This window comes from Heterodontus francisci, unplaced genomic scaffold (genome assembly GCF_036365525.1).
Source record: "Heterodontus francisci isolate sHetFra1 unplaced genomic scaffold, sHetFra1.hap1 HAP1_SCAFFOLD_64, whole genome shotgun sequence".
NCBI lineage: Eukaryota > Metazoa > Chordata > Chondrichthyes > Heterodontiformes > Heterodontidae > Heterodontus > Heterodontus francisci.
This window is the reverse complement of record NW_027140221.1, coordinates 1290834-1435012: the sequence shown is the minus strand read 5'-3', so window position 1 is coordinate 1435012 and position 144179 is coordinate 1290834. Positions and strand designations below refer to the sequence as shown.

At 44.7% G+C, this 144179-nt stretch overlaps 1 pseudogene; it reads left to right on the top strand.

Annotated features, from left to right (window-relative positions):
• The first annotated feature begins 28653 nt into the window (after window positions 1-28653).
• On the top strand, window positions 28654-132975 carry LOC137359118 (probable G-protein coupled receptor 139; annotated as a pseudogene).
• Window positions 132976-144179: the final 11204 nt, after the last annotated feature.

The following is a 144179-nucleotide window of genomic DNA, read 5'->3' as shown; positions in this document are numbered from 1 at the left end:
ACAAACCTCTGTTACTAATCTACATGACTTCAATTGCTGCGTCCATCCGCTCCTGCCGCTGCTCAACAGTGTTGGCAGCCGTCAGTCCCAGGGCATAGCGAGAATCACTGTTGCTGTCAGACTCGTCAATGTCTCGATTTCAGCACTCACAGGCACAGTGACTCAAACTGGAGGATCGCGGGATAGTTACTTTCAGTCTCAGCAATATGCCTCTGGCAGCAGTCGCAGGCAGTGTGGGCCTGCATGGAGGATAGCGGGAATCACAGTTCCGGTCAGTATCGCCAATGTACATATTGCAGCAGTCACAGGCACAGTGGCCCAGCCTGGAGGATAGGGGAAATCACAGTTACTATCAGTCTCACCAATACCCTATTGCAGCAGTCATTGGCACAGTGATCTAGCCTGGAGGATGGCGAGAATCAAACTTTCTGTCAGTCTGACTAATCTCCCTATTGCGGCAATCTCAGGCACAATGGCCCAGTCTGGAGGATAGCAGGAATAACAGTTACTGTCAGTCTCACGAATGCCGCTATTGCAGCAGTCACATGCACAATGCCCCAGCCTGGGGGACAGCAGGAATCACTGTTACTATCACAATCAACAACGCAACTATAGCAGCAGCACAGTGGCCGAGGCAGTAAGAATTAGAACAGCACACTGTGGCACGCTTATTGACTTAAGTCAACTGATCTCTGATTGGGTAGTGGAACCTGGACAGCCACTGCCTTAAGTTTGATGCGTGCTCAGGGAATATTGGCATTGATATGCTCCCAAGCTGTTGCGCAATGGATACACAGATGGTGACAAGATGTGTTTCAGGTGATTTCAATACCAGAGCTAAATTGACTCATGGTTGGAGGGCACTCAGAAAGAGGGGGTTCAAACCTGGAGAATTAAAATGGTTTACCCCATCCTCGCTATTGTGCCTCAAGATGACATGGAGCCTATCTGTGAAGACACTCGGGCGCTCGGTAAGGTCCTGCTTGGTATTGGCCAGGACCTGATGAACGTCAATGTTCCCTGCCCCCAGTGCCCTCCACAGGTCAGTCTCTGTATCCTCTATCGTGCCCTCGACCAGAATAATCTGATCCATCTCTTGTTTTAACTCAAGGGAACCTGTTTAACCTTCTAATTCTTGGTAACTGACTTTAAAAATATCCCACCTCGGTAGGAGATCGAGGGAGCTGCTGCTCATATACACCACTCCCAGTTTCTGCTTTAGAGCCCTGGCCGCAACAGGGGTAAGGGATCTAAGTGTGGTTTTGGTGGTGACATGTCCGTTACCGTCAGTGACTGTGGATGGCCGATCACTGACTCCATCTATGTCAGGCTTGTTCTTAGGCTGGCACGCAGTTTAGGCTCGGGTTACGCACACACTGGTATTTTCCAGTTATCTTGCCGCCCTTGTAAGGAGGCAGAGCTGAAGCTGTGATTTACCTGAAATATGTTGTCCCAACAAGAACTGGGAAATCTGGCTTTGTGTTTGCAGAGAGCGGCCACTTGTACCCACTGTTGACTCATTGCATCTGAAGGTGTTTGATGTTATCAAAACACGGGGCACAGTTCAGCTTCAGTGGAGACGGGACTTTGACATTGGTCATATTCTCTCGAAACCCCTCCTCACATCTTCCAACACTTCACCTAGTCTGGTATTTTCTGTTCATTTCTCAATGTTTTAGTCCAGTATTTGTTCCAATTTTCTCAGGTAATGTATTCTGTCACATGTCTCCTGCTTTCAGAGTAACCGATAGTTCATGATGCAAATGCTGTCTTGCTAACCTTCCCTTTTCAATTTGCCTTGTCTACCTGTTCCTTCCATTTTTTGTGTTTTTTTATTGTTTGCCTGTTAGTCACATAAGTGTTTCCTATAGCCCAACTTATCTCCGTCTATATTTTTACTTAAAATTGCATTTCTGGACGTCCTCAGAGATTCTACAAAGAATGTAATTGTAAGTCGCATCACACTCTAAAATCCTTCGGATGTCCATCACCCCATGGACACATGTTTGCCTCAGCCAGGTTCTGTATCAACTATTTCCTGTGATATACTTACAACATTGTACTTCTGGCTTTAGACGTACCCGTACTAAGTGATTATCACAAGCGTTTGACAAGAATTAAACCCTATCTCTTTGTCTGGACATTTCCGTGGCATTGCCACTGATGGTCAGGCATGTTTGAACAAGTGTAAACTCTGTCTCAATATTTCCTATCCGTTCAAGCAATGATGAAACGTGTTTTACCGTGTGTAAACTCTCGCTATCTCGACATTTCCTATCTTTCTCAGCAATAATCACACATGCTTGAACAGTGTAAATTCTTTCTGTCTGTCTCCAAGTTTCCAGCACTGTCCCAACTATGATCACACATGTCCAACTGAGTTTGTCATTTCTTACAAACCAAGAAAAGCAAGCCGATGGTTCCAACCACTGTGATCTCTCTCCGCCATCATTTTAAGATCTGAACAAGTGTCAGAGATGACCAAAAGATGGTTAACGAGTCACAAATAGTTTATTGAGGAGTGACAGTACAAATACAACACAAACTCAGAATAGACAATGTAGACATCCCAGCTGTGACAGGTGAGAATGGTTTTCCATCCAGGATCAAATGGATGGAATGGCCTGGTCTCTGCTGTCTATGTTGTCCATGCTATCTGATCTGTGACAGGTGAGAATGATACTCTATCCGGATTGGGTGTGTTGAATGGATTAGTTCCTGCTCTCTGACCTGTGACAGGTGAGGAGGTTTTTCTGTTCTGGATCAGATGGATGGAATGGCCTGGTATCTGCTGCCTGATCTGTGACAGGTGAGAATGGTTTTCTATCCAGGATCGGATGGAGGGAATGGCCTGGTCTCTGCTGCCTGATCTGTGACAGGTGAGAATGGTTTTCTATCACGGATCAGATGGATGGAATGGCCTGGTCTCTGCTGCCTGACCTGTGACAGGTGGGAATGGTTTTCTATCCCGGATCGGATGGATGGAATGGCCTGGTCTCTGCTGCCTGACCTGTGACAGGTGAGAATGGTTTTCGATCCTGAATCGGTTGGATTGAATGGCCTGGTCTCTGCTGTCTGACCTGTGACAGGTGAGAATGGTTTTCGAGCCTGAATCGGTTGGATTGAATGGCCTCGTCTCTGCTGCCTGACCTGTGACAGGTGAGAATGGTTTTCGATCCTGAATCGGTTGGATTGAATGGTCACGTCTCTGCTGCCTGACCTGTGACAGGTGAGAATGGTTTTCTATCCTGGATCGGATGGATGGAATGGCCTGATCTCTGCTGCCTGACCTGTGACAGGTGAGAATGGTTTTCGATCCTGAATCGGTTGGATTGAATGGCCTGGTCTCTGCTGTCTGACCTGTGACAGGTGAGAATGGTTTTCGAGCCTGAATCGGTTGGATTGAATGGCCTCATCTCAACTGCCTGACCTGTGACAGGTGAGAATGGTTTTCGATCCTGAATCGGTTGGATTGAATGGCCTGGTCTCTGCTGTCTGACCTGTGACAGGTGAGAATAGTTTTCATTCCTGGATCGGCTGAATTAGAATTAACACGTGGAGCGTCAGCAATAAAGTGGATGAATTAATCGTGGAAATAGATGTAAACGGGTATGATATAGTTGGGATTACGGAGACATGGCTGCAAGGTGACCAGGAAGGAGAAATGAACATCCAAGGGTATTCAGTATTTAGGATGCACAGACAAAACCAAAAGATGGTGGAGATGTATTGCTGGTAAAAGAGGAAATTAACGCAATAGTAATGAAAGATATAAGCTCTGACGATGTGGAATCTGTATGGGTAGAGCTTAGAAACATTAAGGGGCAAAAACGCTAGTGGAGATTCTATCTCGACTCCTGATGTTGGGACTGACATTAAACAGGAAATTAGGGATGCATACGATAAAATAACATCTGTAATTATGGGTGACTTTAATTTGCATATAGATTGTGCAAATCAAATTAATCACAGTACCGCAGAGGAGGAATTCTTGGAGTATATACAGGACGGTTTTCTGGACCAATACCTTGAGGAACCAACCAGAGAACAGGCCATCCTTGACTGGGTATTGTGTAATGAAAGAGGAATAATTGACAATCTAGTGGTGCGAGACACGTTCAGGATGAGTGACTATAATATGATAGAATTCTTCATCAAGATGGAGAGTGACAGATTTGATTATGAGACAAGGGTCCCGAATCATAGTAAAGGAAACTACGACGGCATGAGGCACGAGTTGGCCATGACGGATTGTCACTTAAAGGGATGACGGTGGTTAGGCAATGGCAAACATTTAAGGAGAGCATGGATGAACTGCAACAATTGTTTATACTTGTCTGGCGCAAAAGTAAAACAGGGAAGGTAGCCAAATCATGGCTTACAAGGAAAATTACAGATAGCATTAGATTCAAGGAAGAGGCATATAAATTTGCCAGGATAAACAACAGACCTGAGGATTGGGAGCAGTTTAGAATTCAGCAAAGGAGGAACAATGGATTGATTAAGAAGGGGAAAATAGAGTACTAGAGCAAGCTTGCGCAGAACCTAAAAACTGACTGCAACAGTTTCTATAGAACATAGAGAACATAGAACATAGAAAAATACAGCACAGAACAGGCCCTTCGGCCCACGATGTTGTGCCGATCCTTTGTCCTCTGTCAAGGACAATTTAATCTATACCCCATCATTCTCCTATAGAACATAGAAAATATAGGTATGTGAAGAGAAAAAAGATTGGTGAAAACAAATGTAGGTCCCTTACCATCAGCAACATGGGACTTTATTATGGGGAATAAAGAAATGGCTGACCAACTAAATGCATACTTTGGTTCTGTCTTCACAAAGGATGACAAAAATATCATACCAGAAATGTTGGGGAACACAGGGCTTAGTGAGAGAGAGGAACTGAAATAAATCAGTATTAGTAGAGAAATGGTGCTGCGGAGATTGACAGGATTGAAGGCCGATAATGCATTGGTGGTCATATCCAAGATTCTATAGACTCTTGGACAGTTCCTATAGATTGGAGGGTAGCTAATGCAACCCCAGTATTTTAAAAAGGAGGTAGACAGAAATCAGGGAATTCTAGACCAGTCAGCCTGACGTCGGTAGTGGGGAAAATTTTAGAGTCCATTATCAAAGATTTTATAGCAGAGCACTTAGAGAACAGTCGTAGAATCGGGTTTACCAGACTGACTCCTGGGATGGCAGGACTGACGTATGAGGAGAGATTGAGTCGGTTCGGATTATATTCGCTTGCGTTCAAAAGAGTGAGGGGGGATTTCATCGAAAGCTATAAAATTCCAACAGGACTTGACAGGGTAGTCAAGGCAGGAAGGATGTTCCCGATAGTGGGGGAGTCAGATGCAGGGGTCATATTCTAAGGATACGGGGTAAACTTTTCAAGACTGAGATGAGGAGATATTTCTTCAGCCAGAGAGTGGTGAGCCTGTAGAATTCGCTACTATGAAAGCAGTTGAGGCGAAAACATTGTATGTTTTCAAAAAAGGGTTAGATATAGCTCTTGGATTTAAGTGATCAAACGGTATGGGACCAAAGCTGGAACAGGCTACTGAGTTGGACGATCAGCCATGATCATAATGAATGGCGGAGCAGGATCGAAGGGCCCAATGGCCGACTCCTGCACCTATTTTCTCTGTTTCTATGGAATGGCTTGGTCTCTGCTGTCAGACCTGTTGCAGGTGGGAATGTTTTTCTACCCTGGATTGGATGGATAAAATGGCCTGGTCTCTACAGTCTGACCTGTGAAAGGTGCGCATGGCTATCAGAATCCTGATCGGATGGACGGATTGGTCTGGCCTCCGCTATCTGACCTGTGATAGGTGAGAATGGTTTATATCCTGGATCGGATGGATGGAATGGCCTGGTCACTGTTTTCTGCTCTGTGATAGGTGGGAAGTGTTTTCTTTTCCGAATCGGCTGGGTGGAATGGTCTGGTCTCTACTGTCTGACCTTAGACATATGAGAATAGTTTTCTACCCGGATTGGATGCTTGGAATGTCTGGTCTCTGCTGTCTGACCTGTGACAGGTAAGAATGTTTTTTTTCCTGGATTGGATGGATGAAATGGCCTGTCCTCTGCTCTCTGAACTGTGACAGGAGGGAATGATGGTCTAGCCCGAATCGAATGGATGGAATGGCCTGATCGCTGCTGTCTGACCTGTGACAGGTGAGAATGGTTATGCATCCCAGATCGGATGGATGGAATGGCCTGATCTCTGCTGTCTGACCTGTGACAGGTGGGAATGGTTTACTATCCCGGATCGATGGATGAAATGGCCTGGTCTCTGCTGTCTGACCTTAGACAGGTGAGAATAGTTTTCCATCCAAGATCGGCTGGCTGGAATGGCCTGGTCTCTGCCGTCTGACCAGTGACAGGTGAGGATATTCCTTTTCCCGGATCGGATGGCTGGAATGGCCTGGTCTCTGCTCTCTGACCTGTGAGTGGTGAGAATAAATGTCAACCTGGATTGGATGGATGGAATTGCCTGGTCTCACCAGTCTGACCTGTGACAGGTGAGAATGACTTTCTAACCCGGATTGCATCAGTGGAATGGCCTGGTCTCTTATATCTGACCTGTGACACGTGAGAATGTATTTACATCCCGAATCGGATGGATGGAATTGCCTTCTCTCTGCTGTCTGACAAGTGACAGGTGTGAATGATTTACTGTCCTGGATCGGATGCATGGAATGGCCTGGTCTTTGCTGTCTGACCTGCGATAGCTGAGTATGGTTTTCTATCCTCGGTGAGATGGAAGCAATGGCATGGTCTTTGCTGTCTGACCTGTGACAGGTGAGAATACCTTTCAGTCCCGGATCGCATGTATGGAATGGCCGGGTCTCTGCTATCTGACCTGTGGCAGATCAGAATGGTTCTCTTTCCCTGATCAGATAGATTGAATAGCCTAATCTCTGCTATGTGACCTGTGACAGATCAGAATGGTTCTCTATCCCTGATCAGATGGATCGAACAGCCTAGTCTCTGCTATCTGACCCGTGATAAATCAGAATGGTTCTCTATCCCTGATCGGATGGATCGAATAGCCTGGTCTCTGCTACCTGACCTGTGACAAATCAGTATGGTTCTCTATCCCTGATCAGATGGATCGAATAGCCTGGTCACTGTGGTATGACCATTGACAGGTGAGAATGGGTTTCAGTCCCGGATTGGATGTATGGAATGGCCGGGTCTCTGCTGTCTGACCTGTGGCAGGTGAGAATGGTTTTCAGTCCCGGATTGGATGCATGGAATGGTCGGGTCTCTGCTGTCTGACCTGTGGCAGGTGAGAATGGTTTTCGCACCACGTAACAGATGGATGGAATGGACTGATCACTGCTGTCTGACAGGTGACGGATCAGAATAGTATCTATCCCTGTTCGATTGGATGGAATAGCTTGAACTCTGCTGTCTGAACTGTGACAATTGAGAATGATCATATATCCTGGATCGGATGGCTGGAATGTCCTGGACTCTGCTGTCTGACCAGTGTCAGGTGATAATGGTTTTCACTTCTGGATCAGATGTGTGAAATGGGCTGGCCCTTATTTTCTGACCAGTGACATGTGAGAATGATTTTATATCCTGGATCGGATGGATGGAATGGCCTGGTTTCTGCTATCTGCGTAATGACTGGTGAGAATTATTTAAATCCTGGACTGGATTTATGGAATGGCCTGGTGTCTTCTGTCCGACCTGTGACAGTTGAGAATGATTTTATATCATGGATCAAATGGATGGAATGGCCTGGTCTCTGCTGTCAGCCCAGTGACAGATGAGAATAGTTCTCTTTCCCGGTTCGAATGGATGGAATGGCCTTGTCTCTGCTGTCTTTCTTGTCACATTTGGAACTAATTTTTTTATCTTGGATTTGAGGGATGCGCATGGTTTGGTCTCTACTCTCTGACCCGTGACAAGTGAGAATATTTTTCTATCCTGGATCAGATGGATGGAATGGCCGGGTCTCTGCTGACTGACCTATGACAGGTGAGAATGGTATTCTATCCCGGATCAGATGGATTGAATGGCCTGGTCTCTGCTGTCTGGCCTATGACAGGTGAGAATGATTTTCTATCCTGGATCAGGTGGATGGAATGGCCTGGTCTCTGTTGTCTGATCTGTGACTTGTCAGCATGTTTTACTATCCCAGATCAGATGGATAGAATGGCCCGGTCTCTGTGGTCTGATCTGCGACAGGTGGGAATGGTTTTCCATCCCGTGTCAGATGGAATCTCTCGACGTATTATGACTGGATATCATTAGAAATGTGGATCCTATATGGATGTGAGATTATTCAATGCATTTACTAGCCCATCCATGCCATTGTTGGTGCCCTTGTAAGACTCCTGAAACAGCTATTAATTATATAAACCATATTTACTTTATTGCTACTCCTGTAATTAACTCTGCCCCCCTTGCTGCTGCTGTTATTCCAGGTGAATCTCATCCTCCAGCTATTAGCTCTCGAAACCATTACTAATCTGCAATATTGTTCTTGTAATTTACTCCCTCATGTTTATTGCTGTTTACGTCCATGGTAAGTCTCCATTTACAGCTAGGAGATCTGTAAACCCTGTTTAACTGGAATACTGTTCAGTAATGTAAATTTTAGGAAGACTGAACTCAGTGTCATTTGTCTCCATTGCAAACTCCATCCCCTATCGTGAAACACATACCCCACCGTGGCCAATTTCTGTGGCTGAACCAGACTGCATGCAACCTCGGTGTTCTATTTAAACCTGAGCTGAGTTCAACTCTATATTCTCTCCATCACCAACCCTGCCCACTACCACCTCTGAAATATCACCCGTCTCCACCTCTGCCTCAGCCCATCTGCTGCATCAACCCTCATCCATGCTTTCGTTAAATCCGCATTTGCTTATGCCAATTATAATCCGCAACCCCTCCAAGTCAAAAACCTCCATAAACTGCAAACCGTCCAGAACTCTGCTGCCTGTATTCCAATGCACACGAAATCCCAATCTTCCATCACCCCTGTGCTCACTGATCTACATTGGCTCCCTGTCTGGCAGTACCTTAATTTTAATATTCTCATTCTTGTGTTTGAATTTCTCAATGGCCTCACACCTCCATTGCATTTGTCCATTTCCCATATTGCAGCAAATCTTTTGCCTTCAAGTTTATTTCCATTTCCTCATTTAAACTGAATTTCCTTCTTCCCTCTGTATCTCTCCCTGGCCGTGATTTTCCGTTCCACGGCACCACTATTGCTCATGCTATGCAAGCCTGGATCCGTAAAAGGGTGCGAGCTGAGCTACCAGCCACCTGTATCGTGGCCTGCACACTGTCTCATGCTGTTCAGTGCTCTAGGGCGGCTGAACATTGTGTGTTCGAGCAGCATGTAGGGTTCTGGAATATCAAGTCTAACTGCTATTCCAACTGCTTTGATGTGCGTCTTTGAAGCTTGGTCTGTGCATGTCCACTGACCGCCTGTATTAGTCACTCCCGGCTGAACATACATTCAGCAGCACGAGGAAACCCCTCTAGTGTTATTTAAAAGGACCAGGCATCCAATTTACAGGTCTGGGACCTTTGACTTACTTCTGATATTGTAACGTTAGTGGAGATGCTGTGGATGATTTTCTGGTGGTTGTGATCTGAGCTGCTTCAGACATTCAGGGCAGACAGATGATTTGGTGACCCAACTCTGGACGAGGTATGGGGACTGCAGTTACAGTGATTCTGATTCTGTAACATAGCCAGCAAATGGAGCAGAGGCTTCAGGAGGTGAAGGTCTGTAAAAAGGGATTAGGAGGAGACTCTGCCCTACACACCCCGGGTTTTTCAAGAGCACTTTTGCTATCTCCATCTAACCCAGGAGTAGTGTGTGAGGGGACTCTGTTTCAATATGGAGGTGGTCATACCGGCACACAATACAGGGGGACAATTATCCAATGATGGGTCTGGTCCCAGGCCTGCTGTCGTTCTGGCCTTGGCCCCCACATCCTTACTGACCCAGGCGACTCTGCCACACTTACATTGCTTATGGGTCTCTAGCAATGGTCCTAGTCAGCTGGAATAGCGGCAGTGGCCGCGGTCCCTGAATGATCCCCGCTACACTGACAATCCTATCTGGGGTCGAACCTCCTGTTAAGGTACTGCTCCCAGGCCTGCTGCAGTTCCAGCAGGGCACCCGATCTCTGACTGATCCCGGCCACATCCCGCTTAACTTGTGTCCAATCTGCAGTGATGGTCCTGGTGCCAGGCCTGGTGTGGTACATGCAGAGGCACAATTGCTTGACAGACACTGGCGGCCCCACCACACTGACCTGAGGTCTGGGTCTCAATGATGATCCTTGACTCAGGAAGTATGTAGTTCCAACAATGTCACCTGCTCCGTGACTGGCCCCGATGTCCTCGACACACTTACGTGAGTTGCAGGGTTCCTGCAATGGGCCTGCTTCCAAGCCTGATGCCTCAAAAGCATTTGGACCTGGTCACTCACTGGCCACAAGCACCCACCACACTCACCTGAGGTGTGGGGCTCCAGCAAAGCATCCAGCATGAATTGCAGCAATGGCACAGTTCCCAGAATGGGAGCAGTTCTGGCACAGGCCCAGCTCCTTGATGGGCCCCGATGTCATCAAAACTCTTAGCTGGGGTCCACAGTCTCCAGTAATGGTCCTGGTCCCAGGACTGGATTATTACTGGTAGTGACCCCCGCTAGCTGACTGGTCCTCCTATCCTTGCCATCCTTACCTGCGTTCAGGGCAGCAGCGTATGTGCAGGTCCCAGGTCTGGTGTATGACAGGCAATAGCCATCACTAGCTAACTGGACCTTGTGTCTTTGCCACACTTACTTGGTGTTAGGGCTCAAGCGATGGTCCCGCACCCAGGCCCGGTCGAGGACTCATATTTCCACTGATCCCGGTCGTGTTGCCGATACTGAGCTGCTGCCCCCTTGATTGTTTCTGCAGTTTTTGTAGGCTGGATCCTTATCTTTAAGGGACACGGGCCACGATACCGGGCAGTGAATTTCCCGAGCGCCACTGAGTTGCGCCAGGTGTGGGCTGCAAATTGCCAAGACAGGGTTCCCTTCATATTTTCGGCCCGCCATCGAGCCCCCCGCAGTCTCTACTAAGTTCAGCTCACTGGCTGCGGCATAAATTCCTGCCACTGGTACCATAATTAGTTACAGACTGCATGTGATAACAAATGCACAAATGACACCCCAAACTGCTTTAAACTGTCTTTTTTTACTCCGAACCTGATGCATCATTTCCTGTTCGTTTTTTCAGGTCCAATCGTTTCCTCACAACACGGGATACAGGAACACATTTGTAAATCTCAATAAGTCATCAATCAAACTGTTAAATTTGCTGTTAGCCTGATGTATATTTTTTTCTGTTTATTTCCCTTCCTCACAGTAAACTTGCTGACGATTGGGATCCTTTCTCGGGGAAAGTGCGGTCTCTCCAAATGTGTTACTCGCTACCTGGTGGCCATGTCAGTGGCGGATCTACTGGTCATTATCCTCGACCTGATATTGAGGCACATTCCCATTGTTTATCAGGAACAGTTCCAGTTCCTGCAGTCCATATCCGTTTGTAATATCCACGCCGTCCTGCTTTATGCAGCTACAGACTGTTCCATCTGGTTCACCGTCACATTTACCTTTGATCGATTTGTGGCCATTTGTTGCCAGAAACTGAAATGTAAATATTGCAGTGAGAAAACGGCGGCTGCGGTTTTGGTAACAGTGACTGTGCTGAGCTGTTTAAATAACATCACCTGGTATTTTATGTTAACTGGTCAGTATTGGCTGTGGAATGAACCCTGGTTCTGTTCTGTAACATCCATTGTTTGGTACTCTGTTGTTTGGGCATCAGTCCAGTTTCTCCATCACATTCTAACTCCGATTGTTCCATTTGTGGTGATTCTGCTGCTCAATGCTGCCACAGGCAGACACATTTTAGTGAGCAAGAGAGGACGCAGGAGACTCCGGGCTCACAGGAGTGGGGAGATTCGCAGAGACCCAGAAATGGAGAGTCGAAGGAAATCCATCATTTTACTGTTAGTGATCTCGGCAAATTTCATCCTGTTATGGGCAGTGTTAATGGTATATTCAATTTGGGGCCGAATATATGATTTAGGATATCGGTCTGTTTATTTACATGCTTATTTGAAGGAAGTGGGCTTCATGCTGCAGCTCATGAGTTGCTGCACCAACAGTGCGATTTACGCCGTGACGCAGACTCAGTTTAGAGAGCAGTTGAGCAATGTGCTGAAATATCCCTTTACTCCAATTCTTAAATTAACTTCACGATGAGAGCAGCTGAATCACTGACTATTTCCAGCAGTTTGGGGGTGGGCCTGTGATGACTAAGCGGGGCTGGCCTTTATGGTGGCATTATGGGGCGGGGCCTGTTCCCCATGGTGATAGAATGCTGGGGGCGGTATTTGTTCCCAATGGTGGCGGGGGTCGCGGGGGTGCAGGCGCGGGGGCAGGGGTTGCGGCGCCTGTTCTCTATGGTGACAGCAGTCTGGGTGCTAGACCTGCTCCCTGTGATGTGAGGAGTAGTGGTGGGGCCTTCTCCCATCGTGACGGGACCTGTTCCCGTTGCAGATGGGGAGTGTGTGTGCGGCCTCTTCCCCATGGTGATGTGTGTCTGAGGCTGAGGGAGAATTCTTCATAATCACTTGGAGTCTTTATAATCTTTTTATAATTATTTATAAGCCTTATAATCATTTAAAATTGTTTATAATCTTTTATAATGCTTCACAATTCTTTCTCATGAATTACGACCCGGTACAACATTTATACCATCTTTATCATACCTTATCATCATTTTAACCCTCTGTAATACTTTTACACTAATCAAAATACTTTACATCGCGATTTACTCTTCATAATCATGTTTTATAAAACATCATAATGCTTTAAAACTCTTTACAACAGACTTTACTTCTTTATAGCCCTTTATAATGCTTCATAAATTTATCAGATAAATGAACACACTGCATGCAACTTAAAATGGTTCCATTTCATATCATCCAGAAAGATCACACTGCATATCACCTAAAGTGGTTGCACTGCATAATTTACTTAAAATGGATCAGAGCATATCATTAAAAATAGTCGTACTGTCCGTCACTTTAAATGGCTGCAGTGCATATCAAAAAAAAATCTGCGGAGCATTGCACATGAAATGGCTGCATTGTGCATCACTGGCGTCACAGTTCAAAAAGCGACGTGTTGCAAGGGAGGCAGCTGATTGGTAAGTAGGAGTAGGTGTGTATTTCTACATTTTGTTACTACTTTCAATAGCCGAAGTAAAAGTAAAGGTAGGGAATTTAGATAGTTGTAGGTAGTGTTTGAGTAGAATAAGGTCCCTTTCCAAATTTGTACTCAAAATTAAAGGGAGTAACAAAGGAGCTTATTCTAAGGATAAGTCATGGCAGGAGAGCTGAGCCCCGTGGCATGCTGCTCCTGTGCAATGTGGGAAATCAGGGACACTTGCAGTGTCCCTGGCGACCATGTGTGCAGTGTGTGTGCCCAGCTGCAGCTAATAGCTGCCGCATTGCGCAGCTGGAGCTGTGAATGGACTCAATGTGAAGCATCCCCAATGCTGAGGACGTCGTGGATAGCACATTTACTGAGGTGGTCACAGCGCAGGTAATGGCTGCAGAGGCAGAAAAGGGATGGGTGACCACCAGGAGGTGTAGTAGGCGCAGGCAGATCGTGCAGGGGACCCCTCTGGCCATCCCTCTGTCAAACAGATATAGCGCGTTGGATACTGTTTGGGGGGTTTGGGGGAGGGGGTGGGATGGGCGGGGGGATGGCCTCCCAGGGGAAAGCTGCAGCAACCTGGTTCATGGCAGCACGGATGGCTCTGCTGCACAGGAGAGGCTGATAACGAGTGGGAGAGCCATACTGAAAGGTGATTCAACCGTAAGGAGAGAGGCAGGCGTTTCTGTGGCCACAAATGAGACTCCAGGATGGTATGTTGCCTCCCTGGTGCTAGGTCAATGACGTCTGGGAGCAGCTGCAAGATACTCTGAACTGAGAGTCAGAGGTCGTGGTACACATTGCGACCAAGGACATATGTAGAAAGAGGAATGAAGTCCTGCAACAGGAATTAAGGAAACTAGGTAGCAGACTAAAAAGCAGGACCTCAAAGGTTGCAATCTCTGGATTACTCCCAGTGTCACATGCTGGAGAGTATAGGAATAGGAGGATGCAGCAGATGCATGCATGGCTCAGAAGGTGATGCAGGAGGGAAGGCTTTAGTTTCCTGGATCACCGGGTCTGCTCTGGCAAAGGTGGGACCTGTACAAGTTGGACTGATTGTACCTGAACCAGAACGGGACCAACATCCTTGCTGGAAGGTTTTCTAGTGCTGTTGGGGGGTGAGGTGGGGCTTTAAACTAACTTGGCAGGGGGATGGAATGCAGAGTGGAGTTACAGTAGGGGGGACGATGTGCAGTCGAATATAGAAGAGAAAATGAGTCACTTTGGAAGGCACAGAAAATATGGACCTGCTGAGGCACAAGTGAAAAATGCAAGGCTGGATTGCATCTGTTTTAATGACAGGAGTCTTACCAGTAAGGCAGATGAATTGAGGGCATTGATTAGCATATGGCATTACGATATTATTGCGATCACTGAGACATGGTTGAGGGAAGGGCAGAACTGGCAGCTCAATATTCCAGGGCATAGAATCTTCAGGCATCACAGAAGAGGGGGTAGAAGAGGAGGTGACATTGCACTATTGATCAAGTAGTCAATTACTGCAGTAACGAGGCATGACATCTAAGAAAGTTCCGCAAATGAGGCCATATGGGTAGAACCTGAAAAGCAAAAAGGGGGTAATCACGTGGCTGGGACTGTACTACAGGCCGCCAAACAGTCAGGGAGAGATAGAAGAGCAGATATGTAGGCAAATCTGAAATAGTTCTAAAAGTAGTAGTGTAATAACTGTAGGGGATTTCAACTTCCCCAATATCAACTGGGGTAGCCTTAGTGCAAAAGGCTTAAAGCGGGCGGAATTCTTAAAATGCATTCAGGAGAGCTTTTTGAGCCAGCACGTAGATAGTCCTGCAAGAGAAGGGGTGGTACTGGACCTAGGGAATGAAGCCGGACAAGTGGTAGAAGTGTCAGTGGGGTGCATTTCGGCGATAGTGATCATAACTCTGTACGATTTAAGGTAGTTATGGAAAAGGACAAAGATGGACCGAAAATAAAGGTACTGAAATGGGAGAAGGCGGATTTTAAGATGATAAAGCAGGATGGGGCCAAAGTGGACTGGGAGCAGCTAGTCGACATCAGATCAATGGGAGTCATTCACAGAGGAAACAGTGAGAGTGCAGAGCCGAGATGTACCTGTTAATGTGAAGGGCAGGACCATCAGGTCCAGGGAACCCTGGATGTCAAGGGGTAAAGAGGATTGGATCAGGGTACGAAGGAGGCTTGTGGCCGAGTCAGATTGCTGCAAACAGCGGAGGCACAAGAGGAGTATAGAAAGTCTAGGTGGCATTTAAAAAGTGTAATTAGCAGAGCGAAGAGGGGACGTGAAAAACACTGGTGGGCAACATAAAGGTAATTCTTAAGGCATTTTATAAGTCTATTAAGGGCTATTGAATAACTAGGGAAGAAGTAGGGCCCATTCGGGTCCAATGTGGCAATCTGTGTGTGGAGCCGGAGGACACAGGTGATGTTTTAAATGATTACTTTTCATCTGTGTTCACTATGGCGAAGGACAATGTAGGTGCAGAGATCAGGGAGAGGGAGTGCAATGTACTTGAACATATTAGCATTGAAAGTGAGGAAGTATTAGCAGTTTTAGCAAGATTAAAATTGGATAAAGCCCCAGATGAGATGTATCCCAGACTGTTATATGAGGCAAGGGGGGACAAGGCAGGGGCTCTAACACCAATTTTCAACTCCTCTGTGGCCACAGGAGAGGTACCAGCGGACTGGAGGACAGCGAATGTGGTAACATTGTTGAAGAAGGGTAGCAGGGATAAACGGCTGGTGAGCCTAACATCACTGGTTGGAAAACTGTTGGAAACAAATTCTGAGAGACAGGATTAATCTCCATTTGGAGAGGCAGGGATTAATCAGGGACAGTCAGCATGACAGTCAGGGAGAGATCGTGTCTAACTAACTTGATTGAATTTTTCGAGGCGGTGACGAGATGTGTAGATGAGGGTAAAGCAGTTGATGTAGTCCACATGGACTTCAGTTAGGATTTTCATGGGGACTCGCATGGAAGATTGGTCAAGAAGGTTAGCACCCATGGGATCCAGGGTAATTTGGCAAATTGGATCCCAAAATTGGCTTAGTAGCAGGAAACAGAGGGTAATATTGAAGGGTTGTTTTTGCGAGTGGAAGCCTGTGACCAGTGGTGTACCGCAGGGATCGGTGCTGGGACTTTTGCTGTTTCTGGTGTACATTAATGATTTAGACTGGAATGTAGGAGGCATCATCAGTAAGTTCACAGATGACACGACAATTGGTGGTGTCGTAAATAGTGAGGAGGAAAGCCTTAGATTGCAGGGCGATATAGGTGGGCTTGTAAGATGGGTGGAGCAGAGGCAAATGGAATTTTATCCTGAGAAGAGTGGATTTCTGCATTTTGAGAGGACTAACAAGGCAAGGGATTATACAATAGGTACCTAGGAAGTAGAGAAGGTCAGAGGTACCTTGGTGTACTTGTCTATAAATCACTGAAGGCAGCAGCACAGGTAGACAAGGTTAGGAAGGCATATGGGATACTTGCCTTTATTCATCGAGGCATAGAATAAAAGAGCAGGGAGGTTATGATGGAGCTGTATAAAACGCCAGTTAGGCCACAGCTGGAATACTGTGTACAGTTCCGGCACCGCACTAAAGGAAGGATGTGGTTGCACTGGAGAGAGTGCAGAGGGGATTCACCAGGATGTTGCCTTGGCTGAAGAATTTCTGCTGTGAAGAGAGACGGAAAAGGCAAGGGTTGTTTTCCTTGCTGCAGAGAAGGCTGAGAGGGGACATGATTGAGGTTTACAAAATTATGATGGGTAGTTATCGGTTAGATAGGAAGAAGCTTTTCCCCTTAGCATAGGGGTCAATAACCAGGGGTCATAGATTTTAGGTGAGGGGCAGGAGGTTTAGAGGGGAATTGAGTGAAGAAAATCACCCAGAGGCTGGTTGGAATCTGGAACGCACTGCCTGAAGGGGTGGCAGAGGCAGAAACCCTCATAACACTTAAGAAGTAGTAAGATGAGCTCTTGAAACGCCTTAGCATACAAGACTACCGGCCAAGTCCTGGAAAATGGGATTAGAATAGTTCTGTGCTTGATGGCCGGCACAGATGCGAGAGGTGGAAGGACCTGTTTCTCTGGTGCATAACTCAATGATTCTATGGCTCTATGCTTATTGAAACAGCAAAGGACGCGCAAAAATACGTGCTACACTCATTTAAAGTAAGCTAGCCTTTATAAAAAAAATCTGAGTTTATTAAAGGGGAAGACAGTTGAAAAACTATATAAAGTGAAATATCATAGATAAGAAATTGGGAATGCCGGACAGTTTTAAAAATCATGACGGACCCAATCAGACTCGAAGCTGAGTATTATGTAAAACAATGTTTCTTCGATATAGGATTACATCTGGTCTGACGTAGAGAAGTGAATACACGATTATATTTAATTGGTGTTCTCGCTGATGATATAAAAGTAAGATAAGTATTAAAGGGACATCAGCCAAATTTGCAGACATTATAAACGCTTGAGATCCCTGCTTCAATCAGCGCTGCAATTATAGACAAATCCTGCGCGATGAGCAACGATCTTGGTTCAGGACATCTCCTGCAAGTGTTCAGTACCTTCACCAGTGAGCTGAAAAGCAGGCACGAGAAGAAAAGGTTTACTGCGGCAGTCTGGGTCAGGGTGGGTTTGAGATTGGCGTAGTGTAACTGACGAGTGGCTTTAAAATCTGCCAGCAACGTTACACCAAAATTACTCATAGGTGCGAACAATTTCCTGCCAGTGGAGCTTAATGCTTTCATTGCATTAAACAATGGCACTTCAGTAAGATGTGCCAACATTAAATCTTGACTACCTCAAGCGCTGGAGAAAGCAAAAACATTTAAGATTAGAGGCGTTACTGAAGTAAAACAACCTCCTGCAGCAGTCGAAGCAAAACATATTCTTGGCAACATCAATGATGCGAATCAAGCAGTTTGGTGTGCAGACGTATATGACAATGGATAGATCATTAATTTCAAACTCGACACCGGATCAAGTGAAACATTTTGATCAGACAAAGAACAGTGGCTCTCCACACCTTTCTTGTAACCAAAGGAAACCCAGTTACATGGCCAAAGAGGGGTTGAAATGGAAATCAAGTGGAAGGTGCAGGCAACTCTCCAGTGGAAGGGAAAACAAATATTAGAAACGCTGTATTTCCTAAGAAATCAGCAGTTCTCACTTTTAAGCAGAAGAGCTTGCATTGACCTTCATCTTACAGAGAAAGGAGAAGATGTGAAGTAACAAAACTTCAGGAGACACTTTCAAAAGGAATTTCCAAAATTGTTTGCAGGTCTAGGGTGACTGAAGACCGAGTAGAGACTTAGTTTGTAGAAAGATCCGAGGAGCTTCCATGCACACATCAATTAGAAGACATGACCAGATGGGACTCATTTGTTTTATTACACTGAGCCTACAGATAGGTGCTCAGGAATGGTTCCTATTCCTAAATCAAACGGGGTGGTCTTCGTATTTGTATAGAAGTAACTCAACTTAATACGGCAGTGGCATCAGAAGTTCATCCAATGGCCTGAGTGGACAAAAGTTTGGCAAAGGTTCCAGAAGTACTGTCTTCACGAAGCCTGATGTGAATAGTGGCTGTTGCAGGCGACGTTAGATGAGAAACCAAATTATTGAAGACTTTCATTACTCTCTTTAGAATATTTTGTTTCAACCATCTTCCAGAGAACTATGTCAAATATTCTGCAAGGCGTCGATGGTGCAATCTGACACATGGGCGACATCCTTAATTTACAGGGAGTCCATAGAGAAACATAGCCAAAGTGTTCGAACAGTGTTGAATCATCTGCAGAATGAAGGCCCAACATTGAATGAGATATGTGGGTTTACAAAAACGTCCATTCATTTTTGGGACACATTGTCAGAAGTAGCGAATTGGCAGATAATGGCCAACCCAAAACAGATAAAAGCCATTAGTGAATTTCCACTTCCTACTTCGACTCATGATCTTCAACGGTTTCTTTGCATTGTCAATCAGTTGTCAACATTCTTAGTTAATCCAGCCCACGTTCCGAATTTGTGACAACTGCCCAGAAAATCTCAGGCATAATGCTGGGATTCACATTAGAAACAAGCATTCCAACGGATCGAGAAGATGCTGATTTCGCCGGATGTTTGAGCTCATTGCAACCCTTCATTATAAACTGCAATCGCAGCTAACGCCTCGTCCAGAGTATGTTTCCAAGAACAGCCCAATGGAAGTTTATTACGCATTACAAGCACTGCTTGACATGGAGTAGAGATAGACTGCGTTAGAGAAGGACTCTCTCACTGTCACCTCGGCTTGTGAGAACTTTTCAAACTACATTTCAGGCTTAAAGATTGTCACTGAGACAGAGCACAAACCTATGGTTTTCATGCTTGAGGAAAATGAACTCACTAGGATGCCAGCACAGATCCAGAGATTCCGGCTGAGGCTTAAGTGGTTCACGTGTAAAACAGCAGATGTACATGGCAACTGCCCCAGCAAACGACAGCAGATGCATTGTCCCGAATGATGGCTGATAATCCTACTCGACAGGATGATAACTTTATTAATGACATCGAGTCATATTCGCAGGTCACAACATCACAATGTCTGGCATGTTCAACCAGACTCCAACACATTTGTCAGGCACAGAGACAAGATGAAGAATGCATCTGTATTTTCAAAATTTAAAGAAAGATTGGCCACAATAGACTCCCAAGGATAAGAGGATGAAAATCTTCTTGGAATATAGAAGACACTTTACTATATTGGATGATTTGCTGGTATAGGAGGGAAGACTGGTAATTTCAGACTCAGTCAGACTGGACATCATGGACAAAATACACCAGGGTCAAAGGGCATAACTAAATGTAAAACAGGGGCTCGAGTCTGTGTGGTGGCCAAGAATCTCGAAGGATATAAAATAACTGATTTCGAATTGTGACATATGCACAGTGCATCTCCAAGATGCACTCATCAAGGCTCTTCAACAGCACTTTCCAATTCCCACCGAGAATATCAAGGGCAGCATATGCATGGGAACACCTGCATGTTCCCCTCTAAATTACACAACGTCCTGAATTGAAACAATATTGATATTCTGTCGCCGTTTCTGAGTTAAAATCATGGAACCCCCTTTCTAACAGCACTGTTGGTGTACCTACACCCCAAGGACTACAGCAGTTAAAGAAGGCAGGTCACCACCACCTTCGCAAGAGCAATTAGGGAGGGGCAATAAATGTTGGCCTAGCAAGCGACGCCCACATCCCATGAACTACTAAAACAGCTCACAGAATGAAAGAGAACCTTTAATTTAGACCGAATTCCCAACTACATCATGAGAATGGTTGGCGAGGAATTTATTCTTCTTTGAGGGGTGATCCTGTCTAATTATAATTGAATACTTCTCAAGATAGATCGAAATTAAATGGATACAGGCAACAACTGAAGCAGTCATCAGGGTTTTGCACGAAGTTTTCGCAACACATGATATACTTGATCAGATAAACTCGGATAATGGACCACAATTTGCAATTGATTACTTCCGGCATTTTGCAGAAAAAATGTGGATTGTTCATTTAACAATTTCTCCTAAGTATCCACAATAAAATTGAGAAGCTGAGGGAGCAGTCAGAAATATTTTTTATTCGTGTATGGGATGTGGGCGTTGTTAGGTAGGCCAGCATTTATTACGCACCCCGAATTGACTTTGCGCAGAGGTGGTGAACTACCTTCCTGAACTGCTGCAGTCAATGTGGGGTATGTACACCCACAGTGCGGTTATGAAGGGGGTTTCAGGATTTGATACACCCCGTTGCTACTGTGCCTCGGTGTTGAGGGGGATTCTATGCAGTGTCAATCAAGCGGGCTGCATTTTCCTGGATGGTGTCGAGCTTCTTGAGTGTTGTTGGAGCTGCACCCATCCAGGCAATGGAGAGTATTCCATCACACACCTCACTGGTGCCTTGTAGATGATGGACAGGTTTTGGGGAGTTAGAAGCTGAGTTACTCACCGCAGGATTCCTAGCCTCTGACGTGCTCTTGCAGCAATGGTATTTAAATGGCTACTGCAGTTTAGTTTCTGGTCAATGGTAACCCCCAGGATGTTGATAGTGGAGGATTCAACATTACTCATGACATTTCCTGGTTTGATTCTCTCTTGTTGGAGGTGGTGATTGCCTTGCAGTTGCGTGGCGTGGTTGTTACTTATCATTTTTGAGCCCGACCCTGGATGTTGTCCGGGTCTTGTCACATTTCTACACGGACTGCTTCAATATCTGAGGAATCACAAATGGTGCTGAACATTGTGTTATCATCAGCGATCAACCCCACTTCTCACCTTATGATTGACGGAGGGTCATTGACGAAGCAGCTGAAGACGGTTCGGGCTAGAACACTACACTGAGGAACTACAGCAGTGATTTGTTGGAGCTGAAGCCATTGACGTCCAACAACCACAACCATCTTCCTTTGTGTTATGTACAATTCCAACCAACGGGGAGTTTTCCCCCTGATTTACATTGACTTCAGTTTTGCGAGGACTCATTGATGCCATACTCGGTCAAATGCTGCCTTGATTTCAAGTGCAGTCCCTCTCATAACACGTCTTGACTTCAGCTCTTTTGTCCATGTTTGAACCGGTATGGGGGTGTGGGATAATGTGTTCAGGAGCTGAGTGGACCCTGCCGAACACAAACTGTGCATTAAAACTATGTTGAAGAATAATCAAGATTTCCATTTAGCATTGCTCCATTATTATGCCGATTAATGCCATCAGAAATGGCAAGACAATTCTACCCAAGAAATTACTTCCAAGGTTAAAAGTAAGAATTATTAGAAAGGACAAGACAAAGGAAAGTCGTAGTGTAACAAAGTGAGGCATAATTATCACAGGAGGTACTGGACCAGAAACCTACAAAAGTTGTCAGAAGGGCAAAAGGTAAGAGCAGAAAGACAAAAATGAACAGCGATTCTGTACACTACGAACGAAAGAATGTGCTGGATGGAGAAATAGAAGAATCTTCTCCCTTTACAGCAAAGACATCAGTTGATCATACATCTACACAACTCAGATATTGACCGACAATTCAAAAGGCATTTAAAACTACAAATCTCAATGAAGACGATCCGAATCAAGACACAACTGATCAGAGAAAGACTACCAATCTTCCACATCTGACAACAACAAGCCCACAGAGAGCTGTGAAGCCTCTTGGCAGATTGAACTGGTGAAGTCTGAGACCTCGGGGGGAGTGTGTAATATGTAAATAAAAAGAGTTAATGTATGTAAACATGTATTGGGATAATGACTTGGTGCGATATGTAGTACAAGGGTTAATCTTGAGAGAGTGCAAAGAATAAAGAATAAGAATAAACAGATCCTGTGGGAGAGACTGGAAACAGATACATCATGGCGTTTGAAGGAGTCACACAGACTGGTGTGGAGTTCATATAGTTAGGAAACAAATAATAATGTTTAATTACTGCACTCATTAATTGATGACGTAGACAGGCGCATGCACGAACCCATGGAACAAAACATGTAACACTTAATCCTTATTCTGAAGAAAATTGGAATGTTTCATTTCCAGCTACTTAGATTAACCTGGGAGAAAGGGAAAAAGTTACAATACTTACCAGCCAATCAGCTCACAGGCTTCCTGACTTGGTGGAAATGGGAGAAGAAATCGGGAAGTGGCTGCTCGGACGGCGGAGACGCTGCACCACCGCTGTAATTGTGCCCCATCTCTCTCGCTGTGAGCCTCGCTGCACATCCGCCGGGGCTGGCGGCTCAGATTCGGGGCCTGAGACATGGGCTGGAACTTTTCGTGAGGTGGGAGTCCCCATCCACGCCTAAAAGCTGCTGAGGGCAAAACACTTGCGGCGTCAGGTGGAGGGCCTTAGGTGCCAGTTAATTGTCTGCTTAAGGGTCTTCATTGGCCTGGGGCAGGTGAACCATTTCTTGCTGCCACAGCCCGTGTCAAATTACAACGGGTTGGAAGAGGTTTGGAGCAGCCACGCCAAACCCCTTTCCCCACCCCCACCCGCCGCCGTCGCCTCCAACTCAATTTCACAGACCCAGCCAGCAGTCCGCTCATTTGGTGACCATAAAATTCGAGCCTTGGTGTTGCTGAGGCTTCTCACGCCTCCTCTCAGCTTCCTGGAGCCACACCGCACATGCTCCGTGCATAGACGATTCCTGGGGTCTGCAGCAGACATTCTGATGGAGATCGGCCGTAGTCACCCGCGAGGAGCATCCTGGGTAAGATTATCTGCCATTTGTCTAATGGAATGAAGAGGCAGATCCTGTTTCATATGTATAGAAAAATACAGTGGTACAAAACAGTGAACACCATCTACAGCCACTCCCCACCAAGCTCAGGCAACAATTCATTTGATTTGATTTTAAGTAGATTTTAAAAATTGAATCATGTTTCTCTAATATTATTTCTTATTTTTCCTTCTGAGCCTTTGAAATTCATCTGACAATGCAATGTTAGTGTGTGGTGATTGATTGTCCTGGGAAACAACAAGAAGAAGCTCTGGGGCTGGAGGCCAAGGCACTAGCATGTTTTGTAACTCATCGTGGTGCCTGATGTATGCAATCTGCGTTAGCCGGCTCATTGAGTAAGTATGAACCTTTGTTAAACACTTTATCTTTTAATAGTTACATGGAGATTGTTTTTTCAACAAAGTAGCTTAACATTTCTCCCTTTTTTTTTCTTGGAGTTCCAATTCAGTCACTTCATTGACCAGGTATGTATAGGCCATTCCTTTCCCTTTTTCTATGTTACTCTTAGTTAAAGATACAGTGAATGATAGTCCCTCATTCTGTATCTGACACTTCTGCATATTGAGCAGTTAAAGACACATACTTTTATTTAGTAATGAGTTACATTCTGTACTGGGAACATCAGCCTTTAAAATACTCATCCTTTTTTTCAATTCCTTCCTTGGCATCACCCACTCCCTATTTCAGTGACCTCATTCAGCCATACAACCCTCTTAATGAGGGGAAACCCTTTCCAGTGTCAGAACAGTCGGTAGCAGACAGAAGAGATTTAAGGTAATTGGGAAAAGAAACAGAGGTGACATGATGGAAGACGTTATGCACTGAGTTGTTTTGATCTGGAATCCACTGCCCAAAATGATGGTGGAAGCAGATTCAATAGTAACTTTCAAAAGGGATGAAAACTTGAATTGGAAACATTTTCAGAACGACAGGTGAAGGGCAGGAGAGTGGGTATAAATTGCACATCTCCTTCAAAGGGCTTGCCTGGGCATGACGGGCTGAATGGCCTTCTTCTGTGCTGTGTCATTCCATGATTTTAGGAAAACTGTGCTCCTCCAATTCTGGCCTCTTACTCACCAATAACCTGTTGACCAATGCTCAGCTTGGTCCCGCCAGGGTAATCGGCTGCAGACTTCATTACAGCCTTGGCACAAATGTGCAGAAAAGACCTGACAGTAGAAACATAGGAACACCACCAATTGCACGTTTACCTCCCAGTCACACACCTTCCTGTGTTGGAAATGTATTGATACTGTTTCATCATCACTGGGTCGAATTCCTGGATCGCCCTCTCCAACATCATTGTGGGTGTACGTACAGCACATGGGCAGCAGTGGTTCAGGAAGGCTGTTCACCAAAACCTTCTGAAGGACAATCAGGGGTGGACAATATATTGCCTTTTCCAGTGATGCCCACACCCCATGAATGAATCGTACAGAGAAAAAATAAATTGTTTGCTCTGAATTTCTGTAATTTACTAACTTCTGAAAACTCCTTTTACACAGTTTTAGAATAGGAGAATTTGTAGATAGGAAACGCAAACATCACATCAAAATCTGAACATTTCTTTCAATACTTTAGGAGCTGAAAATCATTGCCCGTTTTAATATAGAAGGAGAAATATGTTAACCAGTTACGCAACCTGTAGAAACATTCACACCATTCACAGCGGGGAGAAATTGTATACGTGTTTTGTTTCAGGATGAGGTTCAACAGATCAACCGATCTGGAGAGGAACCATGGAAATGTGGGAACTGTGGGAAGGGATTCAATTACCCATTCAAGCTGGAAATTCATCAACACACTGATGCTGGGGAGAGACCATTCTAGAGTTCCATGTGTGGAAAGGGATTCAGTCATCTCACCTCACTGAACACCAACATGTTCGCAATTATAAGAGACCATTTAAATGTCGCGAATGTGAGAAGAGCTTTTAAAGCAGGAAACATCTGATGAAACAGACACTAGTGAGAGGTCGTTCGCATGCTCCGTGTGTGGAAAGAAATTCGCTCACTCATCCCACCTTCTAACACATCAACCGTTTCGCTGTGAAAGGAGTTTTCTGATATTGAGAAGAGCTGTGAAAGCAGAAATGTACTTATGAAACAGCAACACAATTACCATGCGGAGAGGCCTTATACGTGCTCCATGTTTGGGAAGGTGTTCACTGAGACATTCAATCTGTGGAAACACCAGTGAGTTCACAAGTGACTGCAGGGGCTGGATTCTGCTCTTCTTGCTACTGTTAATCACATGTTGGACTGAACCATGTTCTGCCAGTTAGGGTTTATTTGAATTGATGTCAATAATCCCTGAAACTGGGCAGGGGTTCAATATTCCAGACTTATGTGAATTAAATCATCTTTGTGCCTTTGCTTTCACTAAGATAAGAGGAGACTTATGTTCTGCGACTGAGTGTTCCAATTTGGGCCTTTTCTCCTTTGTTAATGGAGACTTCTATTTGAATAGTGCCTTTCATGACTTCAGAATGCCCCATCCTGTTTTACAGCTAATGAAGTTAGTTGATGTGTACTTAGTGCACCTTAAAGCTGATGGTGCCGGATGCTCTGCAGCACATTTCACACCATATGAATGCCAAAATGAAAAGCTTTACTAAAAGCTGATGTTTCACAAAGGGAGACCGCCCCAGACCAAAGGACATTGGTTGCGTTTAATGGGGTGTGTGTGTCTCTGGCCTACAGAAGGAAAACGGGTCACAACAAACAGACAGTTTAACAGACTGCCCATGGTCCACTCTAACCACGAACCTTTCTCTCTCAATATTTTTGGACACTGCTGCAGTAATTGCTCCTCTGACCTTTCCTCTCTTGTCCATCTGAATCCCTTAATACACAGCCCTATAGAAACGCCCTCCCCACTAATCCTCACTGTGATGGATTCCACACCAGTCTCCCCATCTCCCTCGATACTAAAACTACTGAACTCAGTATTCTCCCCCTGGAATTTACCGACTCTAACATTGAACACTGGTGTCTCTCAGATTCTCCTTCTTGATTTACCTCTTACCCACCTTCCTCTGCCCTTGGTTTTGTTTCGTACTCTGTATCTTGGTCCATCACTTGGGATTCTCAGTATGAACAGCGTGGGATGTGTTTTGAGACCTGATGTCCCATCATTCCACCCTGGGATTCTCAGTCTGAACAGCGTGGGATGTGTTTTCAGACCTGATGTTCCATCATTCCACGCTGGGATTCTCAGTTTGAACACAGTGGGGTGTGTTTTGAGATATGAAGACCCAGATCGCCACCATTGAAGAAACAAGGAGAGGACCAAATGGGCTGAATGGTGGTTCTTTATGACATTGCCACATTGCCTTATAATCAAACTCCCAGAGTCATGCTCAGTATGGGCTGGGATTGTTTGATGGGAAAGTGCAGAAAGAGCTTTATTCTGTATCTAACCCATTTGTAGTGTAGAGGGAGATTTACTCTGTATCTAACCCAGTGCTGTACGTGCCCTGGGAGAGATTGATGGGACAGTGTAGAGGGAGCTTTAATCTGTATCTAACCCATGCTTTACCTTCCATGGGAGTTTTCACAGGGACAGTATACAGGCAGTTTTACTCTGTATCTGTCCTCGGAGTATTTGATGGGGACAGTGTAGAGGGGGTTTTACTCTGTGTCTAGCACTGTGTTGTACTTGCCCTGGGTGAGTTTGATGGAACAGTGTAGAGGAAGCTTTACTCTATATCTAACCCCATGCTGTACACGCCCTGGGAACGTTTGATGGAACAGTGTGGAGTAAGCTTTCCTCTGTTTTCCAGCCAGAGTCAGCACCTTCAGGTTAGGCGCAGAAGGATATGTATAGGAGCAGGGGTTGACTACAAGCCCCTTCGACTCTGCTCCACGCTTTAATAAGATCATGGCGATCTTCTACTTCAGCACCACGCTCCCAAATTATCCCCATATCCATTGATTCCTTTAATATGTAAAATCCATCAATCGCAATGACTGAGCATCCACAGCCCTTTCGGGTTGTTAATTTTGATCATTTTGTTGGAATTAATTTTCATCAGATCGATTCAGTGTAACCTGCTCATGGACATTAGCGATGGGCAACAAATGCTGACCTTAGCAGAGACGCCTACATCCCATGAAAGAATACAATCACCACAGAAAGACAGATCCATAATGGCTGAACTCTTACTCCGAGACTGTGGCCTCTCGATCTAGTCTAAGCAGACAGGGGAAAAGTCGTCTCAGCATCTACTCTGCCAAGTTCTATAACGATTTTATGTGTTTCAACAGATAATCTCAAATTTGACAAACTCAAAGGAATATAGGCCTCTACTACTAGTCTCTCCTCAGAGGACAATCATAGAATCATTCGAGAGAGCCTTTGTTGCAATCTCTCTCAGGCAAATGTATACTTCTTAGCATTTCTCCATGGGTGAAGATTTTAGAAATTTTGTACTCCTCGGTTGCAGGTCCACTGCTGGCTAGTCAGGCTTATCTGTGACCGGCGGCTTCTCCCACAGAGAAGTCCACCAACAGGAACAACGCGATTTATACAGCGTATTTAATGTTATAAAACATCCCAAGGTGACCTCTACAAAAATTCTCAGTTGCGACGCTAGTCTGACTGTTCAGTAATTGCAGGATTTGCCCCATCTCACTTTTTTCTTACATAGGGTCTATCATTTACCACCCTCAATTCCTCTGTCTTCACTCCCATATTCAAGGAGGATTGGACAATTCTGGCCAGAGCCTCTGCTATTTCCACCACTCCTCCCCTCAACACCCCCTCATGCATTCAATCCAGACAGTGTCATTATTCTCCTTTATTGTAGTGATAAGGGTGTTGGATTGAAAGGTGTTAACTGAACTGTTTGTTCAGTGTCTGTAATTAATATCAGTCTCCATGGACCCTTATTCTACCAGTGGAGGGTTTCTTTCTTCTATTAATAAAGGACTCTTTTCAATGTGTTATCCCATAGTGTCTGTGTCGAGCCACAACCTCGTAACTAACAGGGGTCAGCGGCTCTAGAGAGAGCGAGAGGATAGATCAGAATCTGAGAACAATAGATTGGAATGTTACAACAGTGGATCAGAATTTGAGAACAATAGTTTGGAATGATACAACGATGGGCAGGAGTTTATCCTCACAACTTTACTCTTTTTCTACACAATATGATTGGCTGTCATTAAACTCTCAGATCCATCGTGCACTTCAGATTATTCAGTACATTTACTGTCCCATGTTGGCTCTCACTGGTGTCCCGGGTAAGTCTGTCTAAACAGCTTGTAATTTTATAAACCGTGTTTAACTGCATTACTGTTCTTATCATTTACTCTGCCCTGCTTGCTGCTGTTGTTCATCCTGGTAAATCTTTATCTCCATCTATTAGCTGCATGAACCATTGCTCACTGTATTACTGTTCTTGTTATTTACTCACTCATCTTTGCTGTGGTTTTTGCTGCCCCTGATAATTCTCTATTTCCAGCTATGAGATCTGGAAACCCCGTTTCACAGCAATAATGTACTTGTAAATTAAATCATGTAAAAAGCAAAGCCATCGGTATCCATAATAAACTCCGTCTACTATCAGTGAACCATTTAACGCTCTTAGGCCGATGTCTGAGTCTGAACCGAATCTGTACAAGCCGTACAGTCTACACCCGAACAGGACTGGGACAAATTGCTCTGCAGGAAGGATTGCTCGTACTGTTGGGGATGGCTTAAACTAGATTAGCGGAGGAATGGGAACAAGTGTGCAGGTTCAGATAGGACAAATTCAGGACAGGATTCGGCAGGCAGAAAATTAGCGAGAAACTCTGAAAGACAAAAGAAGCAAAGGTTAAAAAGTGTGCAACATTAGAATGTGTCAGTGTAAAAAAGGAATGTATTTAAATCCAAGGAGTACAGCAAATAAAACCAATGAACTCAGGACACCGATAGACACTTGGCAACATGACAGCATTGCTGGAACAGAAACTTGGCTTAAAGACGGGCAATGATGGCAGATCAACATACATGGATAAAAAGTTTTCAGGCAGGATAGAGAGGCTGATAAAAAGCAGGGGTCGTGGGTTAAGGGTTAAGCAGGGTTAAGGAACCAATAACAGCTTTGATTAGGGATGATGTGGGTGGTGCTAAGAAATAAAAAAAAGGACAGCCACACTACTATGGGTGTACTATAGAATCCAAAATTGTGAGAGCGAGTTAGAAGAACAAATATGCAGGCAAATATCTGAGTGCAAAAACAATAGGGCAATAATGGATGGGGATATAAACTACCCCAATAACAACCGGGATACAAATAGTATGAAGGGCACAGAGGGTAATAAATTCTTCAACTGTATTCAAGAGAACTTTTTTTTAGCCAGCACATAACAAGCCCAATGAGAAGGGGCGCAATTCTAGATTTATTCTTCTGAACTGAAGCTGGGCAAGTGGATGAAGTAACAGTGGGTGACCATTTTGGAGACGGTGACTATAATGCAGGTAGTTTTAGCATAATCATGGAAAAAAGGACAACGATAAAACAGGAATAAAGGTTCTAAATTGGGGGAAGCAAAGTTTTACGAAGCTGAGAGGTGATCTGGCGAAAATTGACTTGATAAAGCTACTTCAAGGAAAGTCAGGGGTAAACAGTGGGAGACATTTAAAAGCGAGATTTTACATGCACAGTGTAGACATGTCCTCGCAAAGATAAAGTGTGGTAATGCCAAATCTATAGCCCCCTGGTTATCTAGAAGCATACAGGGTAAGATAAAGCAGAAAGGGGGGGCACATTGGCGCAGTGGTTAGCACCGCAGCCTCACAGCTCCAGGGACCCGGGTTCGATCCTGGGTACTGCCTGTGCGGAGTTTGCAAGTTCTCCCTGTGTCTGCGTGGGTTTCTTCCGGGTGCTCCGGTTTCCTCCCACATGCCAAAGACTTGCAGGTTGATAGGTTAATTGGCCATCATAAATTGCCCCTAGTATAGGTAGGTGGTAGGGAAATATATAGGGACAGGTGGGGATGTGATAGGAATACGGGATTAGTGTAGGATTAGTATAAATGGGTGGTTGATGGTCGGCACAGACTCGGTGGGCCGAAGGGCCTGTTAAAGTGCTGTATCTCTAAACTAAACTAAAAATAAAGCTTATGATGGTCACACAAAACGCAATACTTCAGAAAGCCGAAAGGAGTAAAGGCAGTGCAGGGGTGAAATATCAGTGGAAATTAGGAAAGTAAAAAGAAGACATGAAAAATAATTATTTTCACGTAAAATCGAAGAGAACCCAAACATGTTTTTGAGTACATTAAGAGAAATGGATAACTAAGGAAAGGGTAGGGCATATCAAAGATGTCCAGGGCAACTTATGCATGGATGCAGAAGATGCGGATAGTGTTCTCAATGAGCGTTTTGTCTCCTTCTTCTCAAAGGAGAGGGATGATCCAGACAGTGTAATAATGGAGGAGGAGTGTGAAATATTAGATAAAATAAGCATAATGATAGTGGAAGTACGGGAGTGTCTGGCATTCCTGACAGTGGATAAATTGTCATCACGGATGGATTGTATCACAGGTTGTTAAAGGAAGCCATGGAGGAAATAGCGAATGCTCTGCGGATCATCTTCAAATCTCACGAGATACAGGCCAGGTACCAAAAGATTGAACGTCTGTGGACATTGCATCATTGCTTAAAAAAAAAAAACAACATTGCAAGGGATAGGGAAAACGATTATCGGTGGATCAGTCTAACCAAGGAGGTAGGCAGATTAGAGTAATCGAGTCAAAGAATTATACAGCAAAGAAAAAGGTCCGTCGGCACATCGTGTCTGAGCCGGCTATCGAACACTTAACCATTCTAATCCCATTTTCCAACACTTGGCCTTGTATTCTATGGCATTTCAAGTTCTCATCTCAATACTTCTTAAATGTTGTGAGGGTTCCTGCCTCTACCAGCTCTTCAGGCAGTGTATTCCAGATTCCAAGCACCCTCTGGGTGAAAATGTTATTCTTCACATCCCCTCTAAAACTCTTGCCCCTTACCTTAAATCTCTGCCTACTGTTTCTGGACCCCTCCGTTAAGGGAAAACGTTTCTTCCTATCTAACCTATCAATGCCATTCGTAATTTTCTGGGCCTCAATAATGTCCCCCCTCAGCCTTCTCTGCTCTAAGGAAAACAACCCTAGACTTTTCAGTTTCGCTTCATCGCTGACATGCTGCAGACCAGGCAACATCCTGGTGAACCTCCTCTGCACCCTCGACAGTGCACTCACATCCTTCCTATCGAGTGGTGCCCAGAACTGTACAGAGTACAACAGCTGTGGCCTAACCAGTGTTTTATAAGTCTGCATCATAACCTCTGGGCTCGTGTATTCTATGCCTGGACTAATGAAGGCAAGTGTCCCATATGCCTTCCTAACCACATTATCTACATGTGCTGCTGCCTTCAGTGATCTATTGAAAGGTACACCAAGATCCCCCTGACCTTCTGTACATCCTTGGGTCCTACCATCCATTGCATATTCTGACAATCTCAAGTTTTTTTACGTAAATTATTACAATCAATTCTGACAGGATACACTGCCACATGGAAAAGCAGAGATTAATCAGGGATGGTCAGCATAATTTTTTTTAAGGGAAGGTCGTGTCTTACTAACTCAATTCAATTTCTGAGGAAGTAACAAGGTGGATTGTTGAGGATAGTGCAATGGATGTGGTCTACATGGATTTTACTAAGGCTTTTGACAAGGATCTCAGGTCTGAAGAACAAAATATGAAATCTGTTTGGGTGGAGTTAAGAAACAACAAGGGGCAGCAAACATTGGTAGGGTTTGTTTATAGGCCACCAAACAGTAGTGGTAGTGTGGGGCATAGAATTAATCAGGAGATTAGAGAACCAGGCATCATGGGTAATGCAGAAAGCACGGGTGAGTTCAACCTTCATATAGACTGGGTAAACCTAATTAGAATGTTATGGATGATGTGTTTCTGGAGTGTGTTAGGGATGGGTTTCTAAAGGAGTATGTTGAGGAACTGACTAGAGAACGGGAAATTTTAGATCTAGTGTTGTGTAATAAGACAGGGCTAAATAATAATCTTATTGTAAAATAACCTTTAGGGATGAATGACCGTAATATAATTGAATTTGACATTATGTTTGAAAGTGAGGTAGCTCAATCTTAAGCCAGGGTGTTAAGTTTGAACAAAAGAAGTTATGAAGGTATGAGGGGCAAATTTGCCGAGGTGGATTGGAAAAATACACGAAAAGAAAGGACCGTGCATAGACAATGGATATCCTTTAAAGAAATATCACATAGTTTACAGCAACTATACATTCCTTCAAGGCACATAAACCACAAAATTAAAGGCAGTCAACCGTGGACAACAGAGTAAGTTAAGGATTGTGTATGATTAAAAGAAAAGTCCTATAAAGTTGATAAACTAGAATATGAATGCTAGCTAGAAAAGATATAAAACCCGACTGTAAAAGCTTCTACAGGTACGTAAAATGGAATCACTTGGCTAACAAAATGTGGGTCCATTACAGGCAGAATCAGGAGAATTTATAATGGGGAATAGAGAAACGGCAGAGAAGGTAATTGATTACTTTGCGTCTGTCTTCACTGAGGAAAATACAAGAAATCGCCCAGAATTAGAGATCCAAGGGGCTAGGGTGAATGAGTAATTGAAGGAAATTAGTATTAGTAAGAATGTTGTATTGCAGAATTAATAGGGCAGAAGGTTGATAAGTCCCCAGGAAGTGATATTCTACATCCCAGTGTTGAAAGAGGCAGCTATGGAGATACTGGATGCATTGGTGATCATCCTCCAAAATTATATAGATTCTGGAGTGGTTCTTGCGATTGAACGGTAGCAAATGGCACCCCACTATTTAACAAGGGAGGGACAGAGAAAATAGGGAATTACAGACATGTTAGCCTTACATCAGTCGTTGGGAAAATGCTTGAATTGATTCTAAATGATGTTATGAACGGAGATGTGGATAATAATGATATGATTGGGCATAGTTAACATGGATTTATGAATGGGAAGTCATGTTTGATGAACCTGTGGAGTTTTCTGAGGATGTTATAAAGAGAATCAGTGTCAGTGGACGTGGTGTACTTGGATTTTCAGAAGGCGTTTGATAAAGTTCCCCACAGGAGGTTGGTTAGAAAAAATTAAGCACATGGAATAGGACTTCATATACTGGCATGGATTAAGGATTGGTTTCCAAGCAGAAAAGAGAGAGTAGACATAAAATTGTCATTCTCACGTTGGCAGGCTGTGACTAATGGGGTGCCACAGGGATCAGTGCCTGGGCCACAGTTATTTACAATATGTATCAATGATTTCGATGTGGGCACCAAATGCAATATTTATAGGTTGGCAGATGACTCAAAACTACGTGGAAAGGTGTGTTGTGAAGGAGATGCAAAAAGGCTTCAAGGGGATATAGACAGGCTTAGTGAGTAGGCAAGAACGTGGCAGATGGAATATAATGTGGAAAACTGTGAGGTGATGCACTTTGGTAAGAGGAATAGATGTGCAGAGTATTTCTTAAATGGTAAGATATTAGATAGTGTACATGTACAAAGGGACCTGGGTGTCCTTGTCAATAAGTCAGTGAATGCTAACATGCAGGTGCAGCAAGCAATTAGGAAGGCTCATGGTATGTTAGCCTTCATCACAAGATGATTTGAGTACAGGAGGAGTGAAGTCAATCATACCCAAATTTGGTTAACCCACATTTGGAGTATTGTGTGCAGCTTTGTTCCACTTACTTTAGGAAGGAGTGCAATGAAGGTTCACCAGACTTGTTCCTGGGATGGCAGGACTGTCCTATGAAGAGAAATTGAGGAAACTGGGCCTGCATTCTCTAGCGTTCCGAAGAATGAGAGGTGATCTCTTTGAAATATATAAAATAGTTAAAGGGATAGACAGGGTAGATGCAGCTAAGATACTTCCCCTGGCTGGGCACTCTGGAATCAGGGGACACAATTTCAAAATAAGGGGGATGCCACTAAGGACAGAGTTTAGGCGAAATCTCTTTACTCCGAGGGCTGTTAATCTTTGGAACTCTGTATCCAGAGGGCTGTGGACGCATCAAAGCAGAGATTGACAGATTTCTAAATACAAATGACATGAGGGGATATGTGCGGAAAAGGTAATGAAGTGGTCGATCAGCCATGATCATACTAAATGGCAGGTCAGTCTCGATGGGCTGGATGGACGACTCCTGCTTTTATGGTCTTATGTTCCTATGTTTCTAAATTTTTGATTTGTCTCTGCTTCCACCACCCTCATGGGCTGTGAGTTCCAGGTCATTATGATCTATTGCTTATAAACGTTCTTCCTCATATTCCCCCTGCATCTCTTACCCAAAACTTTCAATCTGCGTCCCACAGTCCTTGTTTAATCAGTTAATGGAAACAGCTCTTCCTTGTCTATCGTATGTAAACCTGTCAACGTCATGAGATGTCTAGACAGGTGGGTAGGGAGAAACTGTCCCCACTCGTCCTCGGATCAACGAGTGGGGATAGAGTTAATGTACTTGGTTAAAAAAAAAAAATCCCAACATGAGGAAAACGTGTTCACACAGCCAGTGGTTAGGATCTGGAATATGCGGCCAGAGAGTGCGATAGAGACAGGTTCATTTGAGACAACCGACAGGCAATTATTTCGTAACACGAAAAAGAAGAATATGTCGGCTAATGGGGATAAGGCAGGAAAATGGCACTAACGGAAGTGCTCACTCAGGGAGCTGGTGCAGATACGATGGGCTGAATGGCCTCCTTCTGTGCTGCAACAACTCTGTGATTCTGTCATAATTGAGTCCACTTCCAGTAAATATTCTCTCAATATCCTTTGCTCCAGGGAGAACAACCAAAGCTTTTGCAACCTCACCTTCTAACGGAAATCTCCCATCCCTGGAACTAAACAGATAAATTTGCTCTGCAGCCTCTCAATCAAACTCATATGCGTCCTAAACTGTGATGACTAGAACTGGATACATTACTCCATTTGGGGCCTAACCAGAGCTGCATACATTTTCAGCATAATGTTCCCGCTTTTGTACACTATGCCTCCATTTAAGAACCCCAATATCTCATATGCGTTGCAATCACTATCTCAATATGTCCTGCCACTTTCAAAGATCTTTGCACAACCACACACAGGTCCATCTGTTCCTGCACACTCTTTAGAACTGAGCCATTAGGTTTGCATAACCTCACACTATCCCTTCTGCCATAATGCATCACCACACACTCCTCTGTATTAAATTCGATCTGCCACTTCTCTGCCCATTTTGCTAGCCTATCTATCTCCTGTTGCAGGAAGTTTGCATAAACCTCACTGTTTGCCATTCCTCCAAGTTAGGTTTCATCAGCAAATGTGGGGATTCGTCTCTGAATTCCAAGATTCAAGTCATTAACATATAACAAAAAAAAACAAAAACGCAGAGGTGGCAGCACTGACCCTTGGGGCACACGAAACGTCTACCATCCTCCAGTCTGAAAAACAACCATTTTGCACATTTCTCTGTTTTCTGTCCTTAAGCCAATTTTTGATCCAATTGGACACTCATCCTTCTTTTCCATGAGGCTCAACATTGTTCACCAGCCTTTTATGTGGCATCGAATCAAACACTTGCTTAAAACCTTTATGAACAGCAATTACCCCATTCCTTCATCAGCCTTATCAGTTGCATCATCAGAAAATCCAATTACGTTCGTGAAGCATGATCTGCCTTTTGAAAATTCATCCTGACAATCCTTAAATAACGTAAACCTCTCCAAATGTGTGTAAATTCTGTCCCTCTGATTATTGTTTCTAAACCCTTACTCACCACTGATCTCAAACCTTTGGAGAAAATTAAGATTTTCCCAATTGTTGAACAAATTCTCCGGACTCAGATGTTGAGAATCAAACACTTTATTGCATGATATCATGGGGTTGCACACCTTACCTAAAGTCTACTCCCAAAGAGCTACAGATCGCCGTGGATTTATACAGTATAAAAGAGGCAGAGCTAACAGTTTCCCAATTAGATAAACACCCATAAGATGGTCACAAGACTGCCTACTTGATTGTGCACCATGCAGAGTCCGAGGTCAGCAAAACATCAGTTTCAACAATAACAAGCTAGTTCCTTAATCCAATGCCCACTCCAGACACCATATCTGGCCGTAACGTCTGATTGTGGTTAGCTGCTCTGTCTACAATTATGACCGTTGGTTGTGGTTAGATTAGCTGCAAGCTGTGTCCTTCTTTTCTGCTTCTGCAAAGTTAAGTCATAATTAGCAAAGCTCAGAAAAATTTCTCCAACAATCCCTCCTTTTATCATACCATGATAACACAGCATCATCATGAGTAGAGGGAGAGGCAGGGGCTTAAAGTAATCATTGAAGCAAAATATATTTTTCTGCCATCGCGCTGTATCAGCCACAAGGCCAAACTGGCAATACATGATTGATTAATCTCAGCGTAAATGTTCCCATAAACTCTGTTCTTAAAATTCTAAAATTCTGTTCTCCCAGTCCCCTCTTGACTCTTCAAAACCCCTTTAAGAATCCTTCCTTTGATCCCACCTAGGTGCCTTTAATGGTCTCTATTTGTCTAGAAACAGCTTTCAACACCCGGAGGGGTCGCACTCAATACATCGCCTGCTTATATCTCAAGGGGGCTGCGGGAACTCTGTTAAGTTTTGCAGGGGCTTCAAATACTTGTTTACAAAATAAAAGGTGGAACACTTGTTCAATTACCATTTCATTTAAGCATCACTGTTACATAATCGATTGTATAAACATAATTCTTTTGGGCCTCCTTATCTCGAGAGACAATGGATACGCGCCTGGAGGTGGTCAGTGGTTTGTGAAGCAGCGCCTGGAGTGGCTATAAAGGCCAATTCTGGAGTGACAGGCTCTTCCACAGGTGCTGCAGAGAAATTTGTTTGTTGGGGCTGTTGCACAGTTGGCTCTCCCCTTGCGCCTCTGTCTTTTTTCCTGCCAACTACTAAGTCTCTTCGACTCGCCACAATTTAGCCCTGTCTTTATGGCTGCCCGCCAGCTCTGGCGAATGCTGGCAACTGACTCCCACGACTTGTGATCAATGTCACACGATTTCATGTCGCGTTTGCAGACGTCTTTATAACGGAGACATGGACGGCCGGTGGGTCTGATACCAGTGGCGAGCTCGCTGTACAATGTGTCTTTGGGGATCCTGCCATCTTCCATGCGGCTCACATGGCCAAGCCATCTCAAGCGCCGCTGACTCAGTAGTGTGTATAAGCTGGGGATGTTGGCCGCTTCAAGGACTTCTGTGTTGGAGATATAGTCCTGCCACCTGATGCCAAGTATTCTCCGAAGGCAGCGAAGATGGAATGAATTGAGACGTCGCTCTTGGCTGGCATACGTTGTCCAGGCCTCGCTGCCGTAGAGCAAGGTACTGAGGACACAGGCCTGATACACTCGGACTTTTGTGTTCCGTGTCAGTGCGCCATTTTCCCACACTCTCTTGGCCAGTCTGAACATAGCAGTGGAAGCCTTACCCATGCGCTTGTTGATTTCTGCATCTAGAGACAGGTTACTGGTGATAGTTGAGCCTAGGTAGGTGAACTCTTGAACCACTTCCAGAGCGTGGTCGCCAATATTGATGGATGGAGCATTTCTGACATCCTGCCCCATGATGTTTGTTTTCTTGAGGCTGATGGTTAGGCCAAATTCATTGCAGGCAGACGCAAACCTGTCGATGAGACTCTGCAGGCATTCTTCAGTGTGAGATGTTAAAGCAGCATCGTCAGCAAAGAGGAGTTCTCTGATGAGGACTTTCCGTACTTTGGACTTCGCTCTTAGACGGGCAAGGTTGAACAACCTGCCCCCTGATCTTGTGTGGAGGAAAATTCCTTCTTCAGAGGATTTGAACGCATGTGAAAGCAGCAGGGAGAAGAAAATCCCAAAAAGTGTGGGTGCGAGAACACAGCCCTGTTTCACACCACTCAGGATAGGAAAGGGCTCTGATGAGGAGCCACCATGTTGAATTGTGCCTTTCATATTGTCATGGAATGAGGTGATGATACTTAGTAGCTTTGGTGGACATCCGATCTTTTCTAGTAGTCTGAAGAGACCACGTCTGCTGACGAGGTCAAAGGCTTTGGTGAGATCAATGAAAGCAATGTAGAGGGGCATCTGTTGTTCACGGCATTTCTCCTGTATCTGACGAAGGGAGAACAGCATGTCAATAGTCGATCTCTCTGCACGAAAGCCACACTGTGCCTCAGGGTAGACGCGCTCGGCCAGCTTCTTGAGCCTGTTCAGAGCGACTCGAGCAAAGACTTTCCCCACTATGCTGAGCAGGGAGATTCCACGGTAGTTGTTGCAGTCACCGCGGTCACCTTTGTTTTTATAGAGGGTGATGATGTTGGCATCGCGCATGTCCTGGGGTACTGCTCCCTCGTCCCAGCACAGGCATAGCAGTTCATGTAGTGCTGAGAGTATAGCAGGCTTGGCACTCTTGATTATTTCAGGGGTAATGCTGTCCTTCCCAGGGGCTTTTCCGCTGGCTAGGGAATCAATGGCATCACTGAGTTCCGATTTGGTTGGCTGTATGTCCAGCTCATCCATGACTGGTAGAGGCTGGGCTGCATTGAGGGCAGTCTCAGTGACAGCATTCTCCCTGGAGTACAGTTCTAGGTAGTGCTCAACCCAGCGGTCCATCTGTTTGCGTTGGTCAGTGATTATGTCCCCCGATTTAGATTTGAGGGGGGTGATCTTCTTGATGGTTGGCCCAAGAGCTCTCTTCATGCCATCATACATTCCTCTGATGTTTCCGGTGTCTGAGGCCAGCTGAATATGGCTGCATAGGTGTTGCCAGTAGTCGTTTGCGCAACGCCTAGCTGTTCTTTGTGCAGTACTTCTGGCTGCTTTAAGTGCTGCGGATGTTAAATCGCTGGGGGCTTTCTTGTAGTTCAAAAGTGCAATGCGCTTAGCGGCTATGACAGGTTCCAGCTCTTCATTATGAGATTGAAACCAGTCTGCATTTCTCTTCGCACTTTTGCCGTAGGTGGTCAAAGCTGACTCATAGATGGCGTCTCTGATGTGGGCCCACTTGGTCTCAGCATCCCCTGTGGGAGTGTTTTGAAGGGCTGTTACAAGTGAATTTAGAAATTTTTGTAACAGCTGTGGGTGAGAAATTCTGCTCGTGTTGATGCGCGGGTGGCCCTTCTGCTTGGAATGATGCAACTTCTTTGGTCTGAGTCTAACCTTGCTGCACACCAGGGAGTGGTCGGTGTCGCAGTCCGCACTGTGGAAGCTGCGTGTGATTTGAACACTGTTTAAGGCGGCTCGCCTTGTGACAATGAGGTCTAGCTGGTGCCAACGACGTGATCTTGGGTGCCTCCATGAAACCTGGTGACAGGGTTTAGTGTGAAAGAACGAGTTGGTGATGCAGAGGTTATGATAGGTACACAACTCAAGCAGTCTCTGCCCGTTCTCATTCATCCTTCCAACGCCATAGCGCCCAAGGCAGGAGGGCCATGAGTCATGGTCGGCCCCAACCCTGGCATTAAAGTCCCCCAGCAGGAATAGGTGTTCGGTGTTGGGGATGCTGCTAATGATGTTATGGAGTTGTTCATAGAACTGGTCTTTAGCTTCAGGTGCGGAACAGAGTGTTGGAGCATAGATGCTGAGTAGGTGTACTGGACCAGAGGTGGTGAGCAGTCGGATGGACAGTATGCGTTCCGAGCCATTTGAGGGAGGCTCTATCATGCTGAGCAAGGAGTTTCTGATGGCGAAGCCCACTCCATGCTGTCTTGGTTCTTCAGGATCCCTGCCCTGCCAGAAGAAGGTGTAGTCTTGCTCTGCTAGAGAGCCACTCGCGGGGAGGCGAGTCTCCTGAAGTGCTGCAATGTCCACATTGAGTCTACTGAGCTCGTTGTTAATGATGGCGGTCTTCCGAGAATCGTTGATTTGTGTAAGGTCTTCCGACAGGCCAGGACACATAGTTCTGACGTTCCAGCTTGCAAAGCGAAGGGCTGGTACCTTCTTTCCTTTTTTCATGTTGTTTGGTGCGGTGTATCAGTCCACCTTTCGGGCAATGACCCTGAGCTCCAAGCACCCATTGAAGCAGGCAGACTGTGGCGGGACAGAACCTTATTGACCGGGGGCTGCCCGGTTTGAGGCGGGCGGTAGCTGTCCAGTGAGGTGCAATGACCTCTCCCACCGACAAAGGCAACCCGTGGCGCCCAGTTTCTACGCCAATTTATCTGGACTTATAACCCGTAACTGCTGCCTTCCGTGTTGTTTCAGTCGCTGTGAGGCAACTATGGAGTGACCTCTCCATGGCGCATGCCTGGGCAAATTTATGGAGGTTGAGAGTTGCCCAGTCGTCAAAACCCCCCTCTCGGCCTTTCTGGTGGGGTCCAAAGGAGTGCAGGACACGACGTTTGGCACCAGTATGGCTGCAGGAACTGCCGGAAACATGCCAAAGGTGACACATGACCGCCTACGGGGTTCCGCTCCGGATTTTCTGTTAGGGTTTACTCCCTTAGCCTTGGTCTCTCCCGAGACGCCCACAAGGCAGTGGGGTTGTTGGGGCCCCTACACAGGTGTAGGATGGTGCCGGTGGGAGGAGGGGATGCAAGGGGGAGGGGTAGAGGGAGGGGGTGGGGGGGGTGCAGGGGAAGGGGGTGCGGGGTGAAGATGGTGCGAGGGGGGGGCGGGCTGGGACGGGGTTGTGAGGGGGTGAGCTGAGAGGGTGGAGCAGGGAAGGGGACGGTGGTGGGGGGGGGTGGAAGGGGGGTAAAGGGGGGGGGGGGAAGCTGGTGCAGGTAATAAGCCATTTCCTCAGTGCCCACCATCGACGTCCGGAAAGCTCATCCACGTCCTTCGGGAGGTGAAGCATCATTTGGCAGACTTAGAGGTGATTACATTTGCTAAGGGTTTTTTTTTTGCAGTGGTTTAAATAAAGGCATGCAGCATTGCCGACAGTGCGCTGCAGATGCTCTCCGAGCCATCTCCTGCGGGTGCTTTGAAGTTGCGGCCGGGGGGGCCGTTCGTGGATTTTTTGGGTGTTCGGGGCACCTTTTCTCAGGACTTCTCTCGGGTCCCGCAGCTCCTCCTTCACCTCAATGGACTTACCGCATGCCGTGGCTGCAGACACTCTGGACTGTGAAGACAGCAGGATCGGAGATTAAAGTATCGGCAGCTGTTCTCGTCAGTTTCATCCGGATCAATTTCATTGAGAAAACAAAGAGCAGGTGTGGCTGGGGGAGGGCAGTGGGCCCAGGTAACATACACTAAACTAACTGTTAACTTTTAGATAGGGCTAAAATGAACTGATTTAAAGAGCCAGGGGAATTTAAACAGTTTAAGAGGGCAGATTGGGGGAGAAAACGTTAGGGATGGGAGCAGATGGCCATGGATAGAGTTGAACAGCTAGGGAGCTTCCTCGGGAGCTTCCAGCCAGGAGCCATCTTGAATCCTTCATAATCCTTCATAAACATAATACAATTTCATAAAGTACATTGATCATTCATTAACTCATTTTCAGTATATATGAAAAGGTTATACAATTACCCTTTAATGGTATAACTAATTGTCCCTCCTTTGACACAGCAAGTTCAAACACTAATTGCTTTTTGGGGAGCTGTCCAACCTGTGTTCATACATCCTCTTACATCGCCTAATTAATTTCTTAAGTTGCCAAATTAAGTATGTCACATCTAACACCATGATACCCAAAACCACTATCAGGACATGGGAGATAATTCTAAACCAAGGGTGTATCTGCACGATTGACCCCCAGTTCCATAAGTCCTCCTGCCAGGTAGAATCATTTATCTTGTCAATCTCATCTTGTAGCATCTTCGACTGTTGTTCCAGCTTGCAATGACTTCTCTTTGCTGTCTCTCTTTACCCAAGGATGTGGGCAATGGCTGAATAGTATATTCATATTCTCGGAGGTAGTTTGTCAAATCCTCCTTAATACTTTCTGTTTCTGTCTTTTGCTCATGTATCTGTACCAGCTCCATCTTCCCTACTCGGGTTGGTATTTGCGGGTTGAACCAAAATTTACTGTTGCTCACTGGACAAGTCCGTTTAGATCCATACTGATATTCCTTCGCTGTGGTGGTTAAGCAATATCTCCCCATTTCCCATATAGGCCACATGGGTTAGTCCTGACAATGCTTTCCTAGCTTCCCTGGTGCAATTTACAGTGGCATTAAATCCACATTTTGATTCTGCCGTTTTATATTTAGGATGAGGACATATGATCACCTGGTTTTCCAGACTACACTCAGACAATGGACAATGTTGTTCCAATTACCTCTTTTCCCAATTTCCATAACATAGGGTAAAATATCATTGTATTTTATGTAATCTTTTTATCATTTTCTCATTACCAAATTCCTGTCTCAACAATTGTTACAGTAATACCTTGTACAACTCTCGGGTCTTCTCAGGGCACCAGTCAGGTAGCTGGATATCTGAGAAAATCAATATTACCGGTACCAACTCAAGCTTTACATTATCGTCTACAATTTTATTAGTTTTTATTATCGCAAGTCCTTTTTCTGGTCCTGTAGTCAAGGTAAGGCAAGGGAGACCAGTCACTTGTGGCTGTTGGGTCGTAACCTTACTCGTTAGTAATTAGAATGTGGGGTTAACCGTGGGGGTTGGTGCTTCTTGTCTGTTTAATCTCACAACCTGAAATAGGAACTGTCCTTTTTTTATCTTAGAGCTTTAATATCTTGCGCTAGGGGGAGTTCGAGGATTGTCTGCACTCACTTTTGCTCTGTCTCATGCTTTCCCTGTGTTATTACGATTCCCAAATAAGAAACCTTTTCCTGCATTATCGGTGCCATTTTCAGCCTAACTTTCACTCTAACCTTCTTGAAGGAAGGTGGAATATCGATGGATTATTATAAAATCCCTGGAAGAGACACGTCCAGATGTACTGTTGTCCCTTGAACGTAAACGCAAATTTATATTGACACTCTTGTGCCAACTGTATGGACCAGAACCCATTGCTAATGACCAACACAGCAAACCACTGATTTGTTATTTTCTAAAACTTTGATTGTCCTCTTAAATATCAGATAGATTTGCCTTTGCGTGCTTTAAATAACCACTCATATCAATTAAATTTTGTTTATTGATTCCAATTTATTATGCCCAGACTTGGTTGTACTTTTGTACGTTAGGGACAGAAATGCTTGCAAGTATCTTTCCTTCTCAAGCATTTTGCCTCATTGATAAAGATGCTATGGTATTTGATGTCTGCAATTAAGTTTTAAATTCTCAAAGCTGCTGGATCTCTTGTTGTGGCATCAGTTCTCACATGGCCTTGGAACCTGCCGTCACCTGCTTAAAAATAATCCATTGTGGCTCTGCCCCTGAGCCCAATAGGTTAATTTGTCCAATTCTATCTGTCAACTTAGAAATGTAAAATTTAACAATGTCCAATATGTATAAATTTGACTCTCAGCAATGCAAAAAGCTGCAGCGGGTTAAGTTCTTTGTTTGTCTCCAAGGCGGCGGAGCAAAACATTCTCAGCTCCGTCACATTACAAAACCTTTCTTTTCTGATCGAAAAGAACTATCTATTTTAAACCTTTTCAATCCATTTGGTATCCTTAGGGTTTAAAAAAAAATCATGTGTAACATTTTCAACTTGAAAGGAAAGCATCTCCATCAGGAAAGATAGCATTTTTAGATTAAACTCCAATTGTTTCCAAATGTTTTAGTATCTTTTGTAAGACGTTCCTAATCCAAGGATTTTTTATAACAAAGATGATTCCAATTCCATTTCACTGCAATAATATTTTTTAAAAATCAAAACTGCTGATGTTAAATGAGTGAGTCCCTTAAGTTTGGAGGAACTTAAGACTCCTCCAAAACATAACATAATAAACTTGAAAGTTCATTGTTGTTGCAAATGACATTACCAGTTCTTCAACTTAAACAGGTCAATTAACCTTAACAGTATTAATTCAATTCAGACTTACTAACTTATAATACTTATTAACTACACACAGAACAGAATAGCACGTGCTTATTTTAAAATAAAGGTAAATTACGTCATTTTTCTTGCTCTTTCTTCAGGCGCCTTTTCAAATGACTGTAATAAAACCAAAAACTAAAGAAAAAGTTATTTAACATTCTTACAACAAAAGACTTAACACTCGATCCTTACACAAACTTTAATCTTTTTAAACAGACATAATCTTTCCTATATCTCCTTTTCTATCCTTTCTTTCCCTTAAAACAATATAACAGTCAGTAAAACATGTCTTCAAATTTAGACTGTAAAATAAAACAATAGCAGAGTTTCCAATTAAAACAATGTTTCAAACCCCAAATTATATTTCTGCCAGACATCTTCAGACCTTCAAGGCTGAAGCTTATCCCTCAGAAAATTGTTCATTGCCTTTTCACAGTTGCAAAACCAACTAAAAATAAAACTTTAACTTAAAATATAATACAGTTTTTTATCCCATTCCTGGGTGCACAACACTAAATAGAAATGAACACACTGAACCATCACTTTTCGCAATCATTCAATTCCAAACAACTGAATAGACTTAATTTTCAACATTAAAGCCAGACAACAAAGATTTTAACGACAGTCAGTTTTGCAGAACACAAACTGTACATCCCAGATATTCAATTCATTCGTGGAAGCTTCCGACATTCTCACAGTTGAATCAAAGACACCATAACTTGGTTTTACTTTAAAACATACCTATCTTTAAAACACATATTTACCGTGACACTTCTGCGTCTTCTTCGAGGGGGCAAACGGACGTGAGTCGCCTTTCTCCAGAGGACATGGTTTACTTGTCCCCGGGGGCAACCCTTCCTTCTTGAAAGCCGTTGAGTCCACTCTTACTTCTACTTTCTCAAAACCTTCTAAATTTACGAGTTCTTTTCTATGAATCAAGTAGCATTAAAACAAAGGAAAACAAGCAAGACACAACCAAAGGAATAGACACAAGGATACGAACAGGCACAGTTAATGTTAAATTCTCAAGGTCAGCTAACCGGCACACCCCTGTCTCTCAGGCCAACGCTCTTTCGTTATCCCTCCGTCCCACAGCCTCTCTCTCTGGGGCCAGATTCCGGCTCGTGTACTCAGGAGCAATGATCCCGTGCCTGTCGGGTCAATTTGGTATTTTAGTTACAGCCCCAGTCGTTCACCGTCCCAGACGGTTGTCCTAACTCCTTTTGTCCCACAGCCTGTTTACTCCACCCGGTGGAGGAACAGCTCGTGAAAACTCAAATTAGGATCACCAAATTCCCGGAATTTGGTACTACTACTACACCGAATTCGCCACATTTTACTGGATTTTCTACTTATCTCCATTTCAACTTCCCTTCGCGGAATTTTAAATCTTTTCTGATCAGGTTTCAGCCAATTCTTCCTTGACCCCTTTGTTCCCTTCGCCCACTTAATTCCTGGCCTTCACGTGGGACGTAGTTGTCCTCTTAATTCCGGCTCAGGCTGGGTGATTGGGATATCAGGGTGGCAGAAAAGTTGACTTACCCCTGATCCTGTTGATGAGTTTTTTTTCACTAGGTTCTTTTGGATCCCGTGAACTCAGGGATCCTGCCGAGTACGCCAAACTGTTGAAGAAAATCCAGATTGTGCCCAATTGTTGAACAAATTCTCCGGACTCAGACGTTGAGAACAAACTTTTATTGCATGATATCATGGGGGAGCACACCTTACCTAAATGCAGTCCAGTGCTGCTTCCCCCAACTACAAATCGCCGTGGACTTATAAAGTATAAAAGAAGCAGAGCTAGCAGTTTCACAATTAAGCATAAACCACAGGACAACCACAAGACCACCTGCAGCTCTGTGCCCTTTGCAATGTCCGAGGTCAGTAGAGCGTTAGTTCGAGCATAACAAGCTATTGTTCCCTATTTAACGTACACACTCCAGGTACTATATTTGGCCGTTACTTCTGGCTAGGTTGCACCTAACATGATAAAAGCGGAGGAGTCAGTAACGAATACTCTGCTTTCACTTCCCCAAAATCCATCATGAGCTCTGTCCCTTCCTGAGCCAGATGATTGTGGTCAGTTGCTCTGTCTACATTTCCTGATCATTGGTTAGGTTAGCTACAAGCTGCGTCCTGTTTCTCTATTTTTACAAAGTTAAGAAATAATTAGCAAAGCTCAGAAAATTCTCCAACACCCTTCAAGAGAATCATGAAAGCCACTTCAGCACGCGACTCCGGCTGTTCAACGACACTTCAGGAGGGAAGCCGTCTTTTTCAAAAGGTCTGCATTGTGCCTTTTCGAAAACGAGCCATGTGAATTATGAACTATTATTTTGTTTATAAACTTTAAAAGTGCACTATTCTTTTCAACTGTACTTTGCTTACGTGTGTTTGTGTATGTCGCTGTGTGAGTGAGTGGCATAGTGTTAGATTTCGTGGTGAGTGTTGAATGAACAGTCCAGAGGGTGTGCATTCATGCAATGCAGGACATGTGAAGAGCAGTTCTGGTCTTCTAAGTGGAGCTAAAATGCTCACATGCAACTTGTCTATTCGAAGAAGAATCACAAGAAAAAGAATAAAGTACAATGGACACATTGATGGACTGTTAATAAAATGCTGCTAATGAGCCAATGTTGCAAATGATTTGTCAATTGACTATGCATCTATGCATGTTCTACTTGTGATTAAGAGCAGCCGATACTAATTGTGGAAAGATCAGGGTACATATGGAATAACCAGTTTCCACCTGGGGAGGGGTACGGGGGAGCTGGTCCAGAGAAGGGAAATGTAGTCTATACTTATGCTGTATGGAGTATTGTGAATAAACCTATGTGGAAGTAAGACTGGTTCCTGCTTTGTCCTTTGACAGATGCATGTTTACCAAATTTGGTAAATAATGGACCTACATTTTGCGCCTTCCCATGTTCAGATCGTGTAATTGGGATGTTTCATTCTCCTTTGTTGATCTCTGTCAGGGCGAGGGATTTGCCTGACTTCAGGCCGTGCAGGGCAGGTGAACCAAATATTCTATGAGGCTATGAGTCCCTCCCTCAGGATAATTCAATCCAATGAGGAAACTACTCACCGCAAAGTAAAACATCTGCAATAACTGCAACTCATGTAAGGGAGAGGCTGAAGGAAGTGGGCATGTTTTTGCTGACAGATTTGCCTTGAAGTCTTTTTGGGGGTTTGTTGAATGTCAAGTTTGTAAGTGTAGAATTGATCCATCCTGATAGAGTGCGAAATCAAACATAAAATTACATAACTATTTCGGAACAAAATGTAAAATTCGGTTGTAGGGGAGAAATTGATCTTCCCGAGAATGGTAACGAAATTATTGAAACAGAAAAATGTTTGTATTTACAAAGGATTGAATCTGATTCACCAGAGAGTCCGAGTGTTTGATTTCTGTTTGTCATGAATGTGAAATCCGTGGCAGCTTTGCCTTGACAGCCAACTGGCATTGTCGGGGGTTTCTTGTTGCTGTTTTTAACTAACACAGAAAATGCAATGAATTACTGGGGCGGGAATTGTATTACTTACTTTCCGTGGAACTCCTTCAATCTGTTGTCAGTCACATCCAGAACTCTGTGCCAGAGCTGAGCTGTTAACAGCTTTCTCAATCACCTACCAACTGGACCCTCAAACGACAGATCCATCAAGAAGAAGGTAATGATAGCCCTCCCATTGCCCCGACATGCACCACCGCAATTCCCCCGATACTATGATGTACTGCCAAAGAGTGGGAAGAGATGGTTCATCTAACTCACCAGAGTAAGGTTTGCAAGACCCATGGTTCAATGGACAGCAGCATAACTCTCCCTATTGAGTCCTCCCCTTTACAACATGTAACTAAGTATTGACAGGGAATAAACGAGCCTGTGTCAGATCCGATGACCCCTCCGCTTGTCCATATATGATACAACCCTGCGTATTGTCCTTGTTTTCCTGTTCATTGCAATGTATCTATTCGAAATTATCACAGCCAACCATGAAGCTCGTTGCTTGTTTCAACAAATAGATCAACGACTGTTTGTACTTCCTTCATCTACCCTGTAATTTTCCACTTTCAATTATTCGGTCAAACATTGAAGCCAGGATTGACGAAATTTGGATGAATGACAAACAAGCTGAACTTGTCTTCGTTCACTGCCAACTAAACACACCATAGTTTTTGCATTGTTTGCATCAGGCTTGTGCTAATAAAAGGACATTGAAAATCACATCACACATTTGCCAGGAAATTGCCAAGTGCAGCAAGTGAGAAACTGACGACCTCCCCTTGATATTCATCATCCTGGTCACTTTCCAGTTACCACATTATCAACATCCTAGGCATTCACTTTGATCAGAAATTTAACTGGGCCAGCCAGATAAATATTGTTGCTCCAAGAAAAGATCAGGCGCTGGAATTTATGCAACAAATTACTCATCCACTGCCTCTTACGTTCGCAATTTACAAATGCATAATAATGGAATACTCTCCATTTTCCTGGATCTGTGCTGCCTCCAACAAAATTCAAGCGCCTCAGTAAGCTCCAAGTAAGTGAACGCAGTTGATGTGCACCTGATGCACCACGTTAACACTGAACTCCTTCCACCACTGCACACAGTGGCTGCTGTGTGTTATCTTTGGCCTCCTTATCTCGAGAGACAATGGGTAAGCGCCTGGACGTGGTCAGTGGTGTGTGGAGCAGCGCCTGGAGTGGCGGTAAAGGCCAAATCTAGAGTGACAGGCTCTTTCACAGGTGTTGCAGAAAAATTTGTCTGTCGGGGCTGTTTCACAGTTGGCTCTCCCCTTGCACCTCTGTCGTTTTTCCTGCCAACTACTAAGTGTCTTCGACTCGCCACACTTTAGCCCCGCCTTAATGGCTGCCTGCTAGCTCTGGCGAACGCTGGCAACTGACTCCGATGACTTGTGATCAATGTCACAGGATTTCATGTCGCGTTTGCAGACGTATTTAAAGCGGAGACATGGACGGCCGGTGGGTCTGATACCAGTGGCGAGCTCGCTGTACAATGTGTCTTTGGGGATCCTGCCATATTCCATGCGGCTCACATGGCCAAGCCATCTCAAGCGCCGCTGACTCAGTAGTGTGTATAAGCTGGGGATGTTGGCCGCCTCGAGGACTTTTGTGTTGGAGATACGGTCCTGCCACCTGATGCCAAGTATTCTCCGGAGGCAGTGAAGATGGAATGAATTGAGACGTCGCTCTTGGCTGGCATACGTTGTCCAGGCCTCACTGCCATTGAGCAAGGTACTGAGGACACAGGCTTGATACACTCGGACTTTCGTGTTCCGTGTCAGTGCGCCATTTTCCCACACTCTCTTGGCCAGTCTAGACATAGCAGCGGAAGCCTTTCCCATGCGCTTGTTGATTTCTGCATCTAGAGACAGGTTACTGGTGATAGTTGAGCCCAGGTCGGTGAACTCTTGAACCACTTCCAGAGCGTGGTCGCCAATATTGATGGATGGAGCATTTCTGACGTCCTGCCCCATGATGTTCGTTTTCTTGAGGCTGATGGTTATGCCAAATTCATTGCAGGCAGCCTCAAACCCGTCGATGAGACTCTTCAGGCACTCTTCAGTGTGAGATGTTAAAGCAGCATCGTCAGCAAAGAGGAGTTCCCTGATGAGGACTTTCCATACTTTGGACTTCGCTCTTGGACTGGCAAGGTTGAACAACCTGCCCCCTGATCTTGTGTGGAGGAAAATTCCTTCTTCAGAGGACTTGAACGCATGTGAAAGCAGCAGGGAGAATGAAATCCCAAAAAGTGTCAGTGTGCACCATACACAATTTCACAACGCAGGAAGTGACTAAATTTACTTCGACAGCTCCTTTCTAGCACGCGACTCTAACACCTTAAAGGATAAGGGGGGCGGACGCATGGAAACATGGACACCTGCAATTTCCCTCTCGCCATACACATCCTGAATTGGAACGACGTCACCATTTCGTCACTATTGCTGGGTAAAAATACTGGAACTTTCTTTCTAATTGCACTGCCGGTGTGCCAAAAGCAGATGGAGCCTAGGGTTTCAAGAAGATGGCTCTCCATCACGTTCTCAAGGCAAACAAAAGAAGGATCTCAAATCCCAGCCTCGCCAGAAATGCCCTCGTCCAAGTTACAAGAAGGAAGAACCTTCAACTTGCGACCTCAGGCTAAGCCCACATTGGTGCCTCAGCCAGCCTGGAAATCAGCATCCTCCTCTTATATCCAAGCCATCAGAAACCTGCTGTTGATCACCTCTGAAATATTGGCTGCTCTCACACTTTGCTTCCACAACCGTAATCCAGCCTTCCTCACCTCGACTCTCAATCTCCATACTGCTCTCCTTACCAAGTAACCCATTTCCCTCCACCGCAACCTACAGGCATACCGAATGCCACAGCTCAGATCCTAATCTGGTCAAGGACGAATACCCTTGAACTCTGCCTTCTTGCCAAATTCCACATTTTTGTAGTGGTTCCAGTGAATCAATTTGAAGAACTTTGTCAATTCCTAACATTAATTTCGTGGTCCACTTCCCGCCCAGCTCAGTGATCAACCACAGCCTGTGCACATTCTCCACCGTTTATGAATAAGTGGTCTCCCAATTAAAATGGTAATGAGGAGGAATTGCTTCTCTTGAAAGTTCCATCGCTTTTAGAATTCACTTACCCAGAAGGCAGTGGAGCCTGCGTCATTGAATATATTCAAGGTTGGTTGAGACTAACTTTTCATTTACGAGGGAGTGAAGGCTTATTGTTGTCTGGCAGTAAATTGTAATTACAGCCATGTTCGGATCAGCCACTATGGTATTGAATGGCAGAACATGATCTATGGGCTGAATGGCCTACTCCCGCTTTTATTTCTAAAGACCTTGTCATCATAGGTGCATCTCTTGCACTTGAATAGAAAGAAGCCGCAGGCAAGGAGACTAGATCTTGGGTGTGATGGAAGAATGAACAAAGATATTTTGTTCGCGATTTTAGTTGGTCATGGTGGAAATGGAGGAGGATGATGTATTGAAGGTGGAGGCATTGGACTGGAAATTGAGAATAAGTGAATTAATATCCTGGTTCTGTAAGGTAGAGAAGGAGGTGAGGACAGTCACTCGGGTGATGGAACAGCTACCGCTGAGGCCTCTGCAAAACTAATGTGAGGAATGCACGGTTAACGTGAAATGAAGAGACTGCAAAAGCTCTGGTATGGAAGATGGCAGCGTTGGGACAAACAGAAGGCGGTGAGGATACTGAAAGAATGGAAGTTATTATTTACACAAAGCAGAGTTGGAGGATATATCTGTGGGAGTTGGTGGATCACAGTAAATGTTGATGCAGAGCCTGCCCATTCAAATGGAGAGAGGGAATTCGTGAAAGAGAAGTGAAGGGTCACAGATGGACCGTTTTCAGGCGAGGGAGGGACAGATATTTCAATGCAATTGTGATTAAATTTTCGATCTCAATGTGAAAGAAGGTTTTGACACAAATCCTTTCATCAATGTATTGGATAAAGAGGTGGAAAAGGGAACCACACTAGCTAAGAGCTTGTGAGGGACAGAACGATATTGAAAATCCTGACATTGTGCCCAGTTCTTGGCACCAAACTTGTGGAACAATGTGTCGGCTTTAGAGTGGGTGTAGAAAATGATCAAGAAAAAATTTCCAAGTGTGACAGTTGTTTTATGCCGACAGATTAGAGAATCAAATTGAGAGAAAGGTTGATCGAGTGGTTAAAAAGCAGGGACGGATTAAACAGAATGGGCACAGAGAAACTGCTCTCATTGGCAGACGTCGCGAAAACCAAAGGATGCATACATAGAATCAATGGTGACATAAGGGAAAACGTATGTTTCCACAGCACGTGTTGAGGATATGAAATGAACTGCCTAAGAGTGTGGTGAATACCGATTGAATCAGAAGCGAACTGAATAATCAACTTAAGAGAAAAGCAATGCAGGTCAGTGAGGAGGAGATGTGGAAGTCAGATTAGCTGAGGTGCCCGTGCAGAGAACAGACACGGAAAAGACAGACCAAATGGCCAAATGCAGTGTTGCAACCATTCTATGTTCCTTTTTTCTTTGAATTTATGAATTGTTGAACAGAATTGTGCTGCTAATGAGGGCACCCAAAGTGTAGACGAACATCCCAGAGAGGCTACTCTGACGTTAGGAATTTAATTTCTGAATAGTCATGCAGAGTGAAGGTCTTCACTGAAACAACATGAAATCTACAGATGGGACTCATGATTTTTCGAGGACTTCCTTGATTTCTCTTTAACACAGCTTCCACTTATGATTAGTTGCTTGTTGTGATCAGATTTGCCCAGTCTTGGGGGTGGGGATGGGGATGGCGATGGGTCCAATTCAATTTCAGTGAAAAATATATTCCATCTACAGGGAATTAACACAACTGTCCTAATCTGTTTGTTCAAAGATTAAGAAAAACTGTTTGAACAATTTTGCAACATCAGTATCCCCATGGAGATCCGGGAGGGTATAAAGTTAATGCACTGGGAATGTGTCACCTCAGAATGTATTTCAGAGGTATAACCTGCAGCACGAACAGACCGATCATTCCTAGCAGAAAATGCACCGACCAATTCAATGGGTGGGGAAAATATTCTCTCTGATCCTTGCTATCATTGGCGTTCCTGGTAAGTATTTCTAACCAATGAAGTTTTGCAAATCTGTGTATGAGCTGGTTTCTTCCATTACCATGGGAATGATAATACCACATGAGATCGAATGGTTACAGTTAGAGAGACACATATTCAATAATATAATTGCATTAATTTCCTGAATTATCTGGGCAGTTTGAATCTGTTGTCTCAACTGTTCCTAGCTCAAGGCACACTGCATTGTAAAGTTATTGAATTATGTGGAATGTTGTGTTCTGTAGAATCACAGCTCAAAGCAGGAGAATATCAGAGGGTAAGGATTACTGCAATTATCTGTTAATGTAGAATTATGCACAGTGTGTGTGCACTAACTGGTGTGGAGCCCCTGACCTCAGTGATCATGTCTGACTGGGAGTCTCTGTCACTCGAGAATTACACTGCTTGTGGCTGACTAACTGGTGTGGACAAAGTAACACTAGGTACCATGTATTTTCTGGAGTATCTGTCATTGTATTCAATGCTGGTCCCCATCTTACTCTTACTCGAAGTAGTGTTGTTGACATTAGATGCTGATTAATTGACTTCCCGAGCACGGTCCTGAGAAGCGTTTGGTCATGAGTGCACTGCAATAATAAATAATCCTCTTCAATATTATGAATAATACTGATGACTATGACTTGTTAATAGACAAGTTACCGATTTTACAGCACAGAAACAGGACATTTGGCACAACTAGATCACGACTGTATTCCCTCTCTGCACGATGCTCTCTTCATTCCCGCTCATCTAATTCCATCTGTATATCCTTCCAATCCTGTCTCCCTCATTTTCTCACCTCGCTTCTTCTTTTTTTTTCCATTGCAACTTCCACGTTCTCAGCACTCCAAGTAAATAGGTCTCTCTTGAATTCCATCGTGCATTTATTGATGATCATCTTATTTTGAGGAAATACTGAACTGGTCACCAGCAAAGGTGGACATATCAGGTCCACGTTTTCCTTCTCTAAACCCTATATAATTTCAAACGCCTCTATTAGTTGGACACACATACTTCTCTTATCAAAAGAATCGAGCCACAACATATCCCGATAATTATAATCTCTCAGTTATTGTATTTTTCGTAAAGAATGTGTGCACCTGTTGGTTGCCCTGGATACTTTTATCATGTGTAGCCCAGAAGAGTACATTATTATTCATGTGTTCAATCACCGCCTTTCTAATATGTTAATGATATTCCTGTCGAAATGAAAGCCTGTGCGTTGATCATATTTGCACTGTCTCATGCAAATCCCTGTTCAATTTCAATCATTTATACATCAGAAGGAATGGCCAGAGACGTATGAGTGCCTCCTATCCGAGGGACTGATTCGAATCAGGCTGAAATTACTTCAATGCCAGGGAGTGATTCGAGCCCAGGATGGGTTCCGACAGTGGGAGTTGTTGAAGACTGGGTCATGTTCACCAATCTACCCGTTTTTTGGCTCCTCGTCACTATAATGAACTGGATGACCAGCGTCCGGTGAGCAGTTGTTCGTCCCTTCCTGGATTTGTTAAATCTGGAAGTGCTGGTGTTGGAGGCAGGTTGGAGGCAGGTTGGTGTCATGGACCCGATCTGACCTGATCCCAACCCACACGGTTTTTTGTGCGAAAATCCTTCCTGCTAGTGTTGAGAAGTGGAGAATGTTTTTCAGTTTTTTCAGTAATTCGCAACCACTTCTCCTTTCTCTCCATTACAGTTAATTTAGTGTCAATTGTAATCCTGTCCAAGGGAAATTGTGGACTCTCCACCTGCACCACTCGCTACCTGCTGGCCATGTCAACGGCGGATCTACTGGTCATTATCACTGAGATCATACTCTGGAGAATCACTAACCTTTATTCCCCATTAAATTTCTTGGACCTTACCTCTGTGTGTCGCCCTCTCTCTGTCCTGATCCGTGCAGCCATCGACTGTTCCGTCTGGTTCACCATCACGTTCACATTTGATCGATTTGTCGCCATTTGTTGCCAGAAGCTGAAATCAAAATATTGTGCCAGGAAAACCGCGACTGTGGTTCTAACAACTACCGGCATTCTCCTCTGTCTAAAAAATATTCCCATCTACTTTAGATTTAAACCTAGACGGGTCATCGACGATGTACAATGGGGCTGCTCGAACAAGCCAAGCTATTTTACTGACCCTTGATGGATTGGATTTGCAATGTTTGAAAAAGTTTTAACACCATTATTGCCATTCATTTTAATTCTGTTGCTGAACGCTCTGACGTTCAGACACATTTTAGTGACCAATCGTGTTCGTCAGAGACTGAGACGTCAGAGCAAGAAAGATAATCACAGTGACTCTGAAATGGAGAGAAGAAGGAAGTCTATGATTTTACTCTTCACCATATCTGGCAGTTTCATATTTCTGTGGCTGGTGTATATTTTATATATATTTGATGCTGGTTATTTCTTAGATGATGATTCTTACTATACCTTTGAAGATGTCGCATATATGCTGCGGAATTTAAGTTGCTGTACAAACACATTTATATATGTGGCCACTCAGTCCGAGTTCAGAGAGCAGTTAAAGAGCGCGGTGAAATATGCAGTTACATCATTTATTAAATTAATTCATAAACAAAGCAACTGAGACCAGCTTAAAGATCAAGTGGTCAATGGACAAGAGGTGACCGCTGGAGATCAAGAAGAAAATGGCCTGCAGGAGTAAAGACAAAAACTAGAGCTGTTAGTGGCGGGTAGAGGGGGTCCAGAGCAAGAGGATCGGTAGTAAATTAGCAGAAGTCAAAAAAAGATAATGAGCATAGAGCAAAGGGAAAGAGATGACCTTCGTAAATGGGTCAGGGGGAGAGTGATTACAATCTATTAAGGAACTGATGTGAAAGATGCTTGAACTGGATCTGACACCGATCATTAAACAAGAACCATGCAGTTTAATAAGATTGCTAACTGACTTGATCAATTAAATACATCTGAAGTAGAAAACATTTATATTTCAAAACAAAGTTGTTTTTTCCTGATATTCCATTAGACACAACGCTGGCACCCTGGGAAGGTTGAGGTGAATTGTTTACGGCAGTTGGCATTGTTGATAAGAAGAGGAAAGATTGATGTACAATTGCTTTGTATCTACAAGGATGTGCTATTTGTTCAAACAATGAAATGTTAACTCTTGGAGCCGAGGAAATAAGAGATGGACATGCATTTAGCATACTTCAGTCTAATTACAGAGGTGCGGTGTCAGCAGATGGACCTCATGTTAAACTAATGGAAGAGTTAATTCAAAGGATATCATAATAATGAATCGGAAGCCCAAAAGCTGGAAACTCAGAGTCTTTGCTGGTACAGTTTACAATGGTGTCTGTGGATTAATTATTCTGAAACACAGTTCCACGGAATGTCAATTCAGAGACTGGAGAACAAAGGGATCGCCTGTGCTGGCAACATTTAATGAATCCTGGCCTTGAAGGATAAGAAACTTCCATGTTGTCTTCAGTGCTTTTTTGTTAAGTATTTATAATATCTTGCTTAATAAATTATACTGGATTCATAAGTAGCCGTTATTTGTAACTTGTTAGTTCAGGCACAACTGAGGACCCCATTGTAATAAATTGAAAATTCAGAACCTAGAATTTTTAAATAAAAGTGTTTAAGCCTCAAAACCCCAAAACATACAATGGTGTAACTTGGGGCCAGACGTTGAAAAAGGCTAAACCGAAATGATTGGCTGTGAAGTTGAGTGGAATCTTGCTCTGATTAGTCTGACCAACTTTGTTCATTCAAGGAAGGGAGTCCATAAGGGGAACAACCAGACATAGATCCGCAAGACCGGAGAATAAGGTGAATTACGAGGTAAAAGATTGGCCAAAAACATGGAACGAATATCAGTAGAAAAGATGAATAACTTAGTATTTTAACCTTCCAAGAACCATGGAATCATAGAAACATAAAATGTTTAAGGCACAGAAAGAGGCCACTTTGACCCATCGTTTCTGTGCCAGCCGAAAAAAGGATCCATCTATTCCAATCCCACCTTCCAACATTTAGTTCTTAGCCCTGCAGATTATGGCATCAGAGGTGCATATCAAGACTCCTTTTCAATGAGTCGAGAGTCTCTGCCTCAACTACTCTTTCAGGCAGTGAGGTCCAGATCACTACCACCCTCTGGGTGAAAAACGCTTTTCGTCATCAATCCTCTATTTTTCCAGCAATCAGTTTAAAACTGTGCCCCCTCGTCACTGAGCTCTCTGATATGGCGAATAGATTCTTCACCTCCACTCGATCCAGGCTTCTCAAGATGATGTACATTTCAATCAGATCTCCCCTCACCCTTCTCTGTTCAAAGAAGAATAACCCCTGCCTATCCAATATTTCCTCCTACTTGCATTTTTCCAGTCCTGGCAACATCCTCGTAAATCTCCTCTGTACCTTCTCTCGTGCAATTACATCCTTTCTGTAATGAGGTGACCAGAACTGCACACAGTACTCCAGTTGTGGCCTAACCAATGAGTTATACAGTTCCAGCGTAACCGCCCTGCTCTTATATTCTATACCACAGCTAATGAAGGAAAAGATTCCATATGCCTTCTGAACCACCTTATCGACCTGTCCTGCTACTTTCAGGGATCTGTGGACAATGACGCCAAGGCCCCTCACTCCGTCTACACTTCTCAGTGATTTATCATTTAAAGTGTACTCCTTTGTCTTGTTTGACCTCCCAAAATGCGTCACCTCGTATTTCTCCGACTGGAATTCCATTTGTAACTTTTGTGCCCATCTGACCAGACCATCAATATCTTCCTGCAGTCTACAGCTATCCTCCTTGCTATCCACAAAACAGCCAATCTTCGTCTGGTCTGCAAACTTCTTGATCATGAGATCAAATCGTTAAGATATACCACAAAAAGCAGTGGACCAGTATTGAGCTCCCCGGAATACCACTGGAAATAGCCCTCCTGTCATTAAGACACCAATCAACAATTACCATTTGTTTCCTGCCACAAAGCCAATTTTGAATCCACCTCGGATTTTGTGATAATTACCATTCCTGAATTACCACGTGTATCTGGACAGAAGGAACTTATCTGGCTCCAAGCCAAATGGACCTTGTGTTCGTTGTTTCTCTAAATAATTGGACCATATGGTCACAGAGATCAATCAACACCAGCAGTTTAAGACTTCTGCAACATTTATGACAGCATGGTAATATTTTGATCTGAAGGTTTGGCCTTATTTTTATAAAAAGTCAGGAATTGGCATTAATTCATTCATACATTTGTTTCCATTTGTTATCTTTCTGGAGAAAGTCTTTGTAATTATTTGCAGATAGCTCACATAACAACTGTGGACAGTAGTGCCTCTGATAAATTCATCTGAACCCACGAAACATGGAAATGATTGTTTAAGACATTTAAATCAATAATAAATAAATTAATATGAGTTGCTATTCCAAGCACTCAAAAGAAAATGTACCTACCTGAGTTTAAAGGGATATAAACATACGTAATTTTAATAAAAGTTCATGGGAATACTGTCCAGGTTCTTGCTGAATATTAAGGAAAACCTCCTTTTAAGATAATTAAATGAAAGATATTATCAATTGATGACAGCATTATTTGAATTTGGGAAACTTAGATGAACAAATAATCAGTATGATTCGGTACATTTCCTATCAACAGTAAAGGGGTATCTGAGGTAAATAATAAGCCAGCGTGCATAATCTATTGTTTTAATTGTATGTACTTACATGATAATAGTTTAGGAATTAACAGCACACCTGTGAAAGAATAATGACTGTCATCGAGTGAGGTGATCAGCAGGTGGGGTGACAGTCTTCAATCTGAGGGGTGTCAATGAAGTTTTAACAGATAATAACATTCTTCATCGTGAGTAGTCACTTCGGGTTATGATATTTTCGAAGGTAAGAACATGCAAAATTTGTGCAGATCACAGCACTCATGAGCTAGTGAACAGAAAGAGTGGTCAACAACAATAATCAGATGAAGGAGGAGGCAGATTTTGTCCAGTGCGGAATTGGAGGTTCTTGGAATGGTGTTTTAAAATGACTAACGTTACTTAATCCTCATAATAATTAATCAGTGGACTCATTAACAAAGGAATTAGTCAATTTCATACTTTGTGAATGATAACATGATTAGTAACTGGTTTGTAACTTTTCCTTGGATTCACAATGAAACATCCATCGACAATATAAATGTGTTAATGTGGGGTAAAATCAGTTGAGCTGCATTTATCTTTAAATAGGCAACTATTTTGTTGCAACTTGCAATAAGCCATTTGAGTTATAAGATAATCCAGTTTCTGTTTTAACCTAACTTACATCATGCAAATAAGAGAGAAAATATTTGAGTATGACCACTGGGATTTAGAAGTGCAACAACAGCTGAGACAAAGACAAAGGAATGATTATTGGAGGAATCAAATGAATAGACAAACAAAACATGGTGAAGCCTGGAATAAAATGGAATGTTGATTCTTGAAAGAAAAAATAAGCATTTTAAATATTGTATTGGATAATAAAGTTTCTTCAATGCTCAACAGTTGGTGCATAACAGTTGTTAGAGAATAACTCCAAGTAGCTGGTTTGGAAAGTAAAGGTAAAGGGAAAGGTCTACAGTTTTTAAAAAATATATTAGGTCGTTTCTTTTCGGGACCCAAGGTCCTTTGTGTCAATAATCTAATTGTTGGGTAATTTAAGGGTATAAATTAAGGGTAAGTTATGGCAGGGCCGCTCGGAAACCTGGAATGCTCCTCTTGAGAGATCTGGGAAGTCAGGGACACTTCCAGTGTAAAGGGCGAACACGTGTGCAGGAGGTGTCTCCAGCTGCAGCGACTCGAAATCCGCGTTTCGGATCTTGAGCTGCGGTTGGGGACACTGTGGAACATCTGCGAGGTTGATATCATCGTGGATATCACGGAAAGCGAGGTGGTCAGACTGCAGGTAAAGACTGCTCATGGAGAAAGCGAATTGGGTGACCCCCACATGCAGAGTAGAAGAACTAGGCAGATAGTGCAGGTGTCCCCTTGGTCCATTTCCAATTCTAACAGATGTTCCACTTTGGATACTGTTGGGGGAAGAGAGCTTCGCAGGGGAACGCGGCAAAAGCCAGGTCAGTGGCACCACCGGTGGCTCAGCTGCACAGCAGGGTAGGAAAAAGAGTGGGGGAACTATTGTGATAGGGGATTCTATCGTAAGGGGTACAGACACGCGTTTATTTGTCCACATAAGTGACTCCAGGATGGTATGTTGCTTGCCTGGCGCTCGGGCCAAGGATCTCACGGAACGGCTGCAAGACATTCTGAAGGGGGAGGGTGAACAGTCAGAGGTTGTGGTACACATTGGTACCAGCGACATAAGTAGAAAGAGGGATGAGGTGATGCAACAAGTATTTAGGGTGCTAAGTAGCAAATTAAAAAGCAGGACCGCAAACGTTCTAATCTCTGAATTACTCCCAGTGCCACGTGCTAGTGAGTATAGGAATAAGAGGATCGAGCATATGAATGCATGGCAAGAGGGAGGGCGTTAGTTTCCTGGATCAACGGTCTGTTTCTGGCAAAGGTGGGACCTGTACAAGTTAGACGGGTTGCACCTGAACTGCAATGGGACCAACAGCCTTGCTGGGAAGTTTGCTGGTGCTGTCTGGGGGTGGAGGGTGGTTAAACTAATTTGGCAGGTGGATGGGATATAGAGTGGATGCACAGTAAGGGTGATGTACTGTCGAATATAGAAGAGAAACCTAGTGAGACGGGAAGGCTCAGCAAATATAGACCAGGACCCTTGACTGGTTCCGTTCGACATGAATCAATGAGTCGTTCCAAGGCTGGCGGGAGGGTTCAGGGAGACCAGAGAGAAACCCGACCTTATCAGCTCTTTTCAAACAGAAAACCAACATTGCTTTGGCAGTGATAGTAATAAAACCCTGAGGAAGACAGAAGGAGGCCATTCGGCCCCTCGAGCATGTCCCACCCATTCACTCAGATCATAGCTGCTTTGCTTCTTATCCACATCAACTGTCTCGGCACCGTAAATGTTGATACCCTTTCCTTACAAATCTCTACCAATAATCAGTAATTAATGCTGTTAACACTGGGGAATTCCTTTTCTCAACTTCTCTGCCTCTCTACCTCTCATACCTGCTTAAAGACATTCCTTAAAACTAATCTTTTTGACCAAGCTTTTGGGCATCAGCCTTAATCTCTCCTTCTGTGTGTTTGATGTCAGATTTTTTGTTTTCTAATGCACCCTGTGTAGTATCTTTGGGACATTTAATACTCGCCTTCTCCCTCACACCATCTCTATCTCTCTCACTCTCTCTCTCTCCTCGCCTCGAAGAAAAGTATATCCTTCCTGAACACCAATATTTGACAGTTTCTCACCATTTGAAAAATGTTCTGCGTTTCTATTTTTCCTGCCGAAGTGAAGAACCTCACATTTTTCCACATGATATTCCAGCTGCCAATTTCTTGCCCACTCACTTAACCTGTCAATCTCTTTGAAGTCTCTTTGTGCCCTCCTCACAGCTTACTGTCCCACCTAAACTTGCATCATCAGCCCATATGAACCCAACATAGGCAGAATTTGAGAGAGGCTCTTTTGTTCTGACAAGTATTATGATACAACTGGTTGATATTTTGTGCAGTATTTCGGTATATTCATCGGAGTTGTTAAGATGAAAGATCCTTAATAAGAGATTATAGGAACATAGGAAGATAGCAACAGGAATAGGCCATTCAGCCCCTCTAGCCTGTCTCACCATTCAATTAGATCATGGCTGATCCGCAGCCTAACTCCATATACCTGCCTTTGGCCCACATCCCTTATTATCAAAAGTCTATCTCAGATTTAAAGCTAACAACTGTTCTTGCTTCAACCGCTGTTTGTGGGAGAGAGTTCCAAACCTATACCACTCTTTGCGTGAAGAAGTGTTTCCGAACATCTCCCCTGAATGGTCTGGCCCTAATTTGTAGACTATGTACCCTAGGTTTAGAATCTTCGAAAAGTGGAATTAATTTATCTTTATCTAGCCTGTCTTTTACTGGAACATCTTGAAGACTTCGATCAGATCACCCCTGAACCTTCTAAATTCTAGCGACAACAGGTCTAATTTGTGCAATCTCGCCTCGTAACTTAACCCCTGTAGTCCAGGTGTCATTCTTGTAAACCTACGTTGCACTTCATCCAAGGCCAATAAAGCCTTCCTAAGGTGTGGTGCGCAGAACTGCTCACAGTACTCCAAGTGGGGTCTAACCAGGGATTTGTACAGCTGCAGCATAACCTCTGTGTCTTTATACTTCATTCCTCTAGCTATAAATGCTAGCATTCCATTAGCCTGTTTGATCATTTTCTGCACTTGCTTGTGGTATTTTAAAGATCTATGCACCTGAACCCCCAAGTCTCTTTGGACATCCACTGTGCTTAACCTCTTCCCATTTAGGAAGTACCCTGCTCTATACTTTATTGGTCCAAAATGGACAACCTCACACTTGCCCACATTGAAATCCATCTGCCACAGTTTTGTCCATTCACCTAGTCTGTCTATATCTCCGTGTAACTTTATGCTATCATCTAGACGGTCTACAATGCCGCCTAACTTTGCATCATTAGCAAATTTGGATATATGACTTACTATGCCATCATCCAAGTCGTTAATGAATAGTGTGAATAATTAAAGCCCCAACACAGTTTCCTGTGGTACGCCACTAGTTACATCCTGCCAATAAGAGTACTTACCCAATATCCCGTCTCTCTGTCACCTCCCACTCAACCAACTTCCTAAGCATGTCAATAATTTGTCCTCAACTCCTTGGGATTCTACCTTAGTTAACAGTCACTTATGTGGGGCTTTATCAAATGCCTTCTGGAAGTTCATATAAATAACATCCATCGACATTCACCTGTCCAGTATCTTATTGACCTCTTCAAAAAAATTCAATGAGATTTGTCCGGCGTGACCTCCCATCATGAATCCATGCTGCTGTCCCTGATTAACTGAAATTTTCGAGGTGTTTAGTCACTGTGTCCTTGTTTATAGACTCCAGCAACTTGCTCACCACAGATGCCAGGCTAACTCGTCTGTAATTTCCTTGGTTCCCCCTTTCACCCTTCTTTAAAAATGGAGTGACATGTGCAACTTTCCAGTCCAGAAGGACCACTCCTGAATCTAGGGAACTCTGAAAGACTATAGTTAGGGTATCCACAATGTGGTCTCCTCCTTCCTTTAACACGCTCGGATGGAAACCGTCAGGTCCAGGGGATTTCTCACAATTTAATTGCATTAATTTCTTTGTTACTGATGTTTTACTTAACGTTAATTGTATTAAGTCCCTGTCCCCTATCGGCTATTAATTTTTCGGGACTTCCGGAAAGTTATCCTCCTTTTCAACTGTTAATACTGAGGCAAAGTAATTGTTCAACATGTCTGCCATTTCCCCATTATCAATGACAATATCTCAATTTTCAGCTTTTAGTGGGCCGACATTGCTCTTGACCACCCGCTTTCCCTTTATATAATTATAACATTTCTTCTTATTGATTTTGATGTTCCTTGCAAGTTTCTTTTCATAATCCCTTTTAGTAGCTCTTATAAGCTGCTTTGTGACCATTTGCTGGTCTTTGTAGCGATGCCATTCGGCCGGATCTGTGCTGTGTTTTGCATTTTTGTAAGCCCTTGCTTTTACTTTGATGCTGTCCCGAATCTCTTTGGTAGTCCATGGCTGTTTTTTTTTCTGTGAAGTGGAGCTTTTTCCTCTCAGGGGTATATACTCGCTCTGTATTGTGTTAAATGTTTCTTTAAATATTCTCCATTGTTCTTCAGTCGTTTGACCCATTAACAGATCTCCCCAGTTTACCGTGGACAGTCTCTGCCTCATCCCGGTAAAGTCAGCCTGACCCAAGTCTAAAATTCTCGTAGCTGATTCGTCCTTTTCACTTTCAAACGTTACCTTGAACACGATCATGTTGTGATCACTGTTTGATAAATGTTCACGCATAGTTAGGCTACTAATTAAATTTAGCACAGTACTCATAACTAAATCAAATATTACCTGTCTCCTCGTAACATCTAGGACATATTGCTGTCGGAAACTATCCCGGACACATTCCAGAAAATCACGACCTTTCTGACAGGTGCTAGTCTGCCTCTCCCAATCTATGTGTAATTTAAAATCCCCCATTAATACTACTCTGCCTTTGTTCCACACTTGTCTAATTTGTACATTTATACAATCTAACACCTCAGAACTGCTACCAGGGGGTCCATACACAAAAGCTATTCTAGTTTTCTATACTTCTCTGTTCTTCAGTTCCACTCATAAGGTGTCCACTGGATGAGACAGTGTCCTTCGGTGTTCTCTCCCACCCTCACATCCAGCATTGGAAACACAAACACAGAGAGACAAAGCCACACACAGACACAATGACAGTCAAATAAACACAGGCAGAATGACATGTCCAGATAAACACACACACACATAGAAATCAACAGCCAGACACATCCATTCCCACTGACCGAGAGAGAGAGAGAGAGAAACCCCCACAGAGGCACATATATTCACATTGACCAACTTAGGCAGCTAAACACAACCCCTTCCCTCTGTGTAAAGAATGTTTTTAGAAACATTAAAATCTCTCTTTTCTCCTTTTATATTTCACTCTCGGGGTTTCAATTTATTGTCAATATGATTTCACATGGATCAAGATAATTTTTGCTCTCCTTTTCTTGTATTTGGGGTCAGGGGATCATGGGTCAATCCCCTCACCCAGCACTGTGACACCGAGGTGTAGGGGGGGGGGGGGGGGGGTGGAGGGGAGGGGGGAAAGGGAGAGGGTCTGTCCCAACCTCTGGCAGGGACCCCGTACCACCAGAACTGCTCCTTAGTTTTAAACCTTCGAGTGAGTCAGGAGGAGTTTGATCAAGGATGCGAACAACGTGATATTGAATCCTCCAATATTTATTCATTCAGTGATAATAATAAACTCTCTCTCTCTCTCTCTCCCTCTCGCTCTCTCGATCTCTCTCTCCCTCTCTCTCTCGAGAAGGACAATAGAATCATCGAGCACTTTAACACATTCGGAGGCGATACGATCAGTAATCTTAAAGGAGAAACTATTATCAATTAGTTTATTTATTTATTTATTCAAAATTAGCATTGCGACCCTGTATATTTCAGGATTTAATATTAGTAAAACCCTTCAGAAGATCGGAGGAGGCCGTTAGGCCCCTCAAACTTCTTCCACCAGTTTGGGACATTTAATTCTCACCCTCTCCATCAACCTGTCTTTCTCTCTGCCCCTCAGCCATTCTCTCTATCTTTCCCTCAACCCATCTCTCTCTCCCTCCCTCCCACTCTATCACTTGTCCTCCCTCTCTCCCTGCCACTCGCTCTCTCATCTCCCCCTCCCTATCTTTCTCACTCTCTCTCTGTCACTCTTTCTCTCTCTCTCTCTGTCTTTATTTCAGTTCTTTCAGATATATGGATAGATTGGAGAGCTTGGGTTATTCTTCATTGGTCTTTCCTATGCAATCTTTCTAGGTCCCTTATAATTTTATGCACCTCCATTAAATCTCCCCTCAGCCTCCTCTGTTGCAAAAAAAAATAACTCTCGCCTGTCCAATCTTTCCTCATACCTAAAATTCTCCATTCCTGACAACATCCTCTGTAAATCTCCTCTCTATCCTCTCTCCTGCAATCACATCCGTCCTTTAATGTGCTGACCAGAACTGTACACAGTACTCCAGCTGTTGTCTAACTAGCGTTTTGTACAGTTCCAGCATAACCTCCTGCTCTTAGATTCCATACATCGGCCAATGAAGGAAAATACTATCGAAAGCCCTGCGAGGATAACAATCCCTATTGTTAAAAAAAAACTGCTAACTATTGTGACAGTGCAACACTAGTATGATTTATTAAACACTAACTCAACAGAGTTTGTTATTCAGTCGTGTAAAGTGCATTACACTATTACTGACCTTTAATCCAGTCCCTCAATTCCACTTCATCTCGGGGAGATTGTTATAAGACTCACCCCATCCTTTCAAACTTAAATATTACCCACATCAAACCAGAGCAATTAGAAATTGTACACAGCTGTTGACAGCTAGTAACAAGACTGAAGGTATTCGAACGACCAAAAATGATTCCATCCCCAACCGAGACCAATGTTTTTCTTTATTTCTATTAATATCCATCCATCCATCCATTTATCCATCCATCTGAGTAGAGTCAGATGGAGGCCGGGCCTCTCCTGTAACAAAAACAAGAAATGCTGGAATCACTCAGCAGTTCTGACAGCATCTGTGGAAAGAGAAGCAGAGTTAACGTTTCGGGTCAGTGACCCTTCTTCGGAACTAGGGTTCTTGTTTTCTTGTTTTTGTTTCAGATTTCCAGCATCCGCAGTATTTTGCTTTTACTCTCCTGTAACAACATTGCTTGACTATTTCACTTCTTATGACAGACTGAACGCTTTCACCTATCTGGTCTCCATTTTGTTCGAATTCTTTGTCTGATATTAATGAGTCGTTTATTTCTGTAGGATCTGCGATGACCTCTCCCATGACAGAGAATTCTGTGACAAGAACATCAGGTGAAACCTTTCTCTCCTGAACTCCCTGTTTCCTGTTTGTTTCTTGCTGTCTTGTTGCCAATTCCGTCTGGAGCCAGCAGAGTGAAAAGGCTGAGGGGATTTGCGGGGAAGGAGGTTTTTTTTAAATCTCAAACTGTACCGGAGCAAGTGGAACTCTCTTCCACAAACGGAAATTGATGCTGAGCCACTTGTTCATTTTTAAATCTGAGTTTGATAGTTTATTGATAACCAAAGGTAATAAGTGATAAGGGGCTAAGACGGATATATGATCTGAGATCACAGATCAGCCATGAGCTTGTTTCATGACAGAACAGGGATGAAGGGCAACATGGCCTCCTTCTCTTCCTATGTTATATGCCAAAATGACTGCTATCATTCTGTGTCTCTCACTCACCCTATCGGTCTGTGTTAACTCTCTCTCTCTTCCTGTCTGACACCCCTCTCTGAGAACGTATAAAACCAGACATCAGTCAGCCATTTTAGGTATGTTCTGTGTTCTGTGTTCAAAATCATGAGGGGTCCAGACAGGTTAAAAGGTTGGGACAGTTCTGGCAGTGCAGGGTCCCTTTATCTGAGGCAAAATTCTGTGGATGCTGGAAATCTGGAAAGCATCTCCCTGTCACTCTCCCTCTCCCTCCCTTTCCCCCTCTCTCTCTCTTTCTCCCTCCTTCTCTCTGTTTCTGTCACTCTCTCACTCCGTGCCTCTCTCTGCTCTCTTACTCTCTCTGTCTCCCTTGCTCTGTCTCTGTCTCTGTCTCTGTCTCTGTCTCTCGCTCTCTCTGTCTCGCACACTTCTCCCTCTCTGCCTTTCTTTCATTCACCTTCCAATATGTCTCCCTTTCTCTCCCTCCCTATATGTCTCTCCCTCCCTCTTTCACTTGCTCGTACTCTCTCTGTCTGTCTGTCTCTCCCTCCCTCTCTCTCCATACGCCTCCCTCACTTCGTCTCCCGCTTTCTTCCTCTATGTCTCTCTCTCACCCTCCCTCTCTCGTCTCTCTATGCCTCCCCCTTTCTGTCCCTCCCTGTCTCTCTCTATCTCTATGCCTCACTCACTTAGTCTCATCTCTCCCTCTCCTTCCATCTCTCTCTCTGTCTCTCTGTCTCTGTCCCTCTATGCCTCCCTCACTTCGTCTCTCTCTTCCTCCCTCTCTGTTTATCTCTCCCTCCCTCTCTTTGTCTATATGCCTCCTTCTCTTCATCTCTCCACCCCTCCCTCGTTCTCTCGCTCCCTCCCTCCCTCTCTGTTTCCCTGTCTCTCTGCATCACTCTCTCCTGCTCTCTCTGTCTCCCTCTCTCCATATCTCTCTCTCTTTCCCTCCCTCTCTCTGTTTTTGTCACTCACTTCACGCCTGTCTGACTCCCTTGCTCTGTCTCGACCTCCCTCTCTTCTCCCTCTCCCTCTCCCTCTGTCTATCTATCTTTGTCTCCCTCTTTCTGTCACTCTATCACTCCATACTTCTGTCTGTCTCCCTCTCTCCTCTCCCTGTCTCCCTTGCTCTGTCTCTCTCTCTCTCTCTCTCTCTCTGTCTCCCTCTCTTCTCCCTCTCACCTCTCTCTATCTATCTCTTTTTCTCTCCCACCCTCTCTCTGTCTCTCTCTCTCTCTTTGCCTCCCGCTCTCTATCTCTCCCTCCCTCTCTCTCTCTCTCTTTCTCTCCCTTACTATCTGTTTCTCTATGCCTCTCTCTATGTCTCTCTCTCTCCCTCCCTCTCTGTCTCTCTATGCATCCCTCTCTCTCTAGCTCTCCCTCCCTCGCTCTCTCTCTTACTCTCCCTCCCTCTCTCTGTCTCTCTCCCACCCTCTCTCTGTCTCTCTCTATGCCTCCCTCACTTCTGTATCTAACATTGACCAAGAGACTGAACACAGTGCTGAACGGTTGTCTCAGACTGGAGGGAGGTATAGAATGATGCCCTCCAGAGGTTTGGATGGGACCACTGCTCTTGTTGATATATATGAATGACCTGACTTGTGTTTACAGGGCAGACCATCAAAGGAGAGTGAGCTGTGAGGTAAATGCAAAGAAGCTCCAGTGTGATTTGCTCAGGTTGAGTGACTGGGAAAATGCATGGCAGATGCAGTATAATATGGAAAATGTGAGGTTATCCGCTTTGGTGGCAAAAACAGAACGGCGACAGATTGGGAAAGGGGGAGGTGCAGCGAAACCTGGGTGTCCTTGTGCACCAGTCATGAAAGTAAGCATGCAAGTGCAGCAGGCACTTAAGAAGGCAAATGGTATGTTGGCCTTCATAGTGACGGACTCGAGTACAGGAGCAAAGATATCCTGTTGCAATTATACAAGGCCTTCATGAGGCCACATCTGGAGGATTGTGTGCAGTTTTGGTCTCCTTATCGGAGGAAGGATGTTCTTGCTAGGGAGGGAGTGCAAAGAAGGTTTACTAGACTGATTTATGGGACTGGCGTATGAAGAGTGATTGGGTCGTTAACTCCAGAGAATATAGACCCAATGTACATGAGCACACGACCAGGGGTTATGGGCTAAAGATAAGGGGTAAGCCATTTCGGACTGAGATGCGGTTAGGTTTCTTCACCCAAAGAGTGTTGAACCTGTGGAATTCTCTAGCAAGGAAAGCAGTTGAGGCCAAATTATTAAATATATTCAATAAAGTGTTAGATATGTTCCTTAGGGCTAATAGGATCAAGGGATATGGGGGAAAAGTGGGAAAAGGTAACTGACTTTGGTTGAAAAGCCATGATGATATTGAATGGCAGAGCAGGCTCGAAGGGTCAAATGGTCTACTCCTGCTCCTATTTTTGCATGTTTCTATGACACAAATTTTTGGAAATGTAGGAAAGAGAGAAGAGAACAGTAGCAGAGTTTAAGAAGCTATTGGCAGGCTGGTTAACTGGACAGACACATGTCAGGTTAACTACAATGCTGAGAAAAGTGAAGTGTTGGATTTTCGAAGGAAGACGTTGAGAGAGGCAATATAAACTAAGTGGTACAAACTAAAACGGGTGCAGGAACAGAGAGACCTGACGTTCTACCCACAGTCCTTTACACATACAGGAGCAGATGGCTTCTCTTTCTCTCTCTCTTTCTCTCTCTGTCTTTCCATTTCATGCACTCTCTTTCTCTTTCAATACGTATCCTGACTTTTCATTGAATACTTCCTTGTTGAGTAGGAACCTGAAATAGTTCAGTCTGAAAAATTAAAAGAGCAGCTGACATTTCTTTCTTTCAATTCGGATATTCCTGCACTGTGGAACTGTCAGTTATCTATGCAGAGGTAGGATATCGAGGTGTTTGAATGAAGTTGAAAATTTTGGTTGATTGAATATGCTGTGAATTCGATTGTGGATTGTGTCCCTCCCAGATACACACAACTGAAGGTCTTTACAGTAGATGTCCTGAGATACTGAAGTGGTTTGCCAATGTCTGATTAACAATAGACACGTGGAAGAAAAAGGTTGGGGACAATATACAAAAGCTGAGACAGTCAGGCAACAGTTGGAAGGTGAATGTCTTTTGTGAACCTGAATTTCTCTGAAAAAAAAAACTAGATTTGGAATAATAAATCCTCCAAGATGAACTCATTCCCTCCCACTGCTCTGACACTGATTTATCTTCAAGTAGCTTTTTCCAGTCCACTTTAACTAAATAGCCATCCACCGGCCCAGCGTCATTCCCGAAAACTAAGAGTAGAACTCACTCATCTCTAGTTGGCTTTGCGACATACTGGCCGAAAAAAGTTTCCCTGAATGCATTGTAGAAATCTGCATCCTCGTTGCTTTTTACACTGGGCTGAGTTATCAATGCACTAGTTAGGACTGCACTAGACCCTATCTTACACATGGCCTTGACTCTGCTATAAAAATTGTTTTCAATTGTCTGAGGTGTATGTGGGCCCGCCCTCCATTTTACGCATCTGGCGAGAACACCCTCCATTTTATACACAAGATTATAAGAAATAGGAGTAGGAGTAGGCCATTCAACCCCTTGGGCCTGCTCTGCCATTCAGTAAGATCATGACTTATCTGATAGCGGCCTTAACTCCACTTTCCTGCCTGCCCGCCACCACCCACCCACCACCCCCCCCGCCATAATTTTTGACTCCCTTGTTGCTTATAACTGCTTATAACTATCTAACTGAGCCTTGAATATATTCAATGACCCAACCTCCACTGCTCTCTGGGGAGGAGAATTCCAGAGTCAAACCAACCGCTGAGAGAAAAAAAATCCTCCTCATTTTTGTCATAAATAGGAGACCCTCTATTTTAAAACTGTGCCCCCTCGTTCTAGACTCCCCCACAAGGGGAACATCCTCCCAGCAACCGCCCTGGAAAGTCCCCTCAGAATCTTGTATATTTCAATAAGATCACCTCTCATTCTTCTAAACTCCAATGTGTACAGGCCCATCCAGTTCAACCATTTCTCACTGGATAACCCCTTCATCTCAGGAATCAGTCCAGTGAACCTTCTCTGAACTGATTCCAATGCATCCAAGCCTGACCATTTATTCACTTTCAAAACTGCCAAACACCTTAATATTTCCCTCTCACTCTGTTTATCCCATCCAATATTTCACACTCTCCTCTTTAACTACAATTTTACATCATCAGTTTAACATCATTCCCCCTCTTTTATGAAAACAGACACAAAGTATTCATTCAGAACCATGCACCCAACACCCACCTCCACAGATAGGAAGAAGGAGGAGAGAGAATCTAAACTAAAGGATACAGTTATAATGTAGGGAAGTGTGAAGTTGTTCACTTTGTTGTAAAATAGAAAATCAGATTTTTATTTTGTGATGTGTGAAAATGGTAAGTGCTGATTCTCAGAGAGGCATGAGGACACTTGTAGAGGGAACACACACAGTTAACATGCAAGTGCAGTGCAGCAGGCAAATGTCTTGTTGGCCTTAATTATAAGGGGATTGGAGTAAGTAATTTTGAAAACTTGCTAAAATTGTACAAGGCATTGGTGAGGCCGCACCTGGAATACTGTGTGCAGGTTTGGTCTCCACATTTAACAAACGATATACTTGCACTGGAGGCGTTCAGCTACGATTTACTAAATTGGTTCCTGGGACGAGGGGGCTGTCCTATGATGAGAGGTCGAGTATATTTGGTCTATATTCTGTGGAGTTTAGAAGAATGAGAGGGGATCTCATGGACAGATACAAGATGCTGAAAGGGCTCGAGAGGGTAGAATCTGATAGATTGATCCATTGGTCGTGGAATCTAGAATGCAGGGGTAGTCTCAGGATCAGGGGGCCAATCATTGAGGACTGAGATGTGGAGAAATTACCTCAGCCAAAGTTTTGTGAATTTTTGGAATGCTCTACCCCACAGGGTTGTGGATTCTCCGATGTTGAAAACATTTAAGGCTGTCCTGGATAGATTTTTGATCTCGCAGGGATTCAAGGAGTATGGGAGTGGGCAGGAAAGTGGAATTGAAACCCATGATCAGCCATGATCGGATTGAATGGCGGAGCAGCCACGATGGTCCATATCGTCTGCGTCTGCTACTATTCATTGTCCTTTTGTGCACTTGTGATGTCATAACATGACACTTGGAAAATAATGGCACCATTGGGCATCGTCAACATGGATGTATGAAAGATAAATCAATGCTTAGCAAACCAGTTGGTCTTTTTAGGATGTAACTCACAGAATATATAAGGGGGAAACCAGCAGATGTGTTATATTTAGATTTCCAGAAAACTTTTTATATGGTCACACACAAGAGATTTGTAAATAAAATTGCAACAGAAGCGACTGGGGCTATACATCGGTATGGATTGAGAACGTGTAACGGACAGGAAACAGAGAGTAGGATAGGTAGAATTTGACTACTGGGGTACGGTAAGGATCGGTGCTTGGGTCCCAGACATTCACAATCTATATTAATGAATAGGATGTGGTGATTAAGTGTAACATTTCTAAGTTTGCAGCTGACACAAAACTAGGCGTAAGTGCGAGCTGTGAGGAGGAGGAAAAGATGCTTCAAGGGATTTTTCAGAGACTTAATGAGTGGTTAAAAGTTTAGCAGATGGAATACAATGTAGAGAAATGTGAGGTTGTACACTTTGGTTGGAAAAAACAGGAATACGGTGTATTTCTTAAATGGTGAGTGGCTGGGAAGTGTTGAACTTCAAAGGGACTTGGGTGTCATTGTTCATGAATCACTGAAAGTCAGCATACAGGTACAGCAAGCATTTAAGGAAAGACATTATATGTTGTCCTTTAGTACAGCAGGATTTGGGCAGAGAACAAAACATGTCTTACTGCAGATATATGGAGCCTTGGTCAGGCCACACCTGTTATTTGTGTACAGTTTTTGTTCCTTACCGATGGAAAGATATACATGCCAAAGAGGGAGTACAACGCAGACTCACCAAACTAATTCATGGGTTGGAGGGATTGCCCTTTGAGGAAAGATTAAATAGACTCGACCGATATCCTCTGCAGTTTCGAGGAATGACTGGTGAGGAATTTCAAACATACTGAATTCCTACAGGGATTTACAGGGAAGATGTATGCAGGATGGCTCCATTGGCCGGGGGGTCGGTGGGGATGGGGATGTCTAAAACCAGGGGGTATAGTTTCAGAATAAGAGGTAGACCATTTAGAACTGAGATGAGGACGATTTTCTTCACTTAGATGGTCGTAAATCCTTGGTATTCTCTGCCCCAGAGGTCTGTGGAGGCTCAATTCGTTGAGAATGCTCAAGACAGAGATCGATAGATTTGTGCATATTGAAAACATCAAGGAATACGGGGATAGCACAGGAAAATATTCTTGAAGTAGTAGATCATCTCGGAAGGCCTGTTCCTGCTCTTTGTGTTCAAGATTCCAACCAAATGGCAGCAAGCTATGTACATGTTTAAGACAATGGTATCTCACTGGGCAGTGCATGGATTGAACGGAGAATTTTGGCGTTATTCACACTCTGCTCTGAGCATCCTATCCAACAAGCAGCCAAGACTCTTGGTCCCACGGATACCAATATTATTGCGAACACAGCAGAATATCAGGAAACAAGGTATTATTTAAATATAGCTGTTTTGGTCTACAGATATCGTTGATCAACCAAACAAGTTAGTAAAATAAAATCTACTAAAAAGTTCAAGGTTATTGATTAAAGTTGAAGCGGCATTGTCAGTTAAAACTGCTGAGTTCAACCTTTCTCTGTAGTTCTTTAAAGCTGATAGAGAGTACTTGGATTGTACCTGGTGTGCGTAAAACATATACAATTGCTTGAAGCCAGACTGTTCGGCACCTTTAAGGCAATATAAATTAGCAAGACCAGTTCCTTTCATGCAGCTGCTTTAACCGTTAATTCTCTCACTGTCAGATATTCAAACAGAACTCTTTAAAAGGAGGTTCAGATAAAATCCTAAAATGTTCCTTCAAATTAACACAGAACCATAAAAATGCGTCGTATTGTCAAACTATCAGGTCAGGCTATAAGGCGACACAGTGGTGCAGTGGTTAGCACCGCAGCTTCACAGCTCCAGGGACCCGGGTTCGATACTGGGTACTGCCTGTGTGGAGTTTGCAAATTCTTCCTGTGTCTGCCTGGGTTTTCTCCGGGTGCTCCAGTTTCCTGCCAAAAGACTGGCAGGTTGATAGGTAAATTGGCCATTATAAATTGTCACTGGTATAGGTAGGTGGTAGGGATAGGTGGGGATGTTTGCTGGGGATATGGCATTAGTGAAGGATTAGTATAAAATGTGGTGCTTGATGTTCGGCACAGACTCGGTGGGCCGAAGGGCCTGTTCCAGTGCTGTATCTCTAATCTAATCTATCACAGTTCCCACCACAAGCAACAAATGTACTAACATTGATTCCTGGCATAATCTAACTTTTATCTGACTCGCATAAGATTATGATAATGGACCAGCATCGTTGTTAGCACAAGAAAGAAAATCGGTTGGAAGTGTTCGATCATTTGTTTAAAAACTGAAGTATTGATATCCCATGGAACAGGATCAGGCAAATATTTATCTTTCTCGCCCCAAACTGGGACAGTACCAGAACAAAACTCTGCTCCAAATCAGTTTGCTTGACCACGACTTTAGGTGTGGAAATTAGTCGCTTAAGAACTTTGATTCCAATGGACGTCAGACCTTTTTGCGACTAATACACCCCCTGCACTTTCTATACTCCTCCAGTGCCTCCGCTGCTTTCAGCGCTCTGAATCTGCAATAAGCCTACTTTATTTCCTTATCCATTCCTCTATATCCCTTCACATCCAGTATTCCCTGGAACTTTGCTCCTCCCCTTCACCTTAAGGGAAACATGTTGGCTCTGAACACTCACTATTTCCTCTTTGAATGACTCCCACTGGTCTGATGTAGACTTTACTACAAGTAGCTGCTCCCAGTCCACTTTGGCCAGATGCTGTTTTATGATATTGAAATCGGCCTTCCCACAGTTCAGTACGTTTATTTCCAGTCCATCTTTGTCCTTTTCCATAACTACTCTGCAAGAGTTAAGGTCACTATTCCCAAAATGCTCCCGCCCTGACATTTCTACCACTTGTCTGGCTTCATTCCAGAGGATTAGGTCCAGTACTGTCCCTTCTCTTGTAGGACTTTCTCCGTGCTGGCTCAACAAGCCCTCCTGTATGCATTTTAAGTATTCCACCCACTTTGATCCTTTTTCACTAAGACTATTTCAGTTGATATTGGGGATTTGAAATCCCCTACTATTATGACCCTATTATTTGACTCCTCTCTGAGATTTGCCTGCATATCTGCTCCTCTATCTCTCCCTGTCTATTTGGAGATCTGCAGTACACTCCCAGCCAAGGGATTCCTCCATTTTTATTTTTAAGTTCTACCCATGTGACCTCATTTGAGGAAGCTGCCGACATATCATCCCTCCTTACTGCAGTAATTGACGCCTTGATCAACAGTGCAATGCCAACTCCTCTTTTATCCCCTCCCGTATCACGCCTGAAGATTCTATACCCTGGAATATTGAGCTACCCGTCCTATCCCTCCCTCAACCGTGTCTCTGTGACAGCAAAAATACCATATTCCCACGTGTCAATCAACGCCCTCAATTCATCAGCCTGACTGGTGTAGAAGGGAGGGTTTCAGATATCTGGACCATTGGGCTCTCTTCAGGGACAGATGGGACCTGCACAAGAAGAACAGGTTGCACCTAAAGTGGAAGGGCACTAATATCCTGGCTGCAACGTTTGGTAGCTTCACTCGGGAGGGTTTAAACTAGTTCGGTAGGGGGGTGGGAACCAGAGCAGTCGGACAGCTTGTGAATTAAATGAGGAGGACATAGTAAATAAGGCCAGTATGACTGCACAGCAGTACTGGTTGTCTGAAGTGCATTTGTTTCAATGCGAGAAGTATAACAGGTAAGGCAGATGAACTTGGAGCTTGGATTAGTACTTGGAAATATTATGTTGTTGCTATTACAGAGACTTGGTTGAGGGAAGAGCGGGATTGGCAGCGAAATGTTCCAGGCTTTAGAAGCTTCATGAGGGACAGAAGGGGATGTGAAAGGGGTGGGGGAGTTGCATTACTGGTTAAGGAGAATATCACAGTTGTACTGCAGGAGGACACCTCAGAGGGGTCCTGCAGCGAGGCAATATGGGTGGAGCTCAGGAATAGGAAGGGTGCAGTCACGATGTTGGGGGTTTACTACAGGCCTCCCAACAGCCAGCGGCATGTAGAGGGGCAGATATGTAGACAAATTTTGGAATGATGTAAACGAAACAGGGTTGTAGTGGTGGGTGATTTTAACTTCCCCAATATTGACGGGGACTCACTTAGAGCTAGGGGCTTGGATGGGGCAGAATCTTTGAGGAGCACCCAGGACGTCTTCTTGAAACATTATGTAGATAGTAAACTAGGGATGGGGCCATTCTGGACCTGGTATTGGGGAATGAGCCGGGCCAGGTGGTCGACGTTTCAGTGGAGGAGCATTACGGGAGCAGTGACCATAATTCCATAAGTTTTAAGGTACTTGTGGATAAGGATAAGAGTAGTCCTCGAGTGAAAGTGCTAAATTGGGGGAGGCTAATTATAACAATATTAGGCAGTAACTGAAGAATTTAGATTGGGGGCGGCTGTTTGAGGGTAAATCAACATCTGACATGTGGGAGTCTTTCAAACGTCAGCTGATTAGAATCCTGGGCCAGCATGTTCCTGTGTGGAAGAAAGACAAGTTTGGCAAGTTTCGGGAAGCTTCGATAACACGGGATATTGTGAGACTAGTCAAAAAGAAAAATGAAGCATTTGTAAGGGCTGGAAGGCTTGGAACAGATGAAGCACTTGAGGAATATAAAGACAGTAGGAAGGAAATTAAGCAAGGAGTTAGGAGGGCTAAAAGGGGTCATGAAAAGTCATTGGCAAACAGGATTAAGGAAAATCACAAGGCTTTTTATACAGATATAAAGAGCAAGAGGGTAATGAGGGAAAGGGTTGGCCCACTCAAGGACAGAGATGGGAATCTGTGCGTGGAGCCAGAGGAAATGGACGAGGTGCTAAATGAGTACTTTGCATCAGTATTCACCAAGGACTTGGTGGATGATGAGCCAAGGGAATGGAGTGCAGATAGTCTCAGTCATCTCATTATCAAAAAGGGGGAGGTGTTGGGTGTCTTGCAAAGCATTAAGGTAGATAAGTCCCCAGGGGCTGATGGGATCTACCCTAGAATACTGAGGGAGGCAAGGGAAGAAATTGCTGGGGTCTTGACAGAAATCTTTGCATCCTCATTGGCTAAAGGCGAGGTCCCAGAGGACTGGGGAGCAGCCAATGTTGTTCCTTTGTTTAAGAAGTGTGGCAAGGATAATCAAGGACATTATAGGCCCGTGAGCCTTACGTCAGTGGCAGGAAAACTATTAGAGAGGATTCTTCGGGACAGGATTTAGTCCCATTTGGAAACGAACAAACTTATTAGCGAGCCACAGCATGGTTTTGTGAAGGGGTGTTCGTGTCATACTAATTTGATTGAGTTTTTTGAGGATGTGACGAAGATGATTGATGAGGGAAGGGCGGTGGATGTTGTCTATATGGACTTTAGTAAAGCCTTTGAGAAGTTCCCGCATGGCAGACGGGTGCAAAAGGTGAAGTCACACGGGATAAGCGGTGAGCTGGCAAGATGGATACAGAACTGGCTCGGTTATAGAAGACAGAGGGTAACAGTGGATGGGTGTTTTTTCTGAATGGAGGTTTGTGACGAGTTGTGTTCCGCAGGGATCAGTGCTGGGACCTTTGCTGTTTGTAGTATATATAAATGATTTGGAGGAAAATGTAGCAGGTCGGATTAGTTATTTTGCGGATGACGCAAAGGTTGGTGGAGATGCGGATAATGATGAGGATTGTACCGCTACGAAGTCTATAAAAAGGAATGAAACCGGATGGACCACCCGGCATCGACGTAGGCACCGGAAACGACAACGGCAAACCCAGCCCTTTCGACCCTGCAAAGTCCTCTTTACTAACATCTGGGGGCTTGTGCCAAAGTTGGGAGAGCTGTCCCACAGACTAGTCAAGCAACAGCCTGACACAGTCATACTCACGGAATCATACCTAACAGACAATGTCCCAGACACTGCCATTACCATCCCCGGGCACGTCCTGTCCCACCGGCAAGACAGACCCATCAGAGGTGGTGGCACAGTGGTATACAGTAGGGAGGGAGTTGCCCTGGGAGTCCTCAACATCAACTCCGGACCACATGAAGTCTCATGGCATCAGGTTAAATATGGGCAAGATACCCTCCTACTGATTACCCCCTACCGTCCTACTTCAGCTGATGACTCAGTACTCCTTCATGTTGAACACCACTTGGAGGAAGCACTGAGGGTGGCAAGGGCACAAAATGTACTCTGGGTGGGGGACTTCATTATCCATCACCATGAGTGGCTCGGTGGCACCACTACTGACCGAGGACATGGCTGCGAGACTGGGTCTGCGGCAGGTGGTGGGGGAACCAACACGAGGGAAGAACATACTCGACCTCGTGCTCACCAATCTGCCTGCCGCGGATGCATCTGTCCATGACAGTATTGGTAGGAGTGATCACCGCACAGTCCTTGTGGAGACGAAGTCCCGCCTTCACATTGAGGATACCGCCCATCGTGTTGTGTGGCACTATCACCATGCTGAATGGGATAGATTTCGAACGGATCTAGCAATGCAAAGCTGGGCATCCATGAGGCGCTGTGGGCCATCAGTAGCAGCAGAATTGTACTCAATCACAATCTGTAACTTCATGGCCCTGCATATCCCCCACTCTACCATAACCAGCATGCCAGGAGACCAACCCTGGTTCAATGAAGAGTGCAGGAGGGCATGCTAGGATCAGCACCAGGCATACCTCAAAATGAGGTGTCAACCTGGTGAAGCTACAACACAGGACTACTTGCATGCCAAACTGCATAAGCAGCATGTGATAGACAGATTCAAGCGTTCCCATAACCAACGGATCAGATCTAAGCTCTGCAGTCCTGCCACATCCAGCCGTGAGTGGGGAGAAGGAGATAAAGGGGGAGAAGGAGATGGGGGAGAGAGAGATATAGGGGGAGAGGGAGATAGAGGGGGAGAGAGAGATAGAGGGGGTGAAGGAGGCAGAGGTGAGAGTGAGATAGAGGGGAGAGAGAGAGAGGAGGAGAGGGAGATTGAGGGGGGGACAGTGATAGAGGGGGAGAGGGAGATAGAGGGGAGAGAGAGATAAAGGGTGGAGAGGGAGTTAGAGGGTGGAGAGAGATAGAGGGGGAGTGGGAGACAGAGGGGAGAGAGAGATAGTGGGTGGAGAGGGAGATAGAGGGGGAGAGAAAGATGGGGAAGAGGCTGGTGAACCTATGGAATTCTCTCCCTCAGACGCAGTGGAGGGGAAGTCATTAAATATATTCAAGGAGGAGAGAGATATATTTCTCAATGTCGATGGGATCAAGGGCTATGGTGAGAAAGTGGGAACAAGGTACTGAATTAGACCATGCGTCATGATCTTTATTGAATGGCAGAACTGGGGCCGAATGGCCTACTCCCGCTCCTAATTTCTATGTTTCTTTGACCGAGGCGGACAGAGAGAGGGGGAGAGACAGAGAAAGAGGGAGAAAGAGAGAGAGAAGGTGAGATAGAGATGGAGAGAGGTGACCCTGGGATTCTCTCTCTCACACACACCAACATGAAGACACAGACACACACATAAAGGGACACACATAGACATAGACAAACACACAGTGACACAGACACACAGGTAGACACACAGAGATAGAGAGACACACATAGATACACAGATAGACACACACAGAGACAACAGAGACACACACGAGCACACACAGACACACACACACAGACACACATACAGGGGCACACACAGGGACACACACCGACACTCACACAGAGGGACACACACACACACACACACACACAGACACACACACAGAAACACACACACAGAGACACACACAGACACACACACACACACACACATACAGGGACAAACACAGACAGACACACACAGACGCACACACAGTGACACACACAGACACAGGGACACACACACAAACACACACACGGACACACACAGACAGATTTTACAATCCACACTGATGTCATTAAAAATGGAGAGAGAGAGAGAGAGAGAGAGAGAGAGAGAGAGAGAGAGAGAGAGACACTGGTGGAGGGAACTGTATGAACCCTTTTAGCCTCTGGTTTATTAACTGTGATTTGTTTCTATGTGGACGCTGCTGAGAGAGAGTTTGTGTACCCGAGGGCAATTCCGGGGCTCTTGCTGTGCTATTTTGTTTTACAAAGCCTTTTAATCAATTTTCTCTCTCTCGCTCTAGCCTTAGGGATTTTCCTTCTGAAAACTGCATCGTCAAGGTGAAAAGAGGGAAAGTCTGGGACGATGAATCCTTGGACAGGTGCTTCCTCCAGAGAGGACGGACTGAGGCCTTGTCCACAGGCTGCACCCAAAGGGCCCACGTGAGCTGCGTCTGTTTATTAGCCCGAGGTTAAATTTCTCTCTGGGTCCGTGGGTTAACTAGTTCCTGTCGTATTTGGGCGCTGCAGTTTCAAACACGTTGAAAGCCTGGAGTTAAAAGTGCAGCCCCAAGAGGGAGTCCCATTTGCCACTTGCTCCTTCCAGCCCTGTCTGTGAGGTTTGCTGCTGTTTTGGGCAATGCGATGAAGCTAACAGTTAGATAAGATGCACGGTGCCCAATTTAATTCATTTTACTGTAGTTCTGAGGTTAGCTTTCTCTCTGTCTCCACATTCTTTCCATCTCCCCCCATGCTTTCTCTTCTCTGTCCCGATTTCACACTCACCTTCGCCATTTAAGCCTTCAATAAATAAAAAAAAACACACACAGCAATGTGATTTGTCGTTACTTGAAATGGTGAGACAGAATCAGCAGCTTGTTCCCAGTTTAAAGACTGAGCTTCTCCCTTTCTGAGGACTGAAATCTAGCTATTATCACATTGCTGCTTGTCCATCTTGCTGTACATTAAGTACCCTCCTGCATTTCCTACATGACAACAGTGAGGACACATCACAATTCATCTTCCTGACGGTCTGAGTGTGGATGTCTCTGTGTTTTTACAAGAATTTTGCAACAGTTACAAGAGCTGAATGTGAATCTGTATAAAGACTTGTTAAAAGTTTAAAGATGGAGTTCAGCATTTTCTGACGACTGTGATGGGATATCTGGCTAATATCACATTGTGGGATCCTGTTGTACATACATTTCCTGCAAGCATTCCTGCAGTACAACATTGAAGCACAGACAGATGGAGAGAAAAAGAGGGAAAGTGAGAAACAGCTGGAAGTGGCAGGTTAAACGGAGAGAGAGAGAGAGAGAGAGAGAGAGAGAGAGGGAGAGAGAGAGAGAGAGAGAGAGAGAGAGAGAGAGAGAGAGAGAGAGAGAGAGAGAGAGAGAGAGAGAGAGAGAGAGAGAGAGAGAGAGAGAGAGAGAGAGAGAGAGAGAGAGAGAGAGAGAGAGAGAGAGAGAGGCGGAATGTGGTGAGGGAGGGAAGGCAGAGAAAGATGGAGAAATACAGAGAGTGAGAGAGAGAGAAATAAATCAACACTCAAAACCTTGGTAAACTGAATGTTGAACTGTGGCCATTGCTAGGATCTTGCTGTGCACAGCTTGCTTGCAGAATTCCCAGCATTGTAACAGTGACTGCATTTTAGAAGTGAATTCATCGTGTGTAAAGCTCTTCTGAAGGCCTGGAATTAAAGTTCGGAGCTTGAAGTCGATATTATTCCCGAATAATGCTGGTGTTTTGGGCAGTGCCGTGAATTTCTCTGTCTCTCTCCATCTGTCTCTCTGAATGAGAGTAACAGGAGGGAGAGAGAGACAGGAGAGTGAGGGAAACATGGAGTGAATCAGAGGGGGAGAGGAGTGATAGCCGACTGTTATCACACTGCTGCTTGTGGGATCTTGCTGTGCACCAATGGCCTATCGCATTTTCAACACTGCCGACCACTTTAAAAATTAATTCATTGATTGTCAAATACTTCTGTGAATTAGCAATTAAGTGGCTGAAATGTGAAGGTTTGTAAAGGCTTGTTCTCATTCTCGAATATTGCTGGTGTGTTAGGCTGTGGGCTGAATTTGACAGTGAAAAGAAGCACCTGGGGGCCATTTGAATTCAGATTTTCAGGGATGAGAATGTGGATTTGTCTCTCTATCCTTCTCCGGGAGAGGGGATGGGGGTCACCAGTGTTTGTATGTTTTTACAATGAGGCAGAAACAGATGTAGAGAGACACACAGATAAATAGAGGGAGGGGGAGAGATAGAAAGATAGATCAAGAGAGAGAGAGCAGGAAATGACAGGGTAAACACATCCACACTTCCCATTCTCTGCCTCTGTGTCGAGGGATGTGTTTGTAAGATGGGGAGTCACTGAGAGATTGTTTTATGTCAGTGAGTGAGAAAAAGAGTCCTGGGATCTTGCTGCATTTCATTTCTGTTCAAAATTGCTTTGCTTTGTTTGAATCAATTTTATTTCTCTTATTCCGAAAGAGAATCTTTTCGGAAGCTGCAGCTGTGATGGTGCAGAGGGAGAATCTTTTGGACACGGAGAATTCTCAGACAAGAGTTTTAACCAGAGAGGAAAATAATAATAAATATATATGTGTCATTGTCACATTCATTTCTAGATACAGAAAAGAAGACTGTGAGTTTTCGGAGCTGATGGAAAAACAAGTGCTGGAAATGCTCAGTATTTCCAGCACAGTTTTTATTTCAGATTTCCAGCATCCGCAATATTTTGATTTTGCGTTTTCGGAGGTCTGTGGATTTTTCACCACAAGGGAGGCGGCTGGAGGGTGCTCCAAAGGAAATAGTTTGGGAAGCGCTGCTCCAGAACAGTCAATGCAATCCCCTAGATTTCCCTCTCTCCATCTCTTGCTGCAAATTGTTCCCTGCACTTTCCTCCTTGTTCCTCGCTCTGTCTCTTCACATTTTTAAATCACTATCTCTATATCTCTCAACATCCTTTCTATCTCTTCCTTTCTCTGGAGTCTCGCCGGTTTTCATTGTCACCCTCTCTCTGTGACTCTCTGCATCTTTATCTCTTCCAAATCCCTGAATCGTTCGATCTCTGCTTCTCCTTTCCTGCAAGATTATCTCTGCATCCCCCCCGCTTTCCATCTCTGCCCAGTTTTGCTCCCATTGAGGTAGAAACAGGGGAGAGATGCTGAACGGGTAGCTGATTCACAACCACCCTCCTCCCCTCAACCCTGGTTTTCACCATTGGCACCAAGTCCAAGTCCAAGTGCACTCCAGTGTTTATTTGGCTCTCCGTGTCGCTGCTCCCCGACTGTCTCTGGATGTCTCCTTGTGGATCAATGGGGGTAGGGATAGATCAGCCATGATCTAACATGGGTAGGACAGGCTCCTAGGGCTGAATGGTCTCCTCTTGTCCCTGTGCAAGTCATTGTGTGTGTGTTTGTGTGTGTCTCCCTCTGTTTGATTTCCTGAAGCCGGTGGGGAGAAAAGGTGAAACACCTTTCTGCAGAGAGGGATGTGTCTGAGGCTGGGATCTTCCTGTGCGTTAAAGGCTCAGAATGCCAGTTAGCCTCTGGAGGTCGTTGCACTATGCCCGGCCATATGTTTGGCCGGACAGGAGTTACAGGTGCCGGGGGTCTGGGAGCCAGTTGATGGAATTCCAGTGGCTTATCTAGACCAGGAATTAAAGCGAATGAAAGATTTTTGGGAGACGGAGCCAAACCCAGGAAAGTTATGGAGGTTGGAATTCCGGAGGGGGTGGGGGGGTGGCTGTTGACTGGGACGGCAGTTACACAGGGGGCGGGCGGGGGTGGCTGTTCACGGGGGAGATGATACAGGGTGGGAATTAGTGGAGGGGGAGCTTTTACAGGACAGGGAGGGTGTTTAGAAAGGGGGGAGTGTTCACAGTGGGGGAAGGGGAGAATTAAATTGGGGACGGTTAACGGGGGGTATTTAGAGGAAAGACTGTTCCTGGGGGTATTTAGATGGGGCTCTGTTCCTGGGAGGGTTATTTAGATGGGAGTTTGTTCCTGGGCAATTATTTGGATGGGAGTCGGTTCCTGCGGGGAGGGTATATAGATTAGAGTCTGTTCATGGGGGCATTTAGATGGGAGTCTGTTCCTGGGAGGGTTATTCAGATGGGAGTCTGTTCCGGGGAAAGGGGGGGGGGTGGTATTTAAATGGGAGTCTCTTCCTGGGGGGGGGGGGGTGGGGGTGTTTAGATGTGTTATCTTCCAACGGGGTGGGGGGCATTTAGATGGGTTGTCTTGTAACAGAGAGAAGGGGATAATTAAATGGGGGTCTGTTCATAGTGAAACTATTAGATAGGGGTCAGTTAACAGGACATATCAGATAGGCGTCTGCAGACGAGGATTATTTAGATTGGGGGTGGGTCTGTACAAGGGGAGATATTTTCCAGGGGGGAAATATCGCAGGGGAAAAATTTGTGTGGTGGATAAATATTGTGTAAATTGGATAAAAATTGGATAAAAATCCCCCTCTACATATAAAATGGAGGGAGATACCCCTCTATGTATAAAATGGAGGGAGATATCCCTCTTAGCATAAAATGGAGGGAAATCCCCTCGAAGCATAAAATGGAGGGAGATACTTCTGTACATATAAAATGGAGGGAGATACCTCTCTAAGTATAAAATGGATGGAGCTCCCTCTCTACGTATTACATGGAGGGAGATACCCGTCTACGTATAAAATGAAGACCCCTCTACATAGAACGTGGAGGGAGAGGCCCTTCTGCGTATGAAATGGAGGGAGATTCCTGTCTATTTAACAAATGGAGGGAGCTCGCTCTCGATACATAAAATGTTGGGATTTCCACCTGTACAGATAAAATGGAGGGGGCCCACTTCAAAACACTTTTTAACCATTTTTATTCCAGAGACAGAGCCGAGTACAATATAAACAGAGGCATGGTCAAATACTGTATTAACTGGTGCATTGGGGTGAGGGGCAGATAGAGAGTGAAACGGGATGAAAAAGAGAGATACAAGATTAGGTGGTACAGCCAGCTGTGAGAAGGACACAAATAGACTACAAAGGGAGATGAACAGAGACAGAGAGAGATGGATAGGGATAGACAGCGAGAAAGGGAGACAGAGTGAGAGAGAGAGAGAGAGGGGGAGAGAGACAGAAGGTGAGGTAGAGGCAGAGAGAGAGAGGCAGTCAGGGAAAGGCAGAAAGCGAGAGAGAAATGGTGTGAGAGAAACACAAACAGAGTCATGGAAAGAGAGAGAGAGAAAAACAGAGAGAGAGAGAGAGAAAGAGTTAGAGAGAGAGGCAGTGAGAGAGACAGAGAGCACAAGAGAGGGAGAAACAGAGAGAGAGGGAGAAGCAGTGTCACAGAGAGACGGAGAAGCAGAGAGAGAGACAGAGGGAGACTGACAGAGAGAGATGGATAGGGACAGACAGCGACCAGGGAAGCAAAAATAGAGTCATGGACAAAGGCAGAGAAAGAGAGAGAAAGAGACAGAGAGAGAGAGAGAGAGAGAGAGAGAGAGAATCAGACAGAGAGACAGAGAGAAGCAAAGAGACCGATAACGTGAGAGAGGGAGAGACAGAGAGCGGAATGGAGCGAGACAGAGACAGAGAGGGAGAGATGATATCAGGGAGGCACAAATAGACTCATGGTCAGAGGCAGAGAAAGAGAGAGAAAGAGACAGAGAGAGAGACAGGGAGAGAGAGGGGCAGTGGCAGCAAAAGAGGGAGAAACAGAGAGAGAGAAACAGAGTCAGAGTGGCAGTGACAGAGAGTCAAAGAGAGAGAGAGAAACGTAGAGAGAGAGAGGGAGAGGCAGTGAGAGGGAGGCAAAGAAAAAGAAAGAAAAAGAGGGAGAGAGTATGAGAGAGGGAGAGACAGACAAACAGGGAGAAAAGGTGAAAGGGAGGCACAAATAAAGTCATGGACGGAGACTGAGAGAAATAGATAGGGACAGACAGCGACAAAGGGGGAGAGAGAGAGAGAGAGAGAGAGAGAGCGAGAGAGAGAGAGAGAGAGAGAGAGAGAGAGAGAGAGAGAGAGAGAGAGAGAGAGAGAGAGAGAGAAATGGAATCATGGAAGGCTGCATTTGTTGCCAACGCAACCACTAGATGGCGCTGTACTGGAACATGCACATATGCAGCCTGTTCCAGTTAAACGTCATGGTCGTCCACGTTCAGGCAGCTGCCAAGACTAAAGATGGCGCCGGTCAAATAATCGCAAAGGCAGGTGGGGCGGGGTGGGGGGAGAGAGTGGTGGAGTGGAGCGGGGCGGGCGCCAGAATGCGATTTAGTTCCAGTGCTTAAAACTCTTCACCTCGTTTTATGATTTCACTACTTTAACAATGAGACTGAGAGGGTATTTCACCACCTTCTTCAGCTTTTGTCTGAATTTAGTCTGGGTCACAGTGTAAATGCATGTGTTGGTGCAGGAACTGAGAAGCTGCAGCATCTTTGATGTGTGATCTGTCATATAGAGAGGGTCAGTGTAGGAGAAATAATACAGAATATCTGCAATTCGCTGATAAATGTTAAACACAACCCGGGTCACCCAGAACAGTATAAAACTGCCGGATATACTGAAGAGTAAAATAATTGATTTCCTGCGATTCTCCATCTCTGGGTCCTTGTGATTCTCTCCTTTGCTGTGGCGCCGGAATCCCCTGCGGACTTTACTGCAGAATAAAATCCGTCTGACAGTCAGAACATTGAGCAGCAAAATCAGAAAGACCGGTTCACAAGGAGTTAAAATGCGGTCAAACAATTCAAATGCCCCCCATATGGGGGAAGTCAAGAAGCTCAGTTTATTAACACAACCCATGGGAACATTATCAATAATGTAACGTTGTTTCATTGTAAAGTACCAGGGGAGAGACTCTAAACAGCCCAGCACACTTACTGTTCCTACAACCACAGCCGCCGTTTTCTCGCTGCAATATTTTGCTTTCAGCTTCTCACAACAAATGGCTACAAATCGATCAAAGGTGAAAGTGACTGTGAGCCAGACAGAAACATTTGTGGCTGCAAAATGCAGAACGGTAAGGAAAGAACACACGGCAGTAATTCTCAGGAATGAAAATGGGAAATAAATCGAAACAATCCAAATCAATATGGGATCAGAGATAACGACCAGGAGATCAGACACTGCCATTCCCACCAGGTAGACAGTGATACATTTGGAGAGACCGCACTTTCCTTGGGACAGGATCACAATCGCCACCAAGTTAACTGGAAGAGAGAGAAAAGGAAGCAGAGAAATTACTGATCAGACCTGAATGCAAAGCAGCAGTTTGACAGGATCTGGGCTGAACTTTCCAGCCTTGTTGCTGCATCGAGCAATGAAAAATACTTCATTGACCTGGGCAGTGCTTTGTCACAGTGAAATGTTTGAAAACACAATTATTAATAATGAACTGGGAAATTGATGCAGAAAGTGAATAAAGTCAGCACCGGATCTACTGGAAGTACTCAGTGAGGATGCAGTGCCAGTGGGGAAATGAGAAGGGGTTTTACAGAGATGGAATCCAATGGGTTAATTGGGAAATTCCCTCCAGACTGTTGATCTGGAAGGTTTGGGGAGAGCGGGATGTGCAGCTGATTTGCTGCTCTGGGTTCAGAGAACCGACAGGGACTGTTAACAAATGGGAAAAGGCTGAAAACTGCAGCGCTGAGTTTGAGTATCAGCCATGATCTGGAATGGCAGAGCAGGTTCGAAGGGCTGAATCGCCTCCTCCAGCTTCTTTGTTCCTGTATTCCTATCACGTTGGACTAGGCAGCTGGAGGTGGAGCTGGTGAGCGAGATTCGGAGGCAGAGAAGGAAAAGGACATGTTGGAGATGGAAGGGACACTGGAGCAGATGGTTTGGGAATGTGGATAAACTGAAGCAATGGATGAGGAGACAGAGCATTCAACACAGTGAGAGGAGAGGCTGAGATTCACAGAGAGAGACTGCAGCAGAGTGTTAGAGGAAATCTAATCTATAGATCCAAGTAATACAACTCAATTAATACATTCAAACAATAATCCTTGTGGTTATTGGTGTTGAAGAACAGTTCATTGTTAATACAATATAGTCAATATATTTAGTCTGTACAGGCTATTAAATATAAATTTAAATATATTTCTGATAAGAAACTCGCTCCTTATTAAATTCAGCAGTCACAGAGATTTTAAATTGAAGTATTTAAATAATGATGAACCATCAGTGAGAAACTGATTCTCTTCTGTTCTGCTTATTCAGTCACTGAGTAAGGAATAAGAACTTTCTACAAAACAAAATGAGGACCTGACAGAAATCAATATGGAGGACAAATCCAACAGGAAAATGAACACAATCTGACAACAGACAACTTCAACTCACAGTTTCTCTCACTAACTGTTCTGGACATTCCAGCACTTTATGACAGTGAATTATTCACACTGCTGCTTCTTTCTCTTTCTCTTTACATCTGCATATCTGTTCCCCTCGGTTTCGTTCTCCCTGCTCGTTTTATCCTTCCTTATCTCCCTGGATTACTCACACCCTGCAAACAGTTACCTAATGCTACTTTTCACATATGATACACTCCTCACATTCAGCACCTGTGTACTGTTCACCAGCCCCAGGTTCAATGATTCTATTCTCAGAGTCAGCTTGTTTACTTGGTGAAACCTCTGGCAATAATGTAATGCATCTACAGAACGCCCAAGGCTCCACCTGTTCACCTCCACTCTTCACTTCACCTACAATGCATGGAATAAACAGGATCGAAAGCTTCTTCCAGACAAACCTCACAATCATTGAAATGCCTTCTCCTGGAATTATAAAGTAATGGGGGTTAGAATGTGGAATGGTTTAATTAATAAAACAACATCAGCGCTGCAGCTGATAATCTACATATAAATGGAAAAACTCTTAATTCCAACTGATAGAGTGTAAACCAATGAAACATCACATCAATACTTTCTGTTTTACAGTGTTGTCCAGTGACAGTGAAGGTCCACAGTGAAGCAGAGAAGGATATGAGAACGTGTCGGCAGCAAACCGGTTCAGTAGCCAGACCTCTGAAGCAGCGTCAGGCACACACAAAATGAAATAATATTTGATAACAAATAACAAATAACAAAGAACAGTGCAGCACAGAAACAGGCCATTCGCCCCTCCAAGCCTGCGCCGATCTTGATGCCTGCCTAAACTAACAGCTTCTGCACTTCCAGGGCCCATCTCCCTCTATTCCCTTCCCATTCATGCATTTGTCAAGATGTCTCTTAAACATTGCGATCGTATCAACTTCCACTACCTTCCCTGGCAGCAAGTTCCAGGCACTCACCACCCTCTGTGTAAAAAACTTGCCTCGCACTTCCCTTCTAAACGTTGCCCCTCGCACCTTAGACCTATGTCCCCTAGAAACTGTCTCTTCGACCCTGGGAAAAAGCTTCTGACTATCCAATCTGTCCATGCCGCTCATAACTTTGCAAACCTCTATCATGTCGCCCCTCCATCTCCGTCGTTCCAGTGAAAACAATCCGAGTTCTTCCAAAATCTCCAGTGATAACAAATAAATATATTGTTTTACCAGTTAAACTGAGCCATGTTGTTGGGGAGGGAGGACATTGTGCTGTCCCCTTGTAACACTGAGACCTTGAGATGCTTCATTATCAATCAAGGAAAAAAAGATTCATAAAAATATTCCAGGACCAGATCGATCCACATCATGAAACTGCTCAAAGCTCCTGATGATCTGATTCGTGATCCTAACCGAGAAGCTTGATTCGAATACACTCAATGCACAGAATAATCCAGGAACAATGCCACAGTTTCAGAAACCAATCATATTATGGACACAGGACTGAAATACTAGAAACATGAGAAGATTCCATCAGAAAATTGCTGGAAAAGAAAAGAGCAGGCGGCTGTGTAACACATAGTAAGAAATAATACCGAGTACAGCAGCACATTTAACATCGATTCATACCATTACTCCAATTACTGCAAGTACAGGATAGTAAATGTCTTCTATCTGATACATTACAGGATATTCCATTTCTGTGAGAAGCAGAGACTTCTGGTAGCCTGGAATCCACAGCTCCAGCAGGCACTCTGAGTTGATCCATTCCAATGGGTCCGGAGTTACACAGTGGATAAGTCTCCAATGACATGGTTATACCCCTGAACATTGCTGTTGGTTACACTCTCCTGAACAAACACATTACATCAGCAGCTTTGACTCTGATGTAAATAATGTGGTGGATAAAACACAATCATTTCAATGTCAATGACATTTTCTTAGTAAGACCTCTCTCAGGAATAAACCTGAAATCTGCACTCATTCGGGATATATGCTACAATTATGAGTGGCGTCATTTATATTTTCCAGATTATTGTATTGACCTTGTTCACTCATGGTGTTTCTATTGTAAATGTAACCGATCTGTCTGCAGTGCACGCTGAATCCAGGGACAAAACTAATCCCGTTTCACTCTGTTCCTGCCTTTTCCCAGTTAAAATGTGAACTTTGGGGATCTGATTCAAGACAATGTTCAGGGCTACAGCCTAAAAACTACTGTGGGTGATATTAGGAGACAGACACTGTTAACGTCCATTGGGGAGGCAGTCACACAGTGAATATATCACCGGTCAAGTAATCCAGAGGCCCACTAGTGGCCTGGTGACAGGTGTTTAAACCCACCATGAATGCTGCATAAAATAAAGGGAGCTCCTTCTCTATGCATAAATGGAGGCAGCTCCCCCTCTCCCTATAAAGTGGAGGGAGCACCCCCTCTACGTATAAAGTGGAGGGAACTCCCTCTCTATGTATAAAGTGGAGTGAGCTGCCTCTCTGTGCATAAAGTAGAGGGAGCTCCCTCGCTATGTGTAAAATGGAGGGAGCTCCCGCTATGTATGTATTGGAGGGAGTACCCGCTCTATGTATAAAGTGGGGGGGAGCTCCATCTCTATGTATAAAGTGAAGGGAGCACCATCTCTATGTATAAAGTGGAGGGTGCTCCCACTCTGTGCACAATGTGGAGGGACGAAGTGAAAGACAGCGGGAGACAGAAGCGATAATGAGATGAAATCTTAACAGAACCCCAGTACCAATCTCCACTGTCTGCCCAGTCCGGTATTGGGGAATAAATGTGAGTGTTTGAGGGGTGAGTGTTGGATCAGTATTTGATATTTTCAAACTGCAGTGACGTTGCCAAAAAGGGCAAGAGTTACAGGTTCAAAATTAACCAGAAGCGACTCCCGACATTGCTGTCCTGGGAGTGAAGGAGGAAGAGATGGAGGGAGGGAGGCACAGACAGAGTGGGTCAGAGGTCAGTGTTTGATGTTTTCAAACTGCAGTGACCTTCGCAGCAAGGGCAAGATTCCCACCTTCAGAATTAACCAAGAAATATTTTAAAGCATTTCTGCCCAAGGAGAGAGAGAGAGGAAGAGATGGTGTGAGAGACACAGACAGAGTCATGGACAGAGATGGAGAAAGAGGGAGAGGCAGTGACAGAGAGCGTGCGAGACACAGTGAGAGAAAGAGAGAGAGAGAGAGAGATGGAGAGAGACAGACATGAGAGGGAAAGACAGATAGAGGATGAGACAAGATGTAACAAAAAGTAACAATCCTCATTATCTGCCCAGTCCTGTGTTGGGTGTTTAGTGTGAGTGTTTAGGGGTGAGTGTTGGATCAGTGATCAGTGTTTCATATTTTCAAACTGCAATGACGTTCCCAACAAGGCATGTACAGAATAGAAGAGCAGGGAGGTTATGCTGGAGCTGTATAACCCATTGGTTAGGTCACAACTTGAGTGCTGTGTGCAGTTCTGGTCACCTCATTATAGAAAGGATTTAATTGCACTAGAGAGGGTACAGAGGAGATTTACGAGGATTTTGCCAGAGCTGGAAAAATGCAGCTATGGGGAATGATTGGTTAGGCTGGGGTTGTTCTCCTTGGAACAGAGTAGACTGAGGGGAGATCTGATTGAAATGTACAAAATTTTGAGGGGCCTGTATACAGAACAGGTGAAGGGTCTATTTACCTTAGCAGAGAGGTCAGTGGCGATGATGCATAGATTTAAAGTAATTGGCAGAAAACAATTAGCGGCGAGATGAGGAAAATCGTTTTCACCCAGTGGCTGGTGATGGTCTGGAACTCACTGCCTGAAAGGAGCCAATGGATGTGGTACATTTGGACTTTCAGAAGGCTTTCGACAAAGTCCCGCATAAGAGATTAGTGTGTAAAATTAAAGTGCATAGGATTGGGGTTAGTGTGTTGCGATGGATAAAAATTGTTTGACAGACAGGAAACAAAGAGGAGGGATAAATGGGTTTTTCGAAAGGCAGGCAGTGACTAAACAGGCAGTGACTAGATGGGTACCGCTGTGATCGGCGCTAGGACCCCAGATATCCACAATATGCAATTATGATTTAGATGAGGAAACTAAATGCAATATCTCCAAATTTGCAGATGACACAAAACTGGGTGGGAGGGTGAGTTGTGAGGAGGATGCAGAGAGGATTCAGGGTGATTTGGACAATTTGAGTGAGTGGTCTAATGCATGGCAGATGCAGTATAATGTGGATAAATGTGAGGTTATCCACTTTGGGAGCAAAAACGGGAAGGCAGATTATTTTCTGAATGGCTATAAACTGAGAGAGGGGAATATGTAGCGAGACCTGGGTGTTCTCGTACACCAGTACCTGAAGGTAAGCATGCAGGTGCAACAGGTGGCAAAAAACGCAAATGGTTTATTGGACTTCACAGCGAGAGGATTCGAGTGCAGGAGCAGGGAGGTCTTGCTGCAATTATACAGGGCCTTGGTGAGGCCACACCTGCAATATTTTGAGAAGTTTTGGTCTCCTTATCTGAGGAAGGATGTTCTTGCTACAGAGGGAGTGCAGCGAAGGTCTACCAAACTGATTTCTGGGATGGCGGGACTGACGTATGAGAAGAGGTTGAGTCGGTTAGGATTGTAGAGTGAGAAGGGATGTCATAGAAACCTGTAAAATTCTAACAACGGGACTTGACAGGGTAGATGCAGGAAGGATGTTGCCGATGGTGAGGGAGTCCAGAACCAGGGGTCATAGTCTAAGGATACGGGGTAAACCTTTCAGGACTAAGATGAGGAGAAATGTCTTCAACCAGAGAGTGGTGACGCTTTGGAATTCGCTACAACAGAAAGCAGTTGAGGCCAAAACATTGTATGTTTTCAAAAATGAGTTAGAGAGAGCTCTTGGGTCGAAAGGGATCAAAGGGTATGGGACTAATGCTGGAACAGGCTACTGAGTTGGATGATCAGCCATGATCATAATGAATGGTGAAGCAGGCTCGAAGGGCCGAATGACCTACTCCTGCTCTTATTTTCTACGTTTCTATGATAGTTGAGGCAGAGACCCTCAACTCATTCAAAAGACGTCTGGATATGCACCTCAAGTGCCGTAAGCTGAAGGGCAACGGACCAAATGCTGGAAGGTGGGATGAGAATCAGTGGATCGTTTTTCGGCCGACACAACATGATGTGCCTTAAATTTTCTTTGATTCTCATGGAAAGAGTTACTGGTTCAAAATTAACCAATAAATGTCTGAAAGGGAGAGGCAGAGCAAGAGGCTAAAACAGAGAGAGAGAGGGAGACAGAGAGTGGGTAAGAGGGAGAAACAGAGTCAGAGAAGGAGGGAGAGACAGAGACAGAGAAAAATTGAGAGACAGAGACAGGGGAGGGAGAGACAGGGGAGACAGAGACAGAGTGGGGGGGCAGGCAGAGAGGGAGTGGCAGAGAGAGAGAGAGGGGGACAGAGAGAGAGGGAAAGACAGACAGAGGAACAGATGGAGAGGAAGAAACAGAGACAGATGGGAAATGCAGGGATTGGGGGAGACAGGTATACAGGGAGAGACAGAGACAAAGAGAGAGAGAGACGGAGGTGGGTTGGGGGGAAGAAAGGGATTTGCAGAGACAGGGACAAAGAGAGACGGGTAGACTGAGAGATCGAAGCAGAGAGAGAGAGATATAAGGAGAGAGAGGGACAGAGTGAAAGAGAGGGAGGGACAGGAGGCAGAACAGAGGGAGGAATGGAGAGAGAGGGAGACAGAGACAAAGCAAGAGAGAGAGACAGAAAGAGAGTCAGAGTGACAGAGACATAGAGAGAGAAAGAGACGGAGATTTGGGAGACGACAGCAGCAACTTTCGGTCAATCATTTTAACTTATGTGGTGGGGAAACTTCTAGGCAACATAATTCGTGTCAATATCTATAGTCTCATGGACAAATACGAGTGAATTAAGGAAAGGCGGAATGGATTTCTTAAGGGAAAATCATGCTTATCAAACTGGCGGGAGTTTTGTAAGGAGGTAACAGAGAGGGTTGATGAGGGAAAAGCTGTTAATGTGGTGTACATGGACATTCAAATAGCGTTAGATACAGTGCCACACAACAGACCTGTGAGCAAACTTGTAGCTCATGGAATAAAAGGGGCGGCAGCAACGTGGATACGGAATGGACTGAGTGGCAGGAAGCAAAGGGTAGTCGTTAATGAATGTTGTTCAGGCTGGAGGATGGTCTGTAGTGGAATTCCCCAGGGATCAGTGTTGGGACCCTTACTTTTCCTGATATATATTAATGGCTTAGACTCCGGTGTTCAGGGAAAATTTCAAAGTTTGCAGATGATACAAAACATGGAAACATTGTGAACTGTGAGGAGGATAATGTCGAGCTTCAAAAGGACATAGACAAGTCGGTGGAATGGGCAGGCAGATGTCCGATTACGTTCAATGCAGAGAAATGTGAGGTGATTTATTTTGGTAGGAAGAACATGGAGAGGAAATATAAAATAAAGAGAACAATTCTAAAGGGAGTACAGGAGCAGAGGGACTTGGGTGTATATGTGCATACGTCATTGAAGGTGGTAGGACAGTTTGATAGAGCAGTTAATAAAGCATACAGTATCCTGGGCTTTATTAATGGGGGCATATAATACAAGAGCAAGGGAGTTATGTTGAACATGTATATGACACTAGGTCGGTCTCAGCTGGAATATTGCGTCCCGTTCTGGGTGTCACACTTTAGGAAAGACGTGAGGGCATTGGAGAGAATACAGAAGAGATTCACGAGAATGGTTCCAGGGATGAGGAATTTCAGTTTTAAAGATAGATTGGAGAAGTTAGGACTGTTTTGCTTGGAGAAGAGACGGCTGAGAGTTGATTTGATCGAGGTATCAAAAATCATGAAGGATCTGGACAGAGGATAGAGAGACACTCTTGCCACTTGTGAAAGGATCGAGAATCAGAGGACACGGACTGAAAATATTTGGTAAGAGAATCAAAAGTGACATGGGGAAAAACATGTTCATGCAGTGAGTTGTTAAGGTCTGGAATGCATTACCTGAGAAGGTGGTGGAGGCAGGATCAACTGAAGCATTCAAAAGGGAATTAGGCAGTCAGAGAAAGGGAGAGAGAGAGACAGAAAGAGAGAGAATCTCACTGTGGAGATACACTTATAACAGTCCTACTCAGTGACACCCCCTGTGGAGATACTATAATAACACACCCAATCAGTCAATCTCCCTGTGGAGATACGATAATAAAACACCCATTCTGTGACTCTCACTTTGGAGAGGGGGAGAGGAGGGGCCGGCGGCTGTTATCACACTGCTGCTTGTGGGATCTTGCTGTGCACCAATGGCCTGCTGCGTTTCCAACATTGCAACAGTGACGACCACTTTAAACATTAAAGATCACATTAAACATTGCCTTATTGAGCGTCAAATGCTCGGAATTAAGTCACAAATGCGATAATTTCTAAAGGCTTGCTATGATTCAAGAATAATCCGTGTGCTTTGGGCAATGATTAAAAAAATACCACACACTGCAATATGATTTGTTGTTGTTTTTAATGGTGAGAAAGAAATATTTCATAGCTTATTTCAATTAAAATTAGATATGTCATAGGGGGAAAAATATGGATAGAGAGAGAGGGACACAGGGGTGACTGAGACAGGAACAGAGAGAGAGAGAGAGATACGGAGACAGGGAGAGAGATAAAGAGACAGACACACAGACACACACTTGTGAGAGGGAACTGTCTGAACACTTATGGCCTCTGCTTTGCTCACTGTGATTTGTCTTTATTTGGGCGTTGCGGGGAGATTATCTGTGTCACCGAGGGGAATTCCTGGCTTCTTGCTGTGCTGTTTTGTTTAACAATGCCTTTTAATCAATTTTCTCTCTCTCCCTCTTGCCTTCAGGAATTTAATTCTGAAAACTTCATTGTGAAAGTGAAAAGAGGAAAAGTCTGGGACGAGGAATCCTTGGAAGGAGCTTCCTCCAGAGGGGACGGACAGAGACCTTGTCTACAGACTGCACCCAGTGGGCCCATGTGAGTTGTGTCTGTTTATTAGCCCGAGGTTTAATTCCTCTCTGGGGCCCTGGGTTAACAAGTTCCTGTTAGAATGGGACCCTGGAGTTTTAAACAGGTTGAAAGTCTAGGGTTAAAGGAGCAGCCCAAGGAGGGAGTACCATTTGCCACTTGCTCCTTCCAGCCCTGTCTGTGAGGTTTGCTGGTGTTTTGGGCAACGCTATGAAGCCAACAGTTAAATAAGATGCACAGTGCCCATTGTTAATTTTACTGTAGTTCAGAGGTTAGCTTTCTCTCTGTCTCCACATTCTTTCCCTGTGTCTCTATCACTCCTCATGCTTTCTCTTCTTTGTCTCTGTTTCACACTCGCCTTTTCCATTTAAAACTTTCATAAATAAAACAACATACCACACACAGCAAAGTGATTTGTTGTTATTTGCAATGGTGCGACAGAATCAGCAGCTTGTTCCCAGTTTAAAGAGGGAGTTTTGCCCTTTCTGCGGACTGAGGGGAAATCTGGCTATTGTCACATTGCTACTTGTGGGATCTTGCTGTGCACCTAGAGCCCTGCAAAATTTTTACATGACAACAATGAGGATGCTTTATAATTCAGCTTCCTGAGGGTATGAGTGTGGATTTCTTTGGGTTTTTACAGGAAATTTACAACAATTACAAGAGCTGAACCTGAAGCTGTATCAAAGCCTGTTGTAAGTTTAAAGATGAAGCTTAGCATTTGCTGAGGACTGTGATGGGATATCTGGCTATGATCACATTGTGGGATTCTGCTGTGCATATATTCCTGCATTAATTCCTACATTACAACACTGAGGCAGAAACAGATGGAGAGAAAAAGAGGGAGAGTGAGAAACAGCTGGAGGTAGCAGGGTAAACGCAGAGAGAGAGAAAGAGAGAGAGAGAGAGAGGCGGATTGTAGGTGAGGGAGAGAAGGCAGAGAAAGATGGAGAAAGACAGGGAGAGAGAAGTGAGAATGAAATCCACAATCAAAACCTTGGCAAACTAAATTTTGAAGTGTCAACATAGCTGGGATCTTGCTGTGCACAGCTTGCCTGCAGAATTCCCTGCATTGTAACAGTGACAACATTTAAGAAGGGAATTCATTGTGTGTAAAGCTCTCTGGACGGTCTGGAATTGAAGTCCTGAGCTTGAAGCCGCTGTTATTCCCTAATAATGTTGGTGTTTTGGGCAGCTCCGTGAATTTGAGGGTGAAATTAAACGTGCAGCAGCCAGTTGTTATCACACTGCTGCTTGTGAGATCTTGCTGTGCACAAATGGAATGTTCCCTGTTCAAAGAGGGCGCTATACCCTTGCTGGGGACCGAAATCTGGCTACTATCACATTGTTGCTTGTGTGATCTTGCTGTGCATTTAGTGCCCTGCAGCATTTCCTCCACAACAATGAGGACACTTTAAAATTCAGCTTCCTGAGGGTCTGAGTGTGGATTTCTCTGTGTTTTCCCTCCATCTTCCTCTGCTTTTCTCTCCCCTGCACTTTCTCTATTTTATCCATTAATCAATAGGAGCCACAATGAGACGTGTGGTTATTTTAAACGGTGACAGAAACACTTCAGAGGACGTTTCAATCCAGATGAAATCCCAGATCAAGAGATAAAAAAAAACAGATGTGGATGCAGTGCGGTGGAGGGTGGGGGAGGGGGGCGGTCGTGGTGGGGCTGGTGGGAGCGGGAGCAAGTCAGGGAGAAGGGTGTTTGAGATTTACAAACTGCAGGAATGTTCCACTCTCTGGGATTTCTAAACTTACATCACAAAAAAACATACAATCTGTGCATTGTCGTATTGCTGCCTCTGGGATCTTGATGTGCACAAATTGCCCGCAGATTTCCTGCGTTGAAAATTTGACGGCCACTTTAAAAATTAATTCATTGAGTGTTAATTGCTCCTGAATGACAATAATTATAAGAGATGAACGTGAAGCTGTATAAAGGCTTGTTATACGCTTAAAGATGGAGTTCAGCATTTGCTGACGACTGTGATGGGATATCTGGCTCTGATCTCATTGTGGGATCCTGCTGTGCATACATTCCCTGCATCAATTCCTACAATACAACAATGAGGCAGAAAAAGATGGAGAGAAAAAGAGGGAGAGTGAGGAACAGCGAGAGGTGGCAGGTTAAATGCAGAGAGAGAAAGAGAGAGACAGGTGGAATGTAGGTGAAGTAGGGAAGGCAGAGAAAGATGGAGAAAGACAAGGAGAGAAACAGAGAAAGACAGAGAAAGGAATCCACACTCAAACCCGTGGCAAACTGAATTTTGAAGTGTCACAATTTCTGGGATTCTGCTGTGCACAGCGTGCCTGCAGAATTCCCTGCATTGTAACAGTACTACATTTTAGAAGTGAATTCATTGTGTGTGAAGATCTCCTGAACGCCTGGAATTAACGTCCTGACCTTGAAGCAGGTATAATTCCCGAATAATGCTGGTGTTTTGGGCAGTGCCATGAATTTGAGGGAGAAATGAAATATGTAGCAGCCATTTGTATTGAGAGTGAAGTTTTGAGAGTGGATTTCTCTGTCTCTCTGTCTCTCTCTCTCACTCTCTCTCCATCTGTCTCTCTGAATGAGAGTAACAGGACGGACAGAGATGCAAGAGATTGAAGGAAACATGGAGGGAGTCAAAGGGGGAGAGGATGGGCAGCCGGATATTATCACACTGCTGCTTGTGGGATCTTGCAGTGCACCAATGGACTACAGCATTTCCAACATTGCAACAGTGACGACCACTTTAAAAATTCACTCATTGAGTGTCAAATGCTTCCGTGAATCAGCAATGAAATGGCTGAAATGTGAAGGTTTGTAAAGGCTTGATCTCATTCCCGAATATTGCTGGTGTTTTAGGCTGTGGACTGAATTTGACACTGAAATAAAACACCTGGCGGCCATCTTAATTCAGATTTTCAGGGATGCGAATGTGGATTTCTCTCTCCATCCCTCTACTGGAGAGGGGATGGGGGTCACCAGTGTTTGTGTGTTTTTACAATGAGGCAGAAACAGATGTAGAGAGACACACAGCGAAATAGAGGGAGAGCGAGAAAGATAGCTGGAAATGACAGAGTAAACACATCCATACTTCCCAGCCTCTGGCTCTGTGTCGGGTGATGTGTTTGTAAGACGGGGAGTCACTGAGAGCTTGTTTTATGTCAGTGAGTGAGAGAAAGAGCCCTGGTCTCTTGCTGTGTTTTATTTCTGCTCAAAAATACTTTGCTTTGTTCGAATCAATTTTATTTCTCTTATCCCCAAGGAGAATCTTTTCAGAAGCTGCAGCTGTGATGATGAAGAGGGCGAATCATTTGGCACATGGAATCGTCAGACAAGAGCTTTAACCAGAGAGGGAAAATAATAATAAATATATATGTGCCATTGTCAAATTCATTTCTAGATACAGAAAAGAAGACTGTGTGTGTTTTCGGGGCTGATAGAAAAACAAAGTGCTAGAAACGCTCAGTATTTCCAGCACGGTTTTATTTCAGATTTCCAGCATCCGCAGTATTTTGATTTTGTGTTTTCGGGGGTCTGTGGATTTTATTTCAAGGGAGGGGCTGGAGGGCGTTCCGAATGAAATAGTTGGGGAAGCACTGCTCCAGAACAGTCAATGTAATCCTGTAGATTTCCCTCTCTCCATCTCTTGCTGCAACTAGTTCCCTGCATCTTCCTGTTTGTTCCTAGCTCTGTTTCTTCACATTTTAAATCCCTATCTCTGCATCTCTCAACATCCTTTCTATCTCTGCCTCTCTCTAGAGTCTCACAAGTTTCCATTTTCATTCTCTTTCTGTGACTCTCTGCATCTTTATCTGTCTCTCTCAGTCCATTTCTTCTCTCACTCACTTCCAAATCCCTGAATCTTTCCATCTATGTTTCTCCTTTCCTGCAAGATTATCTCTGCATTTCCCTCCCCCCACTGTCGCGGGACACCCCTCTCTATTCTGTAAACGAATCTTAGTTCGTATCTCTGCCCCTCCACTTCTTTCTGTCTCTACGTTTCTTTCTCTTTGTCTGCGATCTTTCTCAATATCGACATGGCAGCTGCATTCTCTCTCTCTGCACCTCCAGCTCTCTCTGTGTATGTCTCCATTTCTCTCTCTCTCTGTCTCTCTCTGTATGTCTCCATCTCTCTCTCTCTCTCTGTATATCTCCATTTCTCTCTCTCTCTCTCTCTGTATGTCTCAATTTATCTCTCTCTCAGTGTATGTCTCCATTTCCCTCTCTTTGTGTATGTCTCCATTTTTCTCTTTCTCTGTATGTCTCCATTTCTCTCTCCCTATCTCTGTATGTCTCCATTTTTCTCTCTCTCTGTATGTCTCCATTTCTCTCTCTCTCTGTGCATGTCTCCATTTCTCTCTCTGTATGTCTCCACTTCTCACTCGCTCTCTATCTCTCCATTTATCTCTCTTTCTCCCTCTGTGTATCTCTCCGTTTCTCTCTCTCTGTATGTCTCAATTTCTCTCTCTCGCATTGTCTGTATGTCTCCACTTCTCACTCTTTGTTTGTCTCCATTTCTCTCTCTCTCTCTGTATGTCTCCATTTCTCTCTCGCTCTCTCTCTCTCTGCCCTTATAGGTGTTTCTGTCCTCTGTTCTCAGTTTCTCTCTCACTGGTTTCGGACTCCCTGCATGTCATTCTCCATCTCCCTTTCCTTTTATTCCTCTGGCTCTCTGTTCTGTCCGAATCCCGGGATCTGTTGTCTGTGTCTCTATCCCTCTGTCTCGGGGTGGATTTGAACTCGCTGCCTTGGAGTTGTACAGGATGATTGTGAACCGGGATTCTGCTTTCCACCTCTTCCCAGTTTTGCTCCCATTGAGGTAAAAAGAGGGGGGAGATGGTGAACGGGCAGCCTATTCACAACCACCCTCCTCCCCTGCACCCTAGTTTGCACCATTAGCACCAAGTCCAAGTCCAGCCCGGTGTTTCTTTGCCTCTCTGAGTATCTGCTCACCGACTGTCTCTGCCTGTCTCCTTGTGGCTCAATGGGGGAAGGGACATATCAGCCATAATCCAACATTGGTGGTACAGGATCAAAGTGGTGAATATCCTCCTCCTGTCCCAGTGCCAGTCACTGCATACATGTCTGTGTATGTCTCCCTCTGTTTGATTTCCTGAAGCTGACTGGGAGAACAGGTGAAACGCCTTTCTGCAGCGAAGGATGTGTCTGGGCTGGGATCTTACTGTGCGTTAAAGGCTCAGAATGCCAGTTAGCATCTGGGGGAGTGGGGGGTCATGGCTCTTTGCCCGGCCCTGCTGTTGGCCGGACACGAATTAAAGGTGCCGAGGGTCTGGGAACCAGTTGATGCAATTCCAGTGGTTTATCCAGACTAGGAATTAAAGTGAAGTAAAGAGTGTCGGGAGACGGTACCACACCCAGGAAAGTGATGGAGGTTGGAATTACACGGGGTGGCGTGGGGGCTGTTGGCTGGGATGGGAGGTACAGAGGGAGGCTGGCGGGGATGGCTGTTCACAGGGAGATGATACATGGTGAGAATTAGTAGAGGGAGGCTTTTATAGGACAGGAAGGTATTTAGAAAGGAGGGAGTGTTTACAGTGGGGGAGCAGGGGGAGAATTAGAGGGCAATATTCACATAGGGAATGAGCTATGTTAAAAATGGGAGGGGGTGATAGATTCTCCAGGTTTAAAATGGGAGGTAGCCATGGGGATTCTCCAGGTTTAAAATGGGAGGGGACAGTGGGGATACTCCAAGTTTCAAATGGGAGGGGGCAGTGGGGATTCTCCAGGTTTAAAATGGGAGGGGACAGTGGGGATACTCCAGGTTTCAATTGGGAGGGGGCAGTGAGGATTCTCCAGGTTTAAAATGGGAGGGGACAGTGGGGATTCTCCAGGTTTAAAATGGGAGGGGACAGTGGGGATTCTCCAGGTTTAAAATGGGAGGGGAAAGTGGGGATACTCCAGGTTTCAAATGGGAGGGGGCAGTGGGGATTCTCCAGGTTTAAAATGGGAGGTGGCAGTGGGGATTCTCCAGGTTTAAAATGGGAAGGGGCAGTGCGGATTCTCCAGGTTTAAATGGGAGGGGGCAGTGTGGATTCTCCAGGTTAAAGTGGGAGGGGGGAGGTTTCTCCAGGTTTAAAATGGGAGGGGGCAGTGAGGATTCTCCAGGTGTAAAGTGGGAGGGGGCAGTGTCGATTCTCCAGGTTTCAAAAGGGAGGGCTTAGCGGGGATTCTCCAGGTTTACAATGGGAGGGTATAGAGGGGATACTCCAGGTTCAAAATGGGAGGGGACAGTGGGGATACTCCAAGTTTCAAACGGGAGGGGGCAGTGGGGGTTCTCCAGGTTTAAAATGGGAGGGGACAGTGGGGATACTCCAGGTTTCAAATGGGAGGGGGCAGTGAGGATTCTCCAGGTTTAAAATGGGAGGGGACAGTGGGGATTCTCCAGGTTTAAAATGGGAGGGGACAGTGGGGATACTCCAGGTTTCAAATGGGAGGGGGCAGTGGGGATTCTCCAGGTTTAAAATGGGAGGTGGCAGTGGGGATTCTCCAGGTTTAAAATGGGAAGGGGCATTGCGGATTCTCCAGGTTTAAATGGGAGGGGGCAGTGTGGATTCTCCAGGTTAAAGTGGGAGGGGGGAGGTTTCTCCAGGTTTAAAATGGGAGGGGGCAGTGAGGATTCTCCAGGTGTAAAGTGGGAGGGGGCAGTGTCGATTCTCCAGGTTTCAAAAGGGAGGGCTTAGCGGGGATTCTCCAGGTTTACAATGGGAGGGCATAGAGGGGATACTCCAGGTTCAAAATGGGAGGGCGCAATGGAGATTCTCCAGGTATAAAATGGGAGGGGCAGTGGAGATTTTCCAGTCTGTTCATGGGCGGGGGGCGGGTTAAATGTGGGACTGTTCACCGGCAGGGTGGGTGTTAATTACATGGTGTGCTTTTCACAAGAGGGTACTAGATGGGGTGTCTGTTCCTGGGGGTATTTAGATGGGTGTCTGTTCACAGGAGGGTATTATATGAGGAGGCAGTTAACAGGAGGATATCAGATAAGGGTCTGTAGACCAGGGGTATTTAGATGGGAGTCTGTTCACAGGAGGGTTATTTAGATGGGAGTCTGCTCCTGGGGGTATTTAGATGGGTGTCTGTTCACAGGAGAGGAATTCAGATGGGAGTCTGTTCACAGGAGGGGAGTTTAGATGAGGGTCAGTTACCAGACGGATATCAGATAGGGGTCTGCAGAACAGGGGTATTTAGATGGGAGTCGGTTCACAGGAGGGAAATTTAGATGGGAGTCTTTTCACAGGAGGGGTATTTCGATGGGATCCTGTTCACAGGAGGATTATTTAGATGAGGGTCAGTTACCAGACGGATATCAGATCTAGGTCTGTAGATCAGGGGTATTTAGATGGGTGGGGTCTATTCACAGGAGGGAAATATGCAGGGTGGAAATAATGCCTTTGGAAATTTGTTGGGGGGTATTGGGGTATTTTGCAGGGGGAATATTTGCGGGGGAAATAGTTTGAGAGGGGAATTTTGCTGGGCGAAAAATTAGTCTTAGGGAGAATAAATTGTAGAGGGGAAACATGGCAGGGGGACATTGCAGGGGGAGAATTGCAGGAGGGGGGAAATAAATTGCAGGGGGTTAGATTGCCGAGGGGGATAAATTGCGTGGGCATAAATTGTGGGGTGGAAATTGTGGGGGTGGGTGGAAATTGCGGGAGGGGGGGGGTTGCGGGGGGTGTAAATTGCGGGGGGAAATTGCGGGGGGTGAATTTACAGGGGGAATATAAATTGCAAGGGGAATATAATTAGTGGGGGGGGTATAAATTTCATTGTAGGTTAGGGTTAGAAAAAGAAAGAGAAAAAGAAAAAGTCGGTAAGAGAGAGAAAAGATGGAAAGAGAAAGAGAGAGAGAGATAAAGAACGAGACAAAGAACGAGAGAGAAAGAACGAGAGAAAAGATAGAAAGATAAAGTCAGAAGACAGAAAGAGACAAAAAATTGAGAAAAAGAGAGAAAAGGTAGAAAGTCAGAAATAAAGAAAAGATAGAAAGTCAGATAAAGAGAAAAGACAGAAAGTCAGAAATAGAGAAAAGACAGAAGAGACAGAGAGATAGAGAAATGACAGAAAGTCAGAGAAATAGCGAAAAGACAGAGAGGGACAGAGAAATAGAGAAACAGAGAAAAGACAGAAAGTCAGAAATAGAAAAAAGACAGAAAGAGACAGAGCGATAGCGAAAAGACAGAAAGTCAGAGAAATAGCGAAAAGACAGGAAGTCAGAAATAGAGAAAAGACAGAAAGTCAGAAATACAGTAAAGACAGAAAGAGACAGAGTGATAGAGAAAAGACAAAGACAGAGAAATAGAGAAAAGACTGAAGTCAGTCAGAAATAGAGAAAGGGTAGAAAGAGACAGAGAAAAAGAGGAGGGAAAATAGTGGAGGAAAAGAACAGAGAGACAAAGAAATTGCAGGCAGCAAAGAGACAGACAGAAAACCAGTGAAAAAGGCACACAGAGAATCACAGAGAGATTGAGAGAGAAGGACAGAGAAAGTCATTGAGAAAGACACACAATCACTCTGAGAGAAACAGAGAGAGAGAGAAACACAAAGTGAGGGGAGAGAGAAAGAGAGAGAGAGAGAGAGATGGAGGAACACAGAGAGGGAGTTAACAGAGGAAGAGAGAGAAACACCGAGAGAGAGAGAGAGAGAGAGAGAGAGAGAGAGATAAACAGAGATATTGAGAATGATTGTGAGGGAGAGATTGGGAGGATGAGATTGGGAGGGAGAGATTGGGAGGGAGAGATTGGGAGGGGGAGAGTGAGAGGGAGAGATTGAGAAAGATCAGAAGGAGGGAGAAAGGCAGAGAGAGACAATAAAGATGTAGTCCTCACCATCCCACACGGTCTGCGCTCCATCGTTAGAATCTAACACCTTCCCTCCATCAGCTTGTCCATGGGGAAAAGATCCTGGAGAGGGTGATTGGGGTGGGACTTGGAGAAGAGTGTCAGGACTGGATAGAGAGAGGGGGATTCCGAGTGGACTCTCTCACACACACACACACTGTAATCAGCTCCAATTCACCTGGGCACAGAGACACAGAGACTGAGAAACAGAAACTCACTTTCACTAAGTAGCCGCATGGAAAGAAAGAATGGAGGCTGATGTTGGCCGAATGTATCCCAGTGGTGCAGTGGTTAGCACCGCAGCCTCACAGCTCCAGGGACCTGGGTTCAATTCTGGGTACTGTCTGTGTGGAGTTTGCAAGTTCTCCCTGTGTCTGCGCGGGTTTCTTCCAGGTGCTCCGGTTTCCTCCCACCGCCAAAGACTTGCAGGTGATAGGTAAATTGGCTGTTATAAATTGCCACTGGTGTAGGTAGCTGGTAGGTCACATATGGGATTACTGTGGGGTTAGTATAGATGGGTGGTTGTTGGTCGGCACAGAGTCGGTGGGCCAAAGGGCCTGTTTCAGTGCTGTATCTCTAAATAAATAAATAAATAAAAAAAGCTGTCACTCAAAACAGACAGTCCACCCAAAATAAAGCTCATCCAACCAGCTCTCAGCTTCCTCCTTCTGGACACTCCCTCCCAGGTATGGGGCAGTCCAAAGTGAGTCTCTGTGTAAGCAGAGAATGGAGGAGAGAGTGATATTCCAGCCATATCCCAAATGGACCATTCCAGACAGAAACCTGTCTGTCTGTCTCTCTCTCTCCCACCCCAAAAACCTCATTAACAGTATAGAAAAGCTGCTGTAATTTAAAACATGGAGGGGCCGCTTTGGATAATGGCCATTTAACACAAATTGTATTCAATGTCTTTCACTATTCACCTCCAGTTTACAGGAAGTTCAGAAAATGACTGCAAATGGCTGACTGCAATTACCTTAAAATTCTGGCAAAGAGTTTTTGCTGGAGACGCCTGTTTGACTGCACTATAAACATGCAGTTTTTATTCAGATTTTCAATTCCACTGTGTGACAAAGACTGAAACGCGAGGCAGGTTAATGATGCAGCCAAGAGAACGTTTACAGCTGGTGACATTTCACACAATTCTCACCCATATTTACAATTATATTTGTCAATGAGTGTTTGTCCTTTATTTGATGCTGCTGCATTTATGCATTAGCCTGTAATCAATCGATAAAACCTTAACATTTACCAGTTTAATGTTACAAGGGTTTACAAAGCTGGAAAATGGCGAATTAACCCCAATTGTATGAAAGATCTTCCACTTTTCAGCTCCACTTTATATAAAATTCAGCGATAACGACCTCCACATTCTGACAAAGAGTTTTTGCTGCTATAATAAAGTGTCACTTGTTTCACTTTCCTTCCTGGCTGTTTCTTTCTTCTGCTCTCCTGGGGGATTCAGACGGAATAAAAACAAGAAATGCTGGAACCACTCAGCATGTCTGGCAGCATCTGTGGAAAGAGCAGCAGAGTTAACGTTTCGGGTCAGTGGCCCTTCTTAAGAACTCAGGATTCAGAAGGATTTTTGTTCATCACTTGTCCAAATTCAAGAGGTTCCAGCTCCTCTGCAGCTGCTGTCCTGGAGAAATGAATTGCACTCAACATCTTTCGCTCAGTTTGGAGACATGAGAAGTGACTGATTTCACTAGCAGAGGGGAGAAACTAATAGGCAGGGAGTTGTTCTGGTCTGGAATTCACTGCCTGACAGGTTTCTGAAAGCAGATTCAATGGTAACCTTCAAAAGACAATTGGATCAAAACTTCAATTACTTTGAGTTATCGCAGAGAAGATACCAGCATAGAAACAGTGTGTGTGTGAGAGAAATAGATGTCATAACGCTAGTGATAAAGAACTCAAAACAACTTATGTTGAGAGTTTTTCTCTGTAAATGATTGAGTTTTAGTTGCTGCCGTTGCTTTATTAATGCATTACCTTTAATCAGTCAAAATAATTTTCCAAACAGGAGAATTTTAATGTTACAAAAGCTTACATAGTAGGAAAATAGCCATTTAACACAAACTGTATTGAAAGTATTTTATTCAGCATCTCAAGTTTTAATAAAGTAAATTCCTCAAACTTGTGGAAACTTTCAAACTCTCAGTCACAGCGAATCTCCCATCAGCAATGCCTCAGCATCTCCATCTTCTGGTGTCCCTGTCTCACTGCAGTTACTCCCCCTCTCACCATCCCCATCTGCTGTTGACCCTGACTCACTGCAGTTACTGTCTCCTCCCACCATCTCCATCTGCTGGTGTCCCTGTCTCAGTGCAGTTACTGCCCCCTCTCAAAATCTCCATCTACAGGTGTACCCGTCTCACTGCATTTTCTGCCCCTCTCACCATCTCCATCTGTTGGTGCTCCTGTCTCACTGGAGTTACTGTCCCCTCTTACCATCTCCATCTGCATCTGCTTGTGTACCTGTCTCACTGCAGTTACTGTCCCCCTCTCACCATCTCCATTTGCTGGTGTCCCTGTCTCACTGCAGTCACTGTCCCCCCTCTCACCATCTCCATCTGCTGGTGTTCTTGTCTCTCTGCAGTTACTGTCCCCCTCTCACCATCTCCATCTGCTGGTGTCCCTGTCTCACTGCAAGTACTGTCCGTCTCTCACAATCTCCATCTGCTGGTGTCCCAGTCTCACTGCAGATTCTGCCCCATCTCACCACCTCACAGTGAATGTGATTTGCAGCTTCGTCCATTGGCTGAATTTGTTGACAACGCATCCACTCGGTGGCGCTGTACTGGCACATGCGCAAATGTGGCCTGTTACACTTAAACGCCATCGGCTGCCACGTTCTGGAAGCTGCCAGGACTAAAGGTGGCGCCGATCAAATAATCACAAAGGCGGGTGGGGTGCGGGTGATGGAGCGGAGTGGGCGGGGGTGGGGGGGTGCGGAATGGGATTTGGTTCCAGTGTTTGAAACCCTTCAGCTCTTTCTATGATTTCACTAATTTAGCAATCAGATTGAGAGGGTATTTCGCGGCCTTCTTCAGCTCCTGTCTGAATTTAGTGCTGGGATTATTCAATGGAGATGGAGGTTTTATTCATTCCCGCATTGTAGAACAGCCAGTAATCGGTGTCAGGGACAGAATCTGGAATCTTGCAATGGAGATCGGGATATGTTCAGAAGCAAATGGTGGAACTGCCTGCTTTCCAGGTCAAAGGAATGAGCATGGATTGCTCACTGCAGGTGTGGATATGTTCATTTCCGCATTGGGGACAGTTTGTTAATGGTCCAGGGAGAGCAGCTGGGTTTGTTCAATTCTCGGGTGTGATTTGTTCATTCCACGTTCCTGATCTGCTAATTGTCGGTATATGTGAGGGAAGATAGGCTTTTAGGATGGAGATGTGAATTTGTTCATTATCTATATTGTGGAACTGCCATTCTTGTGTTTCAGAATGAGGAGCTGGGATTGATCACTTCAGACAGAGATTTTCATTCCCGCCTTGTGGAACTGAGTGTTTTGAGGCAAGAGCAAGGAGCTGGGAATATTCAGAGAAGGCTGGGGAATTATTCATTTCCGCATTGTTCTACTGCCTGCTATCCCGGCCAGAGAGAGGAGCAGGCAGTTTAAGTGGAGATGGGATCTGTTCAGTCCGCATTGTAGAACGGCCTGGTGTCCGGTGACAGAGAGGAACTGTGATTGTTCAATGGAGATTGGGGGTTTATTCATTCCCATATTGGGGAACAGTCTGTTATCCGGATCATAAAGAGGTCTGTGGTTGCACAATGGAAATGGGGACATGATTATTCCTGCATTGCAGAACTGCCTATTATCCAGGTCAGAGAGAGGAGCTGAGATTGCTAAATGAAGGCATGAGATTTGATAATTGCTGCATTGTGTAACATTCTGGTATCTGGGTCAGAGAGAGGATCTGATATTGTCCAATAAGGATGGGGATTTATTCATTCCAGCATTGTGGAAATGACACTTTTCTGGGTCAGAAAGATGTGATTGGATTGTTACATGGAGATGGGTGACTTGTTCATTTCCGCATTCTATAAGATCATAAGATCATAAGGTCATAACAACTAGGAGCAGGAGTAGGCCATCCGGCCCCTCGAGCCTGCTCCATCACTCAATGAGATCATGGCTGATCTTTTCGTGGACTCAGATCCACTTACGCGCATTCTCACCGTATCCCTTAATTCCTTTATTGTTCAAAAAGATATCTGCCTTAGCTTTAAAAACGTTTACTGAAGAAGCGTCAACTACTTCACTGGGCAAGGAATTCCATAGATTAACAACCCTCTGGGTGAAGAAGTTCCTTCTTAATTCAGTCGTAAATCTGCTCCCTCTAATCTTGAGGTTATGCCCTCTTGTCCAAGCTTCACCTGCCAGTGGAAACATCCTCTCTACTAGTATGTTATCGATTCCCTTCATGATTTTATATGTTTCTGTAAGATCCCCCTCATTCTTCCGAATTCCAATGAATATAATCCCAATCGACTCAGACTCTCCTCATAAGCCAACCCCATCAACTCCGGAATCAACCGAGTGAACCTCCTCTCCAGTGCCAGTACATCCTTTCTCAAGTAAGGAGACCAAAACTGCACACAGTACTCCAGGTGCGGCCTCACCAGTACCTTATACAGCTGCAACATAACCTCTCTGCTTTTAAACTCAATCGCTTTTGCAATGAAGGACAAAATTCCATTTGCCTTCCTAATTACTTGCTGTACCTGCAGACCAACCTTCTGCGATTCATGCACAATATCACCAAGGTCCCTCTGCATAGCAGCATGCTGCAACTTTTTACCATTCAAGTAATAATCCGTTTTACTATTACTCCTACCGAAATGAATGACTTCACATTTATTAACATTGTATTCCATCTGCCAGACCTTTGCCAACTCACTCAACGTATCTATGTTCCTCTGCAAAGTTTCACAGTCATCTGCAAACTTTGCTCTGCCACTCATCTTATTGTCATCTGCAAACTTTGACACCCAACACGTGGTCCCCAACTCCAAATCATCGATATAAATTGTAAATAATTGCGGTCCCAACACCGATCCCTGCGGCACACCACTAGTGACTGATTGCCAACCAGAGTAGCACTCATTTATCCCCACTCTCTGCTTCCTGTTGGTCAACCAATCCTCTATCCATGCCAAAAGTTTACCACTAACGCCATGCATCCTTATCTTATGCAGCAGCCTCTAGTGCGGCAGCTTGTCGAAGGCCTTTTTGGAAATCTAGTTATACCACATCCACTGGGTTCCCAATGTCCACCTTGCTCGTAATGTCTTCATAGAATTCCAAAAGATTTGTCAAGCATGACCTGCCCTTCATGAACCCATGCTGCGTCTGCCCAACGGGACAATTTCTATCGATATGCCCTGCTATTTCTTCCTTGATAATCGGCTCAAGCATCTTCCCCACTGCAGAGGTTAATCTAACCGGTCTATAATTCCCCATCTTTTGTCTTCCTCCCTTTTTAAACAGTGGCGTCACATCTGCTGTTTTCTAATCGGCTGGGACTACCCCAGAGTCCAGCGAATTTTGGAAAATTACCACCAGTGCACCTGCTATTTCTCCCGCCATCTCTTTTAGTACCCGAGGATGCATTCCATCAGGGCCAGGAGACTTATCAATCCTTAGCTCCATTAGCTTGCACAACACTACCTCTTCCGTAATAATAATTTTGTCCAGGTCCTCACCTACGTTCGTCTCTTTGTCAATTACTGGCATGTTATTAATGTCCTCCACTGTGAAGACCGATACAAAATAGCTGCTCAATGCCTCGGCCATTTCATCATATCCCATAACTAAATTCCCCTTCTCATCCTCTAAAGGACCAACGTTTACTTTAGCCACTCTTTTTCGTTTTATATATTTATAGAAACTTTTGCTATCTGTCTGCATATTCTGTGCTAGTTTTTTCTCATGTTCTTTCTTACTTTTCTTTATCGGTCTTTTTGTGGCTTTCTGTTGACCTTTAAAGTTTTCCCAATCTTCCAGTTTCATGCTGTTTTTGGCCACTTTGTATGCCTTCTCTTTCAATTTGATATTTCTTCGACACCCATGGCAGATTACCCATTTTCTTCCAGTCCTTCCTTTTCACTGGAATATACTTTTGCTGAGCACTTTGAAAAATTGCTTTGAAAGTCCCCCACTGCTCGTCAACTGTCCCACCATAAAATCTTTGTTTCCAGTCTACTTTAGCCAAGTCCTCCCTCATTCTATTGTAATCCCCCTTGTTCAAGCACAGGACCCTGGTATTGGATTTTATCTTCACACTCTCCATCTGTATTCTAAATTCAACCATATTGTGATCACTCCTTCCAAGAGGATCCCTAACTATGAGGTCATTAATTATTTCTCAGAGCCGATCGAATGAACTCTGGGATGTGGCTCTCCATGGTCTACACGGCCATTCAGTATGTAAATTCCAACAGTTTGGGTGTCTTTTTCAGGGCTGTTCTACTGCACGCATGGATGTGGCTCTCCTCTGCAACTGCTTTAATCGATAATTAATCTCCAAATTTTTGAGCCCTTCTCTCAGACCAGATCTACTGCAATCAGAGATCTGGCTGTCCTCTTTTTCTGTTGCAATTCAATATTGAAATTTCAAGTAGTAAGATGTCTCTCTCATGGCTGCGCTACTATACTATGGGATTTGGATCTTCTCTATCACTGAGACCATTCAAAAATTAAATTTCAAACGTTAGACCACTACTCAGGACTGATCTACGGCACTCTGGAATGTGGCTTTCATCTTTAACCACGACCATTCATCAATTAAGCTACAAATGTTAGAATACCTCACTGAGAGCTGCTCTACTGTTCCCTGTGATGTATCTATACTGTTCAACTGTGTCCATTTAGTTACGAATTTCCAGAATGTGAGAGTGTCTATTAAAATCTCACTTCGTTGTGTTAATAACATGAAAAGAAAACGATTTTCAGAGGACTTGGACACCTGCAAATAGCTGGAAGGTTTGGATGTTGACTTTGTATACAATAATAGGAACCCCATCATTTTAAAGAAGTCAGCCAAGGGATTGATCTCCTCAAGAAAACACTTTGAGTGACAGTGAAGACACTGCTATGTTGCTACTTTGAGCCCCAGCAGACCTGTTACAGCACCCCTGCTGAACTGCCTATGTGATGCCTGCAGCAGACGAATTGCCCTGAACGCCTACCTGTCACAACTGTTCATCACCCTCACTCGGAGAGACTTCACAGAATCGTTATAGCGCAGGAGGAGGCCATTCGGCCCATGGTGTGAGCACTGGCTCTCTGAAAGAACAGTTCCCTCAGTTGCATTTCCCTGCCTTCTCCCTATAACCCTGCACATTCTTCCATTTCATTTAACTGTCTTGCTCCCTTTTGAATGCTTAATTGAACCTGCCTCCACCACATTCTCAAGGAGCGCATTCCAGACCTCAATCACTCGCTCCATGAAAAGGTTTTTCCCCATGCCACTTTTGATTCTCTTACCAAACACTTTAAATCTCTGCCCTCTCGTTCTCGATCCTTACACGGGAGAAAACATTTTCTTTCTATTTCCTCTGTCCAGACCCCTGATGAGTTTGATTTTTGTTTTTATTCGTTCATGGGATGTGGGTGTCTTTGGCTGGGACAGTATTTCATGCCCATCCATAATCTACTTAAGAAATAGATGGTGAGCCGCCTTTGGTGCCGTTATTGACTTTGCAGCGGTTTGATACAACTGCCCATCTCAGAGGCAATTTCAGAGTCAATCAAATTACTGTGAGTCTGGAGTCACCTGTCGATCGGACCAAATAAGGACAGCAGATTTGCTTCCCTAAAGCACATTAGTGAATCAGATGGGGTTTTACAACAATCGACAATGGTTTCATGGCTATCATTAGTCTAGCATTTAATTCAACATTTATTGATTGAATTCAAATTCACCGTTTGCTGTGGGATCAGCCCTACTCTTCCTTTTACCAAACTTTTGCTATGTATATGCCTATAGAAAACTGTGGGATTTCCTTTAATGCTAGCTGCCAGTCTCTTTTCATACTATCTGTTTACTTCTCTTATTTACTTTTTCACATCCCCTTGGATCTTCTACATTCAGCCTGGTTGTCAATATTTTTTTTCTACCTGGCATCTGACATAAGTAAACTGTTCTTCTTTATCGTAATCTCTACCTCTTTTGTCATCCAGGGGGTTCTGGATTTGTTTGCCCTAATTTTCCCCTTCCAAGCAACATACCTTGACTGTGCCCAATCTATCTCTACTTTGCAGGTCGCGCATTGTTCTTCCATCGGTTTTCCTGCCATCTTTTGACTCCAATTTAACCAGCCCAGCTGAATTCTTACCCCACTGAAGTTGGACGTCCCCCAGTTAACTATTCTTGCCCTGGATTGCTCTTTGTCCTTTTCCATCGTCAGCCTAAACCTTATGACACAATGATCATAATCCCCTAAATGCACTCTAACTGTTACTTGATCCACTTGGCCCACCTAATTTCCAAACACGAGGTCGAGCAGTGCTTCCTTTATCGTTCGACTAGCAACATACTGTTGCAGAACATTTTCCTGAACACACTCTAGAAGCTCTTGCCCCTCACGGCTCTTTACACTGCAATTATCCCAGGCTATGTTTGGATAATTGAAGACCCATTATAACTACCTTATAATCTTTGTACCTCTCTGCAATTGCCTTGCAAATTTGTTCTTCCACATCCTTCACCCAGCTGGTGGCCTACAGACAACACCGAGCAATGTAACTGCACCTTTTTTGTTCCAGAGTGCGAGCCAAATCCAAATTCATTCTGTCCTCGACCCCTCTCGGACTTCCTTTCTCCCTGGAACTGCAATGATCTCATTAATCAATGCCACCACCCCTCTCTCTTTCTTTTTCTCTTTCCTATCTTTCCTGAACACCTGTTATCCAGGTATATTTAACACCCAGTCCTGCCACTCTTAGGGCCAGGTCTCTGTTATCGCCACAACAGCATATTTCCAAATGGAAATCTGCGCCTGTACCTCGTCAGTCTTATTAAGCACACTCTGTATATTCACATGCATGCACATTAACCCTGATACAGACTTTATTACTTTCTCCGTTACTCTGACCCCAGCTAATAATGAACAATTCCCTACTCTTGTGCTATCTATCTACCCGAGCATTCTGAACTCTTTGGCATTCCTCTCTGATACTTGCTCCTGCCTCCTACAACCCTGACAAGTTACCAGTATAACTTTCTCCAATCTGAGCTCCCTCTCAGGTTCGCATCCCCCTGACAATTTGGTTTCAACCCTCCTCAATAACAATAACAAATCACCTTGCCAGAATATTTGTCCTCGACATGCTAAGATGCAACCCATCCATCATGCACAAGTCCCACCTGCTCCAGAAGCTGTTCTAATGTCGTAGAAATCTGACGCTATCCCTCTTACACCAATTATCCTGCCACGTGTTCAATCGCTCAAGTCTTCCACTCCGATACTCAGTTGCACGTGGGACTGGGAGGAATCCTGAGATTACTGCTTTTGAGATCCTGCTTTTTCATATCCTTCTTCGCTCCGTAAAATCTGCTTTCAGGACCTCATCCTCCCTCTTACCACATTTCATTCGCATTGTTTTTTCATATGCCCGAGTCTCTATCGTCTGAGGAATTTGAAGTTATACCCGTTATATATAAGTCTAGGCAGAGCTTCTAGTACTGACGCCTGGGCAACGCCACTCTATACTCTATGCTCTACCCTCTAGTGTCCGAACAACAAACGTTCACCGCTTCTCTCGGCATTATGTTATTCAGCTAATATCATCTCCATGCTCCCACTACCCCTTTAATCCATGAGGTTCAGAGATCCCAAATGGGTTTATTAAATGTTACTTGATTCCAAGGCTTTTTATCGTCCAAATACAAAGCATCAACCGTGCAATCCTCATCAACTCTCTCCAATGCATCAGCAAAGGGCTATACGGCCATTGGCAGACATGATTTACCATTAACATATCTGTGTTGCTTCTCATTTATAATCTCATGCTTTCTGAAAAGCACAATTTCCTTGTCTCAGATTATAGACTGGAAGGATGTCCCCAACATTTCACCGAGGTTTGCCTGATAGACCTGTAATTACATGGTTTATCACATCTCTCCTGTTTAAAAGAGGGTTTAACATTTGCCTCCTCCAGCCCTCGAGCACCATTTTATTGTGATTCAAGCTGTGTTTGATTGGAAGGAGTTAACTGCACCTGGCTGTTCAGTGACTGTGATTATTGTCAGCCTCCATGGACCCAAATTGTGACACTGGAGATTTCACCTCTACTATTAATAAGGGACTCCTTTCAATGTGCTACCCCATCGTGTTAGAGCGAACATCACCTCTGGCACCAACAGAGATCAGTGGCATCAGAGGCAGGGAGCGAATACATTTGAGTCTGAGAAAAATAGATTGGAATGCTGCAACAATGGGTCAAAATCTGATAACAATAGCTTGGAATGTTACAAGAATGGGTCATAATCTTAAAACAATAGATCGGAATGCTGCAACAACAGACAGGAGTTTCTCCTGGGACAAAAACAAGAAATGCTGGATTCACTCAGCAGGTCTGGCAGCATCTGTGGAAAGAGAAGCAGAGTTAACGTTTCGGGTCAGTGACCCTTCTTCGGAACTGACAAATATTAGAAAAGTCACAGATTATAAACAAGTGAGGTGGGGGTTGGGCAAGAGATAACAAAGGAGAAGGTGCAGATTGGACCAGGCCGCATAGCTGACCAAAAGGTCACGGAGCAAAGGCAAACACTATGTTAATGGTGTGTTGAAAGACAAAGCATTAGTACAGATTAGGTGTGAATGGGATAGGATGTCAATCAGCAGGTTTATTGCACTGAAAAAGGCCCTTCGGCCCACCGAGTCTGTGCTGACCAACAACCACCCATTTATACTAATCAAAAGAACAACAAGAACAAAGAACAGTGCAGCAAAGGAACAGGCCATTCGGCCCTCCAAACCAGCGCCGATCTTGATGCTGGCCGAAACTAACACCTTCTGCACTTCTGGGGCCCATATCCTTGTAGTCCCTTCCTACTTATGTATTAGTCAAGATGTCTCTTAAACGTCGTTATCATATCTGCGTCCACGACATCCACTGGCAGCAAGTTCCAAGCACTCACCACCCTCTGTGTAAAAAACTTGCCTCGCACATCCCCTCTAAACTTTGCCCCTCGCACCTTAAACCTATGTCCCCGAGTAACTGACTCTTCCACCCTGGGAAAAAGCTTTTGACTATCTACCCTGTCCATGCAGCGCATAACTTAGTCAACCTCCATCATGTCGCCCCTCCACCTCCGTCGTTCCAGTGAAAACAATCCGAGTTTCCCGAACCTCACCTGCATTAGACCTTCCAAAAAGCATTACATCACACTTGTCCGGATTAAACTCCATCTGCCATTTCTCCGCCCAAGTCTCTAACCGATCTATATCCTGCTGTATCCTCTGACAATCCTCATCATTATCCTCAACTCCACCAACCTTTGTGTCGTCCGCAAACTTACTAATCAGACCAGCTACATTTCCCTCCAAATCATTGATGTATACTGCAAAGAGCAAAGGTCTCAGCACTAATTCCTGTGGAACAACACTAGTCACATCCCTCCATTCAGAAAAAAACACCCATCCACTGCTACCCTCTGTCTTCTATGACCGAGCCAGTTCTGTATCCATCTTGCCACCTCCCCTCTGATCCCATGTGACTTCACCTTTTGTATCAGTCTGACATGAGGGACCTTGTCAAAGCCTTTACTACAGTCCATTTAGATAACATCGACTACCCTTCCTTCATCAATCATCTTCGTCACTTCCTTAAAAAACTCAATCAAATTCGTAAGACACGACCTCCCAATCACAAAACCATGCTGTCTCTCGCTATTAATCCTACATGAATCCCATATTCCCTGTCACATCCCCACTATTCTCCTACCGACACTAGGGGAAATTTACAAGGGCCAATTTACCTATCAACCTGCAAGGCTTTGGCAAGAAACCGGAGAACCTGGCGGAAACCCACGAAGTCACAAGGAGAACATTCAAACTCCACACAGTGCAGTACCCAGAACTGAAGCCGTGTCGCTGTAGCTGTGAGGCTGCGGTGCGAACCACTGCGCCACTGTGCCGCTCGTGTCGTTTCGTCCGGGATGTTGATGAGCTTCTTGAGTGTTGTTGGAGAATTTCTTTCCCACTGTATCTCACCCTGACCGTTGTTTTGGGCTCCATACAGGCACTGATGCCAGTGCTGCAAAACCAGAAACTACGCAAATGTATGGGACAATCTGCCGGCCACTACCGTAATGTCCCATGTTGTGCTCCATATTGGGCTGTGGATTCTGGCAGCGTTGATACCCGTTTTTGAAGCTTGATCTCTGTGTGTCCATTGACCACCTGTGTTAGTCAGTCTCAGGTCAAAATGCGTTTGGTAGCACCAGGAACGTCCCCTCCAGCATTATTTATAAGGTCCAGGCATTCTGCATGCAGGTGAAGGGCTGATAGCATACTTCTGCTATGGAAACGTTAATGGTGGTACTGTGAATTATTTTATTGCACCGTGTGTGGCGGTGAAGGTGGGAGGAATGGGTTGTTGCCAGTTGTTGCATACACGAGGCCAGAGGATTTGGTGACTCAGTTCTGGACGAGGAATGATACAGTGCATCTGGGTCTGCAGCAGTGATCACGGAATGGAAAAGAGGAATCTCTGCAAAGAAAGAAGGGGAGGAGGAGGAGTCAGTCCTACCCAGCCAGCCTTCGCCAAGAGCAAATTTTTTACCTACAACTAACCCAGGATGAGTGTGTGAGGCAACTCCAATTCAATAAGGAGGTGGTCACAGAGCTGTTGCACCTTCGACAACAGGACCTGGAGATTAGAATTAGAATTAGAATTAGAACATTACAGCGCATTACAGGCCCTTCGGCCCTCGATGTTGCGCCGACCTGTGAAACTATCTGACCTACACTATTCCATTTTCATACATATGTCTATCCAATGACCACTGAAATGACCTCAAAGATGGAGAGTCTACTACTGTTGCAGGCAGGGCGTTCCACGCCCTTACTACTCTCTGAGTAAAGAAACTACCTCGAACATCTGTCCGATATCTATCTCCCCTCAAGTTAAAGCTATGTCCCCTCGTGTTTACCATCACCACCTGAGGAAAAAGACTCTCACTATCCACACTATCTAACCCTCTGATTATCTTATATGTCTCTATTAAGTCACCTCTCCCCCTCCTTCTCTCCAACGAAAACAACCTCAAGTCCCTCAGCCTTTCCTCGTAAGACCTTCCCTCCAAACCAGGCAACATCCTAGTAAATCTCCTCTGCACCCTTTCCAAAACTTCCACATCCTTCCTCTAATGCGGTGACCAGAACTGCATGCAATACTCCAGGTGCGGCCGCACCAGAGTTTTGTACAACTGCAGCATGACCTCGTGGCTCCGAAACTCGATCCCCCTACTAATAAAAGCTAACACACCATCTTCCTTCTTAACAGCCCTATTAAACTGGGTAGCAACTTTCAGGGATTTATGTACCTGGACACCAAGATCTCTCTGCTCATCTACACTACCAAGAATCTTCCCATTAGCCCAGTACTCTGCATTCCTGTTACTCCTTCCAAAGTGAATCACCTCACACTTTTCCGCATTAACCTCTATTTGCCATCTCTCAGCCCAGCTCTGCAGCCTATCTATGTCCCTCTGTACCCGACAACATCCTTCGGCACTATCCACAACTGCACCGACCTTCGTGTCATCCGCAAATTTACTAACCCACCCTTCTACACCCTCTTCCAGGTCATTTATAAAAATAACAAACAGCAGTGGCCCCAAAACAGATCCTTGCGGAACACCACTAGTCACTGAACTGCAGGATGAACATTTGCCATCAGCGACCACCCTCTGTCTTCTTTCAGCTAGCCAATTTCTGATCCAAATCTCTAAATCACCTTCAACCCCATACATCCGTATTTTCTGCAATAGCCTACCGTGGGGAACCTTATCAAACGCCTTACTGAAATCCATATACACCACATCCACTGCTTTACCCTCATCCACCTGTTTGGTCACCTTCTCACAAAATTCAATAAGGTTTGTGAGGCACGACCTATCCTTCACAAAACCGTGCTGACTACCGCTAATGAACTTATTCTTTTCAAGATGATTACAAATACTGTCTCTTATAACCTTTTCCAACATTTTACCCACAACCGAAGTAAGGCTCACAGGTCTATAATTACCAGGGCTGTCTCTACTCCCCTTCTTGAACAAGGGGACAACATTTGCTATCCTCCAGTCTTCCGGCACTATTCCTGTCGACCATGACGACAAAAAGATCAAGGACAAAGGCTCTGCAATCTCCTCCCTTACTTCCCAGAGAATCCTAGGATAAATCCCATCTGGCCCATCTGGCCCAGGGGACTTATCTATTGTCACACTTTCCTAAATTGCTAACACATCCTCCTTGTGAACCTCAATCCCATCCAGCCTTGTAGTCTGAATCTCAGTATTCTCCTCGACAACATTTTCTTTCTCTACTGTAAATACTGACGAAAAATATTCATTTAACGCTTCCCCTATCTCCTCTGATTCCACACACAACTTCCCACTACTATCCTTGATTGGCCCTAATCTAACTCTAGTCATTCTTTTATTCCTGCTATACCTTTCGAAAGCCTTAGGGTTTTCCTTGATCCTATGCGCCAATGACTTCTCGTGTCCTCTCCTTGCTCTTCTTAGCTCTCCCTTTAGATCCTTCCTGGCTGGCTTGCAAATCTCAAGCGCCCTAACTGAGCCTTCACGTCTCAGCCGAACAGAAGCCTTCTTCTTCCTCTTGACAAGCGCTTCAACTCCTTTCATAAACCACGGCTCCCTCGCTCGACAACTTCCTCCCTGCCTGACAGGTACATACTTATCAAGGACACGCAGTCGCTGCTCTTTGAAAAAGCTCCACATTTCGATTGTGCCCATCCCCTGCAGTTTCCTTCCCCATCCTACGCATCCTAAATCTTGCCTAATCGCATCATAATTTCCTTTCCCACAGCTATAATTCTTGCCCTGCGGTATATACCTGCCCCTGCCCATCGCTAAGGTAAACCTAACCGAATTTAGTTTAGATTAGAGATACAGCACTGAAACAGGCCCTTCGGCCCACCGAGTCTGTGCCGACCATCAACCACCCATTTATACTAACCCTACACTAATCCCATATTCCTAAAACATCCCCACCTGTCCCTATATATTCCCCTACCACCTACCGATACTTGGGGAAATTTATAATGACCAATTAACCTATCAATCTGCAAGTCTTTGGCATGTGGGAGGAAACCGGAGCACTCGGAGGAAACCCACGCAGACACAGGGAGAACTTGCAAACTCCGCACAGGCAGTACCCAGAATCGACCCGGGTCGCTGGAGCTGTGAGGCTGCGGTGCTAACCACTGCGCCACTGTGCCACCCCTTGTGATCACTATCACGAAAGTGCTCACCTACATCTAAATCTAAAACCTGACCTGATTCATTACCTAGTACCAAATCCAATGTGGCATCGCCCCTGGTTGGCCTGTCTACATACTGTGTCAGAAAACCCTCCTGCACACACTGGACAAAAACTGACCCATCTAACGTACTCGAGCTGTAGTATTTCCAGTCAATATTTGGAAAGTCAAAGTCCCCCATAACAACTACCCTGTTACTCTTGCTCCTGTCGAGAATCATCTTCGCTATCCTTTCCTCTACATCTCTGGAACTATTCAGAGGTCTATAGAAGACTCCCAACAGGGTGAACTCTCCTCTCCTGTTTCTAACCTCGGCCCATACTACCTCAGTAGACGAGTCCTCGAACGTCCTTTCTGACGCTGTAATACTCTCCTTGATTAACAATGCCACCCCCCCCCCCCCTTTTACCATCTTCTCTGTTCTTACTGAAACATCTAAATCCCGGAACCTGCAACATCCATTCCTGCCCCTGCTCGACCAATGTCTCCGAAATGGCCACAACATCGAGATCCCAGGTACCAACCCATGCTGCAAGCTCACCCACCTTATTGCGGATGCCTCCGGCGTTGAAGTAGACACACTTTAAACCAAGTTCTTACTTGCCAGTGCCCTCTTGCGTCCTTGTAACCTTATCCCTGACCTCACTACTCTCAACCTCCTGTACACTGGAACTACAATTTAGGTTCCCATTCCCCTGCTGAATTAGTTTAAACACCCCCGAAGAGCACTGGCAAATCTCCCCCCTCCAGGATATTGGTACCCCTCTGGTCCAGGTGAAGACCCTCCTGTTTGTAGAGGTCCCACCTACCCCAGAAAGAGCCCCAATTATCCAGGAAAGCAAAACCCTCCCTCCTACACCATCCCTGCAGCCACGTGTTCAACTCCTCTCTCTCCCTATTCCTCTCTTCGCTATCATGTGGCACGGGCAACAACCCAAAGATAACAACTCTGTTTGTTCTCGCTCTAAGCTTCCACCCTAGCTCCCTGAATTTCTGCCTAAAATCCCCATCTCTCTTCGTACCTATGTCGTTGGTGCCTATGTGTACCACGACTTGGGGCTGCTCCCCCTCCCCCTTAAGGATCCCAAAAACACTATCCGAGACATCACGAACCCTGACACCTGGGAGGCAACATACCAACCGTGAGTCTCTCTCCTTCCCACAGAACCTCCTATCTGTTCCCCTAACTATGGAGTCCCCAATGACTAATGCTCTGCTCCTCTTCCCCCTTCCCTTCTGAGCAACAGGGACAGACTCTGTGCCAGAGACCTGTACCCCGTTGCCTACCCCTGTTAAGTCGTCCCCCGCAACAGTATCCAAAAAGGTATACCTGTTGTTGAGGGAAACGGCCACAGGGGATCCCACAACTGCCTGCTGGTTCCCTCTCCTTCCCCTGACGGTAACCCATCTACCTACTTCTTTTACCTGAGGTGTGACTACCTCCCCATAACTCCTCTCAATAACCCCCTCCACCTCCCGAATGATCCGAAGTTCATCCAGCTCCAACTCCAGTTCCCTAACGCGGTTCTTGAGGAGCTGGTGTTGGGTGTACTTCCCGCAGATGCAGTCAGCAGGGACACTCTTGGCGACCCTTACCTCCCACATTCTGCAGGAGGAACATACAACTGCCTTAACCTCCATTCCCACTATTCTTAAGTCCCAACAAATCTGCTGGAAAACCAAAAAAAAAAGTCAAAACTTGTTATCTTAGCAATCCGACGGACAGAACTTTTTAAATAAAAAGTTTAAGTTATCAACACACAAGAGTCCTTTTTTTTGGTTAGAGGAGGAGGGTGGGTGGGAGACACGACACGTGTAGTGTCTCGGATACAGCCACTGCCCAAATACATAGTTTTTACTTACCCAGCAGTCCCCTGGTCCTCCGAAAACAAAAGGGAATTAACTTTTAACTTACACTGAAACTGACCAGCTGCAAGTTCGCTCCGCACCTCCACTTCTGTCAAAGTTGCTGCAACCAAAACTAAAAGATGCCCACCAGGGCAAGGATGTGGCGGCCAGTTTCAGTTTCATTGAACTTCTTTGCACCCGGAGCTATGCAGGCAGGAGCCGGCAATGTATCCAATGAGTCACTGCATACAGTTCATCGATGCGTCCGGGAGACGACAGATGTCATCTATACTCGGTTAGGTGATACACTGTTTCTCCCTCTGCAGGGAGCAGCACGATGTGAGGTCCCATGGCTTTGCCAGGAGAGCGGAATTTGCAATGGTGTACGTGGCTCTGTGGAACCTCATATGTCAATGGGGAAAGGTATAGGATCTGAAAGAACTCTCACACCATTACTGCACTGCCGCCATGTGACCATGCACAATATATCATTTCGGTGAATGTCCACTAATCTGGCAGTAGCCATGATCCCTTCATTCTGAAGCAGTGCATGTTCACAACGACTTCGACCCTCCAAGGACACCAAAATGTGGGTTTCCAGAGAATAAGGCCACAAACTCTTTCCATTGATAAGGAATTCTCTCCGCCCAAGCTCACACCCCTCTGTCCCCAAGCAACCAAAAATAACACAGGTTTAACGTGAAAAATGGAGCCAACAGATACATCGCAGAGCACGCAATCGGCGTGATGAAGCACTGCTTCCAATGCATGAACCGCTCATGTAGTACACGGTAGAACAGGTGCACAACTTTGTGTTTTCTGGTGCACACTTCAAATCATTGCCATCGTGACAACAGGGGAATCGGGAGGCCACCTCATGAGGAGGATGAAGAGGATGTAATCTGGTTCCCATCAACACAGACAGGCTGTGAGACAGTTCCTGATAACACTCCAGTACAAATAGGGTAACTTTTATTCCACCAATGGATCCCCCATTCAGCAAGATACATCCATCTGAAACGCCCCATCACAGGAATAGAATTAACAATAGACGTAGACCATTCGGCTCCTCGATCCTGCACCACTATTCAATAAGATCAGGGAGGATCTGTTTGTGTTTCTAATTCCACAATCTCATCGACCCCGATAACAGTTGATTTCCCCACCTAACAGTAATCTATCGACCTCGCCTTGAATAATATTCAATACCCTGCCTCCAGCACCTGTACAAATAATTTTTTCTTGGACATCGAGGTGTCTGACAAACAACCATAGAAAAATTACAGCACAGAAGGAGGCTATTCAGCTCATCGTGTCTGTGCCAGACAAAAGAAATACGAGCCGCCCAAGCTATTCCCACCATCCATCAGCTGGTCCATAGCCTTGCAGGTTCCAGCACTTCAGATGCTTGTTCAGGTACCTTTTAAAAGAATTGATGCTTTCTGCCTCCATCATCGTTCCTGACAGTGAATTCCAAACATCCACCACCCTCTCAGTGAAAAGCGTTTCCTCATGTCCCCACTAATCCTGCTATAATCACCTTAAATCTGTGCCCCTGGTAACTGACCACTCCACCCGGGGAACCAGATCCTTCCTGTCTGCTCCATCTAGGCCCCTCATCATTATGTACACGTCAATTAATTCACCCCACAGCCTTCACTATTCTAAAGAAAACAAACCTATCTAATCTTTCCTCATAGCTGAAACTTTCAAGTCCTGGCAACATTCTTTTAAATATCTTCCGTACTTCTTCCAGAGCAATTATGTCCTTTCTGCAATGTGGTGACCAGAACTGTATGCAGCACTCCAGCTGTGACTCAGCCAGTGTTTTATACTGTTGCAGCATTATAGCTCTGTCTTTGTATTCTATACCTGACCAATAAAGAAAAGCATTCCATGCGCCTTCTTCACCACTCCATCTACCTCTGTACCTCCACCTTCAGCGACCTGCAAGGTCTCTCACCTCTTCTAACCCTCTCAATGCCCTCCCATTTACTGTATTTTTTCTTGCGTTATTTGCCCTCCCCAAATGCATTACCACACATTTATCTGGGTTTAATTACATTTGCCACTTTTCTGCCCAGTCAACCAAACCACTGAAATCTTTCTGGAGTCGATCCTCTTCACTGACGACTGCACGGCCAACATTTGTGCCATCAGAAAATTTACCAGTCATATTCCAAATCATTCATAAATGCTGCAAACAGCAAAGGACCCAACACTGAAGGTTCTGAAGAAGGGTCAGTGACCCGAAACGTTAACTCTGCTTCTCTTTCCACAGATGCTGCCAGACCTGCTGAGTGATTTTAGCATTTCTTGTTTTTGTTCCCAAAACTGAGCCCTGTGGAACGCCACTGGAAACAGCTTTTCATTCACAAAAACAACGTCAATGACTAGCCTTTGTTTCCTATCTCTGAGCTAATTTTGGATCCAACATGCAACAGTCACCTGCATCCCATCGGCTTTCATTTCACTGATCAGTCTGCCATGTGGGACCTTGTCAAATGTCTTACAAAAATCAATGCAATGCTTTGTGAAGAATATGTAATTTATTTCTGATTTCCTTTGAAATGCCTGTACGTTTTAAACTCTAAGCTTTATTTAATGAAAGAAAAAGAAGGATATCTCTTAATTAATGGCAAGGGCTTGCCTTCCTGTCTGAGCTCGCTGACACTGCCACAATCATTAGAGATCCGTGTGTCCAGCGATGGTTATGGTTCCAGACCAGGTGTAGTACACGCAATGCACCCTGCATGTCAACGGAACACCACCACACTTAACAGGCATTTGGGTCTCCAGCCATTTACCGTGGTTAAGTCCTGGTGTAGTACTGACTGTGGTCACGCTCCCTCAGTGACTGACCACACTTACTTGGTGTCTGGCGATCCAACGATGGGTCTGGTCCCTGGCCTGGTATAGTACAAGAAGTAGGGGCTCCTTCCTGACTGGCTCGCCAGCCCCACCACCCTTACCTGGTGCTGGATCACCAGACAATGGCATGCTCCCAGGCCAGGTGCAGTACCGGCAGCGGCCGCATATCCCGGATTGGCTCTGGTGACCACAATGGAAAGAAATAGTAACTGTGGCTCCAGTGATGGCCTGGTCCCAGGCCTCGTTTAGTCCCATCAGTAATGCATGTTCAAGGACTGGCCCCAGTGAAGCCGCCATGCTTCGCTGGGTTCCAGGTCTCCAGCAATGTTCCTGCCTCCAGGCCTGGTGTCGAATCAGCAATGGGTCCTACTCCCGCACTGATCCAGGCGCCACGCCACACCTGCTGTTTGGGACTCCAGTGAAAGGCCTGGTTCTGAGGGCTGGTGTAGCATCGTCAGTGGCTGCTGCTTGTTGGTTGCTTTTGGCATCCCTGCAACATTTCTCGGGGATTCATTTGCCCAGGTTTTCAGGGCTGCTGCAGTAATGGCAATGGCCTCTACGCCTGAACAGGCCCCAGTGACACCACCACACTTATCAGTGGCCTGGTTCTCTAGCTATGGTCCTAGTCCCAGGCTTGGTTTAGTGATTGTAGTGGCCCCAAACCCAGTTCTGAAGAAGGGTCCATGACCTGAAACGTTAACTCTGCTTCTCTCTGTTCAGATGCTGCCAGACCTGCTGAGTATTTCCAGCATTTATTGCTTTTATGCCCCATCCCTGTATGGCCCTGGAAATGCTGCGGTACTCAACTGAAGTCTGTACATTTTTTGCTGGATCTTCTCCTCGGGCTGGTCCAACATGGCCTAGGGCCTCCTATCCCTGACTGTCGCTGCTGACCCTGCATTACTTAACTGAAGTCGAGATTCCAGTCATGGTCCTGTTCACGGACCTTGTGTATTGCCAGCAGTGGCTCCCCTGCAGCCTGATGGTTCCCAGCCACATTTTTTCACTTACCTGGGTTCCGTGTCTCCAGCAATGCTTCTGGCCTAAATCCTGGTTTAGTGCTGGCAGCACCCAACCTCTACTGTTCCCAACAAATCTGTCTCATTTTTATATGGTCCATGGCTCCAGCGATGTATCAACTTTCAGGTCAGGTGTAGTACGAGCATTCGGCCATTCCCTGCCTGGACCCGGTGACCTCGTCATATTTAACTGGAGTTCAGGTCACCACGATGGCCCTGCTCCCAAGGCTAGTTCAGTACCGGTAGTGGTCCCGGTCTCCAGCGATGGTCCTGCTCCGAGGCCTGGTGCTCTAGTGGTAGAATCGCCTGTATCCTGACTGACACTGGTGACCGCACCACATAACCTGGGGGCTGGACTTCAGCAGTAATCTTTTTTCCCAGTACCAGCAGTAGCCCCAACTCACTGACTGGCCCCAGTGACTCTGCTACACTCACCTGGAGTCTGACGCTCATGCGATGGTCCCAGTCGTAGGCCTGGTGTATTACCAGCAGTGGTTACCCCTCCATGATTGTTCCCGGTGACTCCACTGCACAAATCTGGGTCTGTATCCCCTACTATGGTCCTGGCCCATGGTCTGGTTTCGTACTGTCAGTGGACAACGCTCACTGGCTGACGCCAGCAACTCTGCCAGACTAAACTGTGGTCTGGAGCTCCAGCAACCCATCTGCTCCCATGTCTGATGTAGTATAGTTAGTGGCGCCGCTACCTGATATGTCGCAGTTTTGCTGGCACATTCATCTGGAGTTTGGTCTCCAGTGATGCTTCACATCCCAGGCCTGCTGTAGTACCAGCAGCTCCACTGCTCCCAGTAGCATTGCCAATAGAACTGAGCTATTAGTCCTGTGACTGTTTAACTCGTTTAAACAGGCGGGATCTCCATGATTAAATGTACCGGGACCAGGCACCAGGCAGTTAATTGCCCTAGTGCCGCTCAACTGAACTGTGGGATGGTACAAAAGACCGCGGAGGGGTTTCGTTCACCTTTTTGTCCTGACATGGGGACCCTCGTTGGCTCCACTAGATTCAGCCGCTGTATCTAGCAGAAAGCCCTGTCAAAGGTATAATAATTTACTCCATCACTGAATGTGCAAAAAATCTACAAATGTCACCAGTACTTCTTCAAACTGCTGCTGTTATTTCCAAACTGGTGTAAAGTTCATCTTCTTTATAGTTAACTTAGTGATAATTGGGATTATTTGTTTCATTGATTTTTCAGTGGACTGATTTCCAATCATTGTTTTGAAATCATTGAATTCCGCACTGTCTGTCTCAGGCGAGGGAATCTCTCTGTCAATCCAGCACTGAACGTTCTGCACAGGACTAAAGTGCAGCAGATGCTGGAAAGTTGAAATTAAAAAAAAAGGAAGTGCTAGAGATGCTGAGCACGTCTGGTAGCATCTGTGGAGGGAGACACAGACTTAATCGTTTCGGTCGCTGACCCTTTGTCAGGACTGCGAGTTCTTTGAGACGGAACAGTCTTGAAACCAGGAAGGGAAAGGCAGAATGGGGAGGATTATAATCAGCGTTGAGTTGAACTACTTCAGCATCATCCTTTTGCCTTTTAATCTCTCCTTCCTTCCAAGTTGTCACAGGTATTCTAATTGTTCCTTCAGTATCAATCAATGAATCGCTAGACACAGTAACACATTTGAAAGTCTCAGTCAGACCTCAATCAAACTGGTAACTTTGCTCACTGCCTAATAAATAATTTGTCTGTTTATTTCCCTTCCTCACAGTTAACTTGATGACGATTGTCATCCTGTCTCGAGGCAAGTGTGGTCTTCCCAAATGTGTCACTCACTATCTGGTGGCCATGGCATCAGCGGATCTACTGGTCAATATGTTCAACGTGATACTGAGGCACATTCCCGTTGTTTACCATGAACAGTTTTATTTCCGGGAGTCCATCCACGTTTGCAATATCCATGCCGTCCTGCTTTATGCAGCCACAGACTGTTCTGTCTGGTTCACCGTCACTTTCACCTTTGATCGATTTGTGGCCATTTGCTGCCAGAAGTTGAAAATAAAATATTGCACCGAGAAAACGGCAGCTGTGGTTCTGGGAGCAGTGACTGTGCTGAGCTGTTTGAAGAACATTTTCTGGTATCTTATGTTAACAGGTCAGTATATTTTGCACAACCAACCCTGGTTTTGCGATGTAACAAAGGATGTTGTCTTCTCTCGGGTCTGGGCAACAATCGAGTTCCTCCATAACATTCGAACCCCGGGGATCCCATTTGTGGTGATTCTGCTGCTAAATGCTCTCACCATTAGACACATCTTGCTGAGCAGCAGAGGGCGCAGGAGACTTCGGGCTCACAGCAGTGCCAAGAGTCCGAGAGACCCAGAGATGGAGAGCCGATGGAAATCTATCATTTTACTGTTAGTTATCTCAGCCAATTTCATACTTTAATGGGCAATGTTAATGGTCGTTTTGATATGCACCAGAATACGGTATATTAACTTTCATTCTGGGTCTGTGGCTGGAATTCCTGGTTATGTGCGGGAAATGGCCTTCATGCTGCAGCCCCTTAGCTGCTGCTCAAACACTGTGATTTATGCCGTAACCCAGACTCAGTTCAGACAGCAGTTGAAGAAAATGCTGAAATATCCCTTTACGTGAATTGTTAAGTTCATTCAATGATAAGAGGGACTGTAATCACTCACCGTTTCTAAAAGATTCTCATTTTATTTCACTTTTTCAAACAGCCAGGGGCTGGGTCTGTCACAGCAGGGGCAGGGTCTGTTCACAAGGTGACAGAATAGTTGGGCAGGGATTGTTGCTCATGCTAATGGGGTAGTTTGACCGGGCCTCTTCCACATGCTGTGGAGGTAGTTGAAGGGTATTGCTCCACATGTGGAAGGGGTAGTCCACCCGGGCCTGTTCCGCATGCTGACGGGGTAGTTGGTGGTTATTGCTTCGCATGCTGACAGGGGAGTTGGAAAAGGGCGCTTTGCTATCAGAAAAGAGCGAGTGTGGGACCAGTCATTATACGGTGACATGGCGGGGAAGGGGTCTCTTTCCCATGGTGATGTTTCATGGCCGCGGGGCATGTTCTGAAATGTGAAGCGGGAATGGAGTCGGGACTGTTCTGAAAGGTGACGGGGCAGGGGGTGGGACCTGTTCCACATGGGGATGGGGCTTTGCAGCAGGTTCCTTTTCCCATGGTAATGGGAGCGTGGGGGCGAGTACTGTTCCTATGGTGACCAGAGTGGGGGCGTGGCTGTTCCCAATGGTGAAGGAAGAAGGGACTGGGGGCGGGGTCTGAGGTCCTCAGCCCCGCCCAGCTTGTTCATGTATTGGAGCAGAGCGACAGCGCGAGGGGGACCCGTCAGGAGCGGACCCACCTACCAGACGTCTCCAAAGCAACTAGGATAAAAACAATTGAAAGAGAAATGATAGTGGGAATCTTCAACCTGAATTCTTCATCAGCACTTACAACACATTAGAACACTTTATAATTCTTTGTAACACTTTTCAATACTTTATAACGCATTATGACATGCTCTAACATTTTAATACACTTTGTTAGCCTTTATAATCCTTTACCATCCTTTAAAATTGTTTATAATCCTTTCTCGCCCTTCAGACACTTCTTTGCACATGGTAACCCTTTATGACACCTTATAATCCTTCATAAATAGTTCTTGCACAGTATAACACTTTATAGTAGCTAAAACCTTTACAAAGCATGGTTAAACTTCAGAATCTTTAGAAGCTTTTCCAATCTTTCAAATCGTTTATAATCCTTTAGAATTCCTCAAAAGTCTTTAACTTCCTTTATAATCCTTTCCAATACGTTTTAATCATTTGTGGCCCTTAATAACCTTCATAACAATTGATAGCAATTTATAAATCTTTGCAGCTCTTTGGCCTCTACTGCGTGTGGCAGGAGGGCACAGAGTGTAAAGAAGGGTATTTGGTAAGTGAGTATTTTTAAGGCTTTAAAGTCTAGTATTTATTGTGTTTACATTTGACAATTAATTGAAATTACTGTTTAAGTTCAGAGGCAAGTGAGGTTTCTTACAATTTTAAACAGGGATGTGCAAGCTCTCTAAGAGAACCTGTAGCTCGTTAATTAGGTAGCTAGCTTAAACTGCTTTCTGAGCTCCAGCAAAGCTGACAGATCATTGTTTTCAGAGAGTGTAAATTCAGTGGATTCTCAGAGCTGTGCGTTTGCAATGAGTGCTGCTGGAGGGCACAGAGCATGAAGAGGGAGTTTCCTCAGTGATGGAGTTCGGTTATGGTTGGGGGGGACTACAAAGTAATTAAAAGGAAATAAATGTTATTAAATTAACAATAACGATGACAAGACAAGTGATATGTCACGTCTGCAGTAGGTGGGAAATCCATGGCAACCCCGTCTGTAGTTAGTGTCTGCTGCGTGAGGAGCTAAGGCTCAAAGTCATTGAGCTGGCGGCCGAGCTGCAGATACTTCGATGTATTAGTGAAGGGAATAGTTACCTGGACACTTCGTTCCAGAAGGCAGTCCCTGAGGATAGGGTCACTTGTCTTGGTCAGTGATCAAGGACAGGAGACTGTGACTGCGAGTCAGACGGGGAAGGGGGTCAAGAATAGGTGGCACAGTGGCGTAGTGGTTAGCACTGCAGCCTCACAGCTCCAACGACCCGGGTTCAATTCTGGGTACTGCCTGTGTGGAGTTTGCAAGTTCTCCCTGTGTCTGTGTGGGTTTCCTCCGGGTGCTCCGGTTTCCTCCCACATGCCAAAGACTTGCAGGTTAATCGGTAAATTGGCCATTATAAATTGTCCCTCGCATAGGTAGGTGGTAGAGAAATATAGGGACAGGTGGGGATGTGGTAGGAATATGGGATTAGTGTAGGATTAGTATAAATGGGTGGTTGATGGTCGGCACAGACTCGGTGTGCCGAAAAGCCTATTTCAGTGCTGTATCTCTAAATTAAAATAAATAAATATAGCAGACTGAGCATGGCACCATGGAACAGGAAGCAGTTCACGTGGCAGGAGAAGAATCAAATATAGTTGTAGAAGAGGACAGTATAGTGAGGGGATGGACATTGTTTTCTGCAATCAAGGGGGAGAGTTCGGAAATGTGTTACCTGCGTATGTGTCAGGGTTCTGGACTCTGCTCAGGGCTGGACAGGAAGTTCAAGTGGGAGGGGGAGGATCCAGTGATCGTCGTCCAACTAGGTACTAACAACATCAGGAGGGCAAGGAAAGAGCGAGGAGCAAGGCAACAACTTATAGAACAGAACCGCAAATGTAATAATCTCATGCATATTACCTGTGCTATGTGTAAACATAAGCAGGGCAAATGAGATCAGTGAAATGAATGTGTGGCTCAAAGACTGTGAGCGAAGTGGAATCCTATTCGTGGGCACTGGCACCAGAACGGGAGAAAGAGCGACAGTCTGCACGTGAAACATGCTGGTCCAGTGCTCTAGCGAACCGCATACCTACCAAAGTAGAGAGGGTTCCAAATTAAAGAGTGGAGGTAAGGGAAGAGAGAAAGGAATGAGTATGGAAAAGATAGACAGACCGTGACAGGAAGCGACAGGAAGGACAAATCAAAGCTTAAGTCAGCAGACAAGGCTAGAGTTTACAAAAGTAATAACAGGACAGAACTAAAATTCTGTATCTGAATTCACATAACATTCAAAACAAAACAGATGAGCTGTCATCGCAAATAGAAATAAATACGTAAAATCTGATAACCGTTATGGAGACAAGGCTGCAGGATGACATAGCCTGGGATCTGAATCGTGAAGAGTACATGTCATTTAGGAAGGACAGGAAACTAGGAAAACGTGGAGGGATTAACTAATGATGGTATTAGCACATGTGCGATGAATGACCGATGCTCAGGAAACCAGAATGCAACCACTCCCTGCCCCTGTTTCCTTCCCGCACCGCAATTAAGTGGGCATGGAAACAGAGCAAGCAAACGTGAACTGACAAAGTAGATTAAGAGTCGGTCAAGGGAGATGCGGTTGCAGACTTTAAAGGTGATATTTCAAAATATACAGAATAGATACATTCCAGCGAGAAAGAAAAATTCCAAGGGGAGAACCCACCATCCGTTGTTAATAAAATTAGTTGAAGTTAGTATCAAACTAAAGGAAAAAAACATAATTGCTCACAGTTGGGTAACAGGTCAGAAGATTGGACAGAACATAAAAAGCAGCAAAGAACGACTAAAAGATTGATAAGGAGGGGAAGTTTAACGTACAAGAGAAAGCTGACGAGAAATATTCAGACAGATAGCAAGAGTTTCTTTTTATTTAAGAAACCATTAAACCAAAAGATCGTTGGTCCTATGGAAAGTGCGTAAAGGGAAGCAATAAGGGAAAATAACGAGATGGCAGATGAATTGAACAGATACTTTGTATTGGTCTTCACAATAGAAGATAGAAGCAGCATTCCAGAACTAACTGTAAATCAGGAAATGGAAGGGAGGGAAGAACGTGAGAACATTACAATCACCAGGGGAGTGGTTCAGAGCAAATTGTTTGAGTTGCAGACTGACAAGTCCTCGGGTCATGATGGACTTTATCCTAGGGTCTTTAAAAGAAGTGGCTGGTGAGATCATCGATGCGTTGATTATGATTTCCCCAAATTCCCTACATTCGGGGAAGATTACATCAGACTGGAAAATTCCAATGTAAGTCATTTATTCAAAAAATGAGGGAGACAGAAAGCTGGAAATTAGCTGCCAATTAGCTGAACATCTGTCATAGGGAAGATGTTATGCGTTATTCTTAAAGACGTTATAGAAGGCACTTAGAAAAATTGAACGGAATCAGGCAGCGTCAACATAGTTTGGTGAAAGGGAAAACATGGTTAACCAATTTATTGGCGTTCTTTGAAGAAGTGACACGTACTGTGGATAAAGGGTTGCACTGTACTTAGATTTCCAGAAGGCATTTGATATGGTGCTACATCAAAGGTTTCTGTGGAATATATATGTTCATAAAGTTAGGGGTAACATAATGACATGTATAGAAGATTGGTAAGCTAACAGGAAACAGAGAGTAGGCAAAAATGGGTCTTTCTTCTGGTTGGCAAGTTGTAACGAATGGTGCACCACAGGGATCAGTGAACGGCCTCATCTTTTTACAATTTATATAGATGACTTGGATCAAGGGTCCAATGATATGGTTGCTGAATTTTCTGGTGACATAAAGATAGGTAGGAAAATAAGTTGTGAAGAGGACATATGGAGGCTACAAAGGGATATAGATAGGTTAAATAAGTGGGCAAATATCAGACAAATTGTGTTAACGAGAAAAAAATGTGAAATTGTCCATTTTGGCAGGTTGACTAAAAATTAATTATTTATATAAATGATGAGAAATTGCAAAGTGCTATGGGTGTCCTCGTGCATGAATCACAAAAGGTTAGTTTGCAGGTACAGCAATTAATGAGGAAGGCTAAAATACTTTTATCATTTATTGCGAAGGGAATTGCACACAAAAATAGGTGATGATATTATTCAGCTAGACAGGACATTGGTGAGACTACATCTGCATTGCTGTGTACAGTATTGGTCTTTTTATTTGAGGAAGGACGTGAATGCATTGGATGCAGTTCACAGAAGGTGTACAAGAATGGCCGGGTTATCTAATGAAGAATGGTTAGACAGATAGGCTTGTATCCGCTGGATTAAAGAAAGGTAAGGGGCGACTTGATTGAAACAAAGAAGATTCTGAGGGGTCTTGACAGAGTGGATGTGGAAATGATGTTTCCTCTTGTGGGAGAATCTAAAACAAGGATCACTATTTATAAATAAGGGGACGCCCATTTAATGCATAGATGAGGATTTTTTTTTCTCACAAAGCATCGTGACTCTTTGGAACTATCTTCCTCAAAAGGCCTCAGAAGCAGAGTCTTTAAATATTTTTAAGGTGGAGGTAGATTGATTCTTGATAAACAAGAGGGTGAAAGGTTATTCAGTGAAGGCGGGAATGTGGAGTTGAGGATACAAATCTATCAGCAATGATCGTATTGAATGGCGTAGCTGGCTCTAGGGGCTGAATGGCCAAACCCTGCTCTTAATTTGTATGCTCGTATGTTCATATGTAACTGGCTATGTCCCTAAATGCCGTTCCAGAACAGCTACAACACTGTCAGCTACGCGTCAATGTGGAAAACTATCCCGCCATGTCCTCTCCACAAAAAGCAGGAACAACTGAACCAGGTTAATTCCGACGACATCAGTGTGCTGTCAGTCATCATCAAAGTGATGGAAGAAGCATAGAAACATAGAAAAAGAGGATCAGGAGTAGGCCATTCGGCCCCTTGAGCCTTCTCCGCCATTCAATACGATCATTGCCAATCATCCAAACTCAGTAACCTGTTCATGCTTTCTCCGCGTATCATTTCATCCCAGAAGCCCTAAGAACTTTTTCTAACTCTTTCTTGAATATATTTAATGATTTGTCCTCAACTGCTTTCCGTGGTAGATAATTCCACAGGTTCACCACTCTCTGGTTGAATAACTCTATCCTAATCTCAGTTGAAATGGCTTACCCCGAATCCCTAGACATGGACCACTGGTCTTGGACTCCCCGACTATCGGGAACATCCTTCCTGCAACTACACTGTCGAGTCCAGTTAGAATTTTGTAGGTTTCTATGAGATCCCCCCTCATTCTTCTGAACTCCAGCAAATACAAGCCCAATCTCTCTTCATACCACAGGCCTGTCATCCCAGGAATCAGTCTGGTGAGCCTTCGCTGCATTAACTCCATAGTAAGAACACCCTTCCTCAGATAAGGAGACCAAAATTGCGCACAATACTCCAGACGTGGTCTCACAAAGGACTTGTATATTTGTAGCAGGACATCCTTGCTAATGTACTCGAATCCTCTCGCTATGAAAGCCAGCATACCATTTGCCTTCTTTACTGCCTGCTGCACCTGCATGCTTACTTTCAGCGACTGGTGCACAAGGACACCCAGGTCTCGCTGCACCTCCCCCTTTCCCAATCTATCTGCCTTTCTGATTTTGCTACCAAAGTGGATAGCCTTACAATTATTTTCATTATACTGCATCTGCCATGTATTTGCTCACTCACTCAATCTGTCCAAATTGCACTGGAGCTCCTCTGCATCCTCCTTATAGCTTACACTCCTAGCCAGTTTTGTGTCGTCTGTAAACTTGGATATATTACATATAATTCCCTCATCTATATCGTTCATATATATTGTGAACACCTGGGGTCCTTGCACTGATCCCTGCGCTAATCCACTAGTCACTGCCTGCCACTCAGAAAAAGACCCGTTTATTCTTACCCTTTTTTTCCCGTCTGCCATCCAGTTCTCTATCCAAGTCAATACGTTTCCCCCAATCCCATGTGTTTTAATTTTGCACGCTAATCTCTTACGTGGCATCTTGTCGAAGGCCTTCTGAAAGTCCAAGTACATCACATCCACTGCTTCTCCCTTACCTATTCTACCAGTTACATCCTCAAAAAATTCCTATAGATTTGTCAAGCATGATTTCCATTTCGTAAATCCTTGTTGACTTTGTCTGACCCAGTCATTGTTTTATAAGTGCTCTGCTATTTTGTAATGGACCCTAGCATTTCCCACACTACTGATGTCCGGCTAACCAGTCTATAATTCCCTGTTTTCTCTCCATCTTCTTTTTTAAACAGTGTGGTTACATCAGCTGCCCTCCAATAGATTGGACCTATTCAACAATCTATAGAATTAAATAAATAAAAAAGACCAGCAATGCATATACTATTTCTAGGGTCACTTCCTTAAGCACTCTGGGATGTAGATTATCAGGTTCTGGGGATTTATCGGCCTTCAATCCCATGAATTTCCCTAACTCCATATCCCTACTAATGCTGATTTCATACAGTTCCTCCTTCTCACTAGACAATATGTTCCCCAGCATTTCTGGGAGGTACATCGTGTCCTCCTTTGTGAAGATGGAACTAAAGTATGCATTTCATTGGTCTGCCATTTCTCCGTTCCCCATTATACATTATCCCCCGCTTCTTACTGAAAGGAACCTACATTTGTCTTCATTAATCTTTTTCTCTTCAAATAACTGTAGAAGATTCTACAGACTGCAGGCTTACTCTCATACTCTATTTTCCCCTTCTAAATACATCCCTTTGTCCTCGTTTGCTGAATTCTATACTGCTCCCAATCTTCAGGTTTGCTCCTTGTTCTGACCATTTTATATTTCTCCTCCTTGGATCTAATACTGTTCCTACTTTCTTTTGAAAGCCACGGTTGAGCTATCCTTCCTGTCTATTTTTGTGTCAGACAGGAATGAACATTTTTTGTCATTCAGCCAAGGGCTCTTTAAATGCTAGCCATTGCCTATTCAATATCAACACTTTAAGTAAGTTTCCCCAATCGATCATAGCCAACTCGCGCCTCATACCTTCATAATTTCCTGTATTTAGGTTCAGGACCCTAGTCTCGGGATCAACGATCTCATCTCCATCTTAAGCAACAATTATATCATGTTAAGATCGCTCTTTCCCGAGGGACCCCACACAACAAGTTTTTTAACTAATCTTTTCTCATTACGCAATATCCAGTCTAGAATGACCTGATCTCCAGTTGGTTCCTCAAACTATTGTTCCACAAAAACCATCACGTACAGACTCCAGGAATTCCTCCTCTACAGTATTATTGCTAATTTGTTTTTTTTCCAATCTATATGTAGATCAAAGTAAATCAAAATTACAGTGACACCCTTATTGCTTGCAATGGTAATTTCCTGTTTACCATCCTCTACATCACCACTGTTGTTTGGGGGTCTATATAGAACCAACCCCTTAATGTTTCTGAACTCCACCCATACAGAATCCACATCAGAATTATTTGAGCTAATATTCTTCCTCACTATTGTATTGATTTCCTCTTTTGCTAACAACGCTTCTCCACCTCCTTTCACTTTTTGCCTGTCCTTCCGAAATATTTAATAACATTGAATGTTCAGTTCCCATCCTTGGTCACCCTGCAGCCATGTATCCGTAATTGCAACTATATTGTATCTATTTATATCTATTTTCATGGTGAACTCGTCTACTTTACTGTGAATACTCCACACATTGGGACACAACGCCTTTAGGCTTGTATTTTCAACATTTTAAGCTATCTTATCATTCTTTTACACTGTGGCCTTATTTGTTTCTTGCCCATGATTTCTGAGCTTTCCACTTTTGACTTTATTGTTTCCTGTCTTTCAATTCTATCCTTGTTTCCTCCTCCTCAGTCTCCCCGCTCAGGTTCCCAACCCCCTGCCATTCTAGTTTAAATCCTCCACAACAGGACTTGCAGATGCCCCTGCAAGGTCATCAGTTCCCGTCCTGCCTGAGTGCAAGCCGTCCCGGTTGAACAAGTCCCACCTTCCCTAGACCAGGTCCCGATGAACAAAAAATCTAAATCCCTCCCTCTTGCACCGTTTTTCCAGCCACGCATTGATTTGGTCTATTCTGCCGTACCGATACTCAATAACACGTGAGACAGGTTAGTAACACTGATATTACCACCTTTGCGGTCCTGCTTTTTCATTTAGCTCTTAACTCCTTAAATTCATTTTGCAGGAACCCATCCTTTTTTCAACCTGTGTCGTTGGTACTGACATGTACCACGACCACACGCTATTCACCCTGCCCCTTCAGAATGTCGCGTAGCCGCTCCGAGAAATCTTTAACCCGAGCACCAGGGAGGCAATATACCATTCTGGAGTCTCGTTTGTGGCCACAGAAACGCCTGTATGTTCCCCTTACTATTGAATCTCCAACCAGTATGGCTCTTCCATTCTTCCACCAGCCATCCCGCCCTCCCCAGCTGTTCAGCAGAGCCATCCTTGGTGCCACAAACTTGGCACATGCTGCTTTCCCCTGGGAGCCCATCCCCCAACAGTATTCAAAGTTATATATCAGTTTGAGAGGTGAATGGTCACAGGGCACTCCTGCACTACAAGTCTGCACCTACGACTCCGCCTGGTGGTCAACCATCCACCTTTCTGCCTGTGAAGCTAATACCATCGGTGTGACAACCACGGTATCTCTCCTTCTCTATCTGTCTGTCTATCTATCTATCTATCTATCTATCTATCTATCTATCTATCTATCTATCCATCGATCTACCATGTGTCTCCATATTCCCCGAGTTTCCATCTATCTACCTGTCTATCTCTCTACCCATCTATCTATCTGTCTACCACATCTGTCTATTTATGTGTCTGTCTGTATATCTATATCTATCTATTTTGTGTCTCCATCTTTTTTCTGCCTCCATCTGACTTCCTGTCTAGCATTTCTATCTACTTACCCACCTATCATTTCTCTCCATTTAACTGTCCGCTCATCCATCCATCCATCCTTCTATCTATCTATCTATCTATCTATCTATCTATCTATCTATCTATCTATCTATCTATCTATCCATCGATCTACCATGTGTCTCCATATTTCCTGAGTCTCCATCTATCTATCTGTTTATCTCTCTACCGATCTATCTATCTGTCTATCACATCCGTCTATTTATCTGTATGTCTGTCTATACATATTTATCTATTTTATAATTCCATCTTTCTTGTGTCTCCATTAGTCTAGCTGACTAGCATTTATATCAATCTTCCCCCTATCATTTCTCTCTATTTAACTATCTCTCCATCCATCCATCCATCTATCTATCTATCTATCTATCTATCTATCTATCTATCTATCTATCTATCTATCTATCTATCTATCTATCTATCTATCTATCTGTCTATCTATCTATCTGTCTATCCGTCTATCTATCGATCCATCGATTCATCTATCCATCTATCCACAAGAAATGCCGGAAATACTCAGCAGGTCTGGCAGAATCTGTGCAGAGAGAAGCAGAGTTAACGTTTCTGGTCAGAGACCCTTCGTCAGAACTGGCAAATATAAGAAATGTAGAAGGTTTTAAGCAAGTAAATCGGGGGTGGGGAAGAGATAACACAGGTGAAGATGCTGATAGGACAGGGTCACCGAGAATAACTGACCAGAAGGTCATGGAACAAAGACAGATGGTATGTTAATGGTGTGCTGAAAGACAAAGTGATAGGATGTGATTGACTGTAAAGCACGGTGCACATCAATCAGAAACATAAAAAACACATTAAAAGAAACAAAACAGTGGGTAAGCACACTGGAAAATAAACTAAATAAACTGTAAAACCTAACATAAATTAACCAAATAAAAAAGGAAAACGAAAAGAGACGAAAAAAACTAAGCATAAAAAGGGGACCCTTCATGCTCTGAAATTACTGAACTCAGTGTTCAGTCCGGCAGGCAGTAGCGTGCCTAATCGGTAAATGAGATGCTGTCCCTCGAGTTGCGTTGATGTTCATTGGAACACTGCAGCAAATCCCAGGACAGAGATGTGAGCATGAGAGCAGGAGGGTGTGTTGAAATGGCCAGCAACTGGATGGCCGGGGTCAAGCTTATGGACTGAGTGGAGGTGTTCCACAAACGTGGTCACCCAATCTGCATTTGGTCTCCCTAATGTGGAGGAGACCACATTGTTAGAAGCGAAAACAGTATACTACATTGAAAGAAGTACTAGTAAATCGTTGCTTCACTTGAAATGAGTATTTGGGGCCTGGGACAGTGAGGAGAGAGGAAGTAAATGGGCAGGTATTACAACTCCTGCGATTGCAGGGGAAGATGCCATGGGAAGGGGACGAGGTGGTGGGAGTAATGGAGGAGTGGGCGAGGCTGTCACGGAGTGAACGATCCCTTCTGAAATATGACAGGGGAAGGGAGCTGCATGTGGCGGAAGTGGCGGAGGATGATCCTTGGGAACTGGAGGCTGGTGGGGTGGAAAGTGACGACAAGAGAAACCCGATCGCGATTCTGGGAGGGAGGGGAAGAGATGAGGGTAGAGGTGCGGGAAATAGGCTGGGCACGGTTGAGGGCCCTGTCAACCACAGTTGGGGGGAATCCTCGGTTGAGGAAAAGGAAAGTCATATCGGAGGCACTGTCGTGCAAGGTAGCATCATCAGAGCAGATGCGTCGGAGATGGAGAAACTGGGAGAATGGGATGGCGTCTTCCAGGAGGCAGGGTGTGAAGAAGTGTAGTTGAGGTACCTGTGGGAGCCGGTGGGCTTAAAATGAATATTCGTAGACAGCCTATACCCAGAGGTGTAAACAGAGAAGTTGCGGAAGGGAAGGATCGTGTCGGAGATGGACCATGTGAAGATGAGAGAAGGGTGGAAATTAGAAGCAAAGTTAATAAAGTTTCCCAGTTCCGGGCAGGAGCAGGAAACGGCATCGATACAGTCATCAATGTACCGGAAAAAGAGTTGGGGGAGGGGGCCTGATTAGGACTGGAGCAAGGAATGTTCGACATATCCCACAAAAAGACAGGCATAAATGGGGCCGATGCGGGTACCCACAGCAACACATTTTACTTGAAGGAAGTGAGTGGAGTTGAAGGAGAAGTTGTTCAATGTGAGAACAAGTTCAGCCAGGCGGAGGAGGGTGGTGCTGAATGGGGACTGGTTGGACCTCTGTTCAAGGAAGAATTGAAGAGCCCCAAACCGTCCTGGTGGGGGATCGAGGTATAGAGAGATTGGGCGTCCATAGTGAAGAGGAGGCAGTTAGGGCCAGGAAACTGGAAATTGTCAAAATGACGTCGGGCGTCAGAGGAGTCACAGATGTAGGTTCGAAAAAGACTGGACCAGCAGAGAAAAGATAGAGTCAAGATAGGAAGAAATAAGTTCAGTGGGGCAGAAACAGGCTGAAACAATGGGTCTGCTGGGACAGTCCTGTTTGCCAATTTAGTGAAGGAGCAAGAAGCGGGCTGTCCAGGGTTGCGGGATTATGAGGTTGGAAGCTGTAGAGGGAAGATCTCCATAGGAGATGAGATCAGTGACAGTAGCCTGATGTTCGGTGGTGGTGTCATGGTCCAGGGGAGGCAGGACGAAGTGTCTGAGAGTTGGCGCTGAGCCTCGGCAAGGTCGAGGACGGTGTGCCAGACAGCAGCAGCACACCCTTATCTGCAGGTTTGATGACAATGTCGGGGTTAGACGTGACAGAACGGAATGCGGCAGGTTTAGAGGGGGGCAGGTTAGAGGGAGTGAGGGGGCAGAGAAATTGAGACGGCCGATGCCTCGCCGACTGGTTTCAATGAAAAATCAAGAGCGGGTAAGAGGTCAGAGGGAGGGGTCCAGGTGGAGGGGGAATGCTGGAGGCGCGTGAAAGGGTCCGCTGGTCGGGGGGACAACTCCAGGTTAAAGAAGTGAGCCAGCAGGCGCAGGTGATCGACGAAAAGCTCAACATCATGCCGAGCAGGGAATTCATTGAGGTGGGGGCATAAGGGAATAAAATGGAGCCCTTTGCAGAGCACCTGACCTGAAACGTTAACTCTGCTTCTATCTGCACCGATGCTGCCAGACCTGCTGAGTATTTCAAGCATTTCTTGTTTTTATTCCAGATTTCCAGCATCTGCAGTGTTTTTTTAATATCCATCCATCCATCCATCCATCCATCCATCCAACCGTCTATCGATCTATCTATCTATCTATCTATCTATCTATCTATCTATCTATCTATCTATCTATCCATCTATCTATCTGGAACCAACCAGAGAGCAGGTTATATTAGACTTGGCATTGTGTAATGTGACATGATTAATTAATGACCGCAAAGTAAAGGCACATCTCGCTCGCAGTGACTACAATATGATTGAATTTTGCGTCCAGTTTGAAAGAGGGAGCAGTTTGTCTAAGACTTAACGAAGGACAACTATGTTTGCATGAAAGCTGAACTGGCTGAAAGAACTTGGCTGCTAGGCTAGCTGATAGATTAATCGAGAAGCAGTGGCAGATATTTAAGGGGATATTTCAAAATACTCAGAATATGTTTCTGCCTACTGTAAAGAAAGATTCTAAGGGGAGGACCCACCATCTGTCTTTAACTGAGGAAGTTAAGGAAGCCATCAAACTTAATGAAAAAGCATATAAGTGTGCAAAAATGAGTGGATGGTCAAATATCAAGAATGGCAGAGCGTGACTACAAGGTTCATCAGGAGGAAGAAATTAGAGCATGAAAAGAGGCTAGCTAGAAATGTTAACCGAAATACCAAGAGTTTCTACAGGTAGTTAAAAAGGAGAAGAGTAAGTAAAGTGAGTGTAGTTGCTCCAGAGAGTGAGAATTGTGAGTTAATAGCAGACAATGAGGAAACAGCGGAAGAAATGAACAAATATTTTACTTTTATGTTCACAATAGAGGATACAAAAACATTCCGGTAATAGCTGCAAATCAGGAGGTGGAACGAAGAGAGGAACTGCTGAAATTGCAATCACCAGGAAAGCAGTACTGAGCAAAGTGATGGAGCTGTGGCCTGGCAAGTCCCCTGGTCCTGATGGGCTTCATCTGAGGGTCTTAAAAGAGGTGCTAAAGAGGTAGTAGATGTGTTGGTGTTAGTGTTGCAAAATTCACTTGATGGAAAGGATCCACCAGAATGGAAAGTAGCAAATATAACTCCACTATTCAAGAGGGTGGGGAGGCAATAAACAGGTAACTATAGTCCCGTTAGCTTGACGTCTGTCGTGGGGAAGCTGTTGGAATCGATCATTAAGGAGGTTATAGCTGGGCACTTAGAAAAACTCAAGGTAATCGAGAATAGTCAGCATGGTTTTGTGAAGGGGAAATTAGGTTTATCCAATTTATCGGAGTTCTTTGAAGGAGTGACATGCGCTGTGGATAAAGAGGAACCCCCCTGATGTACTGCACTTGGATTAGCAGAAGGCATTTGACAGGGTGGCACATAAAAGGTTATTGCACAAAGTGAGAGCTCACGGTGTAGGGGGTAGTATATTAACATGGATGGAAGATTAGCTCGCTGGAAGAAAACAGAGAGCATGCATAAATTGATCCTTTTCTGATTGGCAGGATGTAACGAGTGGAATCCTGTTGCGGCCTCAACCTTTTACAATTTACATCAGTCACTTCGATGAGGGGTGCGGTGGCAAGCTAGCTAAATTTGCAGATGACATAAACCAAGGTAGGAAAGTAAGTTGTGAAGAGGGCATATAGAGCTTGCAGACCGATATAGTTAGTTTGAGTGAGTAGGCAAAAAATCTGGCAGATGGAGTATAAAGTGGGAAAATGTGACGTCGTTCACTTTGGCAGGAAGATAAAAACACCAAGTTTGTCTTAAACGGGGAACTACTGCAGAATTCTGAAGTGCAGAGGGATCTAGGTTTTCCAGTGCATGAGTCACAACAAGTTATTTTGCAGGTACAGCAAGTAATAAAGTCGGTCAGTGGAGTGATATCCTTCATTACAAGAGGAATTGAAATCAAGGTAAAGACGTTATGATTCAGTTATACAGGGCATTGGTGCGACCACATCTCGAATACTGTGTGCAGTTTTGATCTCCTTATCTAAGGAAGGATACGGATGCGTTGGAGGCGGTTCAGAGGAGGTTTACTAGATTGATACTGGGAATGAACGGGTGATCCGATGAGGAAAGGCTGGACAGACTGGGCTTGTTTTCACTTGAGTTTAGAAGAGTGAGGGGAGACTTGATTGAAGTATAGAA